General features: G+C 51.6%; 11 protein-coding genes across 11 annotated transcripts; 7 read left to right on the plus strand and 4 right to left on the minus strand.

The window, feature by feature from the left end:
- Positions 1-13,034: 13,034 nt before the first annotated feature.
- LOC100902924 (Rho GTPase-activating protein conundrum) lies at positions 13,035-22,698 on the minus strand. The gene is made up of 8 exons (XM_029110664.1): positions 22,506-22,698; positions 15,834-16,084; positions 15,313-15,524; positions 14,984-15,155; positions 14,461-14,760; positions 13,970-14,292; positions 13,501-13,836; positions 13,035-13,324 (listed from the first exon to the last, which is right to left on the minus strand). The coding sequence occupies exons 1-8, from the start codon at positions 22,567-22,569 to the stop codon at positions 13,183-13,185; spliced, it is 1,800 nt and encodes a 599-aa protein (XP_028966497.1). The 5' UTR covers positions 22,570-22,698; the 3' UTR covers positions 13,035-13,182.
- A 9,908-nt stretch (positions 22,699-32,606) lies between these two features.
- On the plus strand, positions 32,607-39,507 carry Gapvd1 (GTPase activating protein and VPS9 domains 1). The gene is made up of 15 exons (XM_029110660.1): positions 32,607-32,723; positions 33,462-33,715; positions 33,861-33,986; positions 34,069-34,198; positions 34,370-34,518; positions 34,653-34,917; positions 35,061-35,281; positions 35,429-36,974; positions 37,073-37,255; positions 37,362-37,623; positions 37,709-37,908; positions 38,008-38,150; positions 38,276-38,616; positions 38,714-38,967; positions 39,086-39,507. The coding sequence occupies exons 1-15, from the start codon at positions 32,607-32,609 to the stop codon at positions 39,350-39,352; spliced, it is 4,458 nt and encodes a 1,485-aa protein (XP_028966493.1). The 3' UTR covers positions 39,353-39,507.
- Positions 39,508-40,187: 680 nt separating this feature from the next.
- On the minus strand, positions 40,188-41,590 carry LOC100909152 (proteasome subunit alpha type-6). The gene is made up of 3 exons (XM_003740463.2): positions 41,331-41,590; positions 40,741-41,037; positions 40,188-40,631 (listed from the first exon to the last, which is right to left on the minus strand). Exons 1-3 carry the CDS (start codon positions 41,400-41,402, stop codon positions 40,260-40,262), a joined length of 741 nt encoding a protein of 246 aa, XP_003740511.1. The 5' UTR covers positions 41,403-41,590; the 3' UTR covers positions 40,188-40,259.
- A 557-nt stretch (positions 41,591-42,147) lies between these two features.
- Sec24AB (Protein transport protein Sec24AB) lies at positions 42,148-46,867 on the plus strand. Its single transcript, XM_003740502.3, has 4 exons — positions 42,148-43,803; positions 44,469-44,582; positions 44,718-45,917; positions 46,121-46,867. The coding sequence occupies exons 1-4, from the start codon at positions 42,148-42,150 to the stop codon at positions 46,340-46,342; spliced, it is 3,192 nt and encodes a 1,063-aa protein (XP_003740550.3). The 3' UTR covers positions 46,343-46,867.
- An 865-nt stretch (positions 46,868-47,732) lies between these two features.
- LOC100909295 (OCIA domain-containing protein asrij) lies at positions 47,733-49,316 on the plus strand. The gene is made up of 4 exons (XM_003740464.2): positions 47,733-47,884; positions 48,112-48,184; positions 48,352-48,642; positions 48,861-49,316. The coding sequence occupies exons 1-4, from the start codon at positions 47,786-47,788 to the stop codon at positions 49,196-49,198; spliced, it is 801 nt and encodes a 266-aa protein (XP_003740512.1). The 5' UTR covers positions 47,733-47,785; the 3' UTR covers positions 49,199-49,316.
- Positions 49,317-49,945: 629 nt separating this feature from the next.
- On the minus strand, positions 49,946-53,754 carry LOC100903355 (transmembrane protein 185B). Its single transcript, XM_003740503.2, has 5 exons — positions 53,657-53,754; positions 51,497-51,890; positions 51,094-51,354; positions 50,850-50,973; positions 49,946-50,745 (listed from the first exon to the last, which is right to left on the minus strand). Exons 1-5 carry the CDS (start codon positions 53,662-53,664, stop codon positions 50,522-50,524), a joined length of 1,011 nt encoding a protein of 336 aa, XP_003740551.1. The 5' UTR covers positions 53,665-53,754; the 3' UTR covers positions 49,946-50,521.
- A 393-nt stretch (positions 53,755-54,147) lies between these two features.
- Positions 54,148-55,654, plus strand: RpS3A (ribosomal protein S3A). Its single transcript, XM_003740462.2, has 3 exons — positions 54,148-54,278; positions 54,697-54,888; positions 55,049-55,654. Exons 1-3 carry the CDS (start codon positions 54,217-54,219, stop codon positions 55,584-55,586), a joined length of 792 nt encoding a protein of 263 aa, XP_003740510.1. The 5' UTR covers positions 54,148-54,216; the 3' UTR covers positions 55,587-55,654.
- Positions 55,655-58,207: 2,553 nt separating this feature from the next.
- On the plus strand, positions 58,208-60,481 carry LOC100903498 (uncharacterized). Its single transcript, XM_003740504.1, has 8 exons — positions 58,208-58,427; positions 58,628-58,762; positions 58,860-58,975; positions 59,079-59,220; positions 59,388-59,479; positions 59,646-59,792; positions 59,959-60,111; positions 60,254-60,481. The coding sequence occupies exons 1-8, from the start codon at positions 58,208-58,210 to the stop codon at positions 60,479-60,481; spliced, it is 1,233 nt and encodes a 410-aa protein (XP_003740552.1).
- A 1,960-nt stretch (positions 60,482-62,441) lies between these two features.
- On the minus strand, positions 62,442-73,785 carry LOC100908868 (sodium-independent sulfate anion transporter). Its single transcript, XM_003740461.2, has 11 exons — positions 73,279-73,785; positions 68,141-68,252; positions 67,119-67,447; positions 66,778-66,958; positions 66,334-66,676; positions 66,138-66,210; positions 65,749-66,051; positions 65,510-65,655; positions 65,216-65,398; positions 62,869-63,019; positions 62,442-62,736 (listed from the first exon to the last, which is right to left on the minus strand). Exons 1-11 carry the CDS (start codon positions 73,331-73,333, stop codon positions 62,693-62,695), a joined length of 1,920 nt encoding a protein of 639 aa, XP_003740509.1. The 5' UTR covers positions 73,334-73,785; the 3' UTR covers positions 62,442-62,692.
- Positions 73,786-79,565: 5,780 nt separating this feature from the next.
- Positions 79,566-82,141, plus strand: LOC100903644 (proclotting enzyme-like). The gene is made up of 7 exons (XM_003740505.1): positions 79,566-79,683; positions 80,273-80,445; positions 80,535-80,948; positions 81,025-81,143; positions 81,264-81,544; positions 81,728-81,873; positions 81,989-82,141. The coding sequence occupies exons 1-7, from the start codon at positions 79,566-79,568 to the stop codon at positions 82,139-82,141; spliced, it is 1,404 nt and encodes a 467-aa protein (XP_003740553.1).
- Positions 82,142-85,749: 3,608 nt separating this feature from the next.
- LOC100903928 (cuticle protein 10.9) lies at positions 85,750-86,421 on the plus strand. The gene is made up of 2 exons (XM_003740507.2): positions 85,750-85,873; positions 86,062-86,421. The coding sequence occupies exons 1-2, from the start codon at positions 85,750-85,752 to the stop codon at positions 86,406-86,408; spliced, it is 471 nt and encodes a 156-aa protein (XP_003740555.1). The 3' UTR covers positions 86,409-86,421.
- Positions 86,422-124,964: the final 38,543 nt, after the last annotated feature.

Raw genomic sequence — 124,964 nt, forward strand, 5'->3', positions numbered from 1 at the left:
GCCTCGGACGACGGAAAAGAGGCCTCGCGATGTTGTGTCCCCGATGGATATGGAGAAGGAAACGAAAAACGGGGACCGGGAGCAATATTTCCGTCCTCCTCACGAGGCGATAGACGTATTCACGCGGACCGAATCGTGTCGAATCTGACTCCATCAGCGAACCGCATCAGGCAGCCGCAGGGGAGAAATGCATAAATTACGCCTAATCATGACCACCACGACAGAGAATATATGGCGGGCGCCGGGTTCCTTTTCCCGCTCCGTCTCGGATCCGTATCGTCGGAGCTTCGCTAACTCATCACCAGAGGGCGCCAGCACTTCTTGACGACAGGTCTTGCTAACGCAGACAGTTCTGCGCCGGAGTCGTAACCCAGTGAGCGTTTTGCTCGGACATTGATAAAGAATGCTATCAAGGAACTCCAACCGGCTCTCTGCGCCGTAGTAAGAATCGGATCAAGGCTGCTCCTCGTGAAGAATAAAGACCTGCACGGGATTCAAGTCGATCAAAGAGGATCCTTAGGATGTCGGCCTGGTGAAACCCTTTCAAAACGCATGCCACCGCATCAGCCCATCTATTCTGGGCCAATCGAAGAACGTCCGGACTACGAGCGGCAGGGAACGCGGACTACCACCGCGGAAAAATGTCACGCCCGGATTGAGGCGTAGCCGTCCTACGGTCCGCGAAACAAGTTTCCAACGAGCCGAGCTGCCTTCCCGCCCGCCAGCTATCCGATTAGTCTGTCAGTGAATCTGTCCGAACGGAATGCAGTTCGTCGCACGAGCGCTCGAGCCACTATACCCATGACTCGCATTAGGAGGGATCACGCTTCACACAGCGGGCTCCATCTCCCCCCTGAGTATAGACAGACGACTCTTCGGCAGATTCCCGCGATAGAGAACTCAGAACTCGGAGTCGATTTTGATCCCTGATAGCCTTCTCGAGGAGAAGAAGTCTGAGCGGAAATCGGTATGGTCTTCAGTTTCGATGAGAAAAAACTGAAAAAATTAGTCCGTACGTTGCGAGATTTGGATTGCGGCTAGAGATGCCGGGGCATCTAAAAATAGAGGCTTGCACTTTTTGGACTAGTAAAAATGTCGAGCGTCGTGAGTTGCCGTCGACGGGTCATCGTCTGACGAAACGTCCAAAGCCGACTAGCGAACCTATCGCGCGGCGACAAACGGTCATACTACGCGGCTCTGTGGTGGAGTTCTCTGCCCACGACCCGTCTGCTTCGAGCCGACGTTCTTCATTGCTAACGTTCTGACTGATTTGCTAAATGTTCCAGCGTTCCCGTATACCGCTCGCTCCGTGCTGCTCACCCTGGAGCCCCTGGCAATCGAAAGCATTTTGTTCGATAAGTCAAGGTAAGCCTTGATAAGTTCGGGATTTGTCGTTCCAGAGGACTTTCGCTGCTCTGATCCAACGTTGTCGCACGACTCGCTCGTTCCAAAAGAAATGCTGTCTACGATGGGCACGGGCTCCGGCGAGAAGCCGCTCCAACCACTTCAGAGGGAGGTGACACTTATCCACCGAATCCTCGACAGCTGGGCTGGCCGATCAGGTACCGCCGACGTGAAGAAGACGCCGCAGCATCTATAATATGTCATTTTCTAGTGGAGTCCTCCCACCATGCGAAGGCCGAGAAGAGCAAGCTTGACACTGTCCGTCCTGAACGCGAATGGAGTTCGGCTTCCTTTCATGGTGGTGCATTCTGACTATTAGGGGCCATTGCGCATTAGCGTTTTTGTCTCCAGTCGTCTTGCGAACAAAGAGATAAGCCGAGCGCTCCAGAATAAACTCCCGTCCGCGTCCTCTCCCTCGGATTCGATTTTTCTGAACTTCCTCATTTCGGCAGAAAATCTTGAAGGGCCCCGCTGAATCGACGGATGGTGAACCTGGAGCGATTTGCTCCCGTCAGCTCTTGAAGCATCGGCAGCGAATTCATTGCGCTCAGAAGCCGAACGACTGAGATATCCGATTCCCATCGAGACTTCTACTCAGTCACTCCACAGATGTGGAGCGGTCCTCTACCTTCTCGCTCGTTCTGTGTCAGAAATCCTCCGGATGGCAACCCCCAGAGGTCTATGACCAGCGGGTAGAGGACTCGCAGATCCGAGATTATATGACTCGCGCCCTCATGAGAATGTAAGCATAATCTGCCCGGCTAGAACACTTCCAAACAACGCAAACCGTTTCCTGTCTCTGTAACCTATTTATCGGATTGCGGGACAGCTCCTGCACCGCACAATGAATTCAGCAACGGCTTCGGCAGCTTAAGCACATCTGCATGCGAATTGAATTCCCTCTCACCCGCTGACGTTGTCGCGGGTATTTCTCAAAGTAGCAGCAGACGACGTCGCGATCCAACTGCGGGTCATGGTTACCGGCAGAGTCGCTTGTTCTGTCTGATCTTCGAAGTCTCGGGCACCGGCTGCCGCTACCACTGTTGGGATGGCAGTCGTTGACTTAGCGGCTGTGGTAGTCAAGTTCTGCGTCGGCATCGTCATCGCTATCATCGTCTTCGTCGTTGTTGTCTTCTCCGGCAACATCATGATTGTCAACGAATTCTTTGCGAATACCGCGTTGCCGTTGAGGCTTCCCCTCGCGGCTTCTACTCCGGTTCCATCCTTTTCCAGCGGCGGGATGAAATTTTTCTCTCTTCATTGAGAGGGCCACGCCAACTTGATCTCCGGGGCGCAACTATCTGCCGATCGACGTCGATTTTCTTTTCCCGAAGGCTCTCATTCCGAAATTTCAACGCATTGAAATCGTCCTTGATCAGTGGAGACGAAACCGCGGATCTTGAGCAAGATCGGACTGGTCAGATGACCTGACACAGGATTGACCGGAAATTCATGGTTCATGACCTTGTTACACTAGAAAAGCTTTTCACACATAGCGCGGAACTTACCATGGTCTGAACCACGACGAAGTCCTTGCCCCCCTTCTCGAAATCATCTTCTTCGGGGGGATCGAAGTAGAGCGTCTGGCTCTCCGCGGCGCTCCTCGCCGCTTGGAAACCCGCCATCTTTTCGGACGTGAAATTTACTGGAGTGAAATCCCCAGCTCAAAGTGTCGTCTCCGAGCCGTCGGCGTCGCTTCACTCAACGCCATCACTCTCACGAAATCCGCGTCTCGATCCGTCTTCATTACTTGTCTGGTGAAGCGACGAGAATCCTTCGTTCGAGCGGATGATGGGGGGAGCACCTGTAAGAATGGTATCGCGGTTATCGTCGCTAGTAAAAAGATCGACGAAGGAGAAGAAACAGCTCGCAGAAAACGGAACCTGTTAGCTCGCGGGTCGATAGGGAATCACTTCCACGCCCCTGCGAGGAGACAGCTCTTTTCCCTATGGGCATAATTATTCAGTAGCGCTCATGGGCTAATCATGAATCGAAGTTCTGATGGGCTTGCGTTCGTTTTTCCCGTTCTCCCTCCTCCAACAGAAGCAGACTTGTCTGCGCTCGACATCTGAAGTGTGCCAATAGTCGCGCTTCCTCCTCGAGTGAAAAAAAAACGAGGAAAGAAAATATTAACTTTTTAAAATATTCCTGATTTCGGTGCCTTTCGTCTCGATTCCGTGGAACGGCTTACGCCACCATTGAAACAAGCAGACATCCCGAAGCCAGCGGTGCGTCACCAAGTTTAGTCGACTCTTTCGGAGCAGCCCCATCCACGCGTTCTTTTTCTCCCCAAATCCGTCTACAACTTGATAACTGCGAGAGCCTTTTGCGCTGATAGGAGCACTATCATCTCCTGGTAGTCCGACAAGCTCGCGTATTGCGACCTTCACACGTCCGTTAACATAGCCTCCTCTTAGGGCAGCCGTGACATCAGCGCTCCTCTATTCCAAAACTCCATCGGTGAATACATCGACAGCGAGACTCATCCGAGGAAAATGAGTAGAATATTTTTCCCTGCACCGCACCGAGAACAGGAGAGCTTCGGAATTGATGGATCCGAATACGGTCGCAAGCGACACCGGAACTCCCATTCTCATGGGAAGCCTACGAACGAACTTCGACGGGGAACGCATCCTACAAGTATGTATAGTCTCCACCCGTCAGACTCGCGGCCTTCTCGCGGAGCGACTGGCCCGGCGGGCGTCGAGCCGGAATGAGTCGTTCAACGATATTTTATAAACACTCGCATGTACTCATCTTCCCTTGAAGTTATCGGAGTGCGCGGCCATACGGCGTCAGTCCGCTACAGTTGTCGCAGATGAGAGCTCGGCGTCGATGGGATTCCGCAAAAATAAATGCCCGTAGTATCTATCCTCTTACCATCTACTGGATTCACTGTTTTCAACCTGATCCAATTTCAGCTCTATGGCTCCTCGAGTGATAATTAATGAATTTGACGGATAACTCCTGAGTCTCTATGCGGATTACTCACAAGGACCCTCCGCGTCCTCTCGAGTCAGGTTGAATATTTTTCTCGGATGTATAGGCGAGATTTGGGCTCCAGAGACAGTCCAGATTCACGAGAGCGGGACGAAACTCTATCGAACGGCGATCGAGCAAAGCTGGTTGGACCGCGACGCGGCCGTAGAAATTGATATGGCTACTTAGCCAACAAAGGAGCTATAAATTGCAGAGCGTTTCCCTTTTGTGGGAATTCATCACAGTGAGTTTGAGCTCCCTTTTCTATCACGAAAGTCGTGCCAATTTCTACATTGACGAATACTTGGCAAGAATTAGACGGATAGTGACTTCTTTTGGACTGGGCTGGAGTACGGGCTTTGCGAGATTTAATCCTGGTTGCTATCTTGCAGGGCTTTCACTCGGGGATTCAGAGAGGAAGTCGATGCTCAATTATCGAAGTCGGGGCCGAGATGGAACCCGGGTCCGGCCTAGGACGGAAGAAAACGGAAATCCAATATAATGATTTCGAGAGACTTCGATTTTGAAAACATGTGCAGAAAAAGCAAGATCGCCGCTGAGATCGGATTCCGCTTCATGTAAGAATCCAACGATGATCCCTGATCCGTACTCGCTCTCGGAGCCACGAGAGATCCGAGAGACATGTGAGTTCTGAGCGACGAAATCGATTCCCTGTCCATTGTCGACGGAAGTCGAGGCTGAAGATGTCAGGTGTGTTCCAAATCGAATGTCTACGGTTGAGAAATTCAAATACGCTGCGAATCAAGGGTCATCCATGATCAAGCCTCTCGCGTCATTTCGGAATAGCAGCAGAGAAGCACACCAGAAATTACGCACTACGTTTTTCCGGGCGGAGCCGTGGAAATGCGAAGGGCTTCGTTATGATCATCGGAAAACGGGAACAGACCGAATCCGCGATCTTGCGGTGGAACACTGCGCGAAAGTGAATCGAACATGGTTCATTCGGTCGGCAGCGACGATCAGGGCACTAAGCGGCGGCGCCGGGGATCGACGAACAACGCGCTCGATGTCTATTGACCGAAGTTGGTGAAATTCACGCACTTCAAACGATATTGAAGCGGATCATTCTAGCAATGGATATTTTATGGCTTTCAAACTCTGCTGCCAACGATGGCCCAGGGCGCAGACTGCCGCTGGGACATCGATGTATTCGATTCCCAGGATCATTCACTTCAATCGTTTCCGAAGCACCTGTCGACTAGCCGTTATCTTCACAGTTATTCCAATTATTACGCCCGAAAGGTCCCGCTGAAGGCAACGCGAGGACCCACGCGAGGCAAAGCGCCGTAATCTTCGGGGTGTTCCAAAACAGCTTCGCAAATTAGTCGAACTATCAGCGGACAACGTTTGGAGCGTCGACATGATTGAATTGAGCGAATGGCGGATATTGCGCCTGAACGACCTTGGTCGCTTGGGATAAAACTCACAACGATTCATTTTATGTGACCTCGCCAAGACAAGCAAAACAGGTGGATGGAAAAGACGGACCACTGGATGCAGAATGAACGCGGTGAGGAACAATGAATCCCAGTGGAAACACAATCGGTTCACGCGAGCATTCAAAACTGTGGTTAGATGTCTTCACTTCTCCCTCGAGTCTGGGTGGAGGGGACAACTCCTGCCACGGGGAAAACACGATAGGCACGAGAGATAGATGTACCTGATTCCGTTGCCGAAAAGTCCGTCTGATCCAAGCTTACGACTTCCAACTTTGTTTCTAATTCGATCATTGCCGGAATTCCAGTCGAATCTGGATCAAATGCGCGGCGGCTTTACAGCTATTGACTGTTCCCGAAACCCACAGATAGACGAACTTATGAAATCGGTTGTCAACAATCAGTGCACGGATTCGCTCAGATGGTCAAATCTGACTTGTGTTCATTTCCCAGCAAAGTGAAGTCAAGACTGCCGAATGAACGTTTCAGGCAAGAGTTGTCGAACTCGAGGTACGAGCTCCCGAGGAGTGAGGCAAGTGTCTATGAAACTCTAGATATGATGTCCAAAATCCTTTCGGGACGGGACTGCCGAGTCCTCTATGCGCTTCACCACCGGAGCCTCTACTTTGGAAATGAAAGGCTCCGACGATGAGAAACTATGTCACCGCTTTTTACTATCCATGCTTATTCATATAACTTCATATAGGTACCTGACGGGTCAGCCGTGTGGTCCTGGCAACGAAGTCTTCCGCGTAGCGGGGCCGGTCCTGGTCTGATTAGACTCCGCAATCGACGAACATGCAGTAGTTCGATATCCCAAAGGCACAGAAGGAGACAATTGCCACAATACTCCGGCGCTGTTCCTCGCTCTGTCACAGATACTCCTCAACACATCGCACGATGCTGCCAACCGACTTCTGCCGCGTACGAAGATGGAGCGATCACTTGAAGCACTCTTGACATCGGTACATCACTGACTCATCACTCAAACGTTTGCGGTCAGAGACACTATTTCTGAACTGTCGGGATGGAAAATGGAACGCTGGCGGGAATCGAACGCAGATGTGTAGAAAAAACCGGTCAAGTCTGAACCTTGCCGCAAGGAAGCCGCCCGTGTTCTAAGCGGTCGTGATCGGACTAGTTCTCTGGAGCGTACACACTCCACAAATTCAAAATACACTGATAGTGAAGCCGTGCGGCTCCGTTCGTTCGCCGTGGCCAAGACCAAGCTTACCTCACGGCGGGGTAGGTGAATGAGAGAGGGAGCCAGAAGAGAGGGTATCCATGAGACAAGCAGGCCTCCAGCAGCATATTCAACTTGTTGCCACTGAGCCGCGTTCTCGCCTAATTATTATTCTCTCATTGAGTCACCGGCATAACACATCGAAGCGCGGCCGATTTACGTTTGTGACAATTATTCGGATTTGAGCGAAAACGAACCATATCAATCGCCTGCGTCTGCTTCAACTACATAGGGTCTCTTCCTTTCCTTCCTTTGTCGTCTGACGATGCCATCGGAGCATTATTTGATGTTGCTTTCCTTTTTCCTGACTCGCGAAGCGCTCGCTCGAGCGTCCGACGACGGTCGCTCACGGTCAGCGGTGAGCGCTGCACCGAGTTTTCAACTCAGGTGAAGAGGCTGATTCGGGACGTTTTTACTCGAACGCAAAAGCTGACCAAAACTCAACAGACAACTCTCGATATCCCATTGACAAGCACGACGACGGCAACGACGACACCATTGTGTTGGGTGATCGTCAAAATGGATGTTGAACGAGGGTGAATGTTCCGTCACTCGTAAGCCGGGCCTAAACTGGAAAACAGGCGGGTGACTGTTCTCTGACTTCCCTCCCGTCCAAGCGGATCTCCTCGCAAGCCTTGTACTCGAGACTGATAGTAACGATTCTATCCGCATGACTCGACGGCAATCTGGGGGCATTGTGGGAGCGCTGAACGAATATCTTCCTGGGAACATCGGCTCATTTTTCGATGACTATGTGATGTACATGTATCGATCCCTGAGAAATCAATAAAGATAATCAGTGGCGGCAAGCGGCGTGGAGTGACACGGTCTCGCATTCACGTCTTTTTTTCGATGGGCATCCCCACGCTCCCTGAGAGCACGAGCTCCCTCGAAAAAAGACGGGAGCATTATTCATGCTCACCGAGAACGGAACTTAAACTATTGCGGAAATCCGCCTCCGTAATCTGTTCTTGTCCTATATTGAGTCATCGGATCCGTTTGAGTTCGTTCCACGGTCGTAATCGATGAGCGTGTCATCTGACGAATGCCTTCCCGAGAAACCGTGGATCCGAATGGAATGTCACGGCCAGCCTTTAATTATTCCGAGACGTCGAGCATCAATAAGCATCCTCGGAAATCTTCGTGAGGCTCCGTACCCCAGAGCTACTGGCGCGATACGGATTCTCTTTATTCCGACTTGTTTAAGTTCTCTGATCCCGCCTCGCCGGATGGATTCCACCGTCAGTGAATCGCTCCCGCGCGTCGTTGAACTTCCGATCGCTCCGGCGGTTCCTCGCTGGGAGGCAATGATGAAAAGCTACAATTCTGAATCACTGATCCTGTGGGAGATAAACAAGGAACACCTGGAAGAAGCGTTCCGATTTATTCAGGAAAGAACTTATCGCTGTGCGCCGACGATCGATAAGCATTCATCACTCTTCTACTCTCTCGGCCATGGGATAATCGGAGAAGGACTGTTGCTCGACTTCCTGAATAAGTTTTCTGCATTACGCTATCGAATTGAAAAAAAGTCGCATCCATATCCAGACATATGGTACCTCCGGCGGAGTCTGTAACTCGAGCCTGGCCTGGTGGCCACGGACCATTCACGGGAGAGTATCCGTCCGAGACATCCATGGTCTGACTCGGTTCCCACTGACTCGAACTCGAATCGGAGCGTGGCGACGGATCGCCGAAGAGTAGGAGCGCTGTGCACTACCAATGCAAATTGGCATTGCCCACATGGGCGTTGTCTCGAGCAAAAGGCCGCCGCTTCGGATCGGTCAGCCGGCCATCTCCCAGGGTGACCGAGCGAGGTTTCTCGACACGCGAGCACCGGAGTGGATTCCTGGGCATACGGGGCTAGAAGTTCTTCGCTGAGCTCGACAAGTAGCACCATAAGTCACGATCCACCGGTCCTTCTGCCTGACAATGGAATAAATCTCAGTCTACGCTTTCATCGTTGCGACTTACCCTTACCGAGTCAGACCTTAGGAGAACGTTATCACATTGTGTATACCACACTTCGCGCGAAAAATATCATCATCCTCCATATACAGTGTACAAGAATGTAGGTACAGGAGACATTCCGCTATTGCCATTGTCCGCGCCAGAGGGTGGGATCACCATCTTTTGGCGAGTCTTCGGTAAGCGGAAACAACGGCTCTCGCCTCTCGGTTCCTATGAGTTTGATAGGTCCGCATTGCAATCGCTGCGCGTTGATGGAGCTCGTCGTGCTCCGTCAGTCCGAGGCCGTCCGCTCAGTGGACGACATCCTCCGTTCGCGCATGAGAGTTCTTCAGAAACGAGTGTTCCCGACGAGTGAATACCGCTTTCTGGCGACAGCTTTAAGAACCCATGTAGCTCCATTCTAAAGCTCTGCTGTCGTCATCAACCGGCGACATAATCGACCGCGGCATGACTCTCTTTCCTCTCGGGTAGCGATAGGACTGTTGCGGCCACTGAGTACTACGCGACGGTGAAAGCTGCGAGGGGAGGGTCATTGATTTCTGCGGTTTATTCTCCCATTTTCCGGCTTGGCCTCATCCAATGAGGCAGGATTCCGGAGAACGCTCGAGGGCTGGATTCCTATAAGCGCCCGGAAGCAGGGCTCGTACGCTCCAGGGGTGATGCAAGAGGAGCAAACCACGTGAAGAAGCCTTTCTCAACACAGGAACCCTCTCTGTGGATGGTGATCAGGTATATATGTGTTAATACATCGTATATTCGCGTATATGCGGCAGTGTGGCGCGAGCATTCCGGAAGTTCGGGGGGTATGACGGGAAAGGTGTGGGGCCATCATTTCGATCTGCCCAACAGGGAACAGAGTTCCCACCGGGAGTCCTTTGCCCACCTTTTGCAGTTTACCAGCTCAAATTTCCTATTCAAGCAATATGAAATCGAGACTAATGTGTCCACTGGATGTCCTACGATGTCAATGCAGATGAGCATGGGCGTCGGCGACCCACGTTCTTTGAAATACGCAAGAAGGCTTCGCGTACTCTCCGTGGATGTTGTCGGATGATTCTCGAGCCACGGCTGCATCTGGTCTGCGGTGTTGGAGCCTGCTCAATCTGATGACGTACGGAAAAACCTTCGTCGATCCCACCCCTTTGTGGTATTCCTCAGGGGGAGTTAACTCCAATGAATTATCATGATCCAACAAACCATTTATTCCGATCCTCCGCGAAATGGCGTCGACTTTCGAAAGCCAGCCCACTACATCTCTCAGTTCAGAGCTGGAATGGAGGAATGATCAGCAATTTCATCAATGTATGGAGTTTAGGAGATAATCCACGTCAGATTCCTCCGTCCCACATCGCTCAGTGACTCATTGATTCTGAATAAGACCCACTACTGTTGCAGGTATTTCCCCGCGAAAAGGAACACCTGGAGGAAATGTTCATCGAAATTTCTCAGGACTGGGACAAAAGAGGGTTCCAGCAGACTTTTCAGCCCAGCGTAGTTTTCGTCGTTGCTTTCGACATCTGTAAGCGAAGGTTGACTTCGGTTGCCGCTCGAATCTTCAGAGATGACTCCCATTGTAATGGGCGCTCCCTCTCACACTTCTTTCGCAATTCTTCGAAGTTCAGGAGCAAGTCTGCATGAGGCGGTTGTGTCTCGTCTACTTCGTCCTCGTATGCACCGAGTGTGCTCACAGAGAAGCTGAAATCTGTACATTGTCTCAGAGCCCAAGAGACCTCAAGCCAACACTCGACAAATAGGGCTAACTCGATGTGGGCGGAATCGAGGCTTTTCCGATTCTCTTCATTCCGTCACCTGAAATTCTTGACTTCTAGGGGCGAACGCCGCCACTCATGGCAATATCCCGGGAGATAGTCGTAAGTCATGACGAACAGCGGCCTGTGGAACATTCTAGGCGTTGAATATTTTCCGGATTCTCATTAGGCACTTCTATAGTCTCATCAGTCGCTCGAGCATTAGTCTCGCTGCCGTCTTCTCGCTGTTCCCGAAGGAAACTTCTTTCACCGGAGAGTATCCGGGAGGTGGACACGTGACGATGCCAGTGAAATCTCTTCTCTCGGGAAGCAAACTGGCATCTCCGCCAGGAGTTCTCGACACGTCCGTGGTTCCCCTCCGCGGCCCGAGCATGCCGGATCCAAATATCGGAAAGATTCAGGCAGTAGGCCAGTGAGGGTCCCGTGTGATGAATTGATCGGAGGCGATTCCTCGGAACAATCCTGATTGTGAGCAAGGATTCTCCTCCCCGTGTGCTCGATAGTATCGACCTGACCCCTAGCACGCTTCCGCTCTTCCTCGATGAGCATCTCGACGACTGGTCGTGTACGCCAACGTCCGACTACTCACCTGCTCTCCTCGGACGCCTCCATATGCGGTGACACCAAGTACAGTCCGTCCCGATTCGTGTTGTAGTAGGGTTGATTCCCGACGCGAGAATCGTACGCGCGAAGCCAATCTGGAGTCGTTCGAGGCTGTTGATTCGCGAACGGGCGGATTCTCTGTAGCAGGAACTCGATCAGGAACGGGTCCACCGAGAGCCAATCTCCTTCCAATTCTATTCTTTGTCGAGAGTCCCAGGTATAGAGCGTTTCCAGCGTATTCGCATCCAGATACTTCATGGACTGGGTCTGAGGGTTAACGACCTTGATCTCCTCGTCGCGGAATACGTCTGCAAGGAACCCGTCAATCTCCTCACGAGTCAAACGAATGGGACCGGGTGAGTTCGGGAAGGTGATGATGAGCCCAGAATCTTTGACCTTCGCAGCCACTTCCCAAGCGTCGACTTCGATGTTCGTGATTTCATGCCAGTTACCATCTGTGGTCCGCAGCTTGGTGTGCCTGTCCCCTGCGGGCGCCTTGTGCAGGAGCCCGCCTTCACCTACAGCGATATTTTTCTCGTCTATTTTGTCGCTTATCGACCGTATACTCCTGACGAAGCTCAGCGTCAAGGTGAACCTTCGTCCTGGATCAATCACCACGGTAAAACGTTCGAGACATTCTCTCACTATCTTGTCGATCTGAGGCAGATATAACTCCTCATCCTCATCTTCGATTCGACACTTGAAGATCGTTGGTTTACCACATTCTGCCAGTAATCGGTCAAAGAGGACTCGAACCCTATGTCCGCTGCGTCTCTCAAAATGGAAAGCTGGGTTTCTGTTTTGAGCCTGCGGGGGCCGTTCCCGAACTGCACCACCTCGGGTGACGTCTACGGCTACGGCTTCCGGGTGAGCAGGAGTATCGGCAGCGAAGTAAATTGCTCCGAAAAGGACGACGCCGGCACATGCAAAAAGCTTGATGGGAGCGGAATTTGACGGTCCGCCCCCTCGCAACCCGAATCGGCTGAGCGCCTCGATAGGTCTACGGAAGACGCTTTCGCGAAACGCTCGGGATAAGAGCGGCTCGCGTTCCATGCCAGGTTTCGATCGGCTTCCTCGATCGGTGTCGCTACATCGACTTCGTCGTTCCTATGACGCGGAAAGGGTTCACTTCATTCCGGGAATTTCCGTGACGGAGTGGAGTTCTACAATACCGTCCATCATACACTCGAGGTTCTATCCGGGAGAGAATGATTGAGGGTCAAGACTCCAGTTTAGTCATCCCGTGAGGAATTCATTGCGGGATCGAATGACACCAAGCAGGTCATGAACCGCAGAGTTCGATCTGCATGGCCTCTCGAATGAGGATAGGAAAAACTCTGCCGCGGGAGGAGTCGACAACTGTGCATCTGACGCGCGAGTTCGCTCCGGGGAACGGAGGAACCTAATTGTACAATAATTGGGAGAATCGTTCGACACCGTCCATCCGGAACATCATTATACCGATTTCAGAAAAGTTATTGAACAACGGTTTTAATTTATTTACGGCACAGTATGTACACCTCCGGTAGTCCGCAGACTCCACAATATACAATCATATATATTCACGGCGCGGTTTTACACGCTCTACGAAACTTAAGCTGGAGATCTTTCCCTTTGTGGAGCACCTTCACGTGCCGTAGATTGAAATCGGTGAAACAGTGATCCAGCGACAGCGTAATCCACGGCGCTCTCTGCATCCTGGGCACTTGGGGAAGCGCTCCTTGGAATGAGAATATGACTACCTACAACCAGCGCCTCACAGCTGTACAGTTATTGTGGCCGTGACTTTCGACACAGGGGTCTCTCTTCGGGGTGCCCGACGATTCGAAGGCATCAGCGGTTTCCTCAGCGCTCCGTGACGATCCAGACCTGGCTCTATGCTGTCGACTTGATCGATTCTGAAAGTCGAAGAACGAACTCTTAAATTCCCGCACGGATTCACCCACCGAAAACATGAACTCAGGAAATCCCATTCCAAAGCGATAACCCCACTCCGTAGCGAATGACAATGTGCGAGTAAACGAGACTCGGGATAGGGCGTCCGATATCCTTATATGAGCACGAGAGAACTCACCCGCTAGGGATACACTCAGTTTTCCTGTAATGGTTCTCCACTTCCTCAGAGAGATTAGCTTCGACTTGGGAGTCCTGCGAACCTAGCATTGCAGCCAAGAAACTCTTGCGCGCAGTTTCCTTATCAACAGAGGGTGAAACGGAATCCCTTGAGTTCGAGACCGCCGAGATAGTTGTTGTTGCAGGTCTGCGGAGCTCGACCTTATTGTCATCGCATACAGGCTTTCGGAGCGGATCGTTCTCGCTGAGTTTGAGGGTGTCGGGCCTCTTCGTTGACTGGAATCTTTGTGGGGCAGGCGATCCCGCCGATTTCTCAGCGCGACAAGTAGTTGCAGCTCTGCAAAAAAATAAGCACCATAAGCTTTTTTTTATGGAACGACAGAATCTGAGGGGCAGATGACGCTTCGGAGTTCCCGACATTCATATCCGACTGTTAGACATGGATCCGGCGGGCAGCACGGCATACTGACCGTCGAACTGATTTTCTCCGACCGCCAGATACTACTGGCAAGGATCTGATGCTCGGCTGGCTGCGGGTGTTCTGGATCGCTCTCAGAGCCCGTCGCTCGCGGATGCGACCCACAGTCTCGGCACTGAGCTGGCGCTTTTTAGAGGCACTGCGAGTGACTCTGACGTCAGGTTTGACCTCGGCGGGCTCTTGTAAGGACTCGTCAGGCTCTATCCGTGGGGGAGTGGGTCTCTTCACAATTTTCGAAACTGCATTCGTCGAGCTCGCTTTCCGTGAGCCCCTTCCGGATCCCGAAGAGCGCACAATAGTTTTGTGATTACCATGCTGGAATGAAAAAATAACGAAATGACTGTTTGAAGCTCTAAGGCCCCGAGACAATCGTGCTGTCGGAGAGAACTTCTCGGATCGTTTAGAATGTGAGCCGGGTCGCGTATTTTCACTGAGTCTCGGTATGCACCGCTGCCTGTTCTCCTCGCGGAAGACAATATTCACCTTGGGTTTAAGGAAGGTAAATAATTTCCGTTTCACCAGCGGTTCTCCGTGATCGCTGAGCTCATCGTCGGAGAGGATCTTATACGAGTCTTTCAAGGGTTCCAATTCCGGAGGTAGACTTGCGATCAGCTGAGCATGATCGATGAGCACCTGAACTGCGACGGTTGACATATCGCTGAATTTTTTGGCCACCTCCGGGTTCGTCTCGACCTTCACAGCGCAGGGCATCAAAGATGGTGCTAGTATCTTGGCGAGATTCGCGCTCGACATCTTGTTCCTCGTCTCTTGTTTGGAGATTTCCTGGATGAACGAAATTTAAAGTTTATATAAACATCTTCCCCAGACACATCTTCCGATGATTCAGACGGAACACTCTCATCGAGTTCCTCGGCTTTCAAAATTACTTAAACAATTCTTGAGCACAGAAGAGGACTCATCATCCACATTTTCTCGAAAATCGTCCAAATGCCAGGCGAATAATCTCTTTCGTTCGACGGATTCTTTACCCCGAGAGCGAACTTACTTGGAGGAATATTGCCACATGTTTGAGAGTATTCAAATGGAAAGTGGGCAGTAGTAAGCAGGCCATGAGGAGACTCTGCGTACGATGATGATGTGACTCTAACTCGACGCATTTCACGAAGACCTCATGGAGAATACTGGGTATAACGGGTTCTGGGAGCGCTCTGAGCCACCTGCGATTGAGAACATTTCACGCCTTGCCCTCACTTCGGACAACCTTTGTTGTGTTGATCCATCAACATTTCATTCGTTTTTTTCTGGAAAATCCCTATGCTTCTCGAGAGACCGACTCTCTTGTCGAGTTTGCGCTCTAAAGTGAGAACTACGAACCGTTTGAGGATGCATCCCACGTCGTGTATCGAGCATTCAAAATCTGAGGGGATTTCGGCATTGTTCTGCTCCATGACATCCTTCAACGCATTCGCACGTCTTTCGTTGCCGCTCTTGCGCAGAATGCCCTCATGCGAAGCTTGACTCAAGAGATGCGAGGTGATAGCTTCCAGAATGTGAGGAACCGGATTCGACGTGAGCGACGAAGTCGCCTGGAAAATCGATACAGGTCAATATGATTGGAGTCTCTCTCCAACTACGGTAAACCCCCCCCCCCCAACTTCCGCGTTGAATTTCAAGCTCCTACACAGCTCCAATAGAGAAGCAGATTGAACGGTCCGCGCACACTGCCTGAGGACCGTCGCGTCGTCTCGATTCTCGATCCGAATATATCAATGGAGTGATAATTTCGCCGAATTTACCTCCATTAATACGGTCGACACATCGGATCGCTCACAATGTCACCTCGGAGAATATTCTCCCAATAATACATAGATGGCAGCGAAAGAAGAATACAGTACCTGTTGTTGGAGATGCAGAGGTACTCCGAAGTACGACTGGCTCTCCTGACCTCGGCCAGCAGCGTCCTCGTGGAGTTTCTTCAGAGAATCGCGCAACTTGCGAGCTTTGAGAGCTGAAATCTTCAAGTGCTTCTTTGTGAGAAGCAATTTCAGGAGGTTCGCGTGCAGTTGACTCATGGCTGTGAGAAATCGCTTGCGGTTTAGCTCGTTTCCTTCAGCACCATCCACAGTCGTCCACCAAACACTGGAAGCTGAAAAACACAAGCCGTCAGTTCGCCAGTTCCACAAGAGTATTGTTTTCTGTTCCGCATCCGGACGTCTTCGAACGCCTCTGGGTTTTCGCTGACTGAGATCTCACCGTGCCGCAGTTTGTAACTCCGAATCAAACGGGGGCACAACACTCTTCTGAGGACCCATATGGCGCTGCCTAATCCGGGAGTCATTTTGTTCGGATTACATTGATCGAGAGGATCGACTGATATAAAGGAGTTGCCTGCTCTCATTGTGAGTCGATGAAAGTCGAGCTCTCCGCTGACGACTCCTGGCTTCTAAGGCCCAAGAGGCGCTCAGTATCAATGAGAACACAGGAGTGAGCTTCCGGGGTAAGAGCGACGAGCAGCAGATAAGCGGGGAGCCGAGAAAATATCGGGAATATTCTTGAGTGGATAATCATCGCTCAAATGAGTCGATTTGAGAGAACTCGTCGATGAAAAGAAATTGCGAATCAATTCCTGATTTCTTCTCCCGTTGTTTTGCTTCCGTGCGCATCCGCACTCACGCGACGTGCTTCGAACAATTCGAGACCTCCTCTCGCGGGCCGCGGGATATGACGCGGTCGTGAGAGCGACGGCTTCGATTCGCCTCAGCGAAAATAGAGTCGCGGGCAGAAACATGAGCCAGAAGAGTCAAGTTGACGCTTCCTACCTGTTACGAAAGAGTCTTATTGGAGCCCTTGTTCAATGATAGGCAGAGAGTCAACTATGCAAGCCACACTCGAACGATTCCGTGTCGGATGATCGAGCCCCTAATGGCGTATCCGGCGCTCGCTCGCTACGTCCATCGATTATTCTCTCCGAGAGTATCATGCGGAATCCGAGAGCCCAGAAGACTCTCTGCGACTGTTTGTAGTCTAACTCCCGATTAGGAATCGCATAATTTCTGATTGACTATCGGACGTCGAAACTCCACGAAGCTAGCGACTGTCCCGAGTTCGCACGATATTGTCAGTCGAATTTGTGGCAGCCGGATCGAACTGTGGGGATCATCCCTCTGTCGAGGCATTAGCTGAAGGAACATTTCACTCGGCCCGAGCTTTCAGCCACTGACACAGAGAACTGCTTGTCTTTCACTTTGACAAATCCTCCGGAGAAATCTGGCCCTAATCCTAATCGAGAGAACAAGGCTCACATCTTACATCGGATCTGTCGCTCAACTCAAGAAGCGACAAATCTCGCTCCGCCTTGACCGCTTGATCGGAAGTGGGGTAGCGTTGTGGTCGTCATTCGGAGCTGTCGACCAAGTTCGACTGCTATTGGGACTCCTTCGTGAATTTGTATGAAAAAATGTAACGGATGCAAATCCGCCGCGGCCCCTGGATCGTGAACTTCGGGACGAAAAATGCCCAACCATCTCCATTACGGCGCTCCAATTGACATCGATCGACTTTCGCGAGATTACAGGCCAAGCTTCGAGAACACAATGGTTCACAGGCGGTAAATCCCGAATGGTTTTGTGGAAACAATCGACTCATACGGAAATGGTCGGGAAGCAGCGATCTCGCTGGAGTTTTCGCTTCTTGAGCACTGTTCACGCTCGGGTACGGCTCAACATACGAAAGCATTGAATTACGGTCACGGCGTCGGAGGCCATCACTCCTCATGCGAAAATTCTCAGGACCAATGGATAAATCTAACCCATTGGAAAAGCGCCCGGAGTTCCAGTTTGGGAAGAAACAAGCGATACGCGATCCCTCGCTCTCGCACAGCGCTCCCCGAAGGCTCTTCGGAAGGTGACCGAATCCTCAAACATCCGGCAAATGAGGTAGACTGCCGAGACGGAATCGAAGGGCATTCTTCAATTTCAGGATTCACCCCTCCTTTTTTGACGCTCCTACTCCGTGGGGGCCGCTCGTCTCAGCGAACGCTCTTCGCCTCTGCATCGCTGTTTCCTCGCCTCCAGCGGGGACTTTTGGAAATAGGGGCTGTTCCCTGAAGCTCGAATGAAACTGAATTCAGAATACTCGTCGAAGCGATGTATGGGAACAGCTTATTCAAAGGAGCTCCACTCAAGTGAAAAATTCCACCACTTGACTCGATGTTGCCTGACCTTGGCATCGCTTCTCAAGTGCAAAAGAAAATTTTCGATGAAAAGAAAAGTCACAGGTCGTCGGAGTTAAGCGGAGATCTGCACGGGGCCTGGTCCACCCATTTGTCAGTGGTGATTGCGCTCGAATGAATGTCTGCATTTGCTAATGTGAGTGCAGCAGCACGGAAAAAAAGCGGAGAAAAGACGACGAATCCGTTCGACAAAGGGAAAACAGATTGCTCGTTGCGAAGTAATCTGCCGACTGAGGTTAACTAGCGCTCAATGACTGCAAAGGCAGCGAATGCCGCTGCTCGCGCACGGTGGTGTTTAGAAGAGCGAATCTGTTGCCATTAGAGCGAAAACATCAAATTGTGCTGACCAGACCGAAATGCGAAAGTGCCGCCAGGCTATGATTGCGGCAGCGGTAGAAGCGGCGGAAGCCGCAGCGAGAGCCATCTCAGAACCAGTGACTGTATGAAGGAGGGATCCGACTCCGGGAAAAAATAACCGGGAAAAAGGAGGAAAACAACACTATTTAATGCGGATAGTAGCAGCCGGCTCTGGCATCAACGGCGCAATAATAAGACCAGAAGTCGAGAGTGGAAAAACTAAAGCGACTGCTCGAAACCGTATCTAGCGCAAACTATCCCCGAGCTGAGGTAAACTACGCCGCTATTTTTTGAGCCTTGACAAATGTCCCTCGGCTACGGAACGGTCCGGCGTCAGTATCAACCAGAAGAGCTGGCAGCGGACGAAGTGAGCGCGAGCAACGGACAGCGGACGACTCGTAATAATCGAAGTCAAAGCCAATAAACGCAGCGGTCCAAGACAGTAGTCGCTGCTCGTTGCTTCAGGTACCCCGAGGAGAAAATCTGGTCGCCAATTGCGGCACCTCCCGGACCCCCATGCGAAAGGTCGCCATCGACGACGGGCGAAAATCGTATATACATATGTACCGCTTGTAGATCCATAAGCGAGATATCCCGAGTCGGGGACACACGTCCTTTCGACATCGCAGCTTGATAACGACGTTTAGGAGTGAGCTTAAGTGAGAAAGTAACTAATCAAGACGGATTGACGCGCGGGCCTCTCCAGTCAGTCAGTGAGTCAGTCGGCCACTCAGGCAGGCAGCCAGCCAGCACGCCAGCCGAACAAGCATCATCAGCTGTTCTTCGGTCCAACTTCAGAGCCTTAGTTATTCGTGTTAGTGGGTCTATCTGTCTGCTTTGTGGGCATGAGTGAGCCCCTGAGAAGCCCAAGCTTGAATTCCTCAAGACATCATGGTGTGGTCATGCGATTTCTCTGGTCAGGAGGATTTCTGAGCAGAATGTATAGAATTTTTCGAAAGTTCCCCCTCCAAACTTGCGGTTCTCCACGGGACGGAGGAGCAAATGAATTTGAGTCGCATCGAGGAATGGCTCATCAATTCAGAGAGCAGAGTGGCTTGCAATAACGTGTGTATGAGAAAAGTTCGATTCCCAAGTATCTCACCAATAATCCAGTCAGTTCTCTTACATCTTCCCATGTGGGGAGCCTGTGAATCCCCTTCCGACGACAAATTCATATACGAGCCAAGATAGAAAAACAAAATTGCAGGTTTCGAAATGTCTCCGAACCGATACAATGACGAATGTTTCCACGAACATGACACTGGTGCTATTCTTGAGACGCCTTCTCACCATGAAGACTGGTTCCACCCGAGTTCACCCTTGACCACAGCTCGAGTTTTTTTCAAGGCGGTTTCGATCGAAACTTCTCAGCTGCTCCGGGAACCGCCTACTCTATGTATACCTCCGCGGTGATCCGATAGACAAAAAGAAATCACTACTCGTTTTGCAACAAAAGTGAATTCGTGAGGTTGGACCTCGCCCTCACCGACTCCGAAGCGTCGGTGGCTGCACAGCCGTCGCCCACGTCTCACTTAATTAACGGACGGATTTGCATTGGAACGTTCTCCCGCAACAAATTTGTCAATGATCCATCACGAGCCCGATTTCCGTGTTGACGCTTTTGCATTCGGAGAGGAATCGGTATCCTGTCGCTTCTGAAGCCTTTCCTCGTCGGAAGAGACGCCGGGCTGGTGAGCGAGGCAAATCGGCTTAAGCGGAGAAATCGTTGCGTGGCTTGGAACCGTTCGGTGATCTCAAGCCCAGGAAAGAAGAGAAAAGGAGACATATTCCTCAAAATCATGCGGCAATAATGTTATTGTGTGCTGCGTCGTCGGTTTATTTTTCTTTTTCTCGCTACACACGTTTTGACCATTACTCAATCAAAGTCACCTCTTCACCGTTGTCGGCGTAGTAAGCACAAGGAGAAGCAGCGCTGACCCGAAACTGATCCTCGAACGAAAGTCTTAACCCCCGGGCGATCGACACAAACAGAGACGATGGAAGCACACGAAAGCAAAGCATTGACGCCAAAAGCAACAGCTGCAGTGTGCGGGGAGGGCGCAAGCCCCATTCGCTATTTTGTTCATTGCATCATCACGACGACTACGACCATCAATGAACGAAGATATCCGCGAGCAGTCGGTCGGACACCATTCAGCGAAAGTGTGCGAGCGCTCGTACGAGCCTAAATTGAAGATCGCAAGAAGTTACGCGGACCGAAGTCGACGACATCGTCAGATGATAATTATTATGCCGAGGGCCGTCGTGCTTCATTGCAGATCAATGAACGAATGGGTACGCGCGAACGACAACGCCTTCGCCCGATCCGTGATCAGAAATCAAGGCGCCAGGCGACAAAGGAACGGATGGCACCTGGCGAGACATGCAAGCAAAGCACAGAAACCGCCTCCGACGGACAGTCCGTCGTCACGAGAGGCGTGCTCACGAAAGAAATGCTCTCCTCTCATGATCGGATTGAAACCTTGAAAGGCGGGCAAAAGAGGGACGCGCGGACGGAGCCATCGTGCCGAGAAGAGCCAGAAGCTCGTTTTTAATTGTTGCGATGTCGCTTCTTTATTCTTTGTTGTTGGTTCGTTCTGACGTCTTCTTTGACAAGGAGCAAGTAATCAACAGAAATCGCCGGCGAACGATCCGCGTCGACAAGACGTCGGACTGTCGTAGAATGTTGTAAACTGACGTAACTGGGAAATTACATACTCCAGAATTAGGTATTCCAATGATGAGCGACACGCACCGAAGAGATCACTCTCTCGCCGCTACAGACGAGGCTGAGTTCGGGCCTGAATTCCTCGGGATGCGTAGCCGAATCGAGTGACGACTCAGTCGATGGGCTCCTCAGAGCCCGCCCCCGATTCGGTCACGCGATCGATCACCTATACGCCCATCTCGCGCAGATCGTCCGAGGGACGTCGGCGACCCCGGAAACAAGATACATTTTCTCCCCTCCGCTAATCCTCGTTCTGCTACGGTGGTAAGGCAGCGTAAACCAGCCTCCCGTCAACGTGCGGACGGGCGAATCGGTCCCATAAAGGTTAACTAAATATAGCTTCCCTATGGTCTTTCAAAGAGCAGATTCACCCAGACCTATCGCCCAGGAGCTCCTCCGACAGGACTCGTTCACGCAACCTTGAACCTTGACCGTCCGCGAGGCCGTCCAACCTAATATCTCGTATGAACATCCCATGTTGGCCAACAGAATTGAGCACACACCGCTGCGCCGAGGACGCCGGTCGTCTGGAGAAAATCCCCCGACAAATCAAACATAGTCCCCCGATAGCAAACTCCGACCAAACACGACGTTGGCAAGAATGTTGTTCGTAGCGGAATCCCCGAGAGCTTTCAGTGATCTCCTAAACCAACAGAAATAGATTCATTGCTTCAGCATTGAAGGCAAACACCGCACTTTACTTATATGCGGCCAGCCATAAATCGTTTGCGTCCAAACTTCAAGCAGAGCGAGGCGGCGAGAGTTTTGTCTTGCTTGATCAAAGGGGGAAGGATGCGCGCGGATTTATTAAGTTTTACGCGGATTCATCTGACGCAGAAATTCCTTCGAGTTCAAAGCATGTCGTTGACGTCGTGCTAACGTTCGACGAGAATAGAAATCAACGCTGGTGCGTCCACCTGATTGTCTCGATGTCTCAGCGACTGCGAATCGAGATAAGGGTGGGGTGGGCGCGCATTAATCGATTTCAAGAGAGCGATATGCAGGTATTAGATGAAGCCGGCCAATACGGCAAGTGATCAATAGATTATCTAGCTCATCCTAGGATTGGACAAAACACCGATACGCGAGAGACGCGGGAAAGCCCAACAAAGCTACTCGGCGCTCCTTTCCTTCGCCTTGGAAGCTATTGAATCGGACTCCGAGACGAGGAGATACCTCAGAAAATTTGTGGAACTTCCCCGGGGAAAAATCCGATACCCGAATCGCCAGCGTTCCATTCAGGGGACTCACCGCAATTTTTCATCGAAGCTCGCAGTAGCGCTGTGTGCTTTACGATATTGAAGTTGTCGGGCATGGTTCACAACACGCTAAACGTCTCGGAGATAGCGGCCCAGTTGAAACAATCACAAAGAGTTCCAAAGCACGTCAACGTAAAATGTTTGCGATAGTCAAAATCCCGGTGGTGATGCCCTAGCCTGTCTGCGTGTGTGAAAGTGCGCCCACCTACTGGCAAGTGGCAAGCCCTCCCGATTGTCTATACCTGTGTTTGTGGAGAGAGATCCCTTTCCGTGGCCTCCATAATCCAAGCTGCAGACTCCACTGCTGGGACTCATGTCGTTGACAACCCACAGACAGAACTTGAGACCTGTCGCCCACGCTCGGGCGAAACGACTCCGTGAATAAGTAACTAGGTATCTATTTCAGTCGAACGCGGGCGGGAAAAGTCTTACTCGGCCGAAAACAAACTCCGGCCGATGAACAATACAGTTGGACTCCGGGATCTGAATGAGCGGGTGACAAAGAACCGCGAGCGCAGAATCACCGTCCCCGGTAGCTCCATTGCATACCGATCGGTGGCCGGAGCTCGCTTCAGGCGTCGCGCCGTAGGACGGAAGACTCATTCTGATTACGGAGATGAAAATGAAAGTCACGTTGTCGCGCATTTTGTCTTTCTCGTTTCTTTTTTTTGTGTTGTCGGTCACAATTCACAAAAACGAGTCTTCGGCGGAGGGATCACGTTTCAGATCTGTACCATATTTCCGGGAATTTTCGTTCCGAATGTCATTGCTGATGATGCACACACAGAAAAACACGCAGCGAGGCACGCACGAGACTAAAGGATCAAAAAGCGGGACCACTCTACAACACAGGGATTGTGATTCAACGTTCTATGTTCCCGCGCCGATCTCTTCATGAATGATAACGCATGGAGAAACGCATGGGGTATCGATGCACAGCAAAGCTGAGGGACTCCATGAGGTCCCCAACTTTATAGAATTAAAAGCTACTCCCTCCCCGTAGTCAGGGCATCAACGAGTCTACGCAATTGGTCCGCATTTAGAACGTTTCCTCCATCTACCATTCGGATTCTAGTTCTGCGAAGGGTATGAAGCATATTGGTCAAAGTCGCAGCCAAACCGAAGTCACAGAACATTAATTACGCCGATCATTACTACCGCAGATATCCTCACGTAACAGACAATCTAATTTACCTGCTGCTGTTTGATTTAGTCGAGAATCCGTTCGACACGAACGATCGCGATTTTGATCCGTACATGTCACGAAAAGTCTCGACACTGCTGTTATCAAAGGACGGGAACTCCAATGCTCGCTGAGTCTAGCATCGTTGCGGACGACTCTCTAGGCGGACGACTCTTTATGCGGACGAGGTAAAGGAGTACATAAAATCACGGAGCGTCGCTGCTTCCGTCGAGAGACGTTGCTCGAGCTCAAGTTCTACAGCACTCGCGCGCGTCCCAAGCACTTCCACGACCACTTAGTTCCAAAGCCGAGTTTATTTCAGGGGACCATTTGATTTTGGCCGGCAGTCGAGGCTGGCTCGGCACCCTCCCTTTCCGAAGCCCTCACCACTCGTGGTGCGTGGTGGTGGTCAGCCTCATGTCGTTCGCTCTCACCCTCGTGTCCCTTGCATTTTCCCTTCACTTTTTCGTTTTGGAATTCTCATTTTTCTAGGGAGACAGAAAATACTCGCAAATGAATAGGCCTGATGAACAATATGGGAAGAAGAGATGATTTTGCCGATGCCTCCCCCTCCAGGGCCAGAGGTGAAGGGCAGGCATCGCGGCGTAACATTGTATCGTGTGAACGGTCTCCTACTCTGCCACAATGGTCGCTCTACGGCGAGCGTCATTCATCGGAGGAAATTGATAATTGAAATGTTTGGCGGTATGTCTTTATCCCAGCACTGGCGGAGCTGACGAAAAGATCCGATACTGGCTCTTCCTTCATGAAAGAACAGTCTCTTGAATGGACTGCGCAGAGCTCCTCCTTCTGCGTCGTTCGCGTCATTGTCTGACGGAACGGGATGTTCAGCGCAAGAACAGACAGCAGTCAAATCAATGTCTCAGAGAAATCGAATTTTTTCTTCCAATAATTCATTCAAAGATGAAGATTCCACGACCACATATCGGTGGCGAGCGCTAATCGAAATCGCGGATGCAAATCGATTCATCGACTGTCTCCGGTACTGTTTGAAACGACGTTTCATAATGCACTGCTATCGATCGCGGTGAGCCAGTCGAAACTGATAATTTGGTCGAATACAAAGGCAACGTCCGCGAGAAGTTGCCGATTACGACGGCGTTTCAAACCCCTCACGAGTGGACAGGATTCCTGACGAGCGGCTCGACATCACACATGGAGCTCCTGACTGGAGGCGATTCTCTCTGAGAAACTCAGAATTCTGGGAATCCCCGATCTTTCGCTCTGGGACGGAAAGCGACAGGGAGTTTCCCGATTATGCCCTCTGCTGATTCCGATCACACGAGGCCGGGGACCCTCATCGACTGTTTTTCGATCAGGCTACAGGTTGATCCGAGAAGCGCTCGCTTACTCACTCAGATGAGGCCAGGAGCGAGCATTGAAGAAGCACACGTATTACGGGGCCCCTAAGTGAGATAGGACGGGTTGTACAGCGGCAATAGCGATGTACATTGAACGTTCCGAAGCTCAAACCACTTTGCCGCGCCGTTGTCGTCGTTGTTCTTGCCCCGGGAAATCGCGCGGATGGCATGAGTGGAGTGTTCACTTTCCTTTCTGTGTTCGGCCTGTGTCGCCGCTTCGCGTGACTTGCATGCTCGATCATGGGAAGGAAGCTCAAGACGTTTCGTTGGCTTTTGACTCACATAAGAGCAGTAGTCCACGTTCACACAGAATCATGCGTGCACCGATGAGCCAACCGTGGTCATGAGGAGGCTGGCGTAGTGGAGATACTCCATTGAAAAACAATCCAAAGAACTTCGGCAATCACTCGACGCCCAAGCCCGAACCAAAAAGATCGTAATCGCCTACGGCACCGAGAGCGTTCACCGAGAAAATAACACAGTCAGGCGGCTCAACGCCGGTGAGTCTGCGAAAACAGAGCCGAAAAACGATCCAGAAAGAACGAGGAGCCCACGTGCACTTCTTCAAAATGCTGCACCGGAAGGTCAAAGATACGAAATTGATCAATCATGAATCGGATCACGAAAAAATCTACCGGATTCCCGCCCCGGACGACTCGAGAGTCTTCAGGCTTTCGAGCGGAAGCTTGCGGCTCTCAAGCGATACAAGCTCCATGAGTTCGCGTAAAGCTGTCATCGGGCCCTCATTGCGTCGTTCACCAAGGACCCGCAGAGGGCAAACGTCTCGCAGCGAGGGGGCTTTGTGAGTGGAATCTTTAAATGCCTCGTTCTCACAGCAGGTCGTTATTTACGATGGTTAAATACTGCGTACCCGTCCGAATTGCTCACTCAGATGAACGCAGAGACAGTACGAATCAGTCCGACGAACAGACGGACAGCCAGCCAGTTTGTTTGCTTTCGGAACATTCGCTGCGAGATGTATCGAAGGCGAAAGGGGCAACAAAGAACTCCTAAGAACTGAAGGAATCTACTCGAGAACGATCTTCTCGTATCGCCTGCGCCTGAAAGAAAACGCTCATGTCCCCACCGATTCGATCGAGGCAACTAAGACTTTCGGTCAGCGCAGCGGCTTCTATGCGATTCTTGGGTTTTTCGATATTCTAAAATGAAGCATCCCCGGCTTCAGATAAACGACATCGAGCTCAATGTAAAGCGTTCGCTAACGGGATCACTATCGTTGGCCGGAATATGCGGTGCACATCCACACCCAACAGCTGCGAAAAACCTCAGGATTTTCAGGTCGGCCGTAACAGGGTTCCGCTATTCATAGGCACGCTCCGGCCGGAGCGCGATTCCAGTGACTGTTCCACTTTGGCGGCGAACACATCTCTCACCCTTGATCTAAAAAAACGAGTCCTAAAGTCTGTAGGTCGAACCGAATCGAGTCGGAAGCGCCCAGCCGTGGCTTAGTGTCACGGCAGACATGACATCATCGCGACGGATGATCACGCGTTCACGCTTGTCTACTCGGTGTGACAACACAGCCCTGAATACGTCTGCCGAAATATTCGATACGGACTCATTGTTCGAAGAGTTCGGATATCCTGTCGCCCGATCTGTTCCTCAAAAGTACAATGGCTCCAATGACAAGCCATTCGATTGGAAGACCTCTGTACGCTTACAACAGTTTCTTTGAAGAAGGTAAGAGTCGGATTTGGGCCCAACCTTTTTAGCCATCGAGATTGGTAGTGCAGACAGTGATTTATACTCCGGCGAGGACAAACAATTACTCGACTGACGTCTTAGAGGAAAACTTCCAGATAATCCGTCTCCCGAAGGAGTCCTTGGGCGTTCCACAAAAACAAAGCGGTTCCTCTCGTCGCGCCCTGAGGCAAGAATAGCTCAAGAATTTGCTTACCTAATATGTCGTTTAGCGGTCGATGATTCTATTCCAAGGAAAGAGCTGGGGAACTCTCCGGGACACGTCGGAGACAGTGGCGTAAACACGGCTCAGAGGACGGGCGTCGATCCTGACCGATGGAAACTTCCGAGGACTTTTCCTACAGGAGCACGCTGTGGCACGTGACGTGTCACACAGTCTTCTCCGAGCCGTTCGCTCACTCGGCGACAGGATTCCCGACTGCCTCTCTAGGAACATATGTACAATAATGACGAAATTCAATCGATGAGTTTCTCTGAGAGGAGCGGTATCGATTGTCCTGCGGAATGATCCCTAGGAACTTCGAATTTAGCAACGAATACCCGTGCGAATATCGCGGACGGATGCCCTTAAGCAGAAGCGCCGCGTTCGGACATTTCCTGAAGGCTTGTCCGCATCCCCCCACGAATACCTCATAAGCCAGCGAAGAACAAGAACCCGGGGCGGAGCTTTCGAAACACCAAAGAACGGAATGCAACCATATTTCTCCACCGGCACCCGTATGCAGACGCGACAGAATGCCAGGCGCTACGTCGATCGTTCTGATGTATCGAGACAACTGGTCAAATTGGGAGCTAGGGAACGGTCTCAGGAGACCTCCCACTCTCCATTCATTCGACAGAACCAGCGAACGTCTGAGCGGATTGCCATCCCTCGAAACGATTTAGAGACCTCCAGACTCAGAATCCCCGCGGACGCTTAGGAGCTAGATCTTTCGAAACTCCGTCGGTCCCTCGGCAGCCTGACGGGATGATTGCACCAGATTTCCAGCTTACTCCGTCTGAGTCAGTGAGACCAGACTCTGCGCCCTCTAATCCTCGTCTGTTCTCGTGTCCTATTTCTGGAGCCACCGCTCCAGATCGAATTGCTCGTTCCTCCCGTCTAGCCGAGGTTTGCGACGCGTGTTCCGTTACTGTTCGCGGCCCAGCATGGGCTCGCTATTCCCTCCCGGGCACTGGCTGCGAGAACGTGTTTGACACAACGACGGCCACACAACCTAAAAATGGCATCTAACCAACTGGTAGTGGTCGTCGCCGTCTCAACAAGCAGCGGGATCGAGCGGAAGCGACGTCAATTCTAATAATACACACTCCCCATGGAATCGATGGATGAACCCGACCACCCATAAGCCTATGAAATGAAACGACTAAACTATGAATAGAAAACCAGCTGGCTGAATGAGGCGCTTTATGGTTCTCTGGGGGCCGAGTCGGCTGGTCGAGTTTCATATATAGATCGCAGACTTTGGAAACGACCATGCAACCGACAAGCCGTTGAATTCCATGGCGACGGAAGCCGGTCTTGACGTGAATAAGTTTAATCCGATCATGTAGTCGGCTGCTCCGGCAGGCAGGAATCAAATTGAGCGGCATGAGCACTAATGAGTCGAGTCGAATAATCCATCTATCTACCAACCCATCGAATGAATGTCGAGAGGGCTTCCTGAGAGAAAGTGGGGGCAAGCTCCGGTGTAAATCCTGAGCCGGTAGTGTTCCACGCCGTTACCCTCCGTTACTACACGGGAAAACGGTGGTTGCTCACGTCAGCGTCATAGGCGATGAGCAATTCCAGGCATGAGCCGCGCGGAGAAGCTCACTCGGACCTACAGAATGTCTGTTCTCACTGAACACTGCGGGACCGTTCGTCGTCTCGCGCATATCTCTCCATAAACATCATTAATTTGACTCTTGCTGCGTTTGAGCGGCCGATCGACGCGCTTCGTCGCCGTTATACAACACCGGCATCGAGAAGTTTCACCGAGGCTCGACGTCGCCGACGCGTCGATGGGGAGATTGTCGAAAACTTCCGCTCTCTCGGCGACATATCCCCTGGGAACGTCCCCGATTCGCCAAGAAGGTCGCCGTGTTTCTCCTGCCGCAAAGTTCTTATTACCACACTGACGGATCCTGACCGTTTCATTCGGATTCTGAATTTGCTATGTCCTCATACCTCCGGCACAATTCCGTGCTACGCGGCGTAATGGGCTGGAACTCGAGCTCGGGCGAATCGGAATCTGGTGATCCGCTCTTTGCTCCGAAAAGGGAATCCTGGTGCTCCATCATGATAGAGTGCTCCGACACTCGAGCTTGACATTCTTATCATATAGTGAATTTTCACGCCCGTTCGAGTGAGTGACGTTTCGCACGTCGCAGCATCGATGGAGAATAATAATAATTCAAGGAGACCAGGGTCACTGACGAAGAAAGATGAGTGAAGCACAAGATCGGATCTGTCTGCGCGATGCAAATAAAACATAAACGTCTCCGCGGGCAAAACATAATATTTCCCGCGGGCAGAACATAATCTTCTCATCCGGAATCGACGTGTAGGAGCCAGTCAGTAAGAAAGATTTCTTGAGCGCAGCGGTGGCGTCGATGGGACGAGATCGAAAGCAATGAAGTGCCGGGGCAACTGATGTGAGAGAATAGCAGAAGAATTGACCAACGGGCACTCGCTTCTGAGTGTTTTTTTTTCGGCAGCCGCGGTCGAATCGTTGACGTGGCGAGCAGAAAAATTGACGGCAATATGATCAGCACTCAGTTTGTCCATCAGCTCATGCAGCTGAAGGAAAAGAACGAGCCAGCCAGCCAACCAGCCTATCAGCAAAACCAAAGATTTAACGAACGTATCAACGAACGAACGAAAGAGCGCTGAAGGTCAACGTCAAAATTCTCCAGCGTGGGGTGTCTTGAATTTTTAGCGAAATTCCACAGACACCGCCAAAAGCAATTGGAATGCTTGCTTCGCTGGAATATTTCGGGGATGCTTCAGTCTTTTTGTGTGCAGGGCGAACCGTGATTTTCGAGAATCAACCTGCGAGCACAGCTGAGCGTTAGCAATAAGCGAGGCGCTGGAGCAGCAATGCGGAACCGATGCCCGGTTCGCGACCGATGCCCTTCTGTGGTGACAATTCTTCGAACCAGGAATGTCTCCGCCAGACTGGCATTGGAGGACATTCTGGAGAGAGAGCGAGCGAGCGAAAATGTCTTTAAACTGATATTCCAATGGAGGCCTCTGCCGAGAACATGGGGAAGCGAAAGGATCAGGACGAACATAATTTCTTCGATCGCCAGAACAAGCTCGATGTCTATGCCTCTTCACTCGCGAACTTGCGAGGATACAGCTGACGTATGAAGCGACGGATCTTCCCCTGTCACGCCACGGATGCAAGAGAGAGCTCCACGTTCAGCGAATCATCCTCGAGTGCTATTATATCATAGGAGTCATGGTCTTCAACACCAATGATTGGTGCTGACGGAGTTCCCGAAGCAGATGGAATAACCGCTCGGAGGTCAAAGTGCATGTGTTGAACCTCGAGTAGGAAAAGATGCTCCATCCAATCGGAGGGCCGCTCCGACATCGAGAACTCGTTATGCAGAAAGCTCTCTCGAATGACGCGTCGCTTGAATATCGATGTTCTCCGGGAGCTTATCGCGGAATGAATTCCGTCCATACTCTGGTCATTTTCGGTCATTTCATCTACGCTCGTGGCATTCCGGACATGCGGCGTCGGGCTAGAAGGCGAAGGAGCCAGAAAAATACGCGGGGCTTTCGCCAAGCTCCAGGTGTCTAACGCAGAGCTCATGGATCTTTGGGAAATCTCTCCAAGTTTCCGATGCAAACCGACCGTCGGTGCTCGAGAATGGTTTCGTTGACTACTGCTATCGTTATCGTTTGTCCACGGTCAGACTCCGAAGACATTTGAAAGAAGGAAAGCGACATGCCACAGGTGGCCATAGCGGGAAAGAAGGGAGAGTAGGGAAAACTGAAAGAAGTTGTAGGGCCTAAACAAGCGGCAAATTCAAATGTTCAGACTCACTTCTTTTGGGATTGAACTCCGTGATATTCTAGCGAGAGATTCCCTAGGGAAGGCTTCACGAGCAATGCTTCGTCCAACACTTATCCATATCCACGATGCGAGAGCTCGATCGGGCCCGGGATCCTTCGATATCGAACACAGCACGAGTGGAGCAAGTCCTAGGGGCCGTTCGACAAGCCGTTCCGAAGAAGCCGCATGAGCTACAACGGCCGCGGCGACTACAGCGGTGGCGGCGGGTTTTTCAAGTATCTTTGGGGAAAATAGGTCTGACGGTGAAATCGCGAAAACTTGGGGCGTGGTGGAAGCTCGGTCGATTTATAGATATTTTGACCGTTCTCTATTAGTTTGCATAAATCTTTTCGAAAGAAAATTTCATGATGGATCCCCGAGATATGCATCAATAATCACCAGAAATCATCAGCACTTTCCGAACCAGCGAGTCGTCTGCTTCACTGCTCGGATCCGAGTTCGAAATGTCGGATCCTTTGGATTCTCTCTGTGATTCTGGCAGATGAAGGGCAGTGATCCTCCGATGAAAGAATGATATAGGTACATCGGAATCCGGAACGCAGAGAAGCTTTTCTTCCAAGACGGGCGAAAGACCTCCACGGAGTCCATCTGAGCGGCGCGGTTTAAAATTTGAATACCTTCGACACTGAATCTGTCAACATCGGAATAGAGCTGATGATCTTAGCCTGGGATCCGGCCTGATTCGGGTGGTTCTGTTAGGAATTATCGCCGGTCGACTTCCTAGCTCCATTGACGCAGATGTGCCAACTGAGGCGGTCTGGGGTTCTATGTAGGCTGCTCCTCCGCCCTGATTTCTTTAGATGTTCAGATCATCCCTCCATCCTCTCATGAATGGGAGAGATCGGCCTCAGATAATGATTCTCAGACACAAGGATGCTCGTTTCGATGCGGAGGCAATGGCGACTTCGTCCATCAGAAAAGGGAAATGATTGTCTGGAATATTCTCGGTGATTGAACAATTGCCATGTCTCGGATATTCTCTTCCATTTTGGATTTTTATAATCCTCGAGTTGTCCTGGGGATGGGATGTTCCCCATTCGTTCTCGTCCGACCTCGAGGAGGCACGCTAGTCCATCCTGAACCCCTAGGTTGGAGCCTCAGATGAATCTGGTGCCGGAGGTACACTCGATAGAACACTCGAGGAAGCGCTCCCTCAATCTCGAATGGCCCTTGCGAAGATTCCAACCGGGAACATCGACAAGGAGCTCTCGCAGTGAGCCTGATGCGATCTTGATCCGGAATGCAGCTTTGCCAGCTCGCAAATCCCAATTTTGTAATACAAATTAATCAGCCATATCCTCCGACTATCATCGTTCCGACAACCACTACCACTACGCGCGCCCTAACAGCTCACTAGTTCTCAGGCTCAACAGCGCAGAATCTACCGAGCTCAATAGCAGACAGTCTGTTGGTGTTGCTCAGCTGTAGCGAGAATCTCCCTGAATCGGTGAACAATCACGAAAGTAGTCGAATATTGAGAGGTTTTCACGGTGTCTGGTCCTCATAACCGAATCGGCAATGATAGAAGATCCCCCAGGGTTCACCCTTGAGTGACTAGAGCTCTGGAGATTCGGCTCAGAAGGAGGCGTGTCCGAAGTCGCTATGAGCTGACTGAGAGAAAACTCCTCATTATCAGCCGTACTTATTATCTCGATACTCGGGAAATAAGAGCGGGAAAACCGTCCACTGTCATTCCTATCATTCAGCCCTAGACGATCAGGGACACAAATACGGTAGTCATGACTCGCGGTGGCGTTTACGATGTCATGGAATTGGTTCAGAGCTTGCGGCAAGAACAGCTGTTTGTCAGTTCCGAGAAGCGGAAAATCCATCAACTCAACGAGGAGGTAAGAAAAGTTCTGAGGAGTGTCTTTCTCTTCGCTTGTCCCATGAGCATTCGCTCGCAGCCTGGAGTGCCCTTGAGCCGAGCGGGTCAGAGCGTCGCGGAGACAGCCGGTGACAACTGACGGTATCTCAATGACAGTTCATGTGTCCGCCGATTGTTGCCAACCGGGGAGGAACGCAGATCGGATTGAGGCCGTGGGATCGCATTAGGCTCTCCGATTGTTCTCAATAGCGAGGCTCCTCAGGTCGATCGAGGTCAATTCCATCTTCATGCAAGTTCTTTAGGGGAGAGCTCCATACACTCCGTGAGAATCAGTCTTCTCTGACGACCGAAAATTCGGAGATCTGGCAGCGCGCCTCACACATTATCTTCCATTCGTATCGGACATCTTCTGCTCCTGGCGAGAGGGGGGGGGGAGCGATCCTTTTCGATTCAGCCAGCTCGCATCGCTCGACTCCACCGATATACAGAAGCCTCGGGAGGAGCGTTCCGCATAATTGATTGCTCTTGCTCAAATCTGTCACGTTCCGGTAGCGGGATACACCACTGGCGTCGTAGATCATAGATGAATCAATGGGGTTGCGTCTTCCACAAATCGAACGTGGTATGATCTGACGCAACGCTTATTTGGGAGGGCCGATGCGTATCGATTGACGTACGGGTAGAGGAGTCAAGCTTTGTTGCTGAGAACATCTCTTTGTCATATAAGTCATGGGCCATAATTTATGTCCGTGTTCAGGTGCGGCAGTATTCGGATCGGCTCTTTGAAAAAGCTTGGCAGGCGCGCCACCAGCGAATAAATCTGGACTGCTACATCCTCAATCTGCACGACATACAAACATCCCATCGCAAAGATGCGCAGCTGGACGCCGTGCATTTTATCGATTCGTTCCGTCGACTCGGGAACGCCGACACTTCTATGTGCGAACTGCTCAAAGCTCTGCGTGACAACCCCAAACTCTTGGCTCTGTTCCTGGACCGTGCTGAACACCTCAAAGTCGGGTATGTCCGGAGCTTGGCTCCGCTCTTCCGAATTGTTTCCTTCCCCGAGCGATCTACGAGTCATATTTCCAGGGAGGCATCATAGCGATTGTGCTCGAGTCAGCTAATTCTCGAGAATCCTCGCTTGATTGAGATTCATTTCCAGACCCTCTGTGATGCAACATCTCATAAACTCGGTGATGATTTCCTTATACGGGGCCTGTATTCTACCTGAAGACAACAACCTCGCACTGGTTCTCCTATACGAGCTGATGCATCTCCAGCTGCCTCGGTGTGTTTTACGTGGCTGAGCACATACAATCGAAACCGTAGACCTCGCTGAAGCGCCCATCATTTTGGAATCATGTTTTCAGGAGCAACGAACTCCGCCGGCTGCTGCAGAACGGGAACTGTACCTTCAGTCGTTGTTATAAAGCTTTCGTCGAAGCTCACATTCCAGCCAAATTGTTCCTGACTTCTGCTCTACGGAACGCCATCATCCAAGTAATGACATCCGCCGAGACGGCTTTTCAGAACGATCGCCTGATTGGAGAATGGAATAGTGATTTCTCGGGACAGGCGAAATCGCTCGCTCGGGAAGGATCCGAGAATCTGCGAGGCCTTCCTTCCTGTTCTCGACGAAGCCGCCAATTACCATGCCGATCTTCCCTTCAGGTTCTCGTGCACGATGATCTCTACTTGGATTTCGAGCCGAACAACACAGTGATCAGATTTTCTCCAGAGGAACGTCTGAGGCACTTTGGGGAAGAAGGGACTCCACAATACGAAGCAAGCCTGAAGAGTTATCGCACGAGGATGTTACGGTAGGTGGAGCGGAATGCTTTCGTTCGCGCAAGAGCTGAATCCTCGGTTGCCATGAACTTGTGAACTCGACTGAATGGTGCAACGGTTCCTGGTCGTGCTCATGTCAGAGTTGTAATTCCTTCCGTCTTCACAGCAAGCTCACGATGTTCGCAAACGTGTTCCTCGAAGGAATCAAGGAATCAATTTTCTGCTTCCCGCCTGCTCTCGCTTGGCTCGTTCGCCAATTCTATTCCATAATACTCGAGGAGAACAAACTCGAGTCGCGCCAAATAGCCGTCATTTGCGCGGACCTCGTGTTTTACTTCTTCATCTGTCCGGCCATCGTGAATCCCGAGCTCTTCGGTATAATCGAGGAAGGCTTCTATATTGGACAGATCGCTCGCTACAACCTCATGCAGGTGGGTTCCACTCTAGCCTCGAAGACTCTTTGAGCTTCGATCCCGAGTTTCTTACGCACTCAGAGTCGACGAACTACTCGAGAGCGTCTCCTCGACTTTTCCATGGAATAACATTATTTTCTCCAACGTTTTCATCGCCTCAGATTGCGAGGATCGTCCAAGTTCTCGCCATGGCTCGATACGAACCCATCGACGAACGCCTCGAAGAGGTGTACCGGAACTTCGACAAAGACCTTTTGCCAAATATCCTGGAGGATATCATTCAAGGGAGTCAACAACCTGAGCTGTTCAATGATATCTTGAATTCAACGTGTCCAGCAACAGATCAGACCTCCACCTCGCAGAGCAATGGTCCGCTGACCAGGTTAGTATGCAGACCATCGGGAGACATATACTCAACGTTTGACTCTCTGGAATTGAATTCAGCAGTCATGGGTAGATCGCGTCGACTCACAGCTAAACGTGATCACAATAATGCCGCATGTTTGAAGCCAGCGCTCTTTCTTTCCAGGAATGCCGTCCTGATCAGTCCGAGTGAACTGCAAGATTTGGTCACAACACTCCACAAAGTTCGCGGGAACGAAATGCAAGGTTCACTGCTCAAGGAATGGCTGATGCCTCTGATGCAGCACGTTCCGGAGCAGATGCCCTCGCTCACACCCACGACCACAAACGGTCAGACGTCCGAGGACGCTAGCCTCAAGAAAGCTATAAGGAGCAAAGTAAACAAAATTCGTAATACGGGGCACCGAAGTTCGAGTGGCTTCGACTCCTCTTCGGTCGAGACGGTGGACGAAGCATCGTCGAAAGACCTGAAGCACGAGGTGATCACAGAGGTGCTCGTCATGCCGCTGCCGACCACAGCGCGCAGAGAGTTCCCCGGAGGGCTCACCGAAGATACTGTCCTCAGCATGGAGCAGTCGAAACGATCAGCGACCAGGGTTCGACTCAACCTGGATAATCTCGACGAAAAATCATCGACCGGTTCGGGGAAGAGAGCCAAGTTTTTCGGAGACCAAGAATCGATCGCCGGAGCTAGCGACAATTTGGAGGCCGTTTCAGAAGCCGCGAGTATGGCTTCATCGTTGGACCTCGAGGAAAATGCCGAAAACGACAATTTATCGGATATGGTGTCGGCGAACGTTAGTGGCCCCGGGACTCCCTCGGTCAGTGGACGTGACACGCCATCGTCGCATGGTGCCGCACCGGTTCCTCCCAACCCCTCTCAGATCGCGGAACAGCTGCAGCTGCTACAGGGCAATCCACCGCAAGCCCCACAAGTCCACGTGCCTCCGCCGTCGAATATTCCCACGCGGAGACGAGCTCCGCCACGTCAAGAAGCGCAAAAGCAGATGGACATGGAGGACCGTTTCGGTCGTTTCGGACTAGGCAAGAGCACCGGGGCTGGATCGTCGATCACCGAGGAGGAAACCAAATCTATGGTGTCCGATACGTGGAGCACCGACGTGCTCGGCAGTGATTGCGAGGCCTACAACGCCCAGGAACAGCAACAGAACCTCGAGGCTCACCTGAACGCGCTACAACAACATATTCACGGCCATCTCTCGCAACAAAACGTTCAGCAACTAATCGACCTGTCCGAAACGCAGTCAGACGCTTGGAGTACTGCCGCCATGACGTCCTACTCCGACCTGGACCGTCTGCAGGAGGTTGAGAATCAGGAGGAAGACATGATCATGGGTTCCGACAGAGGCCAGAACGGGGAAGAAGCCGTGCCGGAGTTCGTGGGAGCCCGAGCTCCGGTGGACAGGCAATCGACCCCGACGAATCTAATTAAGCTGGATTCTGGAGAAGATAACCTCATCGATATTAGCTCCGGTGGGGTCGCGCCGCCCGTAGGTAGTGCTCCTCCTTCTCTGCAGCCGGGCGACATAATATCGGGAGCGTTTGCGCACAGCTTGTCAAATGGCTCGGTGGTTTCATTCGCTGGAAGCTTCACGGGAGACAGTGGAAGCCAGAGTTTAGGAAGGCTCAGTTTCGCTATGAAGGAGCAATCCCTGTCTGGAGAGAATATACTCGACGGGGATATCGTCATGGTTAGTGGCATGAGATGAGAGAAGTACTTTCGATCACATCATACTGGCGAATTTTTCTTGATGTCCCTCGGTGACCTCACCCTTCCTTTCCTTCCAAGATGAGCAACGGTGCTGCTGAGTCGAGCAACTTGAAACCTCAGGGTAGCGCCGAAAGCTCCGATGGAAACTCTGAGAGCAGCTCCGATTACTTTGGTCTTGGCACGTCGGCGGAGTCTGAGGCCGAACGACAGAATCAGATGAAGACCGGCGCGATTCCGAAGACACCTAGAATAAATTTACAGGTGCGTCTTCCATGAACGAGAGACTTCGATAATGGAGGGGTGTTCCCATCCCAGATAAGTCTCTGCCACGCAGTGTGCGTTGATGAATCCACTTCTCGTTTTCCAGCAGTCCGCGTCTCGGGACCGCGGCGGTGTTCCCATTCCAAACAGTCGGCACAATCGGTCGGGAGGACCTCAGAGGGGTTTCTTTCGAAAAATTGGAACTATAAAGCAGAGCATCAGCAGCAAAGTGAGGACCCTCGATGCGAGAACTTCGGGAGGTTTCAGAAGGTCCCTTTCGCAACAAGACTTCGAAGACCCCGAGCTCGCGGTAGCGACGCAGCACGCGCCTATCCAAGTTTCTGCTCCTCCCCCATCATCTGTTCAATGTGAGAGTCAACTGAGAGATGTAACGCATGAATTTACGGACCGTGGACGCGAGGATATTCTTCGAGTACCCGAATCTTGTTTCAGTCATGGATCCTTCTGAAATCCTTGAAAAGTATCGTGGCAAGTCCCGTGAGGAGCCCCAGGTCGCGGACAGTGCGTCGTCCGTGTCCGGAGATCTCTTGGATCTCGATGAGAGTGAAGCTTCGTCGCAATGCCCCGAGGAAGTGATGTTCCTCGATGCGAAGCGGAAGCTCCGCACTGTTTTCTCGACAGCCAATGTGCATGTGAGTACCGGAAGAATGTATCGGTCTCCTTTCTCAGGAGCGTGGGCCTCTCTGACGTGATCGAAAGTCAAGGTACCAATGATGCATTCCGATTCTTAGGTGCTGAACATCGATCGCTCAAGCATCGATCTGATCCTATTGCTCAGAATGATGCTCGCAGAGTCGATTGGACTGCAGAATCATCAATTGACCGCGCAACTACATGAGGCGATTCGGTGTATTTCGAAGCTGAACTCATCCATGTAGGTTCCCGGTTGGATCGTCGAGTTACGATGGAGAAACTCAGTAGGAGCCAATTCGATTGAGCCGATTCCTCCGGCTGCGACCTAAGCCCTCATGTTCATTTTTCCGTAACTCTTCCCCATAGGCAAAAGCGCGTCATCCACACAATGCGCGAAGACTACCGGCAGCGCTCAGTCTACATTTCATATCTGGTCCGTTCGCGACAGGGTCTCGAAGCTACTTTGGCCACCCTGCAAACTCACCTCGCTCATGTTAAGAAAGACAAGAGCGTCACGCACGGCTACCTGACTACATTTTGTGTGCAAGAGTTCCTGCAAATTTTGCACAGGAAGGAACACCGTCTCGGGCTCGAGACACTGTTAGCGACATTTGGAAGCTTGACGGTGTCCGACGAGAAAGCCGACCTAGTTGAAAGATACTTGGAGAAAATTTTCAAGGAAATGGCTTCACATCCCCTCTGGCACTGTAAGTCCACGAGTTTAATGCGGAGCATCTCCCTTGCCAGCCGATAGGTCCCCACAGATTTTTCCCGCTCACTGACTCTCCGTCTCTGTGTCGATAGCGAGCTCCGACGAGTACCTCAGTCTTTCCGAAGCGATTCTGGAACGGATGATCATGGGAAAGGTTTACATGTCTGCCCTGTTCCCGAACGGAGATATCGACTTGAATAGGGATCAAGTTCTCCACGCGCACATTCGGCGTCTCGCGCAGGTCGTCACACCGCAGCACAAAGCATTGAGAATTCCAAAGATTTATCTCCTCGAGTGTCCCTGGCCATCCGCCCAGGCGGTGATCGCAACCCTCAACGCCTACAAGGTGAGTTGAGCGCGCAGGACTCTCCGAGCGATGGCCGTTTCCTCTGAGATCGGGCACATCACGCTCGACGGAGAAGGTGGGAGAAGTATTCGCTAAATGGAGTTCGCACCTTTTGCAGTCCCCGCGAGACAAGATGAACTGCGTGTTCCTCTGCTGTAAAACTATCATGGATCTTCTGCATCTTGCCTCGAATTCCGCGGCTGCCGCCGATGACCTCTTCCCGATCCTGGTCTACGTGCTCATTCAGGCGAATCCCCAATATCTACTTAGCAACATCGAATACGTAAAACAGTTCTGCCCGGGTTACCAAGACGGAGAAGCCGGCTACTATTGGACGATGTTGGATAGCGCGGTTGTCTTCATCAAGGGCTTAGAGTACAACTGACAGTGATGGTAAGAACTCTAATCCACGGTAGCCCATGGAAACAATGAAGCAGAAAATGTACTCGAAGGTGTTTCTCGGGTCATGAAAGCACCGAGCGGGCCCGTTCTCCGCCTAGACTACAATGTGATCAGTCCGTGTCCGACGTCTGGGAGAGGCTTGAATTCAATCTCCCGGTCAAAATGGGGGAAATCGGATCAAAATACCTCGCCCTACAAGATCGACGCGGTTGTGCGTCGAAGGACCTCCAACGGACCGTACGGTCGATTCTCCCCGACCATTTATTCGATTAGATTGCGACCTTGTCCCGTTTAGAGAATATTTTCGTTTTGAACTTCGAGTCGCCTTCGTCCGGAGTGTGAGGAATCTCCGTAATGTTTCCGCGCAGCGTGCGCTCTCGAGACAACTTCCCTCTCGATGGGATGAATGATATCATTTTGTCTAGCCGGCTACATCTTGAGAGCTGCTGTCGAGAGTTTTAGGAGAAATATAGCTTTATGAAATCTGTAGAACGAACAACGTAGAGTAACATTGAGATCCGACGTGAATTGGAGTGACGTCTATTTTCGGGCGGATGATCTTTAGCCGAGCACCACGCGATCCATTTGGCCTGCGTCGGAACGGAATTCTATCTTTAGAATCTCTCGAGCGATCACGTCGATTGAGAACTCGAGGAGCTCCTCCTCGTGGAGTTCGTGGTATCGAGAAGACGATAGACGGTCGGGATGCGAGGATGCGTCCAAGTCAACCTCTTATGGACGGACAACGAACAAGCGAGTTTTAATTAAGATTAAAATAATAATAATGATGGGAAGGAGAATAAAATATAGATGTTGCGTTTCTATTTAAAAGATAAATAGGATTTTCTTTCCCTTTATTGACATTATCATCGTCACCAGAAAGCAAAAACCTAATCTTTCTCAGCGATCGCCGAGAGGTGAGCTTCGATTTCTTCCTGTGACAGAGCGCGGAACTTGGGGGAGGCCTTCGTCACGAGACCAACTTCAAGATCGCTGGCCTTGAAGTCCATCGACAGGACGGAGGATAACGTTGAGATGGCGAGCTGGATAGCCTCCTCCTCGCTGTACTCGACCTTCTTCTTGAACTTCTTCTCGAGATATGAAATTGCTTCGTTCTGCTTGACGCCTACCGACGCTGCCTTGTAGCCAGAGAAGTATCCGGCGGGGTCGCATTTGTACAATTGAGGACCGTATTCGTCATCGTAACCAACCAACATCATCGAGCAGCCGAGAGGCCGCATCTCTGCGTTTTGAGTGTATACCTGTAAACAGAAGTCGAGGAGTTTCAAAAGGAGAGTTTCTTTCCCGGAGAATCTCGCACGTCATTCGTAGTTCTTGGCCTGACCAAGGGTCCCTCGAAGTCGTACTGACCTGGCAGATATCGGCTATTCTCCTCGCCAACATATCGACGGGGATGTCGTGCTCGTACTTGTATTTCCAGTTTGCCGCTTCTACGCGAGCTCGATATACTTGGGAGGCGGAGTCTGCGATCCCCCCTGTCATGACACAGCCGATTCGTGGAGTTATACTGAATACGTGCGTGATTGAAGAAGCGTCCAAGAGCTTATCCGGGACCTTTTTCTGAGTGACAACGACTGCCGAGTCGGTTCCTCGCACACCGACCGATGTCAATGCTCCTTGATTTATGGCTTTGAAGGCATACTCGACCTGAAATAGGAAACTCATCAGCGCCGCTCAATCGCCGTTTTTCCCGGGGGATCGAGAGGAGTCCTCGATGATCGTGAGGTTTTCTTCTCCGATAGCGAACTCGGATCTCCAACATCACAGGCCGACGTACGCATCCAGAACCCGGTGAGAGACTTGGGAGAATCAGCGCGGAATTATAGCCTCCGACACTTCTTCAGCCCCCCTTTTCCCTAAGCCGGGAGTTCGATCCGATCTAATGAAGTACTTTGAAGGAACGGAAGAACCCCGTTTCCCCGATAAAAAGCTTCTCTTACTTGATAAAGACGTCCTTCCGGAGAGAAGATGGTGATGTGCCGATCAAAACCGGCAGAGGAGCCGCGAGCCATTGTGAAGACAAGCTAACAAACTCGGAAGCCGGGAAAAGACAGTTTGCAGCCCACTACATGCACTTTCGACGATGGCCGCCGCCGTCGCCGCCGAAGATGACTGGTACATATTCTGCTGGTAGAATCCGACCGGCATCGAGCTGTACCACTCGCTAAGGGGCGGAACTCGGTGGCACCAAACTTTCATTCTCGATTCGCGAGCCAAGTCCTCGCTCGTATTCCGCCGAACCTCTGAAATAACAAAGTACGCCGCGATCTCGTATCAGCTCACAGTGCAGTCGCATCACCGGCGGATCCGTTTTTCGATCCGAGTATCGGTCTCCGGTCGGACTTTGGCGGTCGAAACCCTTCTGGAAACAAGATAAGATCGATGCCGATCAGAAAAAAGACTCTCCGAGATTCCGGTCGAGAACCGGGTGACTATTTTAGCTCCGAACAGGGAAATTCATGAGAGGCAGAGTTGGAGTTCGCGCCGCTGTCCAATCATCGCCAGCTGATACGCGTCAGCTTAAAACGCGGAGGCTGACGTGTAGGAGAACTGTGGTCGTTCGAATCAGGAAAATTCGGAGTGTTAGTGAGGAGTGTTGCCTGTTGTTATCACTAGGCAGCGGCGTGTCTTCTGGTCGGTGCTCAGTAAGTCGAGAATCGCTCTGGAATGAACCAGGCACCGCAGTACTCGAACTGATCCGCCTTCTCTCGTCATCGAAGTGTGTTTCCGCAACTGCACAGCAGACCGAAGACAAGCATGAATGGCAATCAAGGATACCAACAGCAATGGTCTCCAAACCAAGCTGCTCACACCACCCAGATGCCTCCTGCCTACCAAGGGAACAATCGTCAATTTCCGGGGGTGCCGTTTAATTCGGGAGCTTCGAGTGAGAGCCACGGGTTGCCCCCGACGCCCGGTGGTTTTCCTCAGCACGGTCAGAGTCCAAGGCCGGTCATGCCTGCGGCGACCTCTCCGACCAGGAGCACATTTTCTCCGTCCCAGACCCCGCTTGCCTCCACCGGTTTCTCCCAACAGCAACACGGGGTCCAAAGCGGGCATCCCACTAAACAGTTCGTTCCCCAAACGAGCTCGGGTGCCCCGTCGCCGAACAGTTTCTACAGGACCAACCAGGGCGCGTTTCCAAACGGACCTATGCAGAAACAGCAGCAACCATTTGAAGGGAATCAGCAGGCCCCGCCTAAGCTCCTGACGAACGGACCAACTGCCAACGGATACATGAATGGCCCACCTCTTCCGACTTCGACAGTGAACCCGATGCAGCCGAATTCCACCCAGAGGTACGGACCGGCGCCGATGCCTTTCACGAACGGACCCCCAAGCGGACTTCCGACTAGTCCGCAGGCTAATCAATTCCAACCGGGTTCCACGGTACCGACAATCCAACAGCAGCCGAATTCGGGCCCGGTCCCCCAAGCGCCGCTCCAACCGCCTCCGCCAACCCAGCCCATGGGCCCTCCGCCCCTCATCCCGAATACGAAGCTTAACGCTCATTCAATGGGTGCACCTGCACAACCTCGTCGACCAATGTACCCTCCCGCTGCCCCGCAGCAATCCAACTATCCGCAGTACCCGCCGACGGGCCAGAACAACGGGGCTGGATACCAAAACGGTCAGGGGGAGTACGGATTACATCAGCAACAGCAACAACAGTCGCTACTCCAGCAGCAACAACAGCAGCAGCAGCAGCAACAGCTGATTCCTCCGATGGCTGGTCTTTCCGTTCGGGACGGTATGAACAAGTTGTGGGGAGTCGACCCGGTGAATCTTCTTCAGGAGCGCGAGGTTCTGGACGCTGAAGTTCCCATGAGTGACTTCGCTGCGAGGAACTGCCTTCCGGAGATCATGAAGTGCACCATGACGAAAATTCCCGAAACGTCATCTTTGCTGCAGAAGAGTCGTCTGCCGCTGGGGATCATTGTGCAACCCTTCAAGGACCTCAAGAACCTGCCCGTCATCCAGACGAACACGATAGTCCGGTGCCGCGCCTGTCGAACTTATATCAATCCTTTCATCCAGTTCATCGATAGACAACGATGGAAATGTAATATTTGCTTCCGAATCAACGAGCTCCCCGCGGAGTTCCTGCAGAACCCGATGACCGGGCGGATGGGGGACCCCGACATGCGACCCGAAGTTCAAAACGGAACGGTGGAGTACATAGCGCCTTCGGAATACATGGTCCGGCCACCGCAAGCCGCCACGTATCTGTTCGTCCTGGACGTCAGTTTTCAGGCGGTTGAGACGGGATATTTGAAAGTCGCAACCGATGTCCTATTAGATTGTCTTGATCATTTGCCTGGTGACCGAAGAACCACGATTGGTTTTGTGACGTTCGACTCGTCTGTGCACTTTTATTCTATCGACAGCAGCAGTCGGATGCCTCGTCAGATGGTGAGTTTTCCTCGCGAAACCCGCTCTCCGTTTAGCTTGCTATTCCTCAGGGGTCCTTATTCCTCGTGGCCTGCTCCCTCTCCCCAAATAGTCGCGGAGCTGAAATTCCCGGAATCGTATTTCCATACAATCTATTTTCGGATTTCCTCTCCGATATGCACCTATTCTGGACCGTCCCCGTCGGAACGGTGTGCGGAGCTCAAGGCTGAGAAATCTCCCGATCGATGCTGGTATCCTCACATTATGATTGTTGGCGACCCGGTCGGTAAGAGATGTTCCGAGGCGACGATCTGTGTGACCATACCTCCGGGCGTCATCATCAACCTTGAACGGTCGTTGGTGCTCCCCGTAGAACAATCTTGACCGCTGCTGCCGTCAAGATCTGGGAGAGATGTTCGTCTGGATCTCGCAGTGCGTCATGGTCCGGAATTGATCCCTGACAGCTCCGTCTTGGGATAGCACGCTCTCTGATCGAATGCCACGTCCGACTGCGCCGAGCAGAGGATAGACGAGGAGCGCTAGTAGCAGCAGTCATCATCGGAGCGAATAAATCTGAGCAGGATTTTTATTAGTCGTCCGCAATTCCCCTCCGCTCGGCGACTAGTCGATCCGCTCGCTGTTTTCCTCCCGATTTTCCGCCAACTAAGACTTCTCTTCGATTCCAGGTGGTCTCGGACGTAGATGACGTTTTCATCCCGATGCCGGAGACTCTCTTGTGCAATCTGTTGGAATGTCGAGAACAAGTTCGGGAACTTCTAAAGAGCTTAGGTGCAACTCAGGTCAGTTGCGACGGTCGACAGTCTGCCGATATGCGGGCCGCGATTGCGTCAAGAGAACTTGATATCGGAATTGACCCGGACGATGGTCCCATCGCTGTGAACTAACCAAGCGATTTTCTCGGAATTCCCTTACAGACCGGTGGACCGGGCAACTGTCTGGGTGCCGCGCTCCAGGGAGCCTACAAGTTGCTGTCTCCCATCGGTGGTCGAGTTTCAGTATTTCAATGTTGCCTTCCCAATCTTGGACCCGGCTGTCTGCAGTCCCGAGAGAATCCCAATGAGCGATCAGCCAAAGAGGTCGTCAACCTGAACCCAGCGACCGACTTCTACAAGAAACTCGCTCTCGACTGTACTGGCCAACAGATCGGGGTGGACATTTTCCTCCTGAACTCTCAGTTCGCGGATTTGGCAACGCTGGCGGGCATTGCGAAGTATTCGTCTGGTCAGCTGTACTATTTCCCGAAGTTCCATGTTACTCAGGCGGTTGATCAAGTGGAACGCTTCAAAAACGATTTTCGTCACTACTTGACGCGGAAAATAGGATTCGAGTCGGTAATGCGCATTCGGTGCACGAAAGGTCTGCAGCTGCACACGTTCCATGGGAATTTCTTCGTCCGATCCACTGACCTGCTGTCTCTACCGAACGTCAACCCAGACGCCGGATACGCGCTCCAGCTGAGCATCGAGGAGAATCTGACGGATTGCAATACGGCGGTTTTCCAAGCCGCCGTGCTGTACACATCGGCACAAGGGGAGAGGCGAATTCGAGTCCATACGCTATGCACGGGCGTGTCGTCACTACTGCAGGATATCCTGAATGGGGCCGACCAGGAAGCGGTCGTGGGGCTCTTGGCGAAGATGGCTGTCGACAGAACCATATCCTGCAGCGTGAACGACGCACGCGACGCCATGATAAACGCAGCTGCGGATCTTTGTCACGCGTTTTCGTTAACTCAACGTTCGTCGGCGGGAGGCCTGATGATAATGCGAAACTGCAAAACCTTGCCTCTGCTGATTCTCGGATTGCTCAAGCAACGAGCTTTCCGCGTCGGAGTTTCGACAAAACTCGATGACCGTGTTTACGATATGGAGCGAATCAAGAACCTCCCGTTGGACAAACTCCTTTTGCTCATCTACCCGGCGCTCTATCCACTACACGTCATGGTACCCAATCCGCCGAGAGTGCAGCTATCCTTCGAGAAAGTCGATAAAACTGGTTTATACCTGCTCGAGACTGTGGACGCCTTGTATATCTACGTCGGTGGGCGACTGAACCCGTTGTTACTTCAGAACGTCTTCGGCGTCAGCAAGTTCTCGCAGCTCCCCGACAACATGGTGAGTTCGCGTGACCCATACGATGTGTCCATTATCAATAATAATTATTATCATCGAGCTCGTCGGCATGTTGAGTTCTATGAATTATGATTTCCTCCTATTTCATTTTTTTTTTCACTCATCCCCGATGCCTCGAATAGCTGCCTGATAGCCCCTCTCGGATGATCGTACGTCTCGGTAAAGTGGACCCTATCCTGTTTCAGAGTGCGTTGCCTGAACTGGACAATGAGGAGTCGATACGAATCAGAAGCTTCGTGGACTCTATTTCAGCGAAACACGCCGTCCGTCCTCCTCTATGGATTCTTCGAGAAGACTCTCATATCCGACAATTGTTTACCCAGTACATGATTAACGACCGTGGCGAAAGCATGCTCTCCTACTACGAATTTCTGCAGTATCTCCGCAACCTGCTGGATTCTTATTGAAGGAGCTACCAGTCAGCTCTAGAAGAACTTGTTGTTGAATGATGCGGGGGGACAAACTAGCTCAAGACACGGGGTGACAGTCATAAAAAAGCTCCGCAAAGAAATTTCCTCCATTATTATATCAGCCGTGTCGGCTGTGGCGACGGAGCCATCATGGTCTGATCGAAAGAAACTGGAATAAGACATGCGATCAGATTCAGATGGGGCCGAAGACGAGGATGCGCGTATCGGCTCGTCCGGATTGGGAATGAAAAAATCTGGGACTTGCCAAGGAGCAGGCAATGCTTATAGAATAAAATTTATTTATAAATGAAATAAGTCACGAGCTGCAAAGATCGGTAGCTCCCAGGGGATTTCACTGTGATTGGTGCTGAGGGAGAAATTCGCAGTGGATTATGAAGAGAGAGATGTTGTCACGCAAGCGATTTGTACATACAGTTGAGAGTAAGAGAGAAACTATGATGAGGGGTGGGACGGCGGCGACGACACGGAGACAAGCGTCACGGGAGTCATGAGCATAAGAGGAAAGCCAACGACGAATGGATGACGGGTACTGGGTGTAAGAGACGAACACGGCTCTCAAAGGGCAATTTGAGAGCGCGCAACACTTTTTTACGAGCAGAGATCCCGGCAGGTTTCCAGCGGAATTCGACTCTCCATCGATTTCTACACCACCACTACATAATTGATAAATAAAATTCATATTTCAAACTTTCGTGCGATGTCCTCTCTCAGGGCTCCGGAATTAGGCTCCCGACCGGGGCTGGGATTCGGAAACCGCCCACGACCTGAAAAGCTACTAAGCGCATCGAGACGCCCCCAGACAGGGGTGGGACCATCGATTCCGATGGGGCGGGAAAGAGGGGCCTAACTTCAACGAGGACCGTCGTGACACCCCGAAAAGCTCGATGGGTCATGGGAGAGTTCTCGGACGCCTCATACTCTGCCCCGATTCAGAGAAGAAACATAGCGCAGCCTGAATAGACAAGATGGGGGTGAGCATTGGCACTCGGTCACGGCGTCGCGCGTCAAGCACGTGGTTCGCCTCCGGCAGGAACAATCCTGTCACATGCAGTCCCATGAAATCGTCAACTGGGATCGGACAATTCCCTTCACCCAAACCGTTCCGAGTGCTCTTTCATGTTCCATCCACGCAAGTCATTCGTTGACTCGACGGCATCGACGCCGACTACCGGATCCCCAAGAATCTCCAACCCTCGTCGATTCTGATCGGAGGTCGAGCAGGAGACCCTTCGAGACTATGCCTCTCGAACATACTCAAAGTGATCTTTGGGCCAGAAAGCAAGGGTCGACCTGGCACTACAATTACACTGGCCGTTGCCCGCGCAAGAATAATCGTCTACTCCTGGAGGTAAACAAAAACAATCATTGTCACGGCAAGTTGGAACACGGACTACATGCTCGAAAGTGTGGGGGGCAGTCATGACAGCCTATCCGAATGAACAGAAATATTTCTCAGCCGATCAAGACCGGAGAGTTGCGGCCCCTGTGAACCCCAACGACATCTCTCGTCGAGGCCGAGTACGTATTTCACTCGACTGTATTTTCCGAGGTCAGCTGCTTCCATTCGGGTCGGCACGTGAAGTGGACCCGGACGGGGAACGCGCGTAGCTGCAAACCTCATCGGGATCCTGTGGATCAGCTCATGGAATTCCCGCATCCCACTTGCGGAGTATTGCCGAATTGTGGGCGTAGTGATTTCGGCCCGGTTCCATGACGGAGAACTGATCATCGAGATTATTTTCCAGGAACCTGTCAAACTCTCCCCCGAAGATATTGCAGTCTTGAAAGAGTGCGATTCCGAGTCTTTCTACCAGAGGAGTACGTTTCCCGACCGTCATTGCTGGTCCTTGATTCAAATTCTTCTGTCAAGCACCTCCCTGCAGAAGTTCCTCCAGCCAATGAATGGAGGACTTTTACGCGCACGTCGCTTGAAAACTACATGCTCCAATATGAAAAATATGACAACAATGTTTCACCATCCGCAGGCCTCCCTCTGATGGCGGGCTACGTCATTGGCGCCGAAGTCGCTTTTAGGAAGGGACTGTGGCAACCAAATGCTTCTTTCGGCAAGATCCCGAAGATGGCCGCAGGACTTCTTGGAGCTTACATTTTCGGTCGGATATCATACATCAGCGTCTGCACCCAGAGGTTGAAGGACCTTCCGAATTCAGAATTCGGAGAGCTTCTGAGAAAAAAGGCGCAGGGTGGCTTCGACGAGGGAGGCCAATCAGGGTTCGATCAACTGACTGGACGTCGCGACGAACCCGCCCCCAGAGGTCAGATCTAAGCAGCGATACGATCGATATCGTATGATTATTCCTCTGAAGAATCCATTTGCCAGAGAATTTATTCCGACTGGAAGCGGATTTCTCCAGAGGATTAATCTTCATGGAGACATGGGCTTTTCTAGATACTTCATTTCCCTTTAAGTCGGCTCTGAGACAGTTAAGCTAGCCGAGAAGACGCTGAGCAATATGACCATACTCTCTTGCAGCTTCCCCATACCCGTATCAACCCCCTAGAGAGGAAATCGTGCACGAACGAGCCGGAGAGGAACAACCTGGGAGAAAGAAGTCTTTCGAAGATCTCCGGAACGAGAATCGTCTCATGCACGCCCACAATCAATACTCTCAGGTCGTCCAGCAATATGGCGGGTCCGGCGCGCCTCCCCCTCAGAGCCCCGCACCGTCTCCGAACAGTCAACCGGAGTCCTTCACGGATCCTTTCGCGCCTCTAACCCCACCAGAGAGAGATGACAGCGTCTTTGACGCAGTAACTGCCAAGCCGAAACGCGTGAGGAGGAATGCCTACGGCGACGTGTTCGAAGAATGAGTGCAGAGGAGTCCCCGGCGCTTCTGGCGAGTGTTCTCTTAGTCTTTAGATCGGGAAATAATGACAGCATGATACAGAACGATTGTTCAGAGAGCCGTACTTTACGGTGACTACAATCGATAGTGATTGATAAACGGAATTGCCGCTTCGATACAGTTCCTTGATATATCGACTTCATTTTATTGCACGGTATATACAATTGTGTACTTGCTTCAATATGAATGCCTCTCTGAACGATTGAGCTACCAACCGAAGATTCTACCTCATGAATTCAGTTTCACCAACTTCACGATGCGTCATCGGTATTCATCTTACGGCCTTGCAGGGGCGCTGAAAGCCTGCTCCCGCAAGGAAACAAGTTCGAGCGGACTAAACACACCTGAAGTGCACCTAAGCACCCCAGTCTGAGACCGTTTCCAGTCTGAGATTTCATGACCACCATCGAGCATCCGCTCCCACTCTGAAATTCAGGTGCGAGTCAGGGGATCAAGCGAAAGAATCCTACGAGTTCCGTCATGTGGGGAATCCTGACATGGACCTACGAACTTCGCCGCGATCTTTCCCGGAATCCTCTGGAAACTCCTCCCCAGAGAAGACACTCCCGCCCTCCTCAGGGACAAACATCCGTGAGCGATCACACAGTCAATCTTTCGTGCGAGGGGTGATTGTTGATCTAACGGTGATGAGGATCATGGAATAGCTCGAAAGAACCGGGGAGGAGAGACTGACCCCTCTCTCCAGAGCGATTCGAGTTAGTTCCGCCATTCGTAGCTTCGATCTATGAATTGGGGGGAAATTAGTATCTGAGCGAAAATTACAGACGTCAACGGGGACTATTGAGATCTAGAGGATGAGCCTATCCATTAAGTTCAGCGAAATGCGAATATAAACATCAGTTCAACGGGAGCAGGAAACGCCGCTGATATGTCGGTCTGTTCTAGTCTAATCGACGAGGTCACCGAGCGATGATTCGAATCATCGAGAGTCTAGCCGGGCATCATGAATTCTGAGCTACCAGCAGCATCGACCCCCACCCTGAGCCGAGAAACCTCGGTGAATCCAACAGAAGAACGAGAACACAGTCCGCGTTTTATCCCCGCAACGTAGTCGTCATTACCCGGGATGGCTCGCCCCTCGGGTGGTGACTATCTCAGCGAGCTCGACTCTGCCTCCTCGGAGCGCATTTCCTGATTGACGACTGAGACGATGCCTCTTTGCAGTCGGAGCTTGGTCGGTGGCACATCGACGCAGGCAAGAGAGAGATTCGTGATGCAGACGAATCCGGGGAAGGTCTCCTCGGGACGATTCTATGGTGAAGCCTAGCTAATCCGGGACGTCAATCGATCTTATGGGCACGACTGTAGTTTCCACCTCCTGTTTCTTTTTGTTCTTCATCGGCATCGTGAACTCGGCATGATCGACTTCGGTCTGCTGTTGCGGTTGTTGGCCGTAATTGTGCAATCTGTATGAAATGTTGCCGTACTCCTGGAGAAGCGGGCAGGCCGTAATCAGCAACCTACATAAATCCTGTCGCGATCCGAAAAGCCCTGCGATGATAGGAGGGTGTCAAATTTGAGACCTTATAGACATGAAGAGGTCGAAGACGATGACGATGCGGATCTCGCTCAGAAACAGGGATGGATGCACTCACAGGTATTCCTGGTCTTGCAGGAAAACGATAAGATGAGTAGAATGACGAACGTCGCTACCAGGGGCATACAGCACGCAGTGTAGGTCAGCTGGCTCCTCCCGTCGAGTTTATTGGTCAAAAGAGCCTGGAAGATCGAATGATTTTGACGGCGTTATGTGAAAAAATGTGCGGGAGCCCGTCTTCGCGAACTACTCGGAACAGACTGATGAAGCTTCGGATGGCAGGCTGGACAGGGGTGACTCACCAGAAACGCAACGAACGGTAGCACAAGTAGTGTGTACGAGACGGCGGCATGAGATGTCAAGCGCTTCTGCTCTGCAGTGACTTCAGGAGTTCTCGATATAATGATGGCAAAAATAATTGAATACAGAACGCCTATCAGCGCAATGCATAAGACTACCCAGAGAGGGATGAAAATGACCACCCACGACCACAACACGTAGCGATCCAGTTGCAGAGCAATGAATATCAATTGGATTGTCATGACAGCGCATAGCAGCTCCATCTGCAATCGATGGAGAAAAGCACCAGTTGAATGGGAGGAGCCGAGTACGCACGATCGGAGTGACGTTCAGGAACCTGAGCCATAAATTTATCGAAGGATCGATCGACCGACGTATCAGCTCCTTCAAATATCGAGAACTCACCTCAAACGGCCGATCATGTTTCACAGACCAAATGCATACGACAACTGCGAGGCAGCACAGCGCAACGAGCGGAATGCAGATGAGTGTCCAAAGATGTCGACTCCTTGAGGCTGTTTCCAAGTTGTCACACACCAGAACTTCGTAAACCAAAATGAGCAAATGCAGAGAGATCGACATCATCATGGACTTGTATTCCACCAGCGATTCCTGATCGAAACGGTATTGAGGCTGCCGGTGCCAGATGTACGAGGCGGCCAGCGTAGACGACACCGCGATGAACTTCCATAGCCACAGAGGGCTGAACACGAGCCAGTAGTCGGCATCGATGTATCCATCCCACTTCAGTGACAGAAGGAGCAGGAACGCCAATAGCGAACAGTAGATGAGAAGACGGCTGTGGAATAACGTCATATTGAGTCCGCCGTAATTGCGACCTCTGAGCGCGGACACGCCGACATCCTCTCGCTCGAGAGGAGAAAATATTCACTCTTCAGTCTCCTTGCTCCAACAGTCGCACGATCACCAAGTGCGTCGCAAATCGATAAGAGGAGACGACCGTAGTGGTTCCCGAAAGTTTCTAGACCCCTCCATTCTTTCGCGTGTCACACATGGAACAACTCATGTTTTGCGGATGACAACTTGAATATTTTTCGTGCGTTCTTTGCTTCGCGGCGTTTTGCACCTCGTTCGGCCGACTCCAACATCGAGCTTCTTGCGCAAGAGCCGAAGGGTCCCGATTCATATTTCATAGAATAGCTGCCGCCTGACGCGGCGAAGCGGGGTCAATGAAGCGAATCAATGTGGAACTTATCGACTCGATCCATGAGCATCCGTTTATTCGTTTGCCGCGTACCCAGCCGTGCAAATCGTTTGAAGCATTGACAGACTGTAATCGGTAATTCCATCATTGGGTGATGGATGCAGCGGAGTCTTCCGGGGGTTATCCAATTGATCACAAGCAGATCAACGGGAGCGATCCAAATCGGTGGGACTTGAGGACCATCCAACCGAAAGGAGGCTCATGTTTCGTGTACGTCATCCATGTCTCGCATGTACGGGACACATGCATAGTCTCAAAGAAGAGCTTGTTAATGGTCATGGTTATTCGTGATCCTCGTTCACTTCTACGCTTTTCCAAAAGAAGGGGGAGGCAGTTGATCCGTTAAAATGGGAAACTTGGAAGGATATGTCACTTGGCGCTTTCGCTTTCTGAAGAACAATCGTTCCCACGCAACGTCTCCCGACTGACTTCAAGGCTTCCAAATGACCTACACTTGAAGAACTCTTTCGCTGTCCAACAACGCTCTGGCAGTGAGCTACCGTTCTTGGAAGCTGCGGTGCCCCGAAAGCCTCCGCGGTAGATGAATGTGAAAGCGCACAGACGGGAATCGAAATTTCGAAACTTCTCTTCTGGTTCGTCGGAATTGATTCCTTCGCCGTCGAAGGTCCGCTGATAAGCTTCAAGAATGAGGCCGAACGAGTGCAGCGGGAGGCGCTTCTTCCGCGAATCGAATCGACTGCTTTTCTAGAGCACTCATGTTCGAGAGAGGCGAACGGCCCTCCCGTGTTTTGTGAGCGTCCGATGGATCTCTTATCTTGGAACATCGTCGGAAGGCTTCGCAGCGCCGAATGTCAACAGTGTTAGAAGTCATGTTCCTGAATCGCGATGTCGAGATCGATCCGGGGGGAACCAAACTGACCACGGGAACGAATAGGCTCTCTCAGATATGCACCTCTAAATGCTCTTCGAGAGCTCTAGCGTCAGCTATGCTAGCTACATTCTCCGGCAATCGATAGTCCCCACTTGGACTCATTGAGGAATTCGAAAAAAGTCCAAACGAGAGGGCTTCTCGTCGTAGCTCATACATCCCATCGAGACGCCCGTAGGGATCAACTTCACGCAAATCCCGAGAGTCTCGAGGAGCCGCATGGAACCGCACATCTGGGCCAGAATTGGATTCTTCCCTTCACGAGCGTGTGAGTGATCTCGCGCGGCGGAATCAATTACGGCTTCCCAAAGTTCCGCGTTCGTTCGAATGCGAGGATCCCCCACTGCGCTTGCATGAGTAATTTGGAGCGCTCAACCTAAAGGAGGGAAGCAAAACTCTACCGATAGGGGAACGTCCAAGGAACTGTAACGCGATTGCACTAAATACTCACTCAGTCATTGGGCTTGACAATTTGGCTTCATTACACGCCACGGGAAACGAACAGCGACCACCAACACGGAGGCATTCTGTTTGCTGTGGTAGTCTGGTTGCTCTGAGAAATCAGCTGGGAGCTTGGCGTACCCGCAGCACTGCCGAGTTGCTGAGACGTATCTGTCGCAAAATCCTCTCCGGAATCCCATGAGAACGAGGTCCGATGCGCCAATCGAAGTATCCCAAGACCTGGTTATCGGAGGATTTCGGGATTGCTGTTGGAAAGCTGGAAACCAATGTTTTCCCGGATCGAGTTAGCCCGTTCGAAAATTGGCGCGCAAACCAGTCCCCGAGAAAGTACAAGCGAGAAATGATGCAAGGAATGCGCTGTCGCCCCGATGACCCTATTCGATTCCCGGCTGATCGTGATCGACTGGAGTCGATTGAGTCCGCCCCCACTCTCCGGAAAAATCGGTTCGATCACAGTACCGAAACCAAACAGAGGCGGGTGGTTTCGGAATCGAGGCTTCACCCAAACATCCGCGCCTCGTTCCGGTCTTTTCCCGTGTGAGTTGCAACATGGCGGTCGGAAAGAACAAGGGACTTTCGAAAGGAGGCAAAAAGGGCCTCAAAAAGAAGATGTAAGTGACTGATATTCGCGTCAGTCCCCGCTTGGATATTTGGACTGACATATGCGACCGGAGTCCGCGTCAGGGAAACCCGGCGGAACCATGATTTCATTGGATGAAATCGAACATCAGCCCGCTCGTTTCTGTCGCATGTGAGATGAGAAATGGGGCTCTCTGATGATTTCCAAGCCATGGCTTGTCGGTTCGGTGTGGCTAGTTGTTCTCGGCTTCCGCCAGTGAGGAAGAGCGATATTAGCTCCAGTGTTCGTTCGTGAGCGCCATGTATTCGAATATATTCGAATGCGGCGAGTAAAACGTGGACAGACGGCCGCCGACACTATTTCGCCGGATCTACTCCCTGTGAAAACACGAAACCGAATTCGTCGCGTAGTTCACCGAGTTCCTAATGTTTACCCATTCCTCGTTCCAGTGTTGACCCCTTCACTCGTAAAGATTGGTACGATGTCAAGGCTCCATCAATGTTCCAAATCCGCAACGTTGGGAAGACCCTCGTTAACCGTACACAGGGAACCAAAATCGCCTCCGATGGCCTCAAAGGACGTGTGTATGAAGTTTCCCAGGCTGACTTGAACAACAACGAGGATGCTTTCAGGAAGTTCAAGTGAGTTCCCGGCCATCGCGATGGCGGAGTCTGTGCCCCCTCGGCATCTCTTACGCTGTACGGATTTTTCCCTGCGCGTTCAGGAATCTCGACCGTTAGTCGTGTAGGCTGACTCTGTATTAGCTCCTCTCTGACGGCAGGACTGCTTCCCTTCTTCCAGGCTTGTTTGCGAAGAAGTGCAGGGCCGTCATTGCCTCACCAACTTCCACGGAATGGACTTGACAACTGACAAGCTCCGATCCATGGTCAAGAAATGGCAGACCCTGATCGAGGCTCAGGTGGACGTACGCACGACCGACGGCTTCGTTCTTCGACTGTTCTGCATTGGCTTCACCAAGAAGACCCAGAGCCAAGTGAAGAAAACTTGCTACGCCCAACACGCCCAGGTCCGTGCCATCCGTCGCAAGATGGTCGAGATCATCCAGCGCGAGGTATCGTCCTGCGACCTGAAGGACGTCGTCAGCAAACTGATCCCCGAATCGATCGGCAAAGACATCGAGAAGGTCTGTAATGCAATCTTCCCGCTCCATGACGTGCTCATCAGGAAGGTCAAGGTGCTCAAGAAGCCCAAGTTCGACATGAGCAAGCTCCTTGAGCTGCACGGCGACTCGAAGGGATCCTCTGGAACCAAGACCGCCGACGGTATGGCTGTCGACCGCCCCGACGATTATGAGCCCCCAGTGCTCGAGACCGTCTAGAATTGATGATGGCCAAGAACATCATTTGTCATCAAGCTCCACCATTGGGGTAATAAAAAAAAGTTTCACGATGCGCTGTTCCTTAATTTCTCCTAAATATCTATTAGAATCAGGGATCGAGCCACTCAGAGCAAGAAGTTCCTCGATCTGCTCCGAAGACAGTGCCGGAGCCGAAGACTCTTTCTTTCGAGGGTTTCCGAGCCTAACGTCTGGCCGTATCGGAGGAAACTCTGAGTCGGTGTTTCACTGAACGGAGAACGTGTGCAGATTCTCCGGAACTCTAACTCTGTTCCATCACGACGAGTCATTTCGTACTCTAGCGTCGATCCCTCACGATAGACACAGACTGAGGTCGAAAGCAATCTTTAGTACTTCTCAAGAAAAGTCCTCACTGCCCTTAAAAGAGAAACTTCGACTGAATATCCAATCGATGAAATCTCTCCTGTGAGGATACCGGTGTGTTCCTATCGGGAAAACGGTCGACCGCGGCTCGCAAGGCGATGACCACCGTTGCTGGAGACACAGGGTTCACCGACGACTGGCAAGCCATCGAGCGACACAGCAGAAAGTTTTCGGACATGTGTGGGTCTTCAGCGCGTCGTCGCCGCTGCCGCTGTTCCATTCACCGCTCGGAGGCAGGTATTCACTGCCCGTAGTGTGGCACAGGCAGTGGTCGCGGTGGGATTCGACGCTCCCGTTTGTCGAGTTTTCGACCTCTTAGTGGTCCATAATTCATTTATGGTGGCAGCGGGTGACGATGTTGCAGTCGTAAAGGTGGCCTCCTCTTTGTTCGAACGTTCTGCTCCCGAGGGCTTGCTCCCAGATCAACTGTCGGGCAGACGTCGGGAGCGACGGCACCTCTCGACGGTTGTGCGTAACTCGTAGCTGGAAGTGCCGTCGAAGGAGTGGAGAATCGGACAGTTGATCGAGCGAGTATGTGAATCCACTCGGGATCCTAGGACATGCTCGAATCGGACTCGGTCGATGTTCCTTGTTCTCTGCATTCGGCTCCGGTCGGCGATTCATGAGCACTAAAGGTGAGCCTTTTGAAATTAATCCGTGATTCAGCAGAGCAGATAGTCCCCGTGACCGCACTGAAAACTTCCGGCGCTCTGTTTGGTTTGGGGCAGAATTTTTCTCTTCTGGGTTCTGAGCTGACTGAGTGGGTGACACCAGCTGACCGTCGATGGCGCATTCGCAGTTGATGGAGTTCCGAAAAACCTGCGTCTTCTGAAAGTCGAATAATTGAATTCAGCAAAAACCTCTGCTCTTGCGCCGCCTCGTGACCGGTCACGAGAACACCGCGAGTGCGGCTTGCGTATTTTACGTTACCGAGTGCGTTATTGAATCGGAATCGGCAATCAAAGGTCACTCGATCGCATCTGTTCGGAGAATTCTTGCAGAACATCCTTCCCCATGGTCGGCTTGCGTTTCGGAAGTGTTTGTTTTGAGAGTGATATCGATCCGCTGCTGTGCGCATAGATGGAGAATTCCTCACTGTTCCGCGAGGTGGATCCTTTCCGACGAAATCGATGGAAGAGAAGAGATTTCCTCGATAGTGGATACTTCTGAGGAAATTTTTCGCAGAGCAGACTTGCGCGGAGTCGCCAGCGAAAGCTGAGCCCAAGGTTAGTGCTGCGAGTAAATCCGTTGTTTTCCCTTCCGGCGCCCGCAGTGGGAGGGGTCCGCGCTCGTGACTACCCTTGCGGGGTGCTCATCGAGCTCGCGGAGTCCCCGGTCACTGAGAGGAGATCCGCGCACCGTGCGAGAAAAGCCGTCCTGATAAACAAGGTCTGTTGATGTTTCCTGTGATATCTCGGAACATGCGGTCGCATGAAGCGAATGCGTAAGCGCAGCATAGGACAGTAGAATCGCTTTTCTCGTGCTATGCTCGCTCAACTCCGGAAGGAGCCCGCTACTTAGCCCGTCGGACGGTCGAGCAGCCGCTCTACGCGGCGGAGTGAGAGTCGCCACGAAATGTTTTCGTTGCGGACGATTTCGAATGAAAAATTCCACCTTTCCAATAGGAAGCATGGGAGTTGCCAGAGATTTTCCTTCTCTCCGGAAATTGCGACCGGAGGTTAAGAGAGGTCGGGTCGGAGTTCCATCCATGATCCGCTTCAGAGGGACATCTTCGTAAAGCTTCCAGCCGATCCAAAGCATGTGGTTCATGATCGAATCGCAGGACAGAATTTTCCTGTAAGCCATGAAGACAAGACGGCGGAGGTTGCTCGCTCTCAGTGTAAATTTCAGAGATCGAATCATCGACTCGGAATTTTTCTGATTGAGATTCGTTCCATGAACACGCTATGTGTTGTTTTCCTCCTGTACTTCTGATAGCCTGCCTCTACATTTGGCACAAACTCGCCTGCCAGTAGAGGGATGATTCAGAGAACGCTGGGCGAGGCCACGAAATCAAGCGACTCAGAATCTTCGCCAGTCGGTGTGACTCATTATTCCAGTCATAAGAATCTGTTCTGCATCTGATTGGGATGTATGCTGATCTCACACGCTAGTGCCCAGGGTTTGTCATCCAAGCAGGCAGGAGCACGACCTTGGATGACGGGTGCGAATATAGATTTCATTGACGATCAATATTCCCCCTTCCCCACCCCCAGATGATGTCTGAGTCTGGCACTGCCGGTCCGGTTGACATCGAGGACCCGAATAGGAAACCCACATCGCCGGAAAAGTCCACAAATGGGAACGAAACCTCGAGATGGGTCAAGTTCGATGGAGGTGAAGACAAGGAGGCGGCGACAATCCAACCTACCCTGATGGAGGTTATTGCAGTCAAGGAGACAGGCGACAAAAAAGCCAAAGACCGGGTTGCTCAATCGGGTAAGTTGATCTTCACGAGAGCACTCTTTCCCCGCTTCCCCTCTTCAGCCGCATCAAAGACCCGACGACGCGAGATATCGAGACGGATGCGAATATAGCGGGTCGTTCGTTCTTAGCTGAGAACTCTTCACGCTTGGACGTTCGATCGCCAAGGCGGAGACAATGATGGTTTGTAACTCTTTGTTCGATTGATTCCGCAGCCATTCGGATCGATCCAGCGGTTCTCAGACCATCTCCTCCTCGAAGTCCCGTCATCCAGGCTCCACCGATGTCTTCGCCTTACAATATCGGACTTTCCGCATTGAAGAGTAAAGAAGATGCGGAGGATAAGCTCGGTTAGTTGAGCTCGGAGCTTCACTCACGTTTCCCTCCCGTGGACGCGTCCGCACACTTTTTATCGATTAGAGAAAAATAAATCCTGCTATGTTTCAGTCAACGGTGATGTCATATGTACGGTCCTGCCGACGAATAAGAGTTGTGCCTGGGTGACGCGCGCCAAATTTCAGCCAAACTTGGTCCCCGAAGAAATCATGGATACGAGTCTAACCGTGAGCCCTTCATCTCTTATTGTGAAGCTGTTCGGGCTTAGCCTATGAAGAAGGCGAATCAGTCCCCAGATCGTCCACGAGCTTAAGTTTCTTTTCTCCACAGATCACCGTAGAAGATTATGTTCTCGCACTCCAAGTTCTGACAAACGACTTGAGGTTTACCTTGTATAATGTGTTCTACAAACGGATTCTTCTCTTGTGGATGATGCTGGGCTTTGTCATTCTGATCAGTCTTCTTTTCACTGGTTAGTAGATTGGGAGTCGGGAGCCCGCTCACAATCAGAGACGGGAAATCTTATCGACACTGGAAAGCGAGCGAAGCAAAGACGAGGGAGAAAGCTAGCTTGAGTTTTCGGGGCCATCCGAGTCTCTAACTGTAGTCTCTGTGACTGACACCAGCTTCAATTTTCAGGCACGAAGGGCTTGGCTCTATTCGCGGGCGGAGTGCTCTGGCTCGTTGTGAACGCAACAGGCATCTTCGTTTGCATGTGGCTCAAATTCAAGGCATGTATCGTCTCTTTATATGTATCATCTCTATATACGTATCATCATCTCTATATATGTATCATCTCCGGACTATATGGGCTCTCTGAAGTTATATACCGTCTAAATTACGCATGATAGTGCGGCTCATGCCTGATACAACACTAATCGCTATGTCATCCGTTAGCTCTATCACTTATTAGAGAGATGTATGGCTCATGTGAACACCATACTCCTCAAGCATAACATCATACTCGGTCTTGATGATCGCGGGAAGCTATCGTGCCACAAAGTTCATCTCATATTCATCAATTTCGAAACGGAACCTTGTCTCGTAAGTCAAGTAACGCGGTACTCGGGACCTATTGACTGAGCGGCACTCTTGCTCCATCCGAAACCCATATCCATCGCTTGAATATTATCGAATGAGTGAGATCAGGACCGCTACTAGGCCCTCTCCGGATCGATCTGACTACATATATATCTCTCCCTGATCCTAGAAATATTTAGCCTCGATGCTCGAGAACCAAGAGAAGGCCGATTCGATAAATCAGCCGATGGATAATCCTATAGTACGATCGAGGATGGATCTTGATCACGATGATATTATTATCACGAGAGGCTCCGCCACGGAACGCGTTACCCGAACAGAAGTGAGTGCATCCCCACCCGTGATATCATGATGATTAAAATTAGATAAAGCGGTTTGAATCGCTGAAGCGTATTCCACGATCGTTATACGCGCCATTCGGTTCAGCGACGGTGCACTGGTTCTCAAAAACCATATTTTCCCAGAAAACCGCGGAGAAGCTCTTCCTGCGATACAGTCAACGCTGGGTCAAGGAATTCGTACGCAAGCGATTGGACTTGAGCGTTCCCGTACATCCGGACGGATTTTCCGAGCCGGCGCCTCCAGCGCCCCCAAGACACTGCGCGATGGCACGTTGTCCCTGCCAATTTATAGAGGAGCATCTACGATTCAAACCCCTCACCAAATGCAGTTGGTCGGAGTTGTGTTGTTAGTCACCGGCCCACCGTCGAGGGAGGCTCAACGACCGAGTCGAGGCACAGTCGAATGTAGAGAGTTTATTCTTCCACGCATCAACGCATCAACTTGACTAAAAAGATGCTTTCCGGACCTATGGGCGGGGCTTCCGCAACGGTTCTTATCGAGTTATCTCTAATGCGGTCTCGCTGATGTAAGCGCATATAGCTCCCTCAACGCAGCTCAGGAATGTCGGAGGAGAGAACCGAGGAGCCCTTATCGTTTCGGACCAACCGGGTCGGCACGCAGCTACCTTAGGACACTCTTCAAGTAGTGTTCTCAACGAATTTTTCAAATCTTAGGTCGCTTTTTCCTCATGGTCGGACCAAGCGAGGCTCCGGATCGAGGCTCGTGACCACCGTTTCCGGAACTGAGCTCTCGTCACGAACTTTGGAGCTTCCATACCGCGTATATTGTGCCAGGGAACGTATTCCTGCGCATCGAGATTTGATCATGGATATTGAGTCTAGGCGGACGCGTTCAAACGCCCACATTTATTTGAGCATCTAGTAGAAGACAATTTACAGGGGGTGCGCGATTCAATTCTGCCAGCCCCTCGGAGCGCAGGGCGGGCATTCAGGGAGCTTTCATTATACTGGTTACTAGTGCAATAATGGTGGGCTTTCCTTCGCACTGATATTTATAATCATGGAATGACAGTCGCTATTGACTCGATAGACCACTCGTCTACAAATCAATCATTGTCGCCAGACTGATCGGTCCTCTTGGCTGTAATCGGTCAAGGGCGAAATTCGATAACTCACGATCATCGAAGCGAGAGAGCACTCTCCTCTGTGGAGGGGAAGCGAGCATTTCTTTATTTATCACGAGATGAGAAAATCGGTGCTCATCGTGGAATATCTCCGGGACACCGCTAAGTTTATGTACAATGCATGATCCATCATAATGTGATAATAATTATGAACCTCCATCGATGACGATAATATAATAATGTATATCTACCAATACATCTGTATATCCACATATGCGGAGAAAGAACTCGTGTATGTGCTTGTGGAAATCTCCCCCCTTTAACCCCGACTACTACGGAGGAAAGAATATCTGGAATTCTGAAATTCGTTATTTAGACCTAATTTTCGCTCGACGTGTTGAAGTCCGAAAAGCACACGACAATATGCTGCCGGACAGGATTAGCATCTGTGATAGGGATCCGGTCTGGAGAAAAACGCATCTACGCTCATTGAGGTTCTTCACACGGAAATTTCTCCATGCGGAAGGTTCCTCTCATTGTCAGTCGGAGTTTTAGGGTTCATTTATTGTCACATCAGAAACCGGCTGCCGATATCATAAATATGCTGGTACGTTGAATTGAGTAGATTCCAATCCGGCTCGTGGAGTTCGATAACGCCTCAGACATTTGACGCTGGCTAGGGGTGCTCTCAATGTCGCTCTCGAATACAGTACAAAAATAATAAACGACCGGATTTTACTCATATCGAGACTCGTCGAGTTCTTCGGACTGAATAAGCTTCGCATTCGGACTTCTCCCCGAGTGTTGCAGCGATTGCGCTGCGAACTTCTCTGTCGAGTATTAAGGAGGTAGAGGGTATATTTTGCTCCAGTGAGCTCGTCCTCGGAATCATTGGCAGCCCACAGATTGCTCCCGAAGTTCAATATCCTAGTCCCGGAGATTATCCGTGGGGCAGCTGCATACTTAGCTTACGCCATTGCACCTTTCTACCGGAATCTGAGCTTCCCCATCCACGACGAGACTCTCCCTAGGAATTGCTTTAGAATGGTTCCAATCGCAGTCAGAAGCGGAAACTTGGAACGATAGGTAAACCTCCGTATGGGGCCCAGACACACGGCGAACTTTCGCACGGATGCTGCTACGAACTTCCTCCTCAATTGGTAAGTAATCAGTTGGGGGAGACGGACCTCTTCATCTATGATCGAAGATAAACACACCCTCATCAATAAGAAATTGAGAGTTTCCGCTTTAATTGTGTAAGATATCATGACGGCGTTCACCATAAGCTTATGTACAATATATAATAGGATTCTTGATCATGTGACAAAAATAATGAGCCTCTCCAAACTATATCAGCGGACTTATTTAGATGTACGTGTTTGTCACTAAGCACGCAGAGAAAGATCCCGTGTTTGCGCTTGTTGAAATCTACAATAGAATGTAGGTATCTTGTTACAACGGAACCCGACTGTCGTCATCATAAGCTTTCCGGGATGTTGATTTGGGTAGATCCTAAGCCGGCTGAAAGAATCCGGTGATAGGTCAGACATCATGTGTGGGCTGATGTTCAGCGTACTTGGATGTATTTCTACGACTTAGTATGTATCGCTTCCTTCGGAGAATTCTCAGAAATTCTGACCAGGCTGTACTCACCAATGAAGTCGTCGCATTCCTTGGGCGAAGAGAGACATTTGAACATGTCCCCTAAAGCAGCAGCGAGAGCTTCGCGAACGTCTCTCGGAAGTCCCGAAAAGGCTACGATAGATTTGTCTTTGGCGAGTTCATCACACAGATTCTTGAAAGCCTGCGAATCATCAGCAACGTTTAATATCCGGATGCTAGGCATCAGAGATCGTCGCATGATTTCTCAGTGACTAGAAAACTTGAGCTCGATGCATAGAGAACAGTGAATACGCAGCTTTCTTACAGTGTCTTCCGACCAGATTTATCCAGACATTTCTCTCCCATTCAGGAGATCATCCTCTCATACCTAGCCTACTAATAGATCGTATGTACAATGAGATTCATTCCGAAAACAAGCCGTCAGGAAGAGCAATAACTATCAGTAGAAACATTTGTAATCTCGGCGGGATAACTACGCATGAGACGAGTTCCAATCACAATGTCAGGCAGAATGTTTTTTCTCGATTCGCGATGCAGTGCGCAGAGCGTTCCTCATTATCGGAGCAGTGTCCGAGAACATTGAGATCATAGGGGGCGCGACCAAGCTTTTTGGCACGAAGATGGAAGAGCTCTTTGTAAAACTGTTTGAAGCTTTCCGGACACTCGTCGGATATTTTATCTCTCAAGTCTACGGGGGCTTGCTTGTACTGAAGATAGCGTATCTTGAGATCGTCTGTCGCGACTGACCACAGAAGAACAACGAACAATTCGTAGCCTACACGGGCAGAAGGATCCGTCACCGCTTCCAGGGATGGTATCGTTGTCGTAGAATCGATTTGAATGCACAACGAAATGGTGATGATTCGAGAATATGGACAGAAATCGAGAATTTTCCCGTCGTAGTTCACGATACTCCTCAGATATATCCGCTTCTCGTTGCAGAAGCAGCCCGCGATGAAGCCGCAGCAGTAATCGAACTCTAGATGCGTCTCGGTCGTTTCAATGTATTCATCAGCCGCTTCGGGCAGCTGCCAATGCAGGAACAGAGGCCTGTTCTTGGAGCCGTTGTAAAGAGAAAGATTGCTCCGTTCCTTGGAATGGATATTCTCGCAGAAATAAGACTTTATGCGTCGTGACATCGGCTGAGAGAAAACCCAGTTCTCGGCTTTGTCTATCGACTCCGATATTCGGAACGCCGGGATAACTTCGCTTGCTGGCTGATCACAGTCGGCTGCATCCTCTCCGACCTCTCCGCAGAGGAGGTTATTGATGAACGAATTTGGCTTTGGAATTTGTGCGTCAAGAGGAACGATCTGTACAGGAATTGACGACTGTCCTTCGGACAGCACCGAGAGTTCACGCTTTTCCCTCGTGAGCCGACCGATTCGCAGCTCGTGACAGACGAGAGTCGAGGTTGTGTTGATGAGTACATGGTTATCGACCGCTGCCATGATTTTCGGATCGGTCACAGAGAAAGCGTTCAAACAGCAGATTGTTTGGAAAATGAAGCCGTGTTCGAGGCACTCAGACTTCCGAGTCGAACATTCCGAGCACGGTTTGAGAGGCGGCACGGCCACGATTGACACGAATACCATACACTGCTGGTTCGGCTCGTAGAGGAAATCCAGCGGATGACCAATCGCGATAACTTTGCTATCATCCACCGACCATTGAGATATTGTGATGACAATCGAGGAGGCCACCGAAAACAACTCGATTTGGCGCCGCAGTTCCAGTCGATGCTTCGGAGTGAACCTCCAGAACTGTAGGCAGTACCGGTAGCGAAACATTACGTCGTTTCGATACTCCTCTGTTTTCGTGTACGAAACGACATGGTAGCCGTCACGGAGGAATCCCAGGAAAACATGTCCATTCGGCAGCAAATGTTGTGGGATACAGGAACTCAGTTTGAAAACCAGGCGGCGGGGAATCGTGTGGTAGATCCTCGGAGGCACTTCGCGTGGTCCCGCAGTCAGTCGTCCGAACAGCTGCCGATTCTGAAGCTTCTGAACGATACTCTTTTTCTTCGTACGGATCCGCGAGAGAACCGAGCTCTCCGGTTCCGCGGATGCCATCCTCGGGACACGAACCGACCCACGGGTCGACGAAGTCCGGGCTCTCCGTCCGAAGTAACCGAAATCTTCTGACTTCCGAATCCCACTTCAGCTCGATAGCGCTCCCATCGGAACAGTTGCTGCCGCCACTGCTGGCCGAGTTGATTCTGTTCGGAATGCCGCCAGCGCTGCGCCGGCAGTGCCAGGGATAGTCCGAGACGCGGGAAATTTTGAATTCCTCCTTATCGGCGGCGGGCAATCGCGAGATCTACCACAAGCTGCACGCCTGGAATCGTATGATTTAAAAGGAAAGGAGAACTCACCATGCAAGTGGTGTAATCCACGCGCGATAAGCGAGATCCGTCCACAAGCACCAACGTGGTCTCCTGTCCGATTCGACTGACTTCTTCGCGGATTTTTCGGCCAATTTTCCCTGTTACGTAGAGCGCTGAAGGAAACAACACAGTTCGGTCTATTCGGCAAGAAACGTAGCTCGAGTTCTCGGTCTGTGAAAAGGAAACAACTATTCAGCTCGGTTCGACTAATTTCCGCACCAATGCTGGTCCCCGCCGCGCGCTCTCGGGCTCGCTTCCGCAGGACGAGCTCTTTCTACTGACCTTGACCGTTGAGACCGTAACATTTGGTCGCGCGCTATGATGAAGCAAAAGGATAACGGCCACGACAACCCCCATCATGATACCATATTCCAGACCGAATATGAACGAGCCGAAAAACGTGAACAAGTACGGCGCCATATCGATACCTGGAACGAAGAATGAATCGCAACGCCGCGCCCGAATCGACTAGAAAAGGTCCGACGTCCTGATTCTCTCGATAATAATCCATCGATGCTCACGGCTGGTTCTCCAGATGATGCCGACGTCTTCGTAGTGAATCATGAATATTACGGAGGTGATGATGATCGCGGCCAAAGTCGCCTTCGGTATAAACTTAAAGTAGGGCGAAAAGAAAGCCAACGCGCTCAAAACGACTAAGCCTGTGAACAGACCGCCCATGGGCGTCCGAACACCCGAACTGTTGTTGATTGCACTCCGCGAGAAACTCCCCGTAGCCGGAAAGGCCGAAACGAACGATCCCGCAATGTTACAGCATCCGAGAGCCACCATTTCCTGTGTTGCGTTCAAACGTTTTCCTTTTGCTGCGGAGATGTCAGGTGCGAAGTTAGGTGGGCTCTTCTCTCACACTAGCCAAGAAGCGATCGATAGCGTCAAGTATGCAACTTACAGAAAGCTTTCGCGATTGCGATGGATTCGAGGATCGATAGAAGCGCAATCACGACGATACCCATGTTCAGATCCTGAAAGAGGTCAACGTTTCGCAACATCCTTCTCAACGCGGCAGTCCCTGGGAGACGTCACCGCGCCAGCCGCTGTCCATACCAACGAGATCTTCTGCGGAACCCGACGATTCCGACACTTACGGCCACGATTTCGGGAAATGTCAATGTTGTCGTTGAGTTCGTTTTCGTATCGTTGTACGTGAAGGTAAAGTCCGGAAGCCGTAGAGGAGGCAAACCACCCTTGACATCATCAGTCAGAGCGAAAGGTCTCCGACCCCTGGCGTCCAGGACAGCGGCCAATCCGCCGCATATCAAGACCACGATCACGTTCCTGGCGGTCACAACCGTGAACCAGACTGTATTGACAACTTTCGACAGGAACTTTGGGAGGCGGGACGTATCCACGTTTACCCGACGATTTCGGAAGTACCGAAGAGCCAGCAGAACAACAATGCAGATCGTCCCGAGGATTGTATCGTTCCATCTGGGACGGAAAAGAAGCAAAGTTATTTGTAGACGGCAAGGGAAGCAGCGCAAGTCATACCAGTCGAGGGGTATCTCGATATCAATCAGGCGTCAACTGACTTTATTTTGTAGGAGTTGGCGACAAGTTGTCGGAGGACGTCGATCAAATGCTCCGAATTGATCGGGATTCCGGTCAGACCCTTCAGTTGTGTTGATGCGATTGTCAATGCGCCGGCAGATGTAAAAGCTGAGATCACAGAGCCCGAGATAAAGTCGATGATAAATCCTAGATTCAACAAACCTGTTGGACGGAGATGGCCATTCAACGAACGGTCTCATTCGATGGAAACTATCGACAGCACGGGGCTCATTCCCTCGGTCCTATGTATCGCTCTGGCCAACAAAATTATTCGGAGCGAGACCCATAGCTGTGAGAGAATCGTCGGTGCAATCGTACTTGCCCAGTAAAAGCTGCACGACTCCAGACAATAGTGCGAGGAGCACGGCGTACGTCGGTCCACCGAATTTCGTGTATTGACTAGTCATTATGCACATTATGGCGGTTGGTCCAATTGTGAGGTCTTTCGCCGATCCGACGAATATGTACACGAAGCTACCCATGAAGGCTGTGTACAGTCCATATTGAGGCGGCAGTTGAGCCACGCCGGCAAGAGCAAGCCCTTGCGGGATCACGGTCAGAGCCACTGTGATACCAGCCACCGTGTCTCCATAGAGATCCTGGAAGCTGTACTTGGGTAGCCAGGTGATGATCGGGAGGAGCTCCAGCCATCTGAAGGAATAAGCCCATTCTATTCAATGAGTTTCTCTTCGAGTAATCCCCTTCCCTAGTGCGAACTCCTCCTTATCATGTTGTTTCGTTCTTTTCTTAGAGGCTCAAACCAATGTTTGAACCCATACGGCTGCTGGATATTCCTGATGCGTGCTCCCCATGGAAGATCTGGCCGATTGTTCTCATCTTTCTCGTCTCGGGGACCACCAGCGACCCGTCATGAGAAGAACGCTGAAGAATGATAGGCGTCTGATGTCTGTGTATCTCTCCGACTGACGCCGTGCCGGATTCCCAGGATCTTACACAATTCAAGGAGAGATCAAAAGCGTCGCAGTCTCCGTCGATACCCTCAAGAACTACGCTTAGAACAGCGCGAAACATATGCGGGCTTCTCGAACACGGAACACGTTTCATTGTTCCTCGTTGTGGATTCCTCTTCCAGTGGGAGAGGAGCGTTGGAAGCGAACATTAGCAGGGAGAAACCAAGAGGGAATTCCGAGTCGGCGTTCCACGTAAGATTTATCATTAGCAATAAGTAATGGGTCTCAACAGAAAGTGGAAATCGGACCCCGCAGGCCCGCGGATCGTGTTCCGAAGACCTCGTTCGAAGTCGCGCGATCGACGAAGGATAATCGCCTCTCCCAACTGCATACGTATAGAGTAATTGAGCACGGAGGGACATCATTCTCTCACCTCCTAGGATCGGTACATCTCAAGATTTGCTTCGAGCAGCAGCCTAGTTCGTTGCCTTCACTTGTATCGATATCGATGTATCCATTGAAAGCCTCATTTCCGTTTGCATCTTCTGCAAAGGAAGTGTAAGTGAGATTGTTAGATACGATAAGGAACGTCGAAAGTAAGTCTGTGCGCCTCCGTAGAAAACTTGTCGACGACTCTAGGCCTCGATTCGTTAGGTATTATGAAGGGTCAGATTTGAGGGAAACGTCATCCGCAGTAGGAGCGGGGAGATTGACTTCGATCGAATGAGTTCGCAGTCCCCGAGTCTCCAGTGTCACACTTTGTGGTTCCAAGCGTTGTGCTCGAGTCCGGAGCTGGCACGAGAGAAGAGGTTCAGACCGCATGAGATGTGATAATAAATTACACACACAGAAATATCGTGTAGCAGCATGGGAAGAAACAATTGATTTCAAAGTTGAAGGTGTTCACATATCTATATATTGAGAGAGGAATCTAAGAGGTACCCAATAAATGAGCGGAACCCTGTCGGTCAAATGATTCCATTTAGGGGCTCTTGCGATTCTACGATGCTGGAGTGAGAACGAGGCGCGGCCCGGAAGCAGTTGACGGGCTGGATGCTTGCCGAGGCTCTGAAGCGGGAATATTCCGAGCTTTTTCCGGTTGATGAGGATAGAGTACAGGGGTCGGATCGAAATGGGGACTGAGATTCACCGTCTTCCTTGACATTCATTTCGACATCCAGTATACGCTAATCATCTCTGATTCGATACGCGCGCTGCCGAGAAGAGTTCCGGACGGGAATGTAGATCGTATCTAATTCAATATCAATCGTATCCATTGTGAGATTCAATTCGCGATTCATTATCCGTCCCCCTTACAGACGGATGACATGGAACGACGACTCAAACCGTATGCTGACATAAAAATCGCCCTTGACTCTCGGACGTCCGTGGATACCGAGTCTTCGGTCTCTCGTATCCGCATGGGATGTCCCTGTTATGCGTAACCTAATCGACTACTTCGCGAAGCTGGACGCCGGGCCTTATACCGAACAGCTGAGCCATCGAAACTTCCGGAGCTTGATCCCTAGCGTGCCGGGTGAACTCTGCATTCGGCTCCTCTCGATCAGCTGATCGGGACTTCACGGCTCGCTGATTTCTGTTACCCCATAGTTCCTCGATCACGGCTAATGGACAAGCCAGGAATGATTCTCGAGAGTCTCACCGGTTTCGCCGAAAGCAGTGTTCAGAGGTGTGTATACAGAATCCTTCGAACCAGCCATAACTTTATGAATCAGCTGACCGGGCCTCACCGAGGGGTCCTGGGAGCGCGAGGCTTGAAGTGGAAAGGGGCTGAGCTTTGAATACTCGCGCCAAGTCGATCACTACCCCGGAACTGCTCCAACGACAGAGGTCGTTTCCTACAACGATGCGCCAGATGAGAACAGGCACCTCGATGATACGATTCCGATTCGGGCGCAACTCGGAGTACACTCGGTACTGCCAATGGACGGCAAAGAACTCCGAGCAAAACTCGTGACATCCGCGAGACCCAAAAGGCGAACAACGAGAGCGTGGAGCGCTATATGCAACCAGGAGAGAGGAGAGCCACTGGGAAGCCGGCGGTAATCTGTGAATTGAACTCATTCTCAGTCGTGGCCGTGGGTTATGCCGTCGCGACGTACAACACTGATAAAAGACCGCTGTAACCACCAATTCCGGGAGGCTTAAAGTTCCGTGGATTGTGTCTTTCACGATAGCCGACGTCGCTCCGCATAGACAGCTCGGTGGCAACGAAGATTGTCAGTAACAGTATCGCATCTGGGAACTTTTGATAGACTTGGGAGCACGAAGGGCACTGTACTCTTTGATCGTGCTCTCTGGAGGATCCTCTCCGGAATCGATGTTTCTCAACGGTCTAGGATGGAGAGGAGCAGCGATATGAAAGGAGAGTCTGCTCGGGTCGACTCAGAGCCTGTCCGCGCTCGAACACAGACAGCGGTAGATCAAAAATCGGGTCTCGGAGTTTGTTTATGGAAAATTCTTCATCAGAGGGGAGAGGCCACGTCGTACCGTCGAGTTGACGCACCCGAACTTGATTGTTTATTCGGCAAAAGAGAATGAGAGATATTCGTCTCCTCGACGTGGCAGTTTCAGTCTCTAGCTCGGGAATGTTCATTTCGACGAAGGATAGTGCATGCTCGAGAGGCGATCCTCGGGACCTATCCCTTTCCATTGAAAACCGATCCGAAAATTTTCGCGGAAAAGACACGTTGCCATCGCAAAACATTGGCCGGCTCAGACCAGCTGCTCGTCCTCATGCCAGACGCCACGTTCCAAGGGTGTCAGCGCCCTGTTCTGATGAGAGCTAACCTGAGGGGCAGACAAGATGTAGTCATGACTCATCATGATTCCGTGGTAGCATTCGGGGGTCCCCGATGATCTTGTGCACAAATCGAGCACTCCTCGAGAAGGAATTTAATTATTTAGTGGATGAGTAGCACCGATCAGACTCGGTAGGGCCTGGAAGTGGAATGAGTCGAGCTGAAGATAACACGGCACATCCGGGAAACGTATTCCAAGTTCAACAAAGAACTCCTGAAGATGCCCCTGAGGTGATGAGATGCTTCCGAATTCATATATTCCCCCGATGCTTCGAGATGACCAATGGCTCAAGACTCACAGCTCACAGCGTTCGGGGGTCCAGATCGCGGTAATATTCCCCCCGCGCCGTCGGACTTCAGGAAGGAACAATTTACGATGTGAGATCCGTCATCTTGGGCTCAGGTCTGCCATCTACAAACAATTTTCCGTGCTCCGTCATGATACTCTCAATGCCTTCCTCCTGAGCGCGGCACTTTCCGTTCTCGATTTCCGACTCCTGCAGTTTCGGAAGGAGCCCTACTCGCTTTTAATTTGCTTTGATCTCCAACCAGGCGTCCTCCGCCCGATGGAGCCACCGGATTAAGAACACGATGATTATGGTTCATTCACCCTCTATCCTGACTCACACAATTCTGGTATCGTGGCTACGGGAGCTCCGCATGGGCCAGAAATCTTCTCCGAACGCTTGAGAACGAGTAAGCTACCGGTATCATCATCATCCGCATAAGCGAAGCTTCATCGCGAGGTGCCTATGTAGAGTATCTGTACTCCGACGATTTCCCGCGTCGGCCTCCGCGAACGGAGAGAGCAGCGAATCTCCCAGAGAGCCGCGGCCGTTTGCCCATCCGGTTTAGTGGAGCAAATCTAGATAACTTTAGAGCTCGTACATTCAGGCCTGGTCCGAGTAAGCCAAGGATTTCAGAGAATCGACTGCGATCTGGCTCCGCCGTCATTAGAGAATTCCTTCGCAGCCGCTAACGCTGGCTGTGGACTTGCTTCTGAGTCGCTGCCAACAATTCGACGGTGCAATTTCCTATGAGAGGACAGGCGATAGCATCGGCGAATTAGCTCGCTGAAGATCCGACCCTAATCTCATCGTTAGAAAACGATTCGCGAGTCATTAGAGCTTCTCCCCTCAGAGCTCGCCAATCGCCAAGCATCTCGCTTCCGATCTTCGCAACCTGATCGTAAAAGCCCTTCGGCGGGATATCGTCGAGAATGACTCAGATGGCCGGAACATTGATATTCCCCTGAAGCTCATGGGGACCCCAACATTCGCCAATCCCTTATGAAATTGATCAATCCTCGGTGGGGGTGAGTGCGTTGTTGGACTCCTGACGGGAATGCTAGCCTTGATGAATGAGGATGCATGTCGCTACATATCGTTCGCATCGAAACTCAGTCTGGAGAACCGCCTCTCACACGCATCGGTAGACGGTAATTCACGGGAGCATTCTAGGAGTATTCCTACGCATCGCGAAATTCGCAGTGTGAATCCCTTCGAGATCCTGGAAAGAAGTCGGGAAGGAAGGCGGGATTCAAGATTCTCTCGGTATCGGTGCGTCATTGTATTCCTCTGCTGTTTTCCGCAATGCCGTATTATCTGCTCCAAAGCGCTGTGGGACAGCATCAAAAACCATGACATCATCTGGCTCCGTCTGGCACCATTGATTTCTCGCTAACTCATAGCGGAAACGGGGGAGTCAGCTGAAATCCGCCTTTGAATCCATAAGCTATTATGGAGGCAAGCAAAAACGGTCTCGACGGATTCTGTCGTGCAGCGAGGAAATCGTCGATTTTTGTGGCGAACACGCCAAGGACATCAATGCTGATAGTTTTTTTCGCTCATCCTCGGAGTATCCCCGGGCGATGGAGCTCCTGTGGTCGTGTGTAATTTCAGGTATTTCTCATTCGTTTTCCATCGGTCCGAGTCCTGGTGGGCATCAAGGATAGAAATACTTTTTTTGCGGTTTTCTGACGACTTCCGTTGAAACGACGATTCACTTGTTCGCAGCCACCAGGTACTATCTCGAACGCGGTTGAGTTTCTCACGACAACGGACCACTAGCGGATCGGATGCCAATACCTAACTTTGAGACCAGCAGCTGACTTTCGGGAAAATGATTTTTCGGCCAGTTCCTCAAATGGATCGCTGCTGATGTTACGGATTGCTCACACTGGCCGAGGGGTCTCAAATCTCCCGTGGATTGGCGGATGGTCTTTGAGCCAGAAGCGAGTTTAGCTCGTAACTAAGTTACTGCTCTCGCTGATCCAGAGAGAGGAGGAGAGAGTATCGGAGGGAGCGGTGCGAGATGATCGGAACTTACTCAATCTAGTGACACGAACCAGCAACTTTTCCCTGAAATTCTGTCATCGAACACTCGGGGATCTCCCGGAAAAGATTGATTCTTTTCGTCGCCGTTCCGTATCGCCATCGCTCCTCAGATCGGCCGACTCACGTGACAGAAAATTTGCTGGTTCTCCAGGCCGTCCCGATCATTGCGGCCCAACAGTTTACCGAGGAATCGAGCGAGGAAAACTCCGTTGGGGCTTTCGCGCAGATCTGATCCCGTCCGCTGATGGAACCGGTTCCCGAAAACATATCAAGAGATCTATGATATCGATCGTCAGCGGTATCGAGGGGAGAGCTCTCGCGCGTTTCCCTTTCGAGATTTGCGTTTTCTGGCGCCTTTGAACATGAATCATTCCGTGCTCTCGAGGCAGTCCTCGTAGTCTTGGTCGGCTTACCATTACTTAAGCGGCCACCGTTCATCGACTTGGTGAGATGCATCTCTACGTGCATTTCTTGGTAGGAGAGGGGGCGAAATTTATGTATTCAAGCACTTCACTGCCTCCGGCACTTCGGGGTTTTCCAGGCTCCCCGAATTCGCGAACTCAGAGCATATAATGCACAGGTGCACCCTTCTCCAATAGTAGGGAATTCCGGGCTTCGCGTGGGAAGGGTATAGGCCCTTGCCTTGCGTGGAGCACCTCTCACTGAGCTGTTGGATCCTCGGTCATCTCTAGTCTGCCAGACTAGATTCTCTTCCCTAAGAGCGGAATTCCACGACGGCGGAGAGTCAAGAAGGCTCCCGTCACGAACCGTTCTCGCGCCAACTCGGAAACTGGTCGCCAACCGAACACCGATCTCTAAATATATTCGACACTTGACAAGCTAGATCCCGCAGGAATCTGTCGCTAGAATCGACCGGATAGAAAGGGGAACCATCGACGGATTTACACAAGGTCACGCGTTAGCGAGGGCGAGGCTGATTCCCAATGTTTGCTCGCGTGCCCGTCATGTGGAGCAGAGACTTGAAAGGAAATCTCTCGGATGAAACGCTCCTCCTGGGCGAGTCTTTCCAAAGTTTCCAGCCGCATTGGGATCAATTCACAGCTGAGCTGACGCTTAACGTCGGTATGCATTTATATTCGACGGCATGACTCATTCAGCAGCCGTCCTTTAGCAGGGTCGAGGATGAACCAATAAGGTCGAACATCATTCGCTCCGGCGCATCTCGAATTCGCAGTCTCAAGGAGGTAGGGATTCTGGAGAAGTTTCCTCGCACTTGCACCTCGAGCGGTTCCCTTTTTGGCGCTGATAAAGCGCCACTCTCTCTTCCCCTCGACTTTCCTTGCATCCAACTTCACTACTATGAGTCTCCGACAATTTCACGATGTGCCGCTTCCGAATCCAGAGATATCTCGATCGTGAACGGTGAAAAGATGGGGTGAAGCGAACGGAGCCACAAAGGTAGCGGGACCGTGGCCTGATGTCACGAACTTGATTTCGGGTGTTTTCTAGAGATGGCAGAAGGCGCACGAGCCTTCTGTGAACCCGAACTCGCCTTTCGAGAACATTGGTGACATCGGCGCGCCGCTTGGAAATGAGATTGACGTCCGCAGACATTCATAGAAATAATCAGGAACAATGCGGATGGAGCCGAGAGACGAATCGTTGATACGATTGTAACTCGAAGCCGCCTCCAATCGTCCGTGGAGCCTGACATTGGAAACGCGCAAATGGAATTTCTCCGATGCGCTCCCCAAAATAGGGTAGGCGAGCTTGCGGAGGCCAACGCGAGCATTCGTGAAGTTTTCCAATATCGAATTCAATCACTGTTCGAGCTCGCCCCATCCAAGGGCATGCTACTCCATGTCTTTCCTAACTCAGAGGAGGTCTGACTATTTTCCGCGGCGATATATTCATGGGCGGACTAAAGACCGCACCGCCAACTTCCAGCGGGAGAATTCTCAGAACGCAAACCCACGAAAGGAACGTCCCCTGCCCCTCAGGCAACTCGATACTCCACCGTCTGATTGCGTCGACAGTCCTGTGGATGTGATATCATCTGTAAATCCTGGTGGAAGCCCACCAGGTTCCTCACTCTTGGCGAATATTCAATGTCCCGACGTGACGGTCCCGACCCTCAGTTAGATGGGGGCATCCGCATCTTCGTGCGCGGAGTATTCTCTTGGGGCCCCGTGACCTCGTGCTTTTGGGAATTAAACATCGATGTCCGCTCCGCGGACATGAAGTATAGAGTAATTCCGTCATCCGGCAGGGAGCGTCGTACGCCTCTTTGTCTTCATTCCCTGATGATCTTCATCTGATTCCCCGTAATCCGCTGTGCCGATCCCGACGACTCTCCAGCTTCCGTTTGGCCATGCCTCTCTATATCTCTGATTTCCTCTGATGGATCACCCTCCAAGGAGGGAGTTTCCTGCGATTTCATCCTTTTCTTGCAAATCCCCCAGCTGGTCGCGTCCTCGCCTCATCGAAGTGGGAATCTTCCCGACCTGATCTCCCGAACTACGGAGGTCTCAACGATAAAGCTTTTCTCGATTACCCCTTCCTCACCTACCCAATCCGACCACTTAGGCACTTCCTCCCTCTTCCTTTCTCCTGCTGTCCGGAGTCTGTCTCAAAGTTCATGATGATGTAAGCAACCCGTTCCATGATCTCGTCATCAAATATCTACTGCGTCTCTGTAATACTTTGGCTTCTAGGAGGACTTTCGCCCCACACAAGCTTGCTGGCCTACCAGGTATCCTCACTCATCTTTCATCACTTCTCACAAGTGCGTCGAATTACCAAGATACACCCTTGTCTGTTGTGGCTCTCGTCTCCTCACTACCCCATACCACCCATGATACTACCCGTACCGAAGGAATGACCTCGTTGAACATTCATTCTGGCCCAAGCGTTTCAACAATGCTGATCTGGCTCCTTGCCATAGCCCTATGGCAGCTCATCATAATACATATAATAAAGAATGCGATACCAAAAGACAGCCTCAGAAGTCAGAAGCGAGTCTCGTGAGCTGACGCAGAAGAGCGTCGAAGACCTAGGTGCGCGTTGGACTCTCCTAGTTTCAATTTAGAGTCAAGTGAATCTAATTTGAATAGGAATGGAGTGGAGCCTAGAATAGGTGCTCTCTGGCGTTTCCATCAGTCAGTTATCTAGTTCATGTCCTTATGACAAGCCGCTGAGTGACGCAGAAGGTTTGGAAGGAGTCGGCGAAAAACTGTAGCCGAGTCGTTCCCAAAGGAAAACTCAGGGGGAGCAGCAAGTCAGTTGGAGGTACACAGCCGCTGCACCTCTGTGATTTGCTCCAGGTGCAGAGCTGCCTAGGTCTTTGCGCTCGTGGCCCGAGCGTGTCAGCGACAATAGAGCTTTCGCCGAGCTCGAAGATTTACAATTCCCGATGACGTAATTGAATTGAGATCACCATACCCCAGAACACACGATTGAGACTGGTAAATTAGGCCATCATGTCGTCCATCACAGCCCATCGGTCAAGGTCTTCCATTTCTGAGGTGAACATCATTCGCGACATCGAAGCTAACCGTCGACTACCGATTACCGATTGCAATGACGTGAATATTGACAGATTTCTCTCCGCTCCCCATTCTTCTGAATATATTCCTGAGAAAGAGCCGCAAGCTCGTTCAAACGTGTTACGGAAGTACAAAAACGGTGAGAAATGTAGACAGACGAAATTTCGGAACGGAGTCACAGAATTATGGTGCGACTCCTCCGGAACTTCTCCCGGAGGTTTCGAAATGAATCGCTAGCGTGTCGTGAAGAAATCCATAAGACATGAGCTCTTCGAAAAATCACAGCTCACTTGGCTTCCGCATCGGGAAAAGAAAGTAATCTGAGACTGACTAATCGAGGGAGCCTCATTAGTAGTCCACAGAGCGGGAACACGACTCAATCTTTTGAGAAATTACCCGGGCATCTACGAACCAATTCCCCCAGTCACAGAAATGTTCTACCCGAGCTCATATACAGAGAGAGCCTGACGGAGAGGGCGGTGCGGAGGAGAGCGCTCATCATCGATTCCAGCTCTCGTCCGGTTCCTTGTGACACTGGGCTACGAATGTTCCACGGGTCATTGCGAAATTCCCGCAAAAGCTCTGCGGCCTTTATTTGTGATGCACTACAGCTTTGTTTAAAACCGACTGTTGATATACTGGAGGTTCGAGACACCCATGGCATCGGACGTGACGCGAGATCAGACTTGGGAGGGTGCCGAAAATCAGTCTTCATCAGGAGAGAGTTTCGAATCGTGATTTCTTCCAAGCGATGTGTATCGCCTCCAAGGAGTTTCCGAATACAACGCGAGCGCCAGCTACTCTGACCAACTTTCGAGAGTATGAATAAGTATTGTATGTATTATTGACGATCGATGCGACTCTCGAAGCCGCCGTCAACTACCAGGTTAAGAGAGCTGAAGCTGGGAAGCCCTTAGTGAGATCTATCGATTGCAGTTTCCGGAACTAAGACCAACCTCCACAAGCAATGATCATATGACGCCCGTAGAGAATGACTCGGGTTAACCAGCGAGCCGGACTCGAATCTTCGGCGCTGCATTGAATTCTCGGGCGAGCGCGGCGGGACTTGGCAGACGAATTCGAGAGAGTCATGGATTGAGTGCCGAGCCCAGTCGGATCGCCAATATCAATGGTAATCAATGCTTCTATTGGCGTCCTTCGCCGAGGATAGGGAGAACCAATGAAGGATATCCTCTTGACATGTTCTGCGCGGCATACGACTTTCTGATGTGAGTTGTTCGCGAATGTAACCTTTGCTGAGATCCTGGTTTCGTCGGGAAGCGCGGTATCCCGTCATCCTTCCCTCGGAAGCACGCATCAGATCAACTGAATGTATCTTTCGGGAATATTCCCCCGACTTGTCGTGACTGAATCAGAGATCACCTCGGCTCCCGATAAATTCTGAGTGGATCGGTAAGAGGAAGATCCGAAAGGCGACGGTGATTCTAAGAAATGCCGATCGGATTATTTTCAGACTAGATATGCCAATATAGGAGACGCTTGGCTCTCATTCCGGCGACTAGGACCTGGCCATTTAATCGAATTCTTCACTCAGCGCGGAATCGGGAGACTCGAACCGGCCGGCCGGGGACTTCAGATACCCTCGCTGCCTCCTTCCGCTATATCTAGGGGCTAATTACTCTGAGCTCACCTTTGAGAATGCTATCCAGGTGTCCGCCTTTCTTGCGATAAGGGAATCCATTATTAAACTTGTGCATCGGCGCGATCACGGAACTTTTCAAACTCTCCATGTTTTGGACTCGAGGCTACAGATTCGCCAGGCCGAGTAATGTAGGGAGGTCCAGTCGTCTCCGATTTGGACCACCGAATGGACCGTCAGGATACTAGAAGAAGCTTATGGAGAGATTCGAATTCACATCAGTAGCGCCCGGCGGCTACCGTCAACCGAATATTGCTGGCTTATGGTTCGTTCCCGCAAGAAGTCCGGAACAACTCTCGGGGTTTTCACTCTGAATGATTGTTTGTCTCTGGCATCCACTGGGGATTGAAGTCCCCGTCAGGCTGGGATCGATTCGTTCATTGGTTTTAGGCTGAAAATGGTAAAAATCGGTTTCCGAATTCCGCCTTTCTATCCTGTGTCGACCTACATCCTTACGGAGTCGTAAGTTTCCATTTCCTTCAGTAGAAGATTGGTCTTATTCGAGCGGCTGTATCGGCAAGATCTCATTCATACAGAAATTTTTACTCTTAAATCGCCGCGACCTGTCCGAAAAGTGTTCCCGGAAATTCGGTACCGGGAGTGGGAAATCAAGGAGCCCATCAGCCGCGGGCAATTTAATGATTCCTGAACCTACCTCGACGTACCGGAGACGATTGTATGCGCCTTGTACGGCTCGAGGCTCTCGTCCTTGCTCATGGCCCGGGCACTGCAAGTCATCTCATACCTTTTATCCAAATAATGTCCATGCAACGCAGCTTCTGTTGCGCGCTTTTCAGTCCTGTGGTTGCCTCATCATTCTTGCTGCTTGAAAAAATGGCGTGAGGTCAATGTGACTTAGCCTAGACTTCCGCGGAAACTGTCCAGAGGACTTCGACCGATTGGATGGTTTGAGGAGGTTCAGCTCTCCCGATGCAGATCCAGCATGGATAAGTGACAAGTTTCCGAGGATCTCCATTCGGAGTGGAGTTTAATAAGCCGTGTTGTGCGGAGCCCACCAGAGGGTGGTCGAGTTCAATGATGGCCAGGTTCGCGCAACAATTCTTTCTCGCGCGAGGAGTCCCACCATCGAACGAGTCTCCCTCTCTTCACTAGGCCGCCACGACTCTTTCAGGGCGGGAGATTGCGTTGGTTCGATTCCTCCTGGAACCTTCGCTTCCGGTAGCCGTCCTCGGTTGCAATACTGGATCGATCGTACCCGCATCAGGTAGGTTCGGCTCGTGGTCCAGCCCGCAGCTTTCCGACGAACGGAGCCCGGGAGGGAGGGAGCCCTGCCGTGATAGAAGCGGTGAAATTTGATAAATGGAGCGATTCAACGGATGTCATCCATTCCTTCAGGTGATTCAGATGTTCGGCCAGTGGGCACCTCTCCCACGCGGCTTTCAGAAGATGATCCCCGTCGACCCGCGCACAGTCCGACCACACCGGCCCGCGGCGCGATTCAGCGGCCCGCAAGAAGGCCGAATCGCCGATTGAGGGGATTTATCTGCTGCAGGCCATGATTTCAGGCTTCGGAATGTTACGTTCGAGAGTGCTTAATTTCTGGCTGGTGGGCTCAGTGATAGTTGCTCGCGGAAGATCGCTGGACACCGAGATTTCGACAGTGGAAGAAGTTCTGAAGAAAGGTGTACAAGGTTAGTCGGATAGCTCAGTCGGTAGGAGAATTCTGGAACTTTTCAGAGAGGACGGCGTTCCTGTCGAGTCAAGAGCCGTTCGAAACGAAATTATAGTCGATCGGCTATCAGTTGAAAACTCCGTTCTGCTCGATGCCGGCAGAATCTGGTTCACCAGGACTGTCTTTCGTATTCAAATGAGGCGATAGCTCGTTGAAACTCGCAATGGGACCGGCACAGCCAGAAATTCAGGTCAGCCGTGCGTTGCGCGGTATCGGACCGCTGTGACATCATACCGGTCTCAAAACAGGCGCTTCCGAGAACGCAACCGACGACTCGAGGAACTCCCAGTGCTAGAAATCGTGAGACAACCATGTGTGGATGCGTCAGCGGAGATGGGGATTGAGAGCCGAAAAGATTTCCCCGGAAGCTCATAGAATCAGTCCCTGGCCCATTCGGTCAAGGAACCCAGGGACGATGATTTGTTTGAGCACGGAGGGCATCACCGAGACGGACTTTGCAGGAATCCAGCATCTTGGACGTCCTGGTACAGCTGTGTCTTCGGAGCAAAATCCCGAACCTCGATTTGAAACTTCAATTTCTCTGACAGGTTTTTTAGACATTTTCGAAATTCCAGCTCGATGGCGGTTCCCGTCAGAGAATGAGCAGCCTTGTGACACGCCGACCGGGGATATCGGCAGATGCATCAGCATCCGAAGGTGCCATGGATTACTGAAAATTCGGGACATCGAGTTCCTTCGAAGCTTTATATGCGGCTTCGAGGTAAGTCTCCCTCCTCGCTCTGATCGAGGTTCCGATATATTTCTGTGAGACATACGGAATATGCGCCCATTGAGTTCAAGCGTTTTCAGGCCGGAACACCGCTTCTCTGCTGTCCACCCGGCTACCGTAGGACGAATTCAACGATTCCTATGGCCCAGGAGCCTCAGCGAATCCCCGTATTCCCAGATCAGGGCACGAGTGTCGTGTATCCACCCGATAGACCCTTTGAACCGCAACGGCCCCGCCCTGTCGTCGCCTTGCCCCACCACACCCCGCCGCCGCCACAGCGATTGAAGAAGCCTCCTTTTCCCCACGGCGTCCATCCTCCGAGAACAACCACAACAACCACGACTCCGAAACCGAAACCTCGGCCAGCTCTGGCCGGTTTCAACGGTAGACCTATACAGCCGAAATTCCTCCCGACATCCTGTGGATTTTCGAATGTCAGTTTGAGTCGCGTCGTGGGCGGCAGTGAAGCGCACCCTGGGGCTTGGCCGTGGATGGTAAGCCACCATATTCAATCGAATGTCTCGAGAGAAGTATCCCGCGAGCTTTGGCAATTCAAGCGAATCATTTCAGGCGGCCATTTTCGTGCGGAATAGAGGTACTTTCATACAAGCTTGTGGAGGGGCTCTCGTATCGCATCGGCACGTGGTCACAGCGGCTCACTGCTTCGGCGGCGGAAACAGGCCCCAAACGTAGGTTTTTGGAGTTTCGAACGAGGTCTTAGTTTTTGATTGACATTCGAACCCGAACCCGATGGTCTTCCGAGGGGAGATCGAAATATAAGAAGCCCTACCACTAAAATCCTTCAACAGACTCCATCCGAGTGTCTTCGTCGTGCGATTAGGGGACCACAACATCGCCGAAGTCAGTGAGCTCCCCAAAGGGAGCACGATTGACGTAGCCGTGGAAAGGGTCAAGAGACATCCAGCGTTCAATCCCCGCTCGTACCTCAATGATATCGGCCTGCTTTACCTAGCCGCGGACGCGCCTTTCACGCGTTACATACATCCGGTGTGCTTGCCCTTCAAAGCTGTCCCGGATGACATTACCGGGGAGCACGCGTTCGTCACTGGATGGGGCTACACGAAATACGGTAAGACCTGAGGGTGAATCATGAGACTGGCATGAAGCCATTCTCCGAACATTGGGAGCCTGCCATACATGGCTCCCAAACGTACAGGCTGTGCGCAGCAGACGTGATGAACTCCTATTTGAAAGCTTCGCGATCTGTTTGAAAGCTTCCCGACTGATAGATCAAAATATCACCTGTTCGCAGAGGGTCGGGGGAGCAACGTTCTCAAGCAAGCCCTCATCAGGATTTGGAGCCAAGAAGAATGTGCCAAAGCGTTCCAGAAAGAAGTACAAATTACGCAGGAGTATTTGTGCGCAGGAGATGGGCAAGGCCTCCAGGACTCTTGTCAGGTGATCCTTAGACCGATGACTCGAATGAATACCTGAAAATACAAATGACATGTATGAGCGGAGGGACTCGAATCTGGAAATTACATTGGGAAATGCGAGCATCCGACTATTGCAGGGAGATTCAGGAGGACCGCTGGTTTATTTTGATGATGATCGCTTCTACCTGATCGGAGTAGTGTCTTTCGGGAAACGATGCGCAACTCCAGGTTATCCGGGCGCCTACACTAGGATCACGAAGTACCTCGAGTGGCTGAGAGACAATTTTTAATAAAACACTTCCTCCTCACTCACCCCTTCAAATGCCGATGTGTAGCATCAGAGACGTAGGTGACATTTTTGGAATGCGGCCCCTTGCAAGTAATGCAAGTCGTTCGCTAAAATGAGCTGTTCGGCAGTGTTCCATGAGTACGACCGATGAGCTTATACTGTAACCGGAGGAGCGAGAAGGTTTTCCTCTTGATTCCGGAGCGATATACTTGATTAATATATAGGAAACCCGCATTGATTCGAATAAGGCTTTGATTCACCGAAACAATTCGATCAGTCAGGGCGACAGTGAGCCTTTCTCCCAACTTTTGTTCGACATTCGAGTCATGTTCGCTACGGGGAACTGCCCGACGTGTTCATCATCGAGAAGTTCAGAATATCAGCATGGCATGACATAAATATACTAATTAATGATTACGCCGGATTTCGCAGTCGTGTTCCACAATAGACGCCGACGATCACGACGATATCAGATCCAGAAGAGCAAAACTTCCCTCAAATTGGAATGGGGCTTTGTTCAAGAAAAGGTCGGTGTTCCACGCGAATCAACGCCGTCGCCGATAAGGCGGTTTTTACAATAGACGTCGCCGTTTCTGCCAACAGTTTTCATGCATGCTGCCTTGAATCGGCTGGAAACAATAAATCATGTCCGTCGATGAAGAGTATCTGACTGAGCTTGCTAGGCGATGAAAATAAAACCAGTTATAGCGGGTACATCACGGACCAGTTCCGCCGTTGTAACCGCAGGAAATCTGGAAAACTCGACGTTTCTGTGCCTTGTAACGGGTTGACCACTATACGGCACGTCGGTGAATTTAGCGATCGTATCGTCAGAGGGGCCGTCCATGACGCTAGGAGATATTCCTCATTTGATCATCATCATCGGCGACAGAGAGTCGCAGGGTTAGCACGTTCGGGCGGCAAGTCAACGTCACGAACCAGCCACGCTCTTCCTCTGTGAATGGAACCGGTCCCTAGAAGATCGTCTCCGGTCACCGCGGCATTCATCTTTATTTGGTTTCTGGTCGACTTCATTCGTCCTCGACATTAGCGTATTGTTTTCGCTCACCCGCTCGATTCAAATCACCACTGTCCTGAAATCTGTGTCCATTCGACACAGGTCACACTTTGCGGCTCAGTTCTGCTCGTCGTTAAACGGGTTTCAGATCGGATCAAATTTGATCAAGGACGCCATTGTGAATCATCGTGGTCTGACTTCGGGTACTTCGAATAATTTTCTGCGAGGACTTCTGAGGAAAAAGAAATATCATTTTCTGCGATGACTTCCATTCGGTCGATTCGTGCATCTTGTGCGGCTATCGGTGGTCGTTCTGTGCTTAATTTGTTCCCGCTGAAGTCGTATCGTCTCGATATAGTAACCGGAAAATGTTCGCATGCCACAAAGTTCCCTAAGCTCTTTTCTGTGGTCAGCTCCTGCTGCAGCCTCAGCTGGTCTTCAAGGGACCTCAATAACACAGCTCGACAGCCAAATCGTTACAAAGAAAGTGATAGCTATTTCGGGGTAGACCGGGGGCGCTGAATCCGAATTTCATAACAGTTTTTCTCCATCAGGTCTAGTTTTTCCGAAATTTCAATTTTTCGATTTTTTGCCATTTTTCGTCTTCAAAAAATTCTAGCTCCGCCCCTGAGTGGACTAGATCGATGAAACTTTGGTGGCGGATAGACCTCGGTTGGGGCTACACCTGGCCGAGTTTTGGTGCAATTCGTCGCAGTGGTCTCTGAGCTAGAGCCATCGGAAACAAAAAAAAATAAGAAAAAAGTGGGAGAGGGACCTCTTAAAACGCACTTGACGGAAAAACTAGGACCTTTGAAGCGGTCTGACCTCGACAATTCGATAGAGGAGGCTTTTACGAGCATTTTGAGACCAAGCAGAGCAAAATCGGTCGGTCCGTTCAGTTTTTTATTCGCAAAAACATTGAAAATTTCAAAACGCTTAAAAGTCGGAATTCGTCTGTGCCGACTTTTAAGCTTTCGAATACGTAGCCCAGAAGCTCCGTCCCGTGAGCAGACAGAAACTGCTAGCGGGAGTGCTCAACGGGCCGCAGATCCGGCGACTCATGAAGGACCCAAACTTCATCGAATCGATCAACCCGGAGGAAGCCGCCGCCTGGGAATCCTTCGTCTCAGTCGCCACGAACTTCTTGGGGAACACGAGAGCTTCCAACTACGTGGAGTTGGTGCAGAGACTTGTAGAAAGCTTCCGCATTCTCGGATGTAGAATGAGTATCAAGGTTCATTATCTCCACGCCCACCTTGATCTATTCCCTGAGAATTTAGGGTCAATGAGCGACGAGCAAGGCGAAAGGTTCCATCAAGACATCAGCACCATGGAGGAGCGATACCAAGGGAGGTGGGATGAGTCTATGATGGCAGACTATTGCTGGAACCTCATGAGGGAAGCCCCTGATCGACCACATTCCAGACAATCGCTGACGGCTCGATTTGATGCGGATTGATCGACCTCGCTGATTTTACGGAAGATTCCAACGGCCCAACGGTCGAAGCTTCTGCTTAAAAGCCGGAACAGACGAATTCCGACTTTTAGGCGTTTTCAAATTTTCAATGTTTTTTGCGAATAAAAACTGAATGGATCGACCGATTTTGCTCTGCTTGGTCTCAAAATGCTCGTAAAAGCCTCCTCTATCGAATTGTCGAGGTCAGACCGCTTCAACGGTCCTAGTTTTTCCGTCAAGTGCTTTCTAAGAGGTCCCTCTCCCACTTTTTTCTTCTTTTTTTAGTTTCCGATGGCTCTAGCTCAGAGACCACTGCTACGAATCGCACCAAAACTCGGCCAGGTATAGCCCCAACCGAGCTCTATCCGCCACCAAAGTTTCATCGATCTAGTCCACTCAGGGGCGGAGCTAGAATTTTTTAAAGACGAAAAATGGCAAAAAATCGAAAAAGTGGAATTTCGGAAAAACTGGACCTGATGGAGGAAATCTGTTAAGAAATTCGGATTCAGCGCCCCCGGTTTACCCCGAAATAGCTTTCACTTTCTTTGTAACGCGAAAAAAGTTTTTTTTTGTCGAGCTGTGTAATCGTTGAGAAAACATGGCACACGCAACAAGCGGTGAAAAACCCCCTCAATATCATTTCCGAATCAGTCGCCCCGGGAGCAACAACCGAGAGCGTCGTATTTTTGATTTATCCCATTTCTCCCGAGCGCGAACCTTGAGCTCTAACTATAGCCTTCTCGTTCCTAGCTAAGATCAAAATTGATTTTAGTCTCTGGCGGGAAATATCGACGAACGAAACGAAACCATTGAACCTCTCCCTGTTTCAAGGATCGATGCTCGTCGCTTCACCCCATTCGAGCGGCCCGAAGTCAATCACAACAAGATGACAAGGCTCTGTCAATAAGAGCATGCTCCTTAAGATTCCAGTTGGACATTATTACGCCGAACGCGTCGTAGAGAATTTGGACAGAGTTCATGGAAACGTTGGAGGTGTTCGCTAGCCAAGTCGTAATAAGCTTCTCTTTCCGATCCGGATGCCCCCGATGGTCATCCGACCGCTGAGAGGGTATATAAGCTTCGAACAATGGAGGCATTTACAGAACTTTGGGTCGCTGCGTCAAAGAATAACAAGATGCGTTGTCTCGCTGCCGTGCTCCTTCTTGTGGCGTCTGTGTCCGCGCAGAAATACGCTCAACCTGAAGTTTACGGACCCCCCACACCCTACACGTACGGATACTCTACTCAAGATGTGGAAGGTAAGGACCGACGTCTCTGACTGACTGAGAGAATCAACGGAATGGAAATTCAGCATTCAGCTTCATCTCAGAATTCGTGTCTTCCGTGGAAAATCAGTGCTCCGAGTTCGAACTAGAGTTTGAGCGTGGATCCTCGGTTTCCCATTGGACGTTACGTTTCTTCCTCATTTGGCTCCCTCTCCCGCCAGGATCTTCTTCCGCGGAGGAAAGCTCTGACGGCACTGGACGCGTCACCGGAAAATACACGATCTCGCTCGCCGACGGTCGACAGAGAACCGTGAGCTATTACGCGGACGAGACCGGCTTCCACGCTGACGTCGTCACCAACGAACTCGGAACCGAATCCAAGAACCCTGCCGATGTTACGATTCAATCGTCCGCTCCCACAGGACCCGAGGCCGCCTTTGCTTTCGAATCTCAACGATTGAAAGCTCGTTCCACTTTCGCTGCTCCCGTATATCTTCCTGCCCCGGCCGCTCAAGGTTTCGCCGCCCTCCGTCCCGTACGAGGCGCTTTCTACAAGAGGAGAGCCTAAGCACGTTGTTAGCAAACACTTCCCTCTTGACTGCAGGTGTCGTTAACTGTTTACCTACGCAGGCATGTGGAAAGGCGCGATGGGAACTATCGTTCCCACAAATATTTATTGCTTTTCATCAGCCTTCCAGCGTATATCGCTGAACTCTTCGCCCTCGGTGCCAAATATTTTATCGTGTTCCCCCCTCTTGAGAAGTTCCTGGTTTACTCAAGCGCTTCCCTCTGTCAATATTTCCCCTATCCTGGTACTCGCCACAATTCCCGGCCCGAATAAATTTTCTTCCTTATGCAATCGATTTATTTCAGCGCTTCGTCCTCTATCATCTCTCTCGAATTTCAGTTGGAGCGGAGTTCGGGAGTCCCCATACTTCTGCCAAATCCGTTTCTGGTAGCCGTCGACTTTTCTAGCTTGAATACTCTCCCAAGTGATATGTCACCCTCTCAGCACAGTCGACGAAGTCGAGTTTTTCAGTCACTAGTTACTAGTCATCAGTTTTTTTCTCCTCCTGGCGAATGTTAGGCTCATAATAATTCCGCGGACAGTGGTATGTTCGTTTGAAGAATTCCCTCTTGTGAGAAAAAGGCCAGGTGAGTCCAGACGTCGACTCTGCGAATTTCCCATCGGCCGAGCGGCTGGGCGCTCGAGCGGCCGAACGGGGGAAGGAATTTCGAGAAAAAGTTCTGCGGCCGGCTGTTGTGGCTCGGACACCACTGCTGTATAATGGAAGCTTATCCTGTCTCATCTTCCTGCGCGAAGTTCGCCTGCCCGTCCATCCGTTGGCGCGCCCGTCCGTCCCCATTCCGCCTGCCCGCACATGTTCGGTCGTGTCTTGCTCTCCATCTTTTTTTTTCCACATTAATAACCCGTTGCGCGAGCGCGCACGCAGCAAGTTCCCTGATCTTGTTACACCCCGCAATGCAAACAGTCGCTTGGTCGGGGCGCCCACCCTCGCCAGCGTTCGTCCCACTGTTTAGTTGCCGGTCCCCGTAGCTGATGCCGCTGCTGTCGTCGTCTCTACTTGAGAAGCAATTTCCTTTTCGTACGTTTGCCGCAGCCCGTGAGTTCGTTCCTTCTGTCCGTGCACTGGTTCCCATAGGCTCTCTTCCGTTCGGGCGGACGGACGGGCGGCAGGCAGGCTTGCTGAGCGGCCGGCGGGCTGACGGACGGACGGGCGGGCGGTTGCGAATTGTGGGATGGATGCTGGCGCGCTTCCCAGCATCTCGTCTGGGTTCCAGGCCATCTGTCCGGCCGCTACAAGCGCTGCCGCTCGAGGGATGCACATCTCGTCGATGATGACGACTGCTCTATATTTACCCTACCAGCACCACGAACTCATGCTGCCCGCAGCATAGTATTGGCCGCAGACACAGTCGCGCACATTCATAGAGCACCATCCGGTGTTTCTTTTCCTGTCTCTTTCCTTTGCCGGTGTTGGCCACCGAACGTTGTCAGGAGGGCTGACCGTCCCCTCACTCCGTGATTTCGGCACGGATTCCATCGAGACTCGCATCGTGGACCTCCCTCGGTCCTATCCTGAGGTGGGCTCCAGAAAGCAATCCAGACCTCATACGTCCATGTGCGTACGCGAGCTTTCTTCAAACGAACCCGGCTCCTCGTTTTTTTGCGGAGCGCCGAGTCGCAGGGAATAATCGGAGATCTGCGTGAGAAAAGTTTCGGCGCAGGGAGAAATCGATAAGCGGTGGATGGCCAGACTCGACGAACAAACCGGCATTGGGCTCCTCCGGGAGACAGCCAGTGCCAGATGACACGTTCGTCGTCCGTCTCTATAAATACCCGAGGCCCGACTCAACAGTGGTCAGGAAGGAGAGGAAAAGTAGGAGGAGACCCAAGACGTCCATTCGACAGGCGACAAGGAGCAACTCGTCCGAACTCGTGACCGTGCTCGAATCAAGTATCCAGAGCTTGAATGAGATATTTCAGAATGAGTTCGCTAAACCTTGTCTTGCGCTCTGCTCGTCTCGGGCGATTTCCACTGAACGGGGGGAGAACTAACAATGGAAAGAATGCGTTGAATGACAGTCTATTTCAACGAGCCAACAGCTCGAGGAAAGTTTCACGCGTAGTTTCCCCGATTCGCAGACGATCCGCTCCTGGGAGTTTTTAGAGCTGGAATTTTTCTTCCTCAAACCTTCTACTCCACGTTGATTTTTTAAGGATCTCCTCCCCTCGCGAACTCGGTTCTATGAGTGCTAGGTAGTTTTCTTCCAAGAGTTCTTAGGGCCGACAAAATTTGTTTCCTACATGTTTCGTTGGATGTGGACGGACCACATGCGCGATCCGATTCGAATTCCATCTGTGTTTATGTCTCTGACCGATCTATTGAGTAAGAAAATTCGACGACGTTCGATGCTCTCCGAACGTCGTATAGGTTAGAGACGCGAGAGCCCACGAATCATCGCTCCGAGTCGAGTGTCAAAAGCCGGCGAACATTCGAACGTTGGGAATATTTTTCATTATCGAAGCTCAGCAACAGTCCTCGCGGGGCGGGGTCGACGGGCACCGCGCGCATGGCTTGCATGGATATCGACTACCCACGTTAAGACCAATGCGCAGCTGTAGTCTTTTTGCGGCAGCTGCTAGGCCTGTGGCAGATGTTGACGAGGCTTTGCCAGCTGACCTTCTGGTCCAGATATCCACTGCGGCACACCTGCCTGCTTTCTTGCCAAACCGTGGACTCCGGAGTCCGTGCGGTAGGATCAGCAGCGAGAAACAGCCGCGATGATCGCACAGCGGAGGGGTTGAATGAGGATGCCAGGTAACTCGATTTGGTCTCAGAGAGTATCGGCAGCTGTGTACTTATCGCACTCATTCGAGTTTGTAATGTACTTCGCGCCTGGCACTCAACCAGCCGCCTGCCCGCTTGCCAGGGTGCCACTCAGGCAAGCGACGAGGCTCGGGGAGGATTACAGGAGAATGGAAGACTTAGATTCGAGAGCATTTTGTTTAAAGGGTGGATTACACAACACGTCGGATTTTCGATCCAAAACAAAATGTTGGGGACGAAAAAGAGAAAGAACACGCAGCCAGCGAGGCGAACGACGAGGGTGTTTAGATGTTTTTACCCGGGCTGAGAAAAAAGCTCGCAGTCATCCGCGCCCGGGAGCGGGAAAAGGTGTCGGCGTCGCACTTCCGGCGAGTTTTCCCATCGGAGCCCCTCGACCGTAAACCGAAGGAGAATGTTCTGTTCAGGATGTCGAGACCGATGGAGGACGGAGAAATTATTACTTTACATAACGAGAACCTTCATAAATGTATAGCCTACGTATAATTATAACGCGGTCCACAATCAGTCCATCAGATCGTCGCGGGAAGCTCTTAAATACGTGACCACACTCGGAGCCATAAAAGACCATTCGCGGCTCCAAAGGATTATCAGATAACATTTTTATTCCACAAGTTGGGCTCTTCTGCTCATTCGCATTTCCGGAAATAAATATTCACTCGATCATTACACGTACATGATGAATACAATGCTTCTCGACTCTCTTCCTGGTTTCCCGGGAATCGTGTCACGGGGGTCCCATATGCCTTCGAACATACGGAATCTTCCCCCTTGGTTTGATTGATCCGGAAGTTACCGTTTCCGCACGTCATATCCGACCAATATTATAGTCAATATTATACACTTCGATGAATGCTTTCGTCATCTTTGAATCCACATTCATCGGATCGACGCAGACCCAACGAATGTGAACCGAGTGCGCAAGCATCTTCCTCAAGGACTAGATTCCACTTCGCTCTGGCTGAAATTCACGGCCCGTGAGGCCTCTCCGCCATGCGATCACCTCAACTGCACTTTGTCCATTTGATAAAACATCTTTGGCTCCGATCCGAGAGAGTCTGAGAAACTCTCTTCTTCCTCCACATCACACCATCAGCGTTTGCTCGGGTCGCCGGCTCTCTAAGAGCGAGCTCAAGTCTTGGATGTAGTCTATGGCACTTTGCAGCACTTCCAGGTTGGTCAGATTCGGACGCTTTTTCGGCAGTAGGCCCTCGAGCCGCTGGAGTAAACTCAACACCTCGCTGTCATCGATCACGTCCTTATCCATTATTAGGCTCGGAAGCAGCTCGGGGTTCCTCTGGAGGATCATCACGACGAGGAAGATGACGACGAACAACAACGAAAGACTGTAACGACCGGCGGGAAGCGAGAGGCAAGATCGGCACAAGCCTTGTGCCAACAGGAGGACCATACCAGTGGCCAAGGAGCTTCCCTCCTTTCTCTCCCGACAGCATTTTGTGGCGAGGGACGCTTCTATGCACGTGGCCCACGGATGCTGCCTCCACCATCGCGATTATCAAACACGGCGATGACGAACACCGTCGCGTGGGACACTTCGCTCGTTCATTCAGTTTGTCAGCAGGCAAACTCGACCGGACTCGATTAAATCAGGAGAAGAACGTAAAGTACGGGTTTTGGTAAAACAGCGCAGCGGGGAAGACCAAGCCTGACCGGCGCGGCGGTCTCCTTGACGGCGCGGCGTCTTTCCACGCAGTGCTTGTCAATGAACGTAACAACAGATGGGGTCCAAAGTTTTTTTCTTGACTGAAGTGCTGTTCTGGTCAGACAGCCGTTTGCCTGCATCCCGTGAGAAGACGGACAAGCGGCGAAATCAACAAGAAAATCACATGAACAGAAGTTCGCAACAGAAACACTATCCTCGCACGCTGGAGACAGCAGACCCGTGGCAGAAGGGGCTACATATGGCAAGAAAGCTACAGTTGGTAAGCGTGCTCACGCGGGAAGCTTACGGAGGGAAGATGAAAGCGACACCGAACCAGAGGATCGCCAGACATGCTAGCCACATACCTACCTACCTTTTCGACTGACCGAGCGACCGATGGCCAGGCTGACAAGCTGGCTAGCCGACTGGCAAGCAAAACAGAGCGTCGTGGAGCAGCAGGCACGGTAAACACAACAGCAGTTGTTGTTGCCAATGGACAGCTGGAATCAACGAAAGCAGATGTTGATTAAATTGCTCAACGAGAGGCAGAAGCCGAAGTCAGTTAGGCGCAGGCAGGCAGACGGACGGACCAGCAGGCAGGCTGAGCTCAATGTTCGGGAGCACTCCGTATACGCTGTGTCCACGCGTCTACCGGGTGACCGTAGAAGGGTTGTCGAACGTTTCGATCTTTCGGACGTTCTCTATAAATCTTGAAGCGAGGTGTTGCTCATGACGGAAGGCTGCGCCAGGTGACAAGCATCCGATAATAATCGTTCATGCTCCGCTTCTGATTACGAATTTCAGAACCTTTTTTCCCCGGTGCGCGTCCTTTTCGAAACGACCTCATTCCGGGGTACTCGGATCCAGATAGTGAGTAGGATGGCTCGGATGAATGTATGTACTTGACTTGATTGCGAGGAGGGGAGGAATCGTTTTAATCATGACAATGCAGCTTTTGTCATACATGTAGGTAGGAAAGCCCCCTTTAGCACCTGGTCTCCAGTTGGTAGGTCGGTTAGCCGGCCGGTCGGTCGGCCCGCCGAGGGACCGCTCTGTCGATTCGTGGGCAGGCATGCAGCGAGCCACAGTGGTAGGCAGTGACCGCGGGCGAGCATTGTTGTCATGACTCAGTAGTCTTTCTGATCAGCTTCCAGTACTATTAGTTTATTAGAGCTGAACACATCGCCAGCTGGTTGTGCTCGACATACTCGATGTGCCGTGGACAGTTCTCGAAACGTTTCATTTCGGCATAGTTCTGACTCGGCCATATGTCTCTACTCTGATCAAATTTGCTGACCACGCCACCGCCTTAATTACCCCATGGATTGAGCATCTCCCGATTCACATGTTTCTCGTCGGTGCAAGTACTCGGTTCTCTAGATGGCGCACTCTCTCGGAGCTTTCGGCTCTGGAATTTCGTGGTTCTATGCTCAACTCCAATCGATGCACCCACACTTTGCTTCTATGTATGAAAATCTTCTATATATGAAAATCTTCCACATCAACTGCTCAGCCGTAGCCGGCAAAATGACCAGGATGAGGGTCTTCGCGCACATGGGAAGCCTGACTGGAGTACTCTCTCTGTCCCAGCACCAGCCTCAAATGCAACTTATCGGGCTGCGAGCGGTGTTTTGCGAACTCTGGCGCAGTTTCTCCAAGTCCCAGGTCGGGGAGACCGTCATTCCTGGCGATCATTATTGATACAGGTTCATGGAGGCATGAGCTTTCATTACATGAGCGAATGCGCATCCTCGATGCATGTATGTACGGATTTAGTGTTTCGAGCATTTTATTGTTGTTGTGAAAAAACACTGTTGTATTCTTCAACATTTTCCAAAATAAACTCTTCATAACGGAGAAGCTCTCTTCGAATGCGGAAGTGGAAGCTTGCTCCATTCAATATTTACTCTTTGGAACTCTTGCAACTCCGATCGGATATCTCCGGGAGCAATGAGGCAGATATCGCTTGAAGTTCCGTTTGAATACCCGCATACCGCCCATTCGATCTCGGAATGAGAAACGCTTGAAAAAGTTTCGACAAACTCACCCGGATTCCCGCAGACTTGCATCCTCAGGAACTTTCCTGTGATTCCGAGGGAAATTGTAAGAGGAGAAGCATCAGTACCGGAGATGAGCCGCGCGAGTTCCGAAGCCCCTCTAAGGGACTCGTTCGGACCCGATATCGGATGCGAATGTTTGTATGTGAATTCGCGCAGGAATCGCTCAAGATCCCGGACAGTCATCGACACCGGTGCGAGCGTCTCCAAAATCGTCAGGTTTCCGAGCCGGATCTTGAACTCCGAATTCCAAGTCTTGTAGAATATGAGATTTCTCATAATATTGATAGATCCAAGTCCAAAACTCTCTCCTGGCTCCCATGCCAGTAGGAGAGATCCTGTGGTCACCCAGCTGACCTTCTAACGGTCGCTGACTGACCCAAATGGTTGAGGGCGCGCCCGCCCGCTCGCTCGCTCGCTCGGCCGGGAGGATACGAGGTGCATTGCACTCTCGCTGATCGCGAACTTCCGATCTGGTTTTGATTTCGAGTTCATCAGCTGTGGCGCCAGACAGTCACCATCGTAAGTCAAATCAGACCCCCGTCGGTCCCCTCCAACGGAACCTCGATGGGGTCGCTCGCTCGCGCGGATGCAGCGGCTGTTGAACCGCAGCCCACGCCTTGCGAGCGGCTCTTCAGCTGTTCCTCCACTAATTTAGCAGCCCTTAACTCAAAACAATCCTCGCCCGCCTCACAATTGTGACGCTTGTTTCTCAGTCAGCTTGAATTAGTCCTTGCTTCCATCCAGCAAGTTGCAAGTCGTCGCCTAGCCATCCATCCAGAAACATTAAATTCGATTTGCTGCTGCGGCGGCTGCGGCTGATGGTGGCGGCGACGACGACGGGGGCGGCAGGCGGTGGTAAGGAACGTTGCTCATATTACGCAGCGGCGGCCGCTGCTGCAGTTCTACGGGGGATCGTCACCAGGGGCGGCGACAGCTTGGCTAAGCCAGGAGCAGCCAGGCGAGTGCAACGAGCGTAAGGAGCGACCGACGTCGGAGCAACGGAGACGAAGAAGCTTCACGCATCGCTGAATGCCAACACCTTGAGCAACGTCCGCTGCCGCGCCGGTCGCAGCGGTCGCAAGCGACTACTTAGCACGAGCTCACTGCTTGGAACACTTTTGCTCTCCAGCAGAGAACTTTCATGCTCATATGCATGGTATACCGAAAATACTGGAGCGTTCGAGGCGTGATCGACGCCGCTGGACCTAGTACGACCGAAACCTCGCAATTCATCTGGGGCTCGATCTGCGAAGTCTCCAGTCCGTTCGCGGAAGCAGCCCCCGCCTCCCTAATTATTGATTCCGATTTGCTCACAATTAGTGACCGATACTCTGCTGTGGGTGAGTTCGAATAGCAAATGCTTGTATCTATCGCGACATGACACAGAGATAGGATCGGCGTTTAACAGACATCAGCCGGATGGCTGGCTCGATGGCCGTTACATGAATGCTACTACGTCTGGTCCGGATTCTCTGTCGATTGCCAGGTCCCCTACTCTCTGTGGGGACCGGACTATTTCTGTCTGGTGTTGGTGTGCCTGCCTGCCGCCTGCACAGCTGCTGATGCTGCTGCGGCGGCCTTAAGGGACTTCCGAACAGATGAGACCAAAGTAAGCGACCAAGGGTTGTGTGCAGCTTCGAGTTGCTGGGTCCGTCGTTCGCGCTGTAGAACGAACATATGGTTTACACTGGAGTGGTGGTGGAGAAAGAAGAAGAACCGTTGATGTTCTTCGTAGTACTGCGCCTGCTGCTGCTGCTCACTGAGGCAGACCAACCTCTGACTTACTGGTTCGATTCGGTAGACACATCATTGACGCCAGATATGACCCTCCCGCACGCTGTGGTCCTATTCCATTGAGCGAACGATGCTTTCTGGCTGTTGTTCCCCCAATTCGCTAAATAATGATCATTAATGAATTACAACTATCAATTCGGGTATCCGCATCCGACTCGATCGTCCTCTGTGATGTCTATGATTCCACGGGCCTTGACGGCATTCGGCATCGAGTCTTTAGCCGAGCTCGAACGATTGGCAAATTTTCATTTCGAAGGAGATCCGGAAATGTGCGAAATGAACTCTGCCACTTTCGATTGTTGGAAAATGTCGGATCGCTCTCACCTTTCTGTCTCGGATCCTATCACAGTGATTGTAAACGAAGCAACGGAAGTAGATCAGCTCTCATGCAACAATAAGATAAGCAAGGCCACACTCTGTCTCCCCCACGGATCCGAATCATTGTGGATCTCACTCAGTGTGATGCTACTACCACTGCATATTTCATCCCTACGCACCTGGGTCGTAGGAGACTTGGTATTCCCGTAGCTCGTACCCGAGGAGATAGAGCTCATCCGATGGGTACCTACACGAATTTTCGAACTCGTGCGCGAACCGAATGATCGAGGGAATTATGGATCACCCTACGATCTTATACAATGAGCGAGAATGCACATCCCTCCCGCTTCCCCCGTTAGAGCACGGTAGAAGGCGCGGGATTCGAGACGATGAGCGATCCGGTCGCGGGACGAGCGCAGGACATTCCGATCAACGAAGGAAATGACCACCGAAATTGGTTGCCGAAGTAGGAGGATACGAAGAAAAATTGTCGGCCGTCGCTCTCCGGTGCATCTGCGTGCTATCACCGAACAGTATTGCGTTCTGCATCCGTTCGAAAGGGAACGAAACACGTTCGTGTGAAACTTCGACTCATTTTGTCACAATAATTTCTGTCCCATATTAATAAGAACGTTCAACATCTGTTTACATGCGTAAACTTTTTTTTTCGACGGACGTCTTTCTGTAGGTGCTTGTAGTCGTGCGAGCCTTCCCCACGAGTAGAAACAAGCGAACGTCAGCTGGGCGCTCATCTGGAGCAGGTGTCCTTCAAGAATATCCTGGGAATTTCAACGGACAGGCCTAGACTCGAGTAAGTGAAAAAAAGCTCCCTGACTCCAGACGAGAATTTTTTCGCTTTCTCCAGAAGCATCTCTCTGCGCTACAGTCCCCTCCCCCTCCTCCACCTCCTGTATGCGGGTCCGAAGACGGCATTGAACTTTCACACGGAACACCGAGCGCCTAATGACTTTACTGCTTGAAAATCACGGAGCAAGGATTATCCCGCTATAAGTTCAGATGTCGTCGCATCAATTTACAGCCTTGAGCTCGAGCATTTGTGCGCGAGTACGCTCGTGAGTGGGAGCTGACGAAGGAGTACAGTGCTGCTTCCGGTGTCCTTCCGGTTCCATGTCCTCCATCTGGGAGATCGCCTCACACCGCTTCCGCCATCGAAACCAGGCTGACTGCTCGGTTGTGCCACAGCACCGGCTCCGAAGTACAGAACTTGAACCAGGGCCCATCTGGTTGTTTCTGGTCTGCTTTCGATCGTAGTAGCTCATCCAGGTGGCCACGGCTCTGTGACGAACTGGCGGCTTGACTGACTAACTCGCTGCTTGGCTCAATTTAGTCGCACCGAAGGGTGCTCAGCATTACCTCCACGGCGGTTCGACAGCTCGATGCACACATGTGTCAATAGTGTCAACCGTGCGTGTGTGTATTGTCCACGAGTGGATAGTTTGGCGATCTTCGAGGTTTCCATATCCGAATCGCGACTTCAGGGACCTCGAGATTCCGCCAAACGGCGGAACGAGAGCGGGGTCTCTATGCAGGGAAATGAAAGGGGGAAAGAGAACACTGCATTATTATCATCGATCGACACCCGTTCCGACGCTCGTTCGTCCTACAAAACTGTTACAAACTATCCACGACCAGAGCAATGCGCTGACATGGTAGTTTCTGTCGGACAGCTGAACGCAGTGGATAAGCTTGGCTATCTTGTCTTAGAGTTCGAAGTCGGAAGTTGCAGCTGAGTTTTATATCTGCTCTTTTCTGATGCAGGTGCGAGTAGCAAGAAAGAAGCAACGGCAGACTTTCAGGGGGAGAAGCAACGAAGAAAGAGACGATGAACGAACAGATGGATGGACGGATGAATGGCTTCTGGCTCAATGCATGTGAAGATGGTTACGAGAAGCCTGAGAAGAATAAACGTTAGAGTTAAGCGTCAAGGGTGGGAAGAAGATTCTGCGACACCCAACGCTCCCTCTCGGTATCGCTGATGAGGCAGTAAACTCGATCGGTGACTCCGACTGACAGTTATAGCTCTTGAAATGCCTCGGACACGCTGGTTAATAGAACACCACCGCGCAAATTCGATCGATCGATGACCCGAGAGTGGAGCTAACGTGTCCCGCCGCCGACGAGAATGTCATATGGCACGGCTAACCGTCGCTTGCGCAATCCCCTTCGCCTCTCGGTCCAAGACCTCATGGTTTCGGTACCTAGCGAACTTCTGTCTCGCGACATTCCAGTGTTTTTGAAACGAATCACCTACCGAATGCTCGTTCGGATGGTCGGCCTGAATTTCGCGACCGATGCCGCATACTAGTAGTACCTTCTGGCGTCAAGCAGATGGAGCTGAGATATGTTCTTCGGAGCCGTGTCCCAAGAGTTCCCACCGGGTTTGTCCTGGTCGTCCACACCTGCCTTGCTGAAACACCTGTGCCCGCTCACAGCGAACGACCACTTGGTCGGGCATTGAGTCATGGTATCGTATGTGAGAGTGCGGCTGACTCCAAAACTATGTATGGATAGTGTCTGAATGCACCCAAGAGTGCATGCTTGTATGTACATACATGACGATGGTCTGCCGCTCCGACTCATTCCGCCGTGTATGACTCTGGTCCCTGGGGCTGTCGAGTGCACCTTGAGTCGTGACAGCGGACTCTACACGATTAGATCTCCACGAGGGAAAAGGGAGGAGCCACGTCGTAAACCGAGATTTCGGCCGAGTTCGATTTCAATTCAACCGAATGTGGACCTTCGCGGATTCGCTCAACGAGTCCGCATCCCCCATGATTCGTCGATCAGTACTTCCGTCGATTTCACGGTCCGCGGAACATCTTCCGATGTACCTCCTTCTTCACAATAAAATTGCGAATGACCTCATGCTGAAGCTCCAAGCCGGAGCTTGCGCACCATCGACCCAGGGCGTGATGATGGCCAGTAAAATGGTGGATTGTTGTCGATTGCATTTTGCAGAGCAGAACCGATCCCGTTCGAGCTGCAAAGTCAGTTCTGCGGCAGGTGACGAATTCCAGAGGCGCTGCACAACAATTCAGCGCGAGCTGCACTGTTCGAACGAAGCACAGACGAACTGGCTCCGCATTATATTGTGGTGGGCATAATGTCGGTGAGCTGCTGTCGAATTCTTGGGAAATATTTGCCTTGTTTTTAGCAGAAAAAAAATCTCTAGTCATCGCCCTGTTCAGACGATTTGTGCCATCCGTGTGGCAGATGGAAACGGCGAGTTTTTGAGGAAGATCAACACCTGGTCATTCGAAACGTTCGGCCCGTGCATCAAACTTTCGCGGGTGAGGAATCGTGCGGAGTGTCTTTTGTCTGAGAGCAAACGCGAAAAAACTCTGCTATTCGAGAGTCCCGAGAGACTTTGCCGGCGGTCGTGGATGAGGAGATCGGCTGCGGAAGATTTACGTCGCTAACGATTCGACTCTGTGGTATCCTCCTACCACATTGCGTCATATCAAAGGTTCAGGCGAGGCAGGGAAGTCCGACCTGCGAGACAAGTTCTGTCGGCGAAAATTGCTCAGGACCGAGTGCTGAGGTCACGAAGCAGCGACGCTAGCGCCTCGGCACCTCTGGCACCTCGGCTCGCTGCTCCCGGAACAGGATCGTGCGCGAGTTTCAACGTCAGCTTATCCCTCGGGGTCTTCTTTGGGAGGGTTTGCGGTGAAGGCTCCTTCCCGAATGAGACCTATTGGCTGGACTTCTTCCAAGTGAAGTTTGTCCGGAGAGAGATCAAGTGATCAATTGTCTGTGCTGATCCGGCGTCAATCTCACGTCAATGACGCGTCCAACCGAAATCAATCTCGTTCGAGCGCAATGGAAGGGAATGTCCATCGACTGACGTGCTAATTGGAACATTTTCATGGATGTCAGCTCTTCCCGGAGCTCTGAGCCGAACAAGACTCCGAGAACATGATACGTCGAAGGGAAGCATCTGATATAATGTGGAAGTCTTCATTTTCCGAGCCGAATGGAAGATAAATGAATATTATGAAGACGACCATTATAATTTGAATGAATCGGCAGTTACAGGTTAGGCAGCATCGGGATGCGCCCGTTTGTCAACTCTCGTGCAAACGTGCGTTCCACTTCGTTAAATGCCACGACGACGCTGCTCGTTCGAAAGGTAGCTTGGCTTCGATCTCCGCTGTCGGTGGAAGATTCCATACGGAATTCGCTTGAGGAACAGCAGCAGATACTCGGCTTCGATCCGCCTGGGTATCTGGGGTGGAGGACAATGCCCGGGACTCCGAGCCTTGCTGCCGAGTCTAGCCCGGCGAAGTTTGGGCAGCATTGAGATAAGAGAATGTGTACCGTTAGGAAAGCAATCTCTCCCGTGTGAATATATCACCAAAAGCAAAGATTTCGGGATAGTTTTTGAGTGGATCAACTTTATTTTCGCTTTCCAGAGCGAATTAACAGCATGTGACGTTTTTCCGCAGTCGTGGGTCTCCACACTCGAGGTTCGCGCCCCGTATGTCCATGCGTGAGCTGTTTTCCTTGGTGATCTCGATTGCTGGCCGGAAGTTTCCCGTTGGCTCCTCGGTACCGCAGCGTCGGATCCAAGCAGCCTCCGTCTTCTGCGGGGTCAATCTCCAGCGTCACGTTGCGACTACTCGCCAGAGCAGCCTTCGGAAGGTGTGAGAATCAATATCTCCTCAGAGATCGCGTGTTCTCAGTTCACGGAGCCGAGCATGGCGTTGAGTTCTGCGATGTAGTGGATGGCGCTCTCGATGATGTCCAGTTTGGTATCGGTTTTGTTCGGCAGAATTCCTTGTAGTTGAATCATCAGCTCCAGAACGTCCGCCGTGAGCTCGTCGGCGCTCACGGTGTTGTTGACGTCCATCTCGAACGATTCTTCCAGCTGGAAACTTCTTTCGAGGATCATGATGACGCGAAGTTTTCCTCAGGAGTCGTCTGACTTCTCTGAGTTGCGAATGGACGACGCACTGAGTTGTTTCCAGGAGCGGAGAAGGAGGAACCGACCGGTCGACTGGGTGTACGAACGAACGAATGAAATTCCGCTCGGCTGTCAGTTGTTCTTATTCGAGCGTTGATGGTGAGGGAAGTTTTCTCCTTCTCACACCGAAGCACGTGGTCGCTGTGAGCCGTTGAGATCGAATCTCATGAAGTTGAGGTCTGGCTGGTTAAAGGCGAGCTTGGGCGCTGGCAGCTGGTCGGCCGTGCAACTGGCTGCGTGAAGCATATGCCATGCATGCATGCAGGCAGGCCAGCCCGATGTGCTGTTGCTGCTGTTACTGCGGCGGCAGTTTTCGACAGGGTATGTCCTCCTCGGCAAAGGACATATGGTTTCCTGCAGATGTCTCGAGCACCAACCAGTCGTCGACCAGCCATCCAGCCGAGCCGACAGGATCAATAATTTAATAGACATGCTACTCCAATTGAGCTTTCGTTGTTTGATAACTGAGTCACTGATTAAATGCTGTGGAGTCTCCTCCTCTTGCAACAAACCCGACCGACTCTAGGGAGTTCAGGGCAGGCTTCTGCACTTTTCATTCAGCTCCACGAGAAGCAAATACAGATGGTTCCAGCCCGGATAGAACTAATTCACTCCAAGCAAACAGATGTCGCTCACTCATTACTTCGATCGAAGGCTTCGGGTATCTCCCGCGGGACCGGACTCGATGTGCAGAATCCACGATCGTTCGCCCGCGGGAACTTTCCGGAAACTAAACTCCACAACCTCGAAATTCTTAACTATAATGATACCTCATTTCGATATCTTGCTTGCAATGCTGTCCGAGTGTCTTCAGCTCTCGACATGGGCGGCGAACTCAGCAGCATAATGGAGTCGTGAACTTTTGCAAGGCGTGCAATCCACGCGCCTTGATGCGACCACGAGTCGAATCGCCGAGAAGTGATAACTTGAACAAGTCTGTCATTTCGACAACTACTCGCAGCTTTGGCATTTGAGTCGCTCGTCACATCGTGATATTGATAGGGGGAGAAACCGCCGGGCTAGGGCTCGAATGGAGTCGGGTCCCATCGACACACGACCTCGCGTGGGAACAGAGGACATATCGCTCGTGGGAAGCGAGCTCCTTGTTCGCGAGTAAGCTCCTCCGCTAACAATAAGATGCGTGTATCCTCGTTCGCATGCTCCCCGGTAGGATGTCCATGGATCCGTCGTGCACTTCCTCGAGTTCCGGTGGAAAATCGGGCGAAACGCTGTCCGAGAGAAGCCGCCGCGCCGGTACCCGGGTGACAGTCTCAATGATTGGTCTCAAACTATTCAACGAGCATCGATCGCTCTGAACGAGCATCGATAAGCGCTCCGTCGTTCACTTTTAGAAAGAAAGCAGAAAATCCATAGGATTCTGCTCATTTTCATCTCGTCGCGAAACCAACCCTCGGTGGGGTTGAAATCAGTCGGTGATCGAACAATCCGCGAGAGCTCGTTAAACAAGTCATGCAAAGATAATCTTCTCTGTTTCGACTGAACAAAGAGCGCGACTTCGTCGAGCGGGCTTCAACGAAAAACGCGCCCGGTCAGAGGGCAGGCAATTAGGAGATCGACACCTCTTGATCTCGGTCGATGAGTAGTGCAGTGAGAGCCCAGGTGCGGATTCAGACTATCGGCAGCAACAATCTCGTCTTTCCTCGAAACGGGGAGATGACTCGAACGAGCTCGACTCTCAATAGCCTTCCCGGCAAAACCGTCATTCTCTGGAGCTAGATAGTCTCCTTGGTCAACAAAACAGCGATCTCCTTCGTTCGCGGAAGTCGAAGATCTCAACGTCGCCACCGAGTCTGCCGTGGATGAAAGCCCCCATGAATACAATCACGGCCAGTCGCACTGAAAGAGTCACGTTAGAGTTCACCCACTGCGTCGAGGTGATCATTCAGAGCGATTTCGGCGAGCGACGCCGCATTCATGTTGCGAGTGTGGGCAGCACCGCCGCCGTCGCTGTTGTTGTTGCAGCCGCCGCCGCCGCCGCCCATAACGGCTCCGTCGCTAAAGATATCGGTACGAATGTCATAACCAGATATGTCGCCGTTTCCTCCGTCCGCCGGTTAAGCGGTCCGCTGCGTTTGGCGATCACTGTGGTCACAGCGCCAGAACGTCACAACCTGCCGTATACGAAGCTCTTCCTGAGGAAGTGAGGAACCATGCTCCGTAGGTTCTTCAGTTCCTTCGATTCCGCCCCTCCGTGGGATCGAGGGCCACCTGACCGTCACGTTCCCATGAAATGCTTACGCACCGACTGCTTTCGCTCGCACGTACAAAACGGTTTCCTTCCATTTTTTTATATTTTTCTCATTGCTCCAATCCGGGCGACCGACCGTCCGAACCAGCTTTTTGTTGCAGGGGAACTCGTTTCATTTTCGGGCTCAGACAGTACACATCTGATTTGGTGACTCTGGGATGCTGCAGCTCGCCTGGAGGGACGCTGCGATTTCAGAGGACGAATACGTGAGGAGTTCGGCGCGGAACCAAAGCTAGGAGATTTTGTGTTCTGGGTCCGCCTCGCGATCCTGGTGCGGAATTCTCACAGTTGTCATGATGAGGTTCTGTTGACGCATGCGATGGAATTCCCGTTCGGCTCCTTCTCCTCTCTGGGCATTTTCTTGTTTCCGCTCTTCGCGCAGCTAACCCAGGTGTGTCGGTCTGTCTCGTCCCGTTTTCTTCGATCGTCCCACCTCGCAGGAATGTCGTTGTCAGCTTCGTCCCATGCTTACCTTCTTTCTTCTTCTTCTTCTCGGAGCCGGCAAGGCAAGGCAAAAAGGGCAACATTCCACAGCTGTGAGTCAAGCCAGCGTGAGAACCGACCGAGCCACTAACGGAGTTATGAAGCCACCGACTGAAGAACTCGGTTAAGCCTCGGTTTGTGCTGCCGCTGCTGATGTCAGCGCTGCCAAAACAGCTTCTCCTTGTGCCGCCGCCGCCGCCACCACCACCACCGCCGTTGCTGCTGCTGCCGAAGTCTTCTTCAGAGAAATCTACCTACGGCGAAGAGGCTTGCCATCGTCTTCTGCTGGTTGATCCCTGCGTCGAGCTCGGCATGGAACGACGTCAGTCCAAAGCATTCCGATGGTTTTGACGTTCACCGCCCCGTCATTAAGGAAGGAGGCAACAACAGAGTTTTTTTTCCTTTGAGCGATCTCTGCTACGACCAATCGCTGAACAAATTCTCACGGTGCAGCGACTCTGCGCGAGTACAATAGACCCGAGCTTGGCCGGGAAAATGTTCAAGGTATACGGCGCGAATATCTCGACCGGTACCGGAGAGAAAGCCGCAACCTCCATCTCCGCGAAGCTCGCCACCTTCGCATGGGAAGGGGGCGACGATTTGGAACATGTGCGCCGAACCGGACGTGGTTATCGAAGGGTACACCATGAACCGAGAAATTACCAGCTCCCGGATCTTCGCTCCCGAGGATCAGGAGAGCCGGTGAGGGAGATCATCTACGTATCTACGTATAAATCGCTTCTGGAGCGGAGCTATGGAATACGAATTCATCGGGTTGATGACAATAATAATTATTGTCGATGGCATCGATTTATTTGTGTCGGATACATATCCCCCCAAGAAATTCGATGTTTGAATGACAGATCATATCGCCGAATTTCCAGGATTCGAGCGCGGTTCCTGAGTTCCTCAGCTGCCGAAATTCTCTCCGGTAGGAGCGCGTTCACCGTCCTGGGGTCGCATCCTCTGGTGGGCGGACGTCGAGTCCGGGGATGCTGAGCTGCAGAGATCGAGATCATCGATGCGGCGTCGATCGAACTTCTCAGTCTCTCACTGTATGTGAGAGCCATAATCGATCGCCGGAGTCACTGCTCGGATCCGATCGACTCGGAGACACATTTTACGTGATGAAGAATGTCCGTCCGGTGAGGGCCGTCATTTTTCGCCGAGCACAGAGTAGAGGTCCTGGATGTAGTCGATGACGCATTGCAGGACCTGCAATTCGTTCATTCCTTGCACGTCGTCAGGGAGTAGCCCGTGGAGTTGGCGCAGGAAGTATTCCTCGCCGAGCTGCTCCTCGCAGGTGGCCGCTTTCCGGGGCGAAGTCACCAGCTGCAGCTGTTCCATCTTGCGGACGATGAGTTCCGAGGGCACTTGGCAGATCATGTTGCTGCTGGAGAACGTTCCTTGGAGGATTTTCTTCGAAGAGAAATCACTGGTGCGCGCTTGCTGATCGAGCTGTTGTTCGAGTCGAACTGTCGTCGTAGCTGTGAGGTCGGTCTTTTATACGGAGCAGGCGCCACCCCCAAAAAGTCCTCAGTCGTCTCTTTCCCAGCGCTGAGCGGACTGACGAGTGAGTGAGTGAGCGGGAAGCGAGCACGTGTTCGTTCGTTCAATGAAACAGCGGCTCGTCGTCATCATCGCAGCTGCAGCTCTTGGTGAGCTTCTCAGCTGTCGTCCTGTTTCGTCCGTTTCCCACAAAACGAGGCCTGCCAACTAGCGAGCAATCGGCCGGCCGGTCGGCCGGCTAGCCAGCGAGTTAGCGGGCGGGCAGCTGAGCGACGACGGCATCGATAGAGCTAACGTTTCTGAACTACTACTCCTACTACGACCATCACCGGCAGAGTAAAACACAGCTGACATAAACAAACGTCTTTCCAAACACCCAGATGGCTGCGGAATGTCATCTCGCGGCTGGCTCACTCTCGTGAGGCTGATTCGCTCTCTTACATCACTGGAGCGTTTTCGCGCACGGTAATGCGCGGCCTACACGTCCGCGCCAAGTAAGGTGATCGCGGCTTTCGGATCCACCCGTGGCTAAAGGGAACGTTTTCGATTTTTCTTTTCCATTTTCTGTCGTTTGATTTGTTTCTGCCGACCATATGTTCGTTTTCGGAGCTTCTTCGTAGGTGGTGTCGTAGGTGGCGCTCGTCTGCCCGAGCGGAGTCCGCATTCCTTCGGGCACCGAACTCGTGGAGCCAGCTGCCGAAACAATTTCTTCTACTACCTACTCCTACTCTCCGGGGCAGTCCGCGGTCTGGGAACAGAACCTTGGCGCCGTCAAATGCGCACGTTGACCTGAGTGAGCAATTTCGATCTTCTCTCATGCTTCTCCACGATTCCTTTTAATCGACGCCTCGTAGTCGCCTTAGTCGTCGTCATGTAATCATTTAGGTTGTCGCCGCCGAATACCTTGTGTCGCCCATATGCTCGGGAGCTGACCTCACGTGGCGCAGAGGGACACACTTGAAGAGTGAGAAGAAGATTCGGGCTCTCCGCCGAGTTGCACGTCGCGGTGCAAAGTCGTCGGGTCCATGGTCACAGTTCTCGTTCCCTCGCTCGAGCACCGGAGCTGCTGCTGCTGCTCTCACGAGGTTCGATCTTCCCGAGAACAGTTTAAGAACAAGCTAGTTGCTTGTTCCCAATTTCGTTCGATTAAGATGAGCTGTGAAGATAAGCAGACTCCTAGTCGGCGGGCCAGTAAGTTGAGGCCGGACTAGAAAGGAACAGACCACCACCACCACCTCCTCCTCTATGAAGTAACCGCGGTCACATCAAAGCAGCCACCTGAGGATTTCTCACTGGCGCCATCCAGACGACGATGACTACGACCTACGACGACGACGTCAGACGAGAAGACACCTTGGCTGCCAGGCTGGACGATCAACTAGTCTCGAGTCGGCCCAGAAAGACAGCTTTCTTTCATTCACGACAAGCTGTTGCTTGCTTGCCTACCCAAGAATATGGTTCGATAGACTTGGAGCAAACAACACAAACACCGGTCACAATCCTGGTCAGCGCGAACGGGCTGACGACAAAGTGCAAATATTGATACAAACGCTTCGTCGAGCTGCGTCGAGGCTGTCGTCGAGCGAACCAGCGACCGGATATGAAGTCGCGTATGAACTCCATCGATTAACCTCTGGATGACCTCTGGCTGGCAAGGTTCCTTACCGGAGCGCAGTATCGTACGCTCGAATGGATCATGGAGGTCTCTCCCTTTTCCCTCGAGAATTTGCCTCTACGAATCGGTTTGTGACGATCGACTGTTCCCCTCCAGATCGCAGGGTGTTGTCAATCTCAGAATGTCGAGCACAGAGCCCAGGTTGGAACACAGATTGTCAGAGGAGACGAGAAGAAAACGAACAGCAACTGCCAACCGAGGTGGCATATGTGAGGAATTCCGTTCGATTCCATGTCGCTCACCCAGTTCCTCACTCACACGCTCCGAGCGTTGCAAAGAGGACCAGATGTGAGAACATATGTGTGGGTACTGCTGTTACCGCCGTTGCGGCTGTTGCTGTTTTGTTTAAGCGTGGCTTGTCCCTTCCGGTGGGTTCATATCTCGCTCGCTCCAGAACGAGTATTGATTGCGACACGGTCCGGGAACATTATTCTCAGATCTCGGGATCCGGCAGTCACAACGGATTACGGAATCTTCAAATTCCCCTCACCATTTGAGCGCCCTCGAGGGCTCGCCGAGGTCGGGACCTTGAGCCATTCTCAGGAGAAGCCTTTCTGCAAGCCCCCAACAGACTGGACTCGTCAGACTTCAAGCTCGGTCGCTCGCAGTAAACGCTCTTTCTGTTGGTGCTGATGTCAGTGGCACGCGCCGGCTGTCTCGAAACAGCAGATGACTTTTTCTTTGACCTTGTCTTGAGTTCCGCCGCGATCTCAATGAGCAGCCGTTGAGGACTTCCTGGTTCTCTCCAGGTTCGTCTGTCGAATTCAATCGTCGTCCATCTGGGGTTCGGCATTCCAACAGCTGCTCCCACACCAGTGAGCTTTTGCCGTTCTGTGGCGATGCTGTCCTCTACGGTAGCAGGGAAGCCGCCGCTCCCGCAGCTAAAAACAGACTGGAGGCAGATGTCCCTCATAGGGCCTTCTACACATATCTACTCATCCTCGTCGCTCGCTCATATACCTAACACGAGAGCTCACCTCACCTGGACGTGTCCATATGGAACTCCGCTGGGAACGAACGAACCAACTGCTCCCACAGTTGCATAATCGATATGAGTCGCTTCGAGAAAAAATCGGGAAGATTCGCGTGCGGCCAGAGATCACCGCTGGGATACTTATGAACTTTTTCGTCTGATTGCCCTCGTAGAACTCTGTACATTCGCCCGGCGCATCGAGGGGGAGCCGTGATTCGATTTTCGAAGAAGAGCGAGGCTGCGCTCCTCCTCGCGGGTATTCGTGTCCGGCCGGAAATATTTCCCGAGCAGAAATTTTCGGTCGTCACTTCCGATTAAGATCGAAGGGGACACAGCGAGTCGGCCGATCCCGGAGCCGAATCCGAGATCGCGTATCGAATGGGAGAAAACGAACGAAGAAGGGACGATCGAGCCTTCATTCGAACGCGTTTATTCACTCACACCTACTCTACTTTTCTTGTGAGCGCGTAGTATTTTCTTTCGCTCGGTCCGATCCTGCGGCTCCCGGATTCACCGCAAGCCCTTATTCTATGTTGTGTACCTGCCGTACCTAAAAAGCCGAACAGTAAAAAGCGACAGAAAAAAGGAACGATAAGCGACAGCGGCCGGGCGCTGAGGATCGTCGTCGTCGTTGCCACCGTCGTCGTCGGTGCCACCACTCCCGCAACCACCACCAACACGGCCCACGTTGCCGTCGGCTTCAGCCAAGAGCCATCGACGTTGGAATGCGACGTCAGAGCAGAGCAATGATCTTACGGATTTATCTTCAGCTTAAAGGTAACACAGGTGTGCGCGAACGAGCCCGTTGCTGACTGGCTCCGGCATTCCAAGGGGCTCCTTGCCAACAACAACATTGACTGGATGCACAGCCGCTGGATGGCTGGGTGGCAGTCAGACAAGCCGGCAGACGCGCTGCTAGGCCGACGTTCGCTTTCACATTACTGCGCCCTTGCGCCTTCAGTGTCGATGCCGAGTGTACTGGCCACTTGGATCGTGCCTCGGGGGCAGGCAGGCAGGCAGGCAGACGAGCGAGCGAGAGAACGGCAAAGACGCGGCGAGCACCGACACGAGCGGCGGACAGCCACCTGGGGAGGCCAGAAGTGAAACTAGGCAGACCACGAGTCCGTTCATCGAATTCTTTTCACGGACGAACGGCTGCAACCGATCCCTTCTCCATCACTTGTCGATTCACGCGCGGTCCCCGACCATTGAATTCCGAGGTCGGGCCGAAGACGGGGGGGCGAGTGGACGTTTTCCGTCTCTGGAGGACACGGAAGGGGGATACGACAACGGTCAGCCGAGTAGTCCAAGGACTCCGAGAATCGTTTGACGGCATTCCGATGCTCGGCCCACGGAGACTCGGGGTCACGTCTCCGACATCGAGGATCTCAATCGAGACACTGTCCGCTATGGAGCTGGTGCGGGAACGACCGGGAACCGCCTTCAGACATGGCCGCAATTGTGGTCAAGGCGGATCGGTGACCATTGGGAATCATCGATTGAACACCGACAGATGGAGTTATAGACCGACGGATAGAAGGATATACTAACAGATGGACGGACGGACAGACAGACCGAACGATACAGCGAGGGAGCGAGCAAGCAAGCAAGCGATAGAGCAACCACAGGTGCGAAGAAAGGCGAATTCCTAGGGGCGAGCAGCAGAAGAACCAGAGCCACCGATGGTGTGAAGGAGTCCGACGAGATCTTCATGCAGGTGTAAGGCCAGACAGCCGGCGCCAGCAAGGAATCCGGACTGTCGAACAAACCGGCCGACTGACTGACTGACTGAAAGACCTACCGACAGACGGACCGAGCGACCGGTGGCGGGCCGACCAACGAATGGATGCATGCGTGGAATCAACGACAGATCCAACTGACTGAGAGTCGGGGGAGGGGACGACAGTTCGTCGGAGGCTCATTGATCCTCCGATTCCGTAGAGACTGGAAATGGTCAAACGATCGCTAATCGATTCTCGTGGTCTTTATTGAAAAAAAAATGCACTCGGAATCGAGAAAGATAAGCTCGGAGTGAAGCGACTTCTCGCGCGCGGAGAGCCCGGAGCCCTCCCGCAGAAATATTTTGTTGGGAATTCCTACGATCATTCGGAGTGAACGCGCGGAACGACATGGAAACATCTGCAGAGACAACAGCGGTCAATGAGTGCACCTGAGCTTCGCATGGGAACGGGGCCGCTAAAAACACTGCGGCTCCGAGATCGGGTCGGAGTTTGCTGAAGAAGTCGGTACAGTGCCCTGAAGTGTTGACCAGGTGCATGCGCGAGTATTGATCTTCAATTAGCTTTGATGTATGTATACGAGGGGAGAGCCGTGCTTCCGAGTTGTTTCTTTTGTCTTTTTAGAAGACCGATCCGAGTTCGATCGGTCTCGAGAGCTGCGGCAACACCGATCGCCACGCATCCACTCATCCAGAGAAAGACCGCCGGACGGTATGGCGTATAGCACTCGGGATGAGATTCTGGACGGCTGTTGAATGTTCACTCATGTTCCCCGTCAATCTGTGGAGCATCTTGGCCGACCGCTGGCATTTTGGAGAGCGTTCTCCCAGTGTCTGAAAGAGATTTGTGCTGAAACACATCTGCAAAACATTTCGGCACCTCCAATCATCTCATCTGGCAACTGTTACTCGGTTTCTCGCTCTCAAAATCTCATCGTACTTTTTCTTCTGTTGCTTTCACACATGGAGACGAATAGTCGTTCGGGATGCGCGTTTTCTAAACAAACCGATTCGAGCATACGGAGAGATCCGACATTGACCGCAGATGCTTCCCAGAGCCTTCCTCCCGTTTCCCATCGGTACTGTCCCCGATGAAATTTGTAGTGCTGATACAAAGCCAAACATCTTCGCTTGTCGACTCCGTGTGTTGATATTGGAGAACGAAAGCAGCACATCGGCCAGCCTCGACATGTTTCATCCACCCGTCGACGATCCCGAAATAAATCCCCCTAAACGAAGCCAGAACTCGTCCGGAACACCGGAATCGTCGAACTCGTGTTCAGTGACACCACGTCCAACAATTTCTCCGATTTGTCGATATCGAATTTAACTCCGTGTGAATAGTCGGCCGAACGATCTGTCTGAGGGTCGATTTTCGATCCCCCGACAGTGATCGGTGGTCGTATCGATCATTTCCGCTCTACATGAATATTCAGCTCGCCCTATCGTATCCCAAAACGGTGCAGTCCACGGATAGACGAGCGTACGGCAGAGGCAACGATTGCGATCGATGAATGCGCCTTCTTGTTTGCGTGTCTGTCTGTCTGTTTGTCGGAACAGCCGAGTCGCGGCATACCGAGTCTGACAGGTGTATCGAATCGGAAAATGGGGATACACTTCAGAATTTGCCTCAGCTCTGCTCTTGGTAGGGATCCTTTACGGAACGAGCGGGCAAGTCGACAGGCAGGCAGACGACCGGGTGGGCAGGGAGGCAGACGGACATGTTCTCACGCGGGACTTGCGAGCAGCCGTGAGAAATTCTGAGAACTGGCAAACAGCTTCAAGAGAGTCCTCTCTGCGAGCTCTCTTGCACCACAGATGCTTCAGGAACACAGCAATCCGCCAATGCAGATGATATAGGTAAATAACAGGCAGCCCCACATGTACATTGATTTCCAGGTTCGCAGGGAACTTCGACGGAGAGTATCTACAACATGTCAGCTGATAGATTGATGCGTTAGCGGACGAGGAGCTGGAAAAAATTGGATCTGGCGAGAGTTTCCCCGACAACAAAGGAAGTAAACGGAACCTCCCGTCGAGCAAGTGAGCAGGCCGTGATATTCTAGACTCCTCCGTAGCTTATCGTTGCCTCCACTTTTGTCAAAGGTCGTCGGCGTCACATCGTGTGAACTCACCCGAAATTCATCCAGTGCTTTTATAGAGGCTCACACGACCAACTCTCCACAGTCTGTCTCTCGAATCTCAGGGACGTTTGTGAGAAGAAGATAGAAGTGCACGTGTTCATGCAGCTGCGTTTAGATGGCCGATCTGCTGCTGCAGCCGCCTTTGGCTCAAGCTGTTGTCGACCCGCGCATGATCCAACCCACGAATGAACAAACGGTCGGATGTAGAGCAATGGCAAGCAGGAGCTCTTGGCTTATTGTTAGGCACCTATCTCGCTGGGCCTGGGAGACTAAGTGACTAGAGGTGATGACCGCTACGGAATCTCATTCCGTCTGCTTTTGACGCATCTTATAATCGATTAGAGTCGAAGCGACGCTTCTCCACGGAGCTCGCTAGCTAGCCAACGGCGGGCGGACGGACGGACAGACGAACGGACCGAGCGACCGAATGACGTAAGCACAAGCCGACGCAAACAGACCTTCCGTCATTCAGCTGTTAAGAAACAAGCCGTCGGATAACTGAGCCACGGTCTCCTGGTCGCGCTAGTTAGCCCACCAGCCCTCGCGTACGCTCCAAATAATCGAACTGCAGCAGGAACAGCCGCCGGGTCAGATGGCCGGCGTAAGTAAGTCTCTCGCTTGATCGCCGAGTATATTGGTTGTCGTTGGTGCTGCTGCTGTTGTCGTCGTCATCACGGCCGAAAGCATCACCGTCAACAGACAATCGACAGTTGGACTTCGACCACAGCTGCCTAAGGAACCACATAACGAAAAAAAAATACTGTGAGAAGAAAAAGAACACAAAAGATGTCGTCCGAGCTTCTGCTGCTGTCGTTGGTCTCATTTGTGCTCGACTCGATCACTGCACCATTCACGTTTTTCTTTCCATTTCATTTGAATTATTCTGCCCCAAGGTATAACCCTCGTCCGACCGGGCTTCTTCAATTTCATGTATTGCCCACCGCCTCTATATCAGTCTTCAGAACCGTGTGGAAGAACGGTTCGATATCCTCCTAGTTGCTACGGAAGAACTTTCAATGAACTTCGATTCCGGATCGATCGAGCTCTTCCTCACTTCTGGAATCCAAAGGGGGCGCCGCCCACGTCATCCGAGTCCCATGGGCAATGATTTTTCGACATCTTTGGAATAAGGGATTAGGAACAAATTCGATCAATGACGCTGAATAATGAATTCCATGGATATCATCTGTGATCCTGGCTCTCATCTCAAGTCATGTACGTCGAGCTTGTGCGTGAGAATCCCCTCGTGAATCGACGTGCGTTTGAGGAATGGACGTTCCCACACCATGTCGGGGGCTTGATAGCAATCTCGAGTCGGACCACGTTTGATGTTGAACATTCTCGGGTTTTTATCCAGTGGTTAAATTGTGCGGAACATGTCACTGTCAAAACGGAGGCAAGAAATTGAGGCGAGCAAACCTCGTTCGCATACTCGGTCGTTTCTCCCCCCAGAAAGACATTCTTGGATGAGGTGGGCGGGCGAACGGACGGACCGGCGGACGTTCGGTCCACCAGTCGGTAGTTGCTAGTCAGTCAGAGAAATCACAGTGGCAGGTAGGCGCCGGGAGTGAGTCGGTGCGGCAAGAAAAAAAATCGAAAACATCATGACGGCTCCGACAAGTCTGCAAAACGCCTTCAGAATCGACGGAGCATGCGATCTGACGCTGATCGGTTGACCAAGCTGCAATTGTTGTTGCTCGAGTTCCCAGGCGACAGTGACGGCGGCGTGTCGATTGCTCTTCTCGGATTTTCTTCGGTTTCGATAAGGCCGAACGACTGAATGAAATTCGTCTTCGATCACTTAGTTTCGTAGTACGCACAGCTGCTAACTCGTAGAGAAAACACAATCGCTTCAGTCGGCTAACCAGCCACTGAGTCAGAGTCGGTCAATCGGCCATTCACTTATGCTTCTGCAACGAGAGCCATTCCGCAAACACGGTAACAAAGCGTCTCTATTTGCTCTCGAAATTTGGAGGTTGTGGCGGCGCTGTCGTCAGCAGCGGCGGCGACGACGACGACGTACAGACGGCTCAGTGGTCGGAAGCGATCTCCGACAGCGACCCCATGGAGCAAAGACTGCCACGGCAGCAGTCCGAGCACCGGCACCGCCTGGAGTCGCGGCCGCCATCAGCACTAATAATAATAATAGCAGCAGCAACAACAACAAGTTCCGCGAAAGTTTCGGCGGATGTTAAAAGCTTTCACCCGAGAAGTCGAGGGAGTACAATATTTAAACAGGAGATCCCGGCGCCAGGAAATAGACCACCGCCGCCATCGGTCCGGTCTGAGGCTGAATGGCCGCGACTATTAGTTCACACTACTCTGCGACTCGGAGAATTCGGTGCGAATTTTCAGACGCACTCTCTAGCGGTTTTTTCCCCGATTCCATCCTGGGAAGCAAGGCATTTTGAGATCTAAAAACACCTTCCATGTCTGCAGATATGGTAACTAGTGGCTGGTGACACGTGCATGATGGTCAGCGGCCCCGCTCACTGAGAGGTTTCTCGTGGCGGACCGTGGGAGAACTCCGTTACGAGCCACCGGGGAAATGGGAAGGTTCTGTAAATTATCCACCCGGAAGCGGAGGCTTTCCGGGACTGAACTCGGAAGCGATCTTGGGGTATACTTCGCCGATACGCGAATCGTCGGACTCGACCAGAGAAGCCGAGGAACAATGTTGGACCAGAGTGGGGAATCGTCGGAAAAAGTACTCCCTGCCCTCCGGGGGACCCGATCAGGGACTGCAATAAGCGATAAGCATCGGGAACTTCGCGTGAGCACCTGTGTCGTTTTCGCCTCATTTCTCATCCCTTATGTGGCTACGAACCTGTTCAGACTCGGACACGGCCTGAGGGGTCTCTGCCGGAAGTCGTCTGTCATCTGGACTTCTTCAGGTTTTCCCCCTTGGCCCGGTACGGATTTTCCGTCCGCCGACCATGGGATGCGCTCCATGCTTTAATCGAGATCCTTCAACTCGTCAGATTCCGTTCAGAACTCTTCTCCCGCAGACCGATGCCTCTATGGGCGTCCACGAAGAGGGACTTTGAGTTTCGAAGCGGATGTCGCCGTTCGCCGAGCGATTCGAGCTGAGTGATTTGCTAATAGATGGAGCTGCGCAATCCATGTCCCCGGAGTCCTCATATCGAGGCAAATGATTCCACTTAGCCCCATGACCCGATGCCGGCCGAAGATACGTCCGATCCTATAATTAGACGAAGACGCCGACCCGTCCTCCGAATCCCTCACTGGCTGCATACGGATCGGACAAGCGGCCGATCGACCGACCGGCAGGCAGGCAAGTCAGGCTGGCTGGCGCGTTGTTAAGACTACTTTCCCATTGAAAACATTTCCTAAGACGGCGGCCCAAGTTGCCCATAACCCCCGAAAACGCACGTGTGCTTGTTTCTGTCGTTGTTGTTGTGTTCGCGCGGTAGATCTTCTGTTTAGCAGCCGGTGGTGTTGGCGGTGGCGGCAGCTATGGTTGTGGTGCTAGGTGTAGCCCAGGTGTCGAGCGAGACTACTGGCGCCAGGATTCGAGGAAGTGCCAAGGCCTAGGTGGCATCTACATATGAGCAGAAGCCTCAACAACAGCAGCAGCAACAATCTCAGTCAGTCTACCGGCCAAGATATCCGAGTTGGCTCTATTCTTGCTTGCTTACCTACCCGAGAGATGATGGCTCGGCGGCAAAGATCTGCGACTCTCGTACATATTTGTCGCTGTCGTTCTTCAAACGAGATGATTTCTCACCGGAACGAATTGAGACGGGATGTCTCTCTCTGACTGGATCAAATTAGATAGGTCGAGGGAGATGACAGAGTGGTCTTCCGAGCACTTGATTAGGGAGCTAAACGTCTCCTGAGTACCCGATGTTTCAGGAAGCGACAGTGCCACAACATTAAATCCCTCGCACGGAAATATACCGCGATAAGAGTTGTGGCCTCGGTTCGACGTCAACTCCAAGGAATGACATGAGTCCACGACTCTTTGTTTCCCATTGCGGGACGCTTTAGGGACTTTTCCAGTTCCCCTTGAAGTACGAGATGGGTGATATATGATGTGATTCTATAGGCACGGGCTGAAGAGACCATATCTGGACCAAATCAGAATGAGCTCCCTGGATCACAAGCCTGACTTTGATTCGACGTCATCTCGTAGCTCTACTAAGTAATGAGTAAGTATATAGAGGCTAAAATATAGACAACAACGGATTCGGTGAGTTCGTAGTGTTTATTGCGTCTGTCCGGCGAAAAACTACACGGTCAATTTCTTGGTTGAAGAACTCGGGCTGCCGTCGCTCGGATGGCGAACTTCAGGGAGGTTCCAGTGTAGGGTCCACGGGCACGCTGAGGGTGAGCGTATGAAGACATTCCGCTTCCTGGATGGGAGTCTTCACGACTTCTTCCAGTGCCGATTCCGGTGATCGTCGCCCGGTCGGTAGAGCGGAACGCGTACCGGCACGATTCGATAGCGTAACGGAGTTCCGATAGAACTATGCGGCGAACGCTCCGATTGTCGTTCCATACTGTTCAATTCGTTGGTCAGGAGTCGGTGGGTCGCTCACTGCACTGGTTGGGGCATCTGGTTGACCACAGCTGATAGCCGCTGGATGTACTGGATCGCACAGCGAAGTACCGTGAGGTCGTCTTCGAAAACATCCATGCCGAGGAACTTCCGGAACTGAGCGAGAGTTTCGAGTAACTCCGCTCCTTCGAGATCTTCATCGACCATGGCGACCTGGAGTCTCTCCATCTGATTGACGAGCAAGTCGGTGGAGTTCTGCTTGTACACCATCATATTGTTGACGGGACTGGGAGGTTCGGTCTGCTTCGATATCGAGCAGGGCAGAGATGGGGAAGCGGCACACAAGATGAACTTGCTAGCTTGAGTTTTCTCGGAGCTCTGAGTCGATCGAGTGTCGAGCGCGGCTTTAAAACTGCCACCGCCGCCGCTGCTACACTCTCTCCCGCTTGTGGAGAGGCCGCTATCGTCACAAGAACACCTGTGAGCTTCAGCGGCAACGTTAACGTGCACCGAGCCCGGTGGACTATGCGATTTCTTATTTTTTCGCTCGCCTTCTACGGGGTTACTTTGAGCTCTTGCGGAGACGCGCTCTTTCGGATGCGTTTAAAAAACATTCGATCTCCCTCGGCATGCTCTCTTTCGAATACCTTCCTCTAAAAATGAAGCTCTCCGGGGAAATATTCGATCCCAGCGCAATCCCACCCGAATCGAGCCCGAGGCTACCAAGAGCTTTACCTTCGTGAATCGTTGCCAGCGGCGGGCAAGAGGGGGTAGACATCTTGCTCCCCGGACTAGAGGCTCCTCTGCCATTTGCGATACTGGCAGATCCGAGACGCGAGCCTAGTTGTTGCGAGTTCAAAGCGGGATCGTCCGGATCTCCGGGAGTGTATGCTTAGAGTTTAGAGTAGAGGCTCAACCGATACGAGGATCTCTTGGTAGCAGAGCGATGTCGACGGCGGCTTGACAGCATTAGCGGAAGCCAACAAGTCGTCGAGTAATTAGCGCGTCCAGAGCTTCGTGGAAACGTGCATCAGCCATCGTAAGAGACAGTTCTCACTCCAGAGTGATGAGCCCGTTCGATGACGCTTTCATTGCGAGAGGTGCCATTTCCTTAGGGGAGAAGTTCAGTTTTTTTCTCAACTCGGGGACTTCGCAATAACCAGCCGTGGTCCATTTTGGAGCATTGGCTGTCCCACGGATCAACACGTACTTCATTGCTCTTTCTCGTTACTAGCGACTTGGCACCGGAGTCGAGGAAGGATCATCAAATGCATTCCCTTCCCCTTTCTTGTATCCGAACCATGAGGGTTCCCTTCCGCACTCTGCAGAAGTTCAGAGAGCAGACTTTTCCGGATCGATATTCCTGTGCAGCTCCCGCTTCGTTTTGAAGGCGAGAATTCCTGAAGGAGTTTCTCGCAATCGTGAACATTCCGTGCTGCCTTTGAAAGTGGAACAGTTCGCTTTTCTGTCGAAACGACGTTGATGATGACGACAACCGAGATGAGGACGAGAAAGAGACTAGCGGAGCCACTCCTCGGCTCTTGAGGTTTTATGCTGAGATCTTTCTCGACTACCCTACAAAGCAAATATCTGAGTGGACTTCTTCCGAATCATGGCGCCGGCTGTCTGCGCCCACACCTGCAAGCAACTCAGGGGTGCTGCTCTCCCGTATTCGTCCGCTCACATTCAATCGAACAAGCGGCGGCGGACCGCGCAGCAGCAGTAGTTTAAGCAGCGGCGAATCCAAGCTACAACCCGCCGCCGAATCAGTCGCCAGTCAGTCACCTAAACACATTCAAACATGCTCACTGAGGCTATCTGACGAATGGTATAGCGATGAGAACAAGGCCAGCGACAACAACGAGTTGGAGCCCACCTGTGTTACAGCTAATTCCGATACTAATTCGCCTCTTTCCTTCCGATTCTACGAATGAGACTGGGCTCCATGCGAGCACGAGGGTCATCTGTGGAAAGTACGCGAAGAATCTATCCGCTCACTTCGCAGCTAAGCCAATAAACAGAGCAATGAATCGAACAAGACATCGACCAGATCAATATTCAAAAAGAAGTCGAGATCAGATGGATCCCATACGTAAGTATCGGCGTTTGAATGTTAACCGAGGATAAAGATAATCACCTAAGCTGGAAGGGCCCTCTGAGACTCTGGGTTCGGGCTCCGATTCACTGAATTCCTCCAGGATTATTATGAAATATATTCTGCAAGGGAGTGGCCATGACTACGGCGCGCGATAATTCACGGATTCCTGTTGCGTCTCGAGTCTCGAATAGGTTCTCCCTGTGATTGCAGGGAAAGAAATAATCTGACCTTGCCCTCGTCCCAACGCGATGTACATTCTGCTCGGACGTTTGGCTCCTCAATTCTACGTATGCTTAATGAAACATGATAACCTGCTCCATCTTTGATGAAATGATAATCGATTGAGCGTCAATGAGTAGCTCGAAAGACGTCATCCGTGATTCGCGGGAATCAACACATCATGAAATCGAGCTGCTCCGTTTCGATCGAGGAGCAATCGTAGTGGGGTAACGATTGTCTGGTGAGAGGAACACAATCGAACGAGAAGAATCACGTTTCGGTAAACGGGAAAATCCATCTCGGAGCATCTCGGGATTTCTAAGCGCTATGCTGCACAAGATGTAATGAATCGGGGCGGCTCAAACTCTATGACAACACATCTTGAGAACTGCGTTCTGCAGCGACCATCTGGGAGCCCCGGGGGCAGGCGGGCGGCAAAGTTTTCGACGGTTGGTGGAGCTTCCAGAGATCGAAAACCAAGCATCCCACTCCGAGCCACCACATGGACACAGCCGCATAACTTGCTTTTATGGCATGAAAAGCACATGTGCATTCTTTGTGTCCTACATCTGGAACAAGTGAGGACAGAAAACGAGCCGAAGAAGTTCCGGAACGAACACGGTCCAAGATGCGGCAATCCCACAGGGGTTCCCAGTAGCGCTGAACAAACATTCATGCGAACGTCGTCCCCATCGAGTTTACTTTTCGTGTACCAAATTGGGGAAAACACTAACGATAGAGTATCAATCACCCAAGAAGGAACTCGGGCACATCGTCTCTGAGTCGAATAGAATGTTGATACGGATGTCAATGTTTTATTCGCGATTTGATCTCGCGGGAGTGGATGATCTCGAGAAGATCTCCCTCTTGATTCTCGATGGAAGGAACGAAGGAAGAACGAGAGGGGACTATCTCCAATCGTGAGGGCCGTCGTCGACAAGTCATGGCATAAATCCATTGAGCAGAGTAATTCTCGGCTGGCTCCTCGCCGACGCCCGTGATGCTTGCTTCTTGTGAATCGCCGTCGTGTCACGTGCGGTGAGGCGCTCCGAAGTCTCCGTTAGATGTTAGAAGTCGACGTTTTCGCGGCGAGGGCATCCAACGGAGAAGCTCAATCACGTTTTCGCTCAGTGACGAGAGAAAGCTGGCCATTAATAAACTCACCGAGCTTCAGTGGATTTTTTTCTATTCCTCTAAATGCAGTCGGTCGTGATCTGCCATCTACTGCAGCAGTCAGCCAATCAGTCGCACCGTCATCGCACTGGCTCTCCACATCCTGGTTCAGCATTACCGCTTTTCTGTGCATGTTAATAGATAGCGTTTCGTCTTTATTGCCAAAATTGATTATTATACATCGCCCGGATTGAGCACCCAGCGCATTCGAACTTTGAAGATCCGAGCTGCCCGACTCGGGAGCTCCGCTAGTAGTCGCTCGAATCGCGCCCTCTTGAGCGAAACTCGTGAACGTTTCTGGGCTCAGCTTAGATCCACGTAATCACGTACAATGAGTGCTGAGTCCGATAGATTCGACCCTGCGCTTGTCGTTGCGGGATTTTTCTTCCGGCATCTCGCGTTTCCCTTCAAGATTTCGAAATACAGCAAGTGGGAGTTTCAGAGCGCTACTTGGTGCGGCACCAGGGGAAGCGTTTCGCAGTGAGCAATGACACACCACAGACTCCCAGACGAGCAGATGAGACTCGTATTTTCCCATTCCTGCCGCTCATCCACTGATATAAACTCATGGATATCTTTGTCTTCCTATCTCCATGCGTGCTTGCCCGCCTCCCTCTGTCCATTCGAAAACAGATGCTCTGCTGTTTGTTCAGTCGGCTGAGTTGTCTTCTCTGTTCTTGATTCTCTGATCCGCTTCCCTGCTCTTCCCTCGCTAATTTTTCCCGCCCGATTCATTTCTTTTTCGCGTGTTATTGCTCTCCGGAGTAGCCTCGTGACTTTGTGACGCCGCAAGGTGTCGAAGGCTGTCTCAATGTTTTCGGGGGATGGATTCGCCATTCCGTCGATGGGCGGCGAGAGCGGAGCCAAGCGCGCACTAAACAGAAACGAAAGCTGACGAGTTTCTAACAAGTGTTTCGCCTCGGGTTTCGTTTCGAGTACACTCTCGTCGTCGATGAACAACGAGAAGCTCTTTGAAGGAAGCGGCTTGAGCGCTAATTTCCAGAAGTTTAGCCAGGCGACTCTCGTCTCACGCAGATGTGCGCGACCCGACGTACGAATTTGATCCGTATGGCTCACATATGATCGAATGAATCGATCCGGAATGTACCTTAGTGGCCGAAATCCGTAATCGAGACTTATAAGCTTTTTCTTTTCGGGAGGACCGCGCTCGAGGAGCTGAGTCATCCTCTCGACTATATGTCAGACATGAGCTTCGATTCGCAGTCACTTGTCTGTGAGAGTGGAGATGAGACGCTGATACAGAACTTCTTGACTCGTAACTGGCTTTCCTCAGATTGGAAGCAGCGTCAGTGGGTTCGGGGCAATCACGCAGCTTAAAAGAAAAATGCCAGAGCCGCCAGACGACTCCGTGATACTGGGGACGGACAACAACTGTGCGAATGACATTCTGTCCATACACGCTCAGGAAGGCCGACCAGAAAAAAGATCACCAGGATCACAAGGATGCTACAAAGGACGTTCGAAGAGTGAGTCTGGTCAGCGCTACCACAACACCAGACACTAAGTCACGGCGGCCGCTCTGGCGTGTCTTCCTTTGAAATTTCGTCTGGTTTTTGGTCACTGGTCTAGTGTCGATTGCATATATTCTACTGCGGTCTGGCCTGTTCATATACGCATTTCTGGATTCGGACCCTCCAGATGGCTCCCGAAGATCAGGCATTTCAGCGTCACAACTAGATATTGACCGAAGCGAAAGAGAAAATAATCCAGGATCACCCGTTCCTGGGTTTATTCCTCACTGGTCTCCCTTTCCTCGAATGAGACCCCATCGAGAGGGAGTTCGTAGACTGAGCGGGGGTCCGTGGATCACCCTCAAGGATCGATCGTGCCTACTTGCACACATTCACGGAGGCTGTCGGGGTGAACTCAACTCTTCCGCCAGAATGATGGAGGGCGGCTCGACTTTCGAAAGATGTGAGCTCCGCTTTTCCCTGTAGGGATGGCTCTCCCAGCGGACGAGCGTTTGCGAAGGTCGTCTGAAGGTCTGTTCACCGAGTGTGGTGCCGACTTCACGCTGAACAGTAGATCCAGTTTGGTGTTTCGTCGCCGAGTCGGTCTCTTTATTTTCCTTCGACTAAGTTGATCGTTATCACTGCGCTCAGTGGTCCGCAATAACTACTAGATTAGAAAACTTTACAGCATTTGTCTGGTGGCGCTCATCGAGGTGACCTTCTTCGGGAAGGAAGGGCCCACGCATTCTTGAGTTTAGCATCGAACGCGTACCGTCAGCGCCGGAGCAAGGAGACAAAACAGAGCCGGCGTACAGACACGCAAAGACCCCGCCACGGAGCGTCGAAGTTTTTTCGTTCTCGCTTTTCTACGACTCGAAGACACTCCGAGTCTTTGCCTCAGACCGTAAAGACTAGTGGATTTCGAGGAATCGAAGGTTTTGTTCTTGAGGCTTCATCGAAGATAACCGCTACGCCGAAGTACGACCAAAGACGAAAGAAACGACAGAAAAGAAGCAGACTCGATCTGAAATGTGGGTGGAGCACTTGACGCCACCGAGGCAGCCGCAGATCTGTGAAGCTCACACCTCAGACAGCATCCTTCACTCGAAATCGGATATTCGACTGTGAGCTCAATTAGACATTTCCTGTCTGTAGTATTTGGGCGTTCCGTGAATCACGGCGCCGAAAGAGTTCTCGTCGATGCCCGACTTTGAATCAAAGTCGCGACAAGTCGGAAGTTTCTACGGAAACAATTTCTTCGGAGGTTCCGACGAGCGGAGAATCTCACGGGAAATCTACGAGTGTGTTGCAGGTGGAAAAAATCTTAAACGAAAAAAACCGAGCGATGAACGCTTCACAATCATTAGGAAGAAAAATACGGTTCGATTTTGACCCGTACTCCTTCGGGCCCGAAAGGCTTCGTAGCGACCGAACGCATGATACCGGCCTGAATCTACACTCTTCTCCTTCGGTGAAACTCCGTATCCTTTTATCTTCTTCCTCTCAGCTACCGCGTCTGGCGTAACGTGACTTCAACCCACATAATCGAATTGGCAGCCTCACTAAGTGTGTGCCGATTTCTTGAAGATTCGTGTGCTGCCACCGACTGTGAGATAAGGCGCTCGATGAGCAGCCCAAACTAACAGATATGATAAAAGATGATTAATGATGTGGGCTGTTTGATGATACTGTTTGAATTGCCGCTTTGTTCCCTAAGTTGTTCTCTTATTTCGGAATCGTCAGACGGCTCTGGGGAGCCCGAGGTTCGAGAGCCGCCGGGATGACGCCGGAATGGAAGCGACTCACGTAATTTTCTCCACGTCACGGGGAACGGCCTGAAATCTAACTTCGGAGCGACGCAGCTTCCCACGCACGGCAATCGCGCTCCAATCGATTCGAGGGAGGGAAGAGGATTCCCATGCGCGGAACATCAATGCCTGAAGAGTTTCGTTGCTGATCCACACGATCCGCTCTATCTTCGCTCCCGGGAAGAGATAATTCTGTTCTACTCCGGGAGTTGGAACAATATCAAGGGGATGAAGGTGAGAAATGCTCCGGAGGCATACACAGAATGGTCGCGAATCCCTTACGACGAAGTTGACGACAGCAGTCACGCTCATTCGGTCACGCCTCACTTGACTTAAGGTATCACCTAGCGAGCCTGTCGCGGCAGCTTGACCGCTGACTGAGAATGAGTGTTAACCGATTGTTTCGCGAGCCGCCTCTTCCTCGGTCAGTTGATGCGCTTTAGCTCTCGAACGCAAATGTTTGACATGGTGATGAGCGAAGGAAATGTGAGCGTTTGCCTGCCGTATATAGATATAGATGTCCATCTGGATCGCACATGTCCACCAAATGTAATCTGTATTGGGGGAAAGCCACGGCAGCGTCATGAGAGAAAATTAGCCGTGCGGCTCGCTTGCTTCCAGCTTGAACGAGCGGAATGTTCTGTTCCACAGATGTGTCTTTTCATATGTAGCTAGTCGAGGAGGAGGACCAGGACATCGGTCGCCGGTAACAATAATCAAACTCGCTGCTCAGCTCTCGTTCCAAATGGCCTGGGAACGAGGGAGGAGGGATCGAGAAGATGGAATGGAGCTCCAAACATAACAAACTGATTGCGTCTATTGGATTCCAGGGACACACGTGTAATCGATGAGACGAAAATGGCCACTCGAGTACTAGAATCTGGCGAAGAAGAGTCCGAAATTGTTCAGCTGGAAGCGTCGTGGACGTATGGCTGTAGAATTCCTCAGGACAACAAGTTTTGCGGATCCACGCAGGGGCGGACCTAGGAATCCTTCGAGCGGTCGGGGGAGGGAGGAGGGGGAAGGACAGTCAATGCATCGAGGTAGGAGCGGATTGATGCCTCGGGTCTGCTTTGACGTGGAAAAAATGGCTGGTCAGAACGACTAAGCCTCAACTTAGTTCCGAAGATTACGCGAAAGTGTTGGGTCTCGATCGATCTGAGCCGGATGACACAGTGCCTTTTCATCGGTTCTCGTTTGAACTTGACCTGTTCAACGGTCGCGATCGAGCTCAGGACACTATCCGTTGCTCACCAGATTTAACCCTTCTGCGTTGCTCTTTGGGCTCGACTTGTTCCCTCGGCCAGTCAAGCAACAACCAGCGGAGGAGTGACATCGGAAAGCATCCTGATGCGTATCATCGGGGGAGGAATTCGCCAGATACGTGACCGTGATTGAAAAAATGCCTTGTGCATACATTGAGAGCTCGTTAGCCTGAAATATCGATGAGCGTTCTGTTGGCCCCTTTTGTTTAAAGCAAAGAACACTTGGCATTCTCGTACCTAGATGGCTGGTACATCTCAGTAGACGAACAGGTGTCTGTGACGGACTGCTTCGCCGAGTTGCTTTCAATGTACATACGACACGAGAGGCCTTACCAGTTTGCGCGCATGCTAAGGTCGCGTTAACATGAGTCGCATTGATGTTGAAATCATGACGAGCTACCGAACCTGGGAGTCGCTCCAAGATTTTCCACGGACAAATGGCCTGTAGTCTGCCTGCTCACTAGAGAACGACTGTCGGTGTTCGATTTCCCTGTGAATATATTTGTTCGTGCACCCGAATGGCTGGTTATCGTTCGAGTCGCTCGTCAGTGGCTCTCTCTCTCTCTCTAGGTAACCGAACGCTCGGAGGAGACCGCTCCCTCTCAAGTAGTCACTCAGGTAGTCTATCAGAAAGTTGACTAAGCAATCGGAGTGAATACATCTACATTCCATCGTCTAGACTCGAGACGACACGAGTCCTCGACCACAGCGTGAAGTGCTTCTCGTTGATGACATGACGGAAGGAAAAATAGACAATCTCAGGCATGAAGCTCGCGAGCTAAGATCTCGACAAAATCTTATGGCGAAAACGGCTTTCAAAGTATTTCAGTATTCAAACAAAAATCTTCAGCAATTATTCGAGGAATCACCCACATCGCGAAGGGAATCTCCGAGTAACCCCTGCAGGACAATTAGAATCTGGGCATTATCGCGAACAGCTTAGCGTAGATACCCGATTTGAATATTTGAGATCTTCGGGTCTCATTGACGTATCTAGAAAGAGATCTCCTAAAGTTTGTTAGCAAATTATCTCTCATCGGATCAGACGACTCGGGAGCTAGGCTATGGAGGAGCCGAACTAAATGAGTTAGTTATCGGGTCCATTTGAACAAAGCCCGGTGGATACGTCAGAGTCAAAATCGAGTTTTCGCGATTGTGATTGATGGTAGGGTTTCGGTTTCGCTCGACGCTCTAATGATGATCTGTCTCATTGCGTCGATCACCAGAGACTTGATCGCAGGGATACCCTCATCCATGGATTCGAGCCTGACAGGAAACTCTGAATCTTGTCGGTATTCGAAAGCAGCCATGCTCATACAGGACATCATAATCCGTGGTCTAAAGGCTGCAGGTTCGAGAACATCGAGTCGGGATAAATTTTCTTGGTCCGTGCGGAGCAATTTTGGCGAGCGTTCGATTCTGCAAGGTATGAGTTCCGGTGTCGTCGGAACTTCGCGCGGGAAATGGCACAACAGAAGTTGAGCAGCTCGTTTTTTTCTCGTGCATGATGAGAATCAGGCGTTTGGCATCCGGACTTGTCCATCCGTTCTCAGCCACTACGCGTTGGGAAGATCAACGTAATGTAA

This window comes from Galendromus occidentalis, unplaced genomic scaffold, assembly GCF_000255335.2.
Source record: "Galendromus occidentalis unplaced genomic scaffold, Mocc_1.1 scf7180000076951, whole genome shotgun sequence".
NCBI lineage: Eukaryota > Metazoa > Arthropoda > Arachnida > Mesostigmata > Phytoseiidae > Galendromus > Galendromus occidentalis.

Coding starts and splice junctions, on each gene's coding strand:
- LOC100902924 (XM_029110664.1), bottom strand. CDS start 22,569: ATGCCCGACAACTTCAATATCGTAAAGCACACAGCGCTACTGCGAGCT. Junction 14,293..14,460: donor TTACCTTCCTTAAACCCAAG/GTGAATATTGTC, acceptor TTTTCATTCCAG/CATGGTAATCACAAAACTAT. Junction 13,837..13,969: donor CGGAGAAAATCAGTTCGACG/GTCAGTATGCCG, acceptor ATTTTTTTGCAG/AGCTGCAACTACTTGTCGCG.
- Gapvd1 (XM_029110660.1), top strand. CDS start 32,607: ATGACTCGCGGTGGCGTTTACGATGTCATGGAATTGGTTCAGAGCTTG. Junction 33,716..33,860: donor GCTGAACACCTCAAAGTCGG/GTATGTCCGGAG, acceptor ATTCATTTCCAG/ACCCTCTGTGATGCAACATC. Junction 34,519..34,652: donor TATCGCACGAGGATGTTACG/GTAGGTGGAGCG, acceptor CCGTCTTCACAG/CAAGCTCACGATGTTCGCAA.
- LOC100909152 (XM_003740463.2), bottom strand. CDS start 41,402: ATGGCTCGCGGCTCCTCTGCCGGTTTTGATCGGCACATCACCATCTTC. Junction 41,038..41,330: donor CGGAAGGACGTCTTTATCAA/GTAAGAGAAGCT, acceptor TTCCTATTTCAG/GTCGAGTATGCCTTCAAAGC. Junction 40,632..40,740: donor GAATAGCCGATATCTGCCAG/GTCAGTACGACT, acceptor TTCTGTTTACAG/GTATACACTCAAAACGCAGA.
- Sec24AB (XM_003740502.3), top strand. CDS start 42,148: ATGAATGGCAATCAAGGATACCAACAGCAATGGTCTCCAAACCAAGCT. Junction 43,804..44,468: donor GTCGGATGCCTCGTCAGATG/GTGAGTTTTCCT, acceptor CTTCGATTCCAG/GTGGTCTCGGACGTAGATGA. Junction 45,918..46,120: donor CGCAGCTCCCCGACAACATG/GTGAGTTCGCGT, acceptor ATCCTGTTTCAG/AGTGCGTTGCCTGAACTGGA.
- LOC100909295 (XM_003740464.2), top strand. CDS start 47,786: ATGACAGCCTATCCGAATGAACAGAAATATTTCTCAGCCGATCAAGAC. Junction 47,885..48,111: donor ACATCTCTCGTCGAGGCCGA/GTACGTATTTCA, acceptor ATTATTTTCCAG/GAACCTGTCAAACTCTCCCC. Junction 48,643..48,860: donor CGACGAACCCGCCCCCAGAG/GTCAGATCTAAG, acceptor ACTCTCTTGCAG/CTTCCCCATACCCGTATCAA.
- LOC100903355 (XM_003740503.2), bottom strand. Junction 50,974..51,093: donor TACCGTTCGTTGCGTTTCTG/GTGAGTCACCCC, acceptor TCGATCTTCCAG/GCTCTTTTGACCAATAAACT. Junction 50,746..50,849: donor CTGCAAGACCAGGAATACCT/GTGAGTGCATCC, acceptor CTATCATCGCAG/GGCTTTTCGGATCGCGACAG.
- RpS3A (XM_003740462.2), top strand. CDS start 54,217: ATGGCGGTCGGAAAGAACAAGGGACTTTCGAAAGGAGGCAAAAAGGGC. Junction 54,279..54,696: donor AAGGGCCTCAAAAAGAAGAT/GTAAGTGACTGA, acceptor TCCTCGTTCCAG/TGTTGACCCCTTCACTCGTA. Junction 54,889..55,048: donor GATGCTTTCAGGAAGTTCAA/GTGAGTTCCCGG, acceptor CCCTTCTTCCAG/GCTTGTTTGCGAAGAAGTGC.
- LOC100903498 (XM_003740504.1), top strand. CDS start 58,208: ATGTCTGAGTCTGGCACTGCCGGTCCGGTTGACATCGAGGACCCGAAT. Junction 58,763..58,859: donor AGATGCGGAGGATAAGCTCG/GTTAGTTGAGCT, acceptor GCTATGTTTCAG/TCAACGGTGATGTCATATGT. Junction 59,480..59,645: donor GCATGTGGCTCAAATTCAAG/GCATGTATCGTC, acceptor GTCATCCGTTAG/CTCTATCACTTATTAGAGAG.
- LOC100908868 (XM_003740461.2), bottom strand. CDS start 73,333: ATGCACGTAGAGATGCATCTCACCAAGTCGATGAACGGTGGCCGCTTA. Junction 66,052..66,137: donor CGCAATCGCGAAAGCTTTCT/GTAAGTTGCATA, acceptor ACATCTCCGCAG/CAAAAGGAAAACGTTTGAAC. Junction 65,656..65,748: donor CATCATCTGGAGAACCAGCC/GTGAGCATCGAT, acceptor TCTTCGTTCCAG/GTATCGATATGGCGCCGTAC.
- LOC100903644 (XM_003740505.1), top strand. CDS start 79,566: ATGTTACGTTCGAGAGTGCTTAATTTCTGGCTGGTGGGCTCAGTGATA. Junction 81,144..81,263: donor GGCGGAAACAGGCCCCAAAC/GTAGGTTTTTGG, acceptor ATCCTTCAACAG/ACTCCATCCGAGTGTCTTCG. Junction 81,874..81,988: donor GCCTCCAGGACTCTTGTCAG/GTGATCCTTAGA, acceptor CGACTATTGCAG/GGAGATTCAGGAGGACCGCT.
- LOC100903928 (XM_003740507.2), top strand. CDS start 85,750: ATGCGTTGTCTCGCTGCCGTGCTCCTTCTTGTGGCGTCTGTGTCCGCG. Junction 85,874..86,061: donor CTCTACTCAAGATGTGGAAG/GTAAGGACCGAC, acceptor CTCTCCCGCCAG/GATCTTCTTCCGCGGAGGAA.